The 137169-nt window shown below is 40.7% G+C and overlaps 6 protein-coding genes across 6 annotated transcripts in view; 3 read left to right on the top strand and 3 right to left on the bottom strand.

The window, feature by feature from the left end:
- Window positions 1-1122, top strand: part of lpar3 (lysophosphatidic acid receptor 3) — a 15839-nt gene extending 14717 nt beyond the window's left edge. Inside the window, exon 3 of the mRNA XM_079808517.1 lies at window positions 33-1122. Within this exon, the coding sequence (XP_079664643.1) occupies window positions 33-364 (332 nt within the window). The 3' untranslated portion in view covers window positions 365-1122. The remainder of the gene's footprint in view (window positions 1-32) is intronic.
- A 14973-nt stretch (window positions 1123-16095) lies between these two features.
- Window positions 16096-33631, top strand: LOC307120178 (atrial natriuretic peptide receptor 2-like; the record flags this gene model as incomplete). Its single annotated transcript, XM_079807064.1, has 18 exons — window positions 16096-16220; window positions 16388-16526; window positions 17796-17898; window positions 25196-25340; window positions 25493-25579; window positions 25730-25873; window positions 25956-26077; window positions 26182-26326; window positions 26653-26701; window positions 26796-26903; window positions 27069-27188; window positions 28358-28451; window positions 28664-28751; window positions 29211-29350; window positions 29443-29595; window positions 29736-29834; window positions 31778-31869; window positions 33533-33631. The coding sequence occupies 18 exons, from the start codon at window positions 16096-16098 to the stop codon at window positions 33629-33631; spliced, it is 2052 nt and encodes a 683-aa protein (XP_079663190.1).
- Window positions 33632-34165: 534 nt separating this feature from the next.
- LOC307120177 (afadin- and alpha-actinin-binding protein-like) lies at window positions 34166-56332 on the top strand (the record flags this gene model as incomplete). The annotated part of the gene is made up of 12 exons (XM_079807063.1): window positions 34166-34351; window positions 40542-40688; window positions 40813-41016; window positions 48632-48742; window positions 48863-48998; window positions 49900-49975; window positions 50081-50252; window positions 50862-51009; window positions 53925-54082; window positions 55824-55997; window positions 56084-56195; window positions 56271-56332. Exons 2-12 carry the CDS (start codon window positions 40566-40568, stop codon window positions 56330-56332), a joined length of 1476 nt encoding a protein of 491 aa, XP_079663189.1. The 5' UTR covers window positions 34166-34351; window positions 40542-40565.
- A 5300-nt stretch (window positions 56333-61632) lies between these two features.
- LOC307120176 (vitellogenin-like) lies at window positions 61633-73589 on the bottom strand (the record flags this gene model as incomplete). The annotated part of the gene is made up of 29 exons (XM_079807062.1): window positions 61633-61883; window positions 61967-62105; window positions 62197-62339; window positions 62470-62676; window positions 62779-62856; window positions 63756-63800; window positions 63925-64184; window positions 64262-64451; window positions 64559-64667; window positions 64921-65106; window positions 65191-65293; window positions 65382-65568; window positions 65679-65798; window positions 65900-66001; window positions 66088-66212; window positions 66348-66445; window positions 66533-66750; window positions 66842-67060; window positions 67145-67270; window positions 67361-67526; window positions 67613-67770; window positions 67855-68005; window positions 68116-68264; window positions 68352-68513; window positions 68590-68841; window positions 68965-69116; window positions 69228-69248; window positions 72177-72237; window positions 73257-73589. The coding sequence occupies 29 exons, from the start codon at window positions 73587-73589 to the stop codon at window positions 61758-61760; spliced, it is 4386 nt and encodes a 1461-aa protein (XP_079663188.1). The 3' UTR covers window positions 61633-61757.
- Window positions 73590-82271: 8682 nt separating this feature from the next.
- Window positions 82272-89359, bottom strand: LOC307120678 (vitellogenin-like; the record flags this gene model as incomplete). Its single annotated transcript, XM_079807808.1, has 28 exons — window positions 89308-89359; window positions 89160-89180; window positions 88895-89046; window positions 88518-88769; window positions 88283-88444; window positions 88050-88198; window positions 87786-87936; window positions 87532-87689; window positions 87279-87444; window positions 87048-87173; window positions 86745-86963; window positions 86441-86658; window positions 86257-86354; window positions 86010-86134; window positions 85821-85922; window positions 85607-85726; window positions 85310-85496; window positions 85120-85222; window positions 84829-85014; window positions 84607-84718; window positions 84310-84499; window positions 83967-84232; window positions 83842-83886; window positions 83298-83375; window positions 82986-83192; window positions 82714-82856; window positions 82484-82622; window positions 82272-82397 (listed from the first exon to the last, which is right to left on the bottom strand). The coding sequence occupies exons 1-28, from the start codon at window positions 89345-89347 to the stop codon at window positions 82272-82274; spliced, it is 4041 nt and encodes a 1346-aa protein (XP_079663934.1). The 5' UTR covers window positions 89348-89359.
- Window positions 89360-135019: 45660 nt separating this feature from the next.
- LOC307121169 (vitellogenin-like) overlaps window positions 135020-137169 on the bottom strand; it is a gene marked incomplete at its 3' end in the record, with an annotated part of 6708 nt that continues 4558 nt past the window's right edge. The window contains exons 20-28 of the mRNA XM_079808658.1: window positions 136980-137091; window positions 136683-136872; window positions 136340-136605; window positions 136206-136250; window positions 136045-136122; window positions 135736-135942; window positions 135462-135604; window positions 135232-135370; window positions 135020-135145 (exon numbers count right to left, since the gene is read on the bottom strand). Coding sequence (XP_079664784.1) covers window positions 135020-135145; window positions 135232-135370; window positions 135462-135604; window positions 135736-135942; window positions 136045-136122; window positions 136206-136250; window positions 136340-136605; window positions 136683-136872; window positions 136980-137091 — 1306 coding nt within the window. The remainder of the gene's footprint in view (window positions 135146-135231; window positions 135371-135461; window positions 135605-135735; window positions 135943-136044; window positions 136123-136205; window positions 136251-136339; window positions 136606-136682; window positions 136873-136979; window positions 137092-137169) is intronic.

The raw sequence follows: 137169 nt of genomic DNA, 5'->3' as shown, positions 1-137169 counted from the left end.
TATAGTGTTAACATTTTTTTTTGTCTTTTCAGGAGCGTTTGTGATCTGTTGGACCCCTGGACTTATAGTTCTGCTCATGGATGGCCTCAAGTGCGAACGATGCGATGTCCTGAAATTCAAGCGCTGGCTGCTGCTCCTCGCCGTCCTCAACTCCGTCATGAACCCAATCATCTACTCCTACAGAGACGAGGAAATGTGGACCACCATCAAGAACCTGATTCGCTGCATTCGCAGTGGGACAAGGCGACAGAGGTCGTCCAAGGCCAACATTCAACGCAACTCCGGTCGGGAAACGAGCAGCAGCCTAAAAGAGAATACAGCAGAGGACAGCAAGGTCTCCACACAGGAGATGCTGAAGTCTTGAAGGTGGGCCGGACCATTCTAAGCAACCTGACGTGCCATTGCTCTGAAATTCTCCTGCAGACTGCTCTCAGAGACGAAAAGTTAGACCAGAACTCAAAGGGAATTAATGCCGGTACAAAGCAATGCACTTGCTTGTGCAACTTTCATTGATAGTCACCCACATAAGCGCCTCGGTGCAACATGTCCGAGCATGTGCACCACCCACCAGGCCACATCTCCAATAGCAAAGCACTCATTATTTCATATTTTTCAGAATCCTCAACAGCTTTCATTAGTACTCTGTACTGGTGTAAAATCTGCATGAATCTGTTGATTACTTCCTAAGTTTACTGTACTGTTTAAAAGGAGTCTTGACATTTTTTTAAAATCTTAAAATGGATGTATGTAGTATGTAATCTGTTGTAGATATTAATGTAAGCATATGAGTGATTTCATGTCTAAGAATAATGACTTTTTAAAGGTTTGTACTTTATATTGTCGATTACTATCATGATTATGTGGTCCTACATGATTAAGTGGTCAATTATGCCAATGTAAATACATAGTGGTACTGCTAATTTGTATTTGTGCTTTCATGAGTAAAAGTATACATATTTTATAACAAACGTTAAAAGTAAAGTCATGGTCATATTGGAGTTGTTAAAAAGTGCTCACCAGAGTGTTTTATTGGAAACTCACAGAAGACTCACTTTGAGTGGGAGAGAAAAAAAAAGTCCTCATCAAAGTCTCTTATTATGAAATAAATTAATAGTATGTCATACAGTATTTACTGATGAATCCAAATGTAAATGAAATGATCTGTGTGTGTATGTATATATGTATATATATATATATATATATATATATATATATATATATATATATATATATATATATATATATATATATATATATATATATATATATATATATATATATATATATATATATATATATATATATATATATATATATATATATATATATATATATAATTTCATTGTGTTCCTGACCTAAATACAGTGATATTTAAGAAAAAAAACTTGTATGTAATTTATTTTATGATTGTGTTATGGAGGTCTGTTTTTTGTAAGTCTGTAATTGTGAAATTGTGACTTTATATCTCACAGCTGGGACCAGTGTTGCTATTGTTAACTAAACAGTGAAAACCATTTAGGTAATTGAAATAAAATAAAATAAAATATAAATATTAGATTAAAAAAAATTACTTAAATGAAAATGAAACATTTTATAAATGAAATAAGTTTAGGTTTACATTAAAGGGGTAGTTCACCCAAAAATGAAAATTATCCCATAATTTACACGCCCTCAAGCCATCCTAGGTGTATGTGGCATTCTTCTTTCAGACGAATACAATCAGTTCTATTAAAAATGTCCTGGTTTTTCCAAGCTGTATAATAGCAGTGAATGGCATTGGCAGCTCAAAATTTGAAGACCAAAAAAGTGCGTCCATCCATTATAAAAGTAATCCACACGGCTCCGGGGGTTAATGAAGGCCTTCTGAAGTGAATCGATCGAATATCTATAAAAGTATCTACATCTATAAAAATTATCTAAAAAAGAAGGTCATATACACCTAGGATGGCTTTAGGGTGAGTAAATCATGGGGTAATTTTCATTTTTTGGTTAACTATCCCTTTAAATCTGAAATAAAAATAAATATCAAAATAAACAACATTATTAAATTAATCAAAATGACTAAAATTTAAACTAAACCTAAAATGTAAACTGAAAATATAAAATCAAAGCTAATTCAAAATATTAATTCATTTTATAATAGTATATATTACTACTAAAATAACTCTGGTTGAGATTTCCTAATTCAAAACTATTTTTTTTCTTTCTTTTTTTCCCTTCATTTTTATTTTTACTCTACGCTTCCATAATATGGACAATATATTACTGGGTAAAAAAACCCCAAGTGAAATAGTAAATGGTTAACATTGTTGGGTTCTTATTGAAGTTTTCATCTTAACAACCACTCCCAATGTGATATGCTGAAATACAAACTGCTAGGTCAGGGGTACAGAATAAACCGGTTTCCTTTCTTTATTCTTTGAAATCGCCAGATTTTCCCCATCTTACGCAATTCTGATGCAACGAGCTGATACACATCGTCTCACCTGAGCTCAAGCTCCTGGAGTTGCGCCACAGGATAATTACAACATGACGAAAACAAACCGTGCTTCAGTTTGTGAATCTTGGGAAACAAGATTTTCCTGTTGACACTTAGGCAAAAACGCTCTCAATGACCACCTGCAGGTCCTTTTCAGAGTGTCACGTATTCAAACACAAACAGGATGGTTTATTCTTCTGGTGTGGTCACTGATTCCATAAAGATAAACCACATCGGTTTCATGTCACTTCACTGCTGTAAACAGGAAATGTACACATCGTCTATCATAGCGGCTTTTGTTTTAGTGGCTCATAACACTCAGACTGCATCTGAAATCACATACGTGTACTATATTGTAGCCTAAAAACTGTATGTGACAAAAGAAGTACAAGTATTGGGACACCCCTCCAGATCATTGAATTGAGGTGTTCCAAACACTTCCATGGCCAAAGCACCTAGCATGCAGACTGCTTTTACAATTTTGTGAAAGAATGGGTCGCTCTCAGGAGCTCATTCAAGCGTGGTACCGTGATAGTTTGCCACCTGTGCAATAAGTCCATTCGTGAAATTTCCTCACTACTAAATATTGGTCAACTGTTAGCTCAAGAACAGTGCGTAGAGAGCTTCATTGACTGGGTTTCCATGGCTAAGCAGCTGCATCCAAGCCTTACATCAACAAGTGCAAAGTGTAGGATGCAGTGGTGTAAAGCACGCCACCACTGGACTCTAGAGCAGTGGAGGCGTGTTCTCTGGAGTGACGAATCACGCTTCTCTGTCTTGCAATCCGATGGACGAGTCTAATTGCCAGACTGAATTGTGCCAAGTTTGGAGGGGCAATTATGGTGTGGGGTTGTTTTTCAGGGGTTGGGCTTGGCCCCTTAGTTCCAGTGAAAGGAACTCTTAAAGGGTTAGTTCACCCAAAAATGAAAATTCTGTCATTAATTACTTACCCTCATGTCGTACGACACCCGTAAGACCTCCGTTCATCCTCGGAACAGAAATGAAGATATTTTAGTTGAAATCTGATGGCTCTGAAAGGCCTCCATTGGCACAATGGCACGGTTCACTCTCAAGACCCTTAAAAGGTACTAAAGACGACGTTACAAAGTCCATCTCACTACAGTGGTTCTAAAATAACTTTATGAATCGGCGATAATAGTTTTTGTGCGCAAAAAAACCCTAAATAACGACTTACATAGTGATGACGATTTCAAAACAAGGCATCATGAAGCTTCGAAGCGTTATGAATCAGTGAGCCGAATGATGATTCGGATCGCGTGTCAAACCGCCAAACTGCTGAAATTTGCCGATTCAAACTGCTGAATCGACTCGCTGATTCATAACGCTTCGAAGCTTCATGATGCCTTGTTTTGAAATCGTCATCACTATGTAAGTCGTTATTTAGGGTTTTTTTGCGCACAAAAACTATTATCGCCGATTTATAAAGTTATTTTAGAACCACTGTAGTGAGATGGACTTTGTAACGACGTCTTTAGTACCTTTTAAGGGTCTTGAGAGTGAACCGTGCCATTGAGCAAATGGAGGCCTTTCAGAGGTATCAGATTTCAACTAAAATATCTTCATTTCTGTTCCGAAGGTGAACGGAGGTCTTACGGGTGTCGAATGACATGAGGGTAAGTAATTAATGACAGAATTTTCATTTTTGGGTGAACTAACCCTTTAATGCTTCAGCATACCAAGACATTTTGGACAATTTCATGCTCCCAACTTTGTGGGAACAGTTTGGGGATGACCAACATGACTGTGCACCAGTGCACAAAGCAAGGTCCATAAAGACACAAATTAACAAATTTGATGTGGAGAAACCTCAACCTGATAGAACACCTTTGGGATGAAATTTCTTACTTCCCACTTCTGAATTTGTGCTTACGAGCTTGTTGCATTCAAGTGCTTTGTTGTCGGAAAGAACAGGAATCATGGAGGACTTCTACTTATTCAAAATAAGTACCTATGCGATTTTGGACGCAGCCCATGTTCAGGAAGATTCCACAGCTATTATTACAAATCACAGCCAATCAGAAGAGCGTGTGGGTGGAGCTCTCTCTTCAAGCGCAATGCACTAAATGGATAAAGGTGTGTTCTTGCTATGTTGTAATTACCGTAATTACAAGGTTTTAACTTGTATGAAGCATTCAATTCCTCATAGAGCTTGTAATAGAGTGATGCAGGTAAGATGTCACTTTGTAGGCCAAAGAACCAGAGCCGGCCCAAGGCATAAGCGACCTAAGCGGCTGCTTAGGGCCCCCTTGGCCACCAGAGGGCCCCAAGAGGACAAGAAATTACTCTCCGGCAAAGTTATTTTATGATTATTGAAATCGCGAAATGACCTTAAATAATTATTGCAATAAATTGCAAAAAGTTTTCTAATATATGCACGGATTGATTCTGACAGCGCTGCACGAGCTCGCGGCGCCATCGGCTGGACACTGTTCGCTTGTTAGTCAGGGTTCAAAGTCCGAAGTGCGGAAAAATCGGTGCTCGTCAGTTGCCCGGTAACCTTTTTATGAATGGATGGATTTGAGAATGCGCTATATGGTTTAGTGCGAATATGTTGTCTGACGTGCTGCATGTTTTGGTAGACAGCATAGCTTCCAGTTTCTCCCTTGAAATTATAAGTTGTGTAGCCTACATTTTGGAAGTTTTTATTTTGAAAATAAAAAGGCTCTTTCTACACAGTCGAATGGAATACAAAAAAAGGAAATTTTATTTTCGCCAAAATAAAAGCTTTTATAAAAGTTTAATGTTTGAAAGAAATCAACATTTCTTGTTTTTAAAATAAGTCTCTTCTTCTCACCAAGGCTGCATTTATTTGATTAAAAATACAGTAAAAACAGAAATATTGTGAAATAATATTATAATGCAAAACAGCGGTTTATGTGAATATATAGTAAAGTGTCATTTATTCCTGTGATCAAAGCTGAATTTATCATCGTCTTCAGTGTCATATGATCCTTCACAAATCATTCTATGATGATTTGATGCTCAACAAACATCTATGATTATCAGTGTTGAACAATGTTTTTAGGATTTTTTTTTTAAAGCGTTCTATTTCAGAGAAATGCTGTTCTTTTGAACCTTCTATTCATCAAAGAATCCTGGGGAAAAGTGAGAATATTCAGCATAAGAGACTACTTAAAAAAAGTACATATCCCAGTGTGAACTGTAGTACTGTAAGACTTACTGTAAGACTTTGAATATTAACGCCTGATCACTCTTGTTGGTTTGCTGCTGTTACAATTAAAAGCCATATAAGGGTAAAAACATGTCAGGCAGACATGATATAAGCAACATAGCTTCAACTAATACAATTTATACTGGGTGTGCGAATTATCAAGAATTGACAATAGTCAATCGTATTGGTGGCACAGAGGGGCCCCCAAATAAAATTCTGCTTAGGGCCCCATAAGGGCTTGGGCCGGCCCTGACGAGTGAAACACAGGGCGGCGGTCTGAAGTTAGAAGTTCCCCCGCTGAAGTTGAACACGATACAAGCTCCAGCACGAGATCCAGCGGCGTTACGGTGGAAACGGGACAACACAGACTGGTTGATTACACTTGAATCACTTCTAAATGTTTACTTTTTACTTCTAATATTTGTTAGACAAGCTTAAATGTAGGCAATATGTATTAGAACTATATAAAATATGCTATACTGTAAAATATGATCATAAATAAAAAAGTTTAAGTTACTCCATAAATATTAATTCATGTATGAAGTAAAAAAAAAAAAAGTTGGTATTATAGTAAAAATGAATCAAACCATTATGCTGGGTTAAAAAAACAACAACAATTTAATGGGTAATATTAACCCAACATGTATTCTGTCATATGTACCCAGCCCTTGGGTTAAAAACAACCCAAATTGGGTTGTTTTTAACCCAGTTTTTTTGTGTGTATCCATTGTTGCTTTCAGTATTCCTATAAATGTCATGCAGAACTAATTTCTAAAATAGAATCCCGTCCCATCGCTTGTTACAAAAATGTAATACTTGTATTGATTGTATGTTGAGGCGTCACATTCTGGTTGAATGGTGTCTTGAGTTGACAAGAAGTTTTACATTTTAAGTGTCACTTCTGATATCTGAATGCAATTGGATAGTCCTTCAACCAATCAGACCACAACAACCCATCGCTTCTCTGTCCGCCATCGTGTGAAACCCGCCAATAGCGCGCCAGGTGGATAAGCCAGTCTGTGATTGGTTCCAGCAAAAGTGTAACAGAAGCAGAATAAATTAATGTACAGGTTTCCAGACTGAGTTGCTGTCACATGTTTAGTCTGTTTCTGTTGTGTTTTTGCATTTGTCACGTGTTTCTTTGTCTTAGTTTCCCGCCACTTGTCTGTTTCTTTGATTACCCTCGTTAGTTTAGTTCTGTTCAGCTGTGTTTAGTTAGTCATCACCTGTGCTTCATTTATTCAGTCATCTGTGTTTGCTACTTAAGTTCTTCCCTGTTCACTGACTCTTTGTCTGATCACCGTTATGTTAGGGTTGTATTGTAGTTCTGTGTTATTCCTGAGAGTTCACATTAAAGTTTGTTATATTTGGATCTCCCGAGTCTACTGCCTGTTCCTGAGCACCATCACCCATTACAGTTGCAGGGCGAAATCAAATCGCCGGCAGATCAGGCTGGGTTTACCCAGTCTAGAAAACTGCATCTCTATGTCTCATTTGCATAGTGATCCCTATACAGCGATCAGGTATAACATTATGACCACTGACAGGTGAAGTGAATAACACTGATTATCTCTTCATCACGGCACCTGTTAGTGGGTGGGATATATTAGGCAGCAAGTGAACATTTTGTCCTCAAAGTTGATGTGTTGGAAGCAGGAAAAATGGGCAAACGTAAGGATTTGAGCGAGTTTGACAAGGGACAAATTGTGATGGCTAGACGACTGGGTCAAAGCATCTCCAAAACTGCAACTCTTTCCCGGTCTGCAGTGGTCAGTATCTATCAAAAGTGGTCCAATGAAGGAACAGTGGTGAACCGGCGACAGGGTGATGGGCGGCCAAGGCTCATTGATGCACGTGGGGAACGAAGGCTGGCCTGTGTGGTCCGATCAAACAGACGAGCTACTGTAGCTCAAATTGCTCAAGAAGTTAATGCTGGTTCTAATAGAAAGGTGTCAGAAAACACAGTGCATCGCAATTTGTTGCGTATGGGGCTGCATAGCTGCAGACCAGTCAGGGTGCACATGCTGACCCCTGTCCATCGCTGAAAGTGCCAACAGTGGGCACGTGAGCATCAGAACTGGATCATAGAGCAATGGAAGAAGGTGGCTTAATCTGAAGAATCACGTTTTCTTCTACATCACGTGGATGGCCAGGTACGTGTGCGTCACTTACCTGGGGAACACATGGCACCAGGATGCACTATGGGAAGAAGACAAGTCGACAGAAGCAGTGTGATGCTTTGGGCAATGTTCTGCTGGGAAACCTTGGGCCCTACCATCCATGTGGATGTTATTTTGAGACGTACCACCTATCTAAGCATTGTAGACCATGTACACACTTTCATGGAAACGGTATTCCCTGGTGGCTATGTCCTCTTTCAGCAGGATAATGCGCCCTGCCACAAAGCAAAACTGGTTCAAAAAAAAAAAAAAAAAAAAAAAAAAAAGGAGTGATGAGATAGTTAGCAGACTATCATCACTCAATGGCTGGTTGTCTAAGTGGTGTCTGCAAAATAACATAGGGTTCATAGACAATTGGAAAAGTTTTTGGGGCAGACCTGACCTGTTGAAGAAGGATGGCATCCATCCCTCTTGGGGTGGTGCCGCTCTTCTCTCTAGTAATCTGGCACATAGTCTTAGAGCTAAACCTTGACTCACTAGGGCCCAGGTCAGGAAGCAGACAAACTGGCTAAACCGACCGTCTGCTAGCTGTCTCACGTTACCGGAGTCAGATAAATCCCAGCACATAGAGACTCCTTCACCTAGATATTATCATATAGAGACTGTGTCTGTTCCCCGAATTAGTAAATACAAAAAAACATCAAAACCATTCAACAGTAAAAATTTAATTGACGTCCAACAAATAAACAAAATATATAATACAGATGAACAATTGATAAAGCTTGGGTTGCTGAATATTAGATCCCTTTCCCCAAAAGCGCTTATTGTTAATGATATTATTACAGATAATAATCTAGATGTGCTCTGTTTGACAGAAACCTGGCTAAAACCTGACGACTACATTACCTTAAATGAGTCCACCCCCCAAGATTATTGTTATAAACATGAGCCGCGTCTGAAAGGTAAAGGGGGAGGGGTTGCTGTAATTTATAATAATATCTTCAGTATTACTCAGAAGTCTAGTTTCAAATATAATTCCTTCGAAGTTTTGGTGCTTTATGTAACGCTATGTAGTGTACATGATAAAACCCGTTCAACATTTGTGTTAGCTACTGTATACAGGCCACCTGGGCATAATACAGACTTTATCAAAGAATTTGCTGATTTTCTATCAGAGTTAGTACTGGCCGTAGATAAAGTACTAATTGTTGGTGATTTTAATATCCATGTTGACAACGGAAAAGACGTGTTGGGATTAGCATTTAAAGACACACTTAACTCTATTGGAGTTAGGCAACACGTGTCAGGAGCCACTCATCGCCATAATCATACTTTAGACCTAATATTGTCACATGGAATAAATGTTGATACCGTTGAAATTCTGCAGCAGAGCGATGACATCTCAGATCATTACTTAGTATCATGTATACTTAATTTAGCTAAGGTTGCAAAGCCGCCCCCTCGCTTTAAAAATGGCAGGACAATCACTGCCGCTACTAAAGATTGCTTTTTAAATAATCTCCCTCATCAGTATCATCTGCTCAGCATCCCAGATAGTATAGAAGAACTCGATGTTGCAACAGAAACTATTGACTCTCTCTTTTGCAGTACTTTAGACACAGTTGCTCCTCTGCGCTTAAAGAAGATTAAAGAAAATAGTCCAACGCCGTGGTACAACGAGCACACCCGGGCCCTTAAAACAGCAGCCAGAAAAATGGAGCGCAGCTGGAAGAAAACAAAATTAGAGGTATTTCGTAATTCGTGGAAAGAGCACATGATCACATACAGAAAGGCTGTAAAAACTGCTAGATCTGCTTATTTCTCAACTCTCTTGGAAGAAAACAAACACAACCCAAGGTATTTATTCGATACAGTGGCTAAATTAACCAAAAATAAAGCTTCAACTTCTGATGATTGTAAACAGCACAGCAGTAATGACTTTATGAACTTCTTCACATGTAAGATTGATAATATTAGGAAAAAATTTTTAACCATGCAGCCGTCTAATACAGCATCACATCAGACAGAGCATTGTAGTGTCACTGAGGAAAAATTACACTCATTCACTGCTATAGGAGAAGAAGAATTGGCTAAACTCGTTAAATCATCAAAATCGACAACATGTATGCTCGACCCTATACCAACTAGGCTATTAAAAGAGATGCTACCAGAGGTCATAGATCCTCTTCTTAATATCATTAATTCATCTTTGTCATTAGGATATGTACCGAAAACTTTTAAGTTGGCAATTATTAAACCACTTATTAAAAAACCGCAACTTGATCCTACAGATTTAGTCAATTATAGACCAATCTCAAATCTACCCTTTCTGTCAAAAATACTTGAAAAGGCAGTGTCTTCACAATTATGTTCCTTTTTAGAAAGAAATGGTATCTGTGAGGATTTCCAGTCAGGATTTAGACCGTATCATAGCACTGAGACTGCTCTCGTCAGAGTTACAAATGATTTGCTCTTATCATCCGATCGTGGCTGTATCTCTCTATTAGTGTTACTCGATCTTAGTGCTGCATTTGATACTATCGACCACAACATTCTTTTGAATAGACTCGAAAATTATGTAGGTATTAGTGGAATTGCATTATCATGGTTTAAATCATACCTATGCGACCGTTATCAGTTTGTAGTAGTAAATGAAGATATGTCACACCGATCGCAAGTTCAGTATGGAGTACCGCAAGGCTCAGTGCTAGGACCGCTACTCTTCACCCTGTACATGCTACCACTGGGAGATATCATTAGGAAGCATGGCGTTAGTTTTCATTGTTATGCTGACGATACTCAGCTCTATATTTCTTCACGCCCTAAAGAAACTTACCAATTCACAAGATTAACGGAATGCATAGCTGATATAAAACATTGGATGACTGGTAATTTCCTGCAACTCAATTCAGAAAAAACTGAATTTTTAATTATTGGACAAAAAAGCTCCACAAGTAGTAACCTAGAATACTGTCTAACACTTGATGGCTGTTCTGTCAAGTCCTCGTCGTCAGTGAGGAACCTGGGTGTGCTCTTTGATACCAATCTTTCGTTTGAAAGCCACGTTTCTAGCATCTGTAAAACTGCTTTCTACCATCTTAAAAATATATCTAAATTACGGCACATGCTCTCAATGCAAAATGCTGAACAGTTAGTTCATGCGTTCATGACCTCAAGGTTAGATTATTGTAATGCTCTACTGGGTGGTTGCCCTGCTCGCTTAATAAATAAACTCCAGCTGGTCCAAAACGCAGCAGCTCGAGTTCTTACTAGAACCAGGAAGTATGACCATATTAGCCCAGTACTGTCAACACTGCACTGGCTGCCTATTAAACATCGCATACATTTTAAAATCTTACTTATTACTTACAAAGCACTAAATGGTTTAGCTCCCCAATACTTGAGCGAGCTCTTAACATATTATACTCCATCACGTCTACTGCGGTCTCAAAATTCTGGCCAGTTGATCATACCGAGAATATCCAAATCAACTGCAGGCGGTCGATCGTTTTCCTATTTAGCACCTAAACTCTGGAACAGTCTTCCTAACATTGTTCGGGAAGCAGACACACTCTGTCAGTTTAAATCTAGACTAAAAACACATCTCTTTACTGTGGCATACACATAAAACACTTTTTCAATGAAATGATTGTTAGGCTGCATTAACTAGGTCAGCCGGAACCGGGAACACTTCCCATAACACCTGATGTACTCGTTACATCATCAGAAGAATGGCATCTACGCTAATGTTAGTCTCTCTGTTTTATCCCGAGGTTTACTGCAGTCAGCTGGATCCGGGCCGTATCCAGATCAGATGGTGGACCTGCGCCCAGAGAAGACCAACACAGGACCCCGAAGTGTCTGGGAGACCGTGATTAGACTCCCCCTGAAACTGCCTCATCGACACGGCATCTCAATAAACCCGTCTCCTGCGTGTTGCCTCCGATCATTCGAATATTGCACTTTAATAATTATTTAATCAACATCATCCTCAATAAACCCGTCTCCAGCATGTTGCCCCCGGTCCCTCGAATATTCTGATCTATTATGACCTCCGAGCTGTAAAACTGCCAGAATAATAATAATAATACGCTGTTTGTTAATTGGCCAGAGGAGAACTGGCACCCCGACTGAGCCTGGTTTCTCCCAAGGTTTATTTTTCTCCATTAGGTCACCTAATGGGGTTTTGGTTTCCTTGCCACTGTTGCCTCTGGCTTGGCGTGCTCAGTTGGGGACACTAAATTTTTCAACTAAACATCGAAATACATCTAAATAATAAACTAAATTAACCATTTAAACTAAATTACTGATCAAATTATTGATCGAAAGCCCACACTGTCACTGTATGATACTTGAAATTTTTCCAGAATGGCTATACAGCTGAATAAAATTATGCTGCATTATTTTCCTGTTTAACACTGTAAAGCTGCTTTGAAACAATCTACATTGTTAAAAGCGCTATATAAATAAAGTTGACTTGACTTGACTTGACTTCAGGAATGGTTTGAGGAGCACAACAACGAGTTTGACTTGACATCTGTGGGATGTGCTGAACAAACAATTTTGATCCATGGAGGCCCCTCCTCGCAACTTACAGGACTTAAAGGATCTGCTGCTAACATCTTGGTGCCAGATACCACAGCACACCTTCAGGGGTCTAGTGGAGTCCATGCCTCGACGGATCAGGGCAGTTCTGGCAGCAAAAGGGTGACCAACACAATATTAGGTCATAATGTTATGCTTGATCGGTGTATATTCCATTTATATCCCACATGGTTTTTGCATATGTGCTGACAACATACTCTACAAACTACAAGTGAAGGCTGAAGGTGAGTTGGATCTCCTTGGGAGAGTGTTTATGATTACCGTGAGCTCTCCGACTGATTGAATAATTAGGGGGCTATTGAGACCACAAGAAAAGAAAGAAGAAAAAAAATAGAGGACAAGAGGCAGCCCCTTCTTACCAAGTCAGTCTACACAGTGCATCCAAACTGACAAGAAAGACAATATGGGTCTGTGGAAAACCTCCGCTGTCCTTTTCCTTATGGTAAGTGCATGATTTTGTGCCTTTACTTGGAGTTAATCAATATTATAAAGATGTAAGGGAATTATTTGATCACTTTGACAGTTCTGAAAACCTGACAGTGTTTTGTTGTTTATGATACCGTGTTTCATAGTGATAGAAATGTAATCAGCTTTTCTGCCAAGAAACTGTCAGTGAATGGACTGGATCAGACAGTATCACGCTTGGCTTTTGTGACCATGTCAGAAACACTTGTGGGCTTAATTAGGCGGTGAAGGACAGACCTGTGAATTCATCAAGAACTGAAATGAGGGATGTATGAGTTAGAGTTATATGTTTTTGCACACTATGGTGCTATAGTTTTTTTTGAACACACTCACTTTACAATAAGGTTCATTAGTTAACACAAACTAATAATGAACTGCACTTATAAAGCATCTATTTATCTTTGTTAATGTTAATTTCAACATTTACTAATGCATTATTAAAATCTTGCTAACATTAGTTAATGCACTGCGAACTAACATGAACAAACCATGAACAGCTGTATTTTTATGAATAATGTTAACAAATATTAACTAATGCATTGACTAATGTTAACTAATACAACCTTATTGTAAAGTGTTACCAAAATGTGTAAAAAATTTACTTTTAGAAGTACAACAGCTTGTCACTGGGGCAGTACCCTTAAAAGGACATATTTGTACCCTTTTCACCTTTAAAATGTGCATATTAGTAACTTAGAGCAGCAATATGCACCCTACTATGTACCTTTTACCCCTAAAGGTACAGTATTTAATTTTTTTTTCTGAGAGTGTATACCATGGTAATTCCTCAGAGCTACACAATCTGAGTTGAAAATGGACAAACTAGCAATTGGGTTGTTTTAACCCAGTGGTTGGGTTAAATATTTGCTTAAAACAACCTAATCGCTGAGTTAAAACAACCCAATTGCTGGTTTTGTCTATGTTCAACCCAACATGGGTTGTTTTTAACCCAGCATTTTTTTAGAGTGTACTGGAAACCACAACAAATTAATTTGTTTGTTTGTGCACATTTGGCGAATAAAACTCATTCTGATTCTCTAATATTAAAATTGAGGTACATTGGAGTTCTATGTAAATACCATGGTACATATTATATTACATTACATTATTTAAAGCAATTATTTTATTTTGGTTTATTAAATATGGGTTAAAAGATTTAACATGCTCTGAAATGTATCATAGATACAGGTTTGACAGGAAAAAAAGTATTTTATTTTATTAAATATGGGTTTAAAAATGTAACATGCTCTGAAATGTATCATAGATACAGGTTTGACAGGAAAAAAGTATTTTATTTTATTAAATATGGGTTTAAAAATGTAACATGCTCTGAAATGTATCCATAGATACAGGTTTGACAGGAAAAAATTAATTTATTTTATTAAATATGGGTTTAAAAATGTAACATGCTCTGAAATGTATCATAGATACAGGTTTGACAGGAAAAATTTATTTTATGTTATTAAATATGGGTTTAAAAATGGAACATGCTCTGAAATGTATCATAGATACAGGTTTGACAGGAACATTTATTTTATGTTATTAAATATGGGTTTAAAAATGAAACATGCTCTGAATTTATTTTATTTTATTAAATATTGGTTAAAAAATGTAACATGGTCTAAAATGTGTCACAGATACAATTTTATTTTATTCTATTAAAAATGGGTTAAAAGATTTAAAATGCTCTGAAATGCATCACAGATACAAATTTAATTTAATTTTATTAAATATGGGTTCAAAGATTTAACATGCTCTAAAAATGTGTCACAGATACAAATTAATTTCATTCTATTTATTTTATTCTATTATTTTATTTTATTAAATATGAGTTAAAAGATTTAACTTGCTCTAAAAATGTGTCACAGATACAATTTTATTTTATTATATTAAATATGGGTTTTAAGATTTAACATGGTCTGAAATATATCATAAATACAAGTTTGACTGTTTTTTTTTATTCATTAATTCATTAATTTAGGTATTTAATTTCACAGCATATATGTGGCATATTAACACTTGTTTAAAGCAATTGGTAACACTAGAAATTCATCAACAATAAGTAACTAACAATAAGCAATACATTTGTTACAAAATGTATTTGTTAATACAAATACAACTGTTCATTGTTAGTTAGCTCAGGTCTATTAAACACTATTTACAAATATGATTTTAATAATGTATTAGTAAATGTTGAAATGAACATGAACTAAGATTAATATATGCTATAGAAGTATTTTTTCATTGTTAGTTCTCGTATTTAATAATGTTAACAAATGGAACCATAGTGTTACCATAACATTTTTTTTCTAATTAAATTAAATTAAATTAAATTAAATTTAATTTAATTTAATTTAATTTAATTTAATTTAATTTAATTTAATTTAATTTAATTTAATTTAATTTAATTTAATTTAATTTAATTTAATTTAATTTAATTTAATTTAATTTAATTTAATTTAATTTAATTCAATCAACATGACAAAGTTATGCTAACATTATTGCCAACACTATTGCTAACTTTTGTGTATCAAATTTAGCAATATTACATTCAAAAGTATGCAGTTTGAATATTAGACTGAGGACTAAACAATCCTACTTATCATGGATAAAAACACCAACGGTTATGAAATGGTTTCAGATTCTGACTGTTGAAGGATGGCATGACCTGGACAACACTGAATATGATTGCTGGCCCATAGTTGAGCCGAATGATTACAACATGATTAGCTGTGGCGGTAAGTGCTTCTTTTTAATTTAATGAGTCTAATTAGCTGGACTTCCTTCATTGTAGCTGGTAATTCCTTAAAGAGACAGTTCACCTAAAAATGACATTTTTGTCATCATCCTAACACCAAACTAAACCAGTATGACTTTTGTACTACTCATATATTCAAAAATATGCCCAAGCTCACGAACAAATCATTAACAGATATTTTCAGTGAATCATTGATCAAGTTCACAAAAACCAGCCTGAATGATTCATTCGTTCGTTTTTGATGAACTGTCCCTTTAAGAATTGGAGACGAGACCTTGAATTTACAAACCAACAACTTAAAGGAAGTTTCTAATCAGTAGGCCAACAAAATAAGTGCCGTTCACTTGAAAGTGGATTCAACTCTGTGTATATACCGTCTCTTAATACAAGAAGATAAACATTTGCTTTGCTAGATCACTTGGATATATAAGCCTCCTTAAACACTTCACACCCACATGTTTTCAAAGGCTTAGAAATGGCTTGGGTTCAACGTCCACCAGAGAAGGTCACAGATGGGGAGGAGTTCAACGTTACCTATTCTGTCACTGCCACAGATTCCTTTTATGAATATGCCGTTAAAAACAAGATTTTCCAGTTCAGGTGAGCGCGACTCACAATGCCGGCCTTCTCAAATGTGCTCTATTATGTTGAGAAACCATTTTTAGTCCATTGAACTGTTTGTTGTCGCATTGAGCATTGAGGTTTTCTTGAATGTAATGCTCACAATGAATGTAGGTTTACACTATACACTTCCATTTCTCCCACAGTAATGCCTCAGAGGCCAAAAGATTCTGCCTTGAGCACGAATGTCCCGCGAACTGGAACAACGCCAATGGAGAAAACTGCTGCGTGTATCATGCCAACATTCACTCCTGTCCTCTTGCACTCATGGTCATTATCATTATGGTTGGCGTAAATACAGCAAGCGCTTCTTTGATTTAGTCACACTGGCGCTGAAATCTTTGAAATAAAAAGTCGACTACACATGGCACATTTTTGGCATGATATCCGAGGCCACAAAATTATAGTTTTTCAATATGTAGACCAATTTCCATAATGCCCTGTGGAGGTTACATGTATGAGCGTGTGTGTGAGTTTCAAGCCTACCTACCTTAGGGAAAACATTTATACATTTTTTTTTACAGATATCATATTGTTATTGTATTTCAAAAATGCATTTCCATTAGACTTATTAAATTAAAATGAATAAGTCAGAATTATTACTTAAATAAAAAATAACATTAAAATAAGATTAACATATTTTTTTATTTTTTATTAGCTGTTCAAAAGTTTGGGGTTGGTGAGATTTATGTTTGGAAAAAAATTGTCTTATGTTCGCCAAGGCATTTGATCAAAAAACAGAAATGCTGTGAAATATTATTACAATTAAAATAACCATTTTAATATATTTTAAAATGTAATTTATTCCTGTGATCAAAGCTGAGTTTTCAGCATCATTACTCCATTATTCAGTGTCACATGATCCTTCAGAAATAATTCTAATATGCTAATGAATATTAATACAATATTTCTTCTTATTATCAATGTTGAAAACAGTTGTGCTCTGATATTTTTTATGGGATTTTTTTTAACATGCTAATTTAATGCATCCTTGCTGAGTAAAAATATGAATAATTTAACAGTAGTGTATATTTGATAAACTTGATATAATATATAAAATTTATATTTAGCGTGTGTGTGTGTGTGTGTGTGTGTGTGTGTGTGTGTGTGTGTGTGTGTGTGTGTGTGTGTGTGTGTGTGTGTGTGTGTGTGTGTGTGTGAGAAAGTGCTGGAAGGGGTGGACGCTCATCAATGGGAAGTGGGCCAACCTTGATGAGCACTTATTCAGGATCTACTCAAACCGGTGCCATTAATTGTACAGTGTGGTAAACTGTCATTATGATTTGTGCATGATGTTTGACAGTCAATATTAGCCTTGATTGCTCCACATCCCATTAAACCTTTAAACACTCAGGCGATTACATTTTGTCTGTTTAGAGAGGCGGAGGGATTTGTGGTCCCTGGATTCCAGACGATGGCGAAATTGTAACCCACACGGTATCTAAAGCTGGCAAGATGAGCCAACTGCTCTGGACATCAAAGGTTACAAACAAAGCTATATAAATATAGGAGAGTGTCATTTTATTTTATGGGAATTTGAATTATTTTACACAGGTGGTGCTGGTCCATTTAGGAGTTACATCGGTCATTGCTCATATCAAAGTGGGACAGATGCATGCAGCATTAGAGTCCAAGGTGCTAGTAGTCAGCGCTCAAGGTTAGTATAACTTGCTTTTGGCATTTACGGAAAAGATGTCTTTAAACAACTGGTACATCAAGGATATATATGTCACATACACCTAAAGCAAAGTGTTTAAGTAAGGATAGGTGTTGACATATTCTAATATGATCCATTTGTGTCCTATTAAAACAAAGGTAAGTTTTGTCTAGGGATGTATATGTGCACTTTCATTTGTGCATGTGTGTCAGTGTGTGGAGACGGCACCTGTGAGCTGGAAGAGAGCTGTCTGACGTGTCCCGCTGACTGTGGTGTTTGTCCTATGCCGGCATCCATCAAAGTGGCCATTGGGCTTCCTGTTGCCTTGTTCTGCAGTGGTTTCTTCTTAACGTTGGTGGTGAGAATGCTGGTTCAATGCTTGACAAATATTTGCTTATTTAAGAAACCCAGTCCAAAAAAAAAACAAAAATTGACACTGAAGGAAGGAATAGATAAAATAGAGACTCTTTTGACTTGGCCAAATAATCAACACCCCTGTAACATGCTTAAAACTAGTCAGAATACCTTAGCAATGCCCTAGCAACCACCAACTATACCCTATTATATGCAAATATTTCACACGGAAGCACCACTTACATTCTTACGGAGCCCCTAAAGGGACATGGTGATGGGAAAATATGACATTGGAGAATGGTCAATGGTTTTGCGTTAACTTGCAAAATTGTTGCATTCCCCTTAGCCATTCTCACAAAAAGCATTGTGTTCCCTCAAAATGCTTGTAATTGGCTAACAAAACTTTTTAATTCTCTCACAAAAAGTATTGAGTTCCCCCAAAAACGCTTTGTATTTGCTCACAAAACTTTTGCATTCTCTCACAAAAAGTATTGTATTCCCTTTTGAGTACACTCACGTTCCTCTAAAGTTACACCTAGCCTCGTGGGTAAGGTTTATGCGGCAGTGTGTCAGGCTGGTGCGTCACTAAAAAGTGTGCCATACGGGTTCTGAAAAGTGAAGCCAAAGCGTCTCGATCGACCCCCAGTGACTGGATGCAGAAAAGGTCATAAACCCCGCCCTCTCCGGGTAATGTAATTGGACATAGACAGACTAAACAATCTACGGAGCCCGGCACGTCACCTATAGGAGAAAAAAAAACAATCCGTGCCGGCGGTTTTGCAATCCGTTCCCTCAGTTTATAAACCGTGATCACGAATTCTTAAACTGTTCCCTCGGTTTAACAAATCGTGGCCACGGATTAATAAACCGTACCCACGAATTTCCAATCCGTGCGCTCAGATTTTGCAAACCGTACCCTCGGTTTTTAAATCCGTTCCCACAAATTCATAATCCGTGCGCACGCTTTAACAATCCGTGCGCACGGGTTTGTAAAAACTTTACTCACAGATTCGTTTTAGAAGAAGAACAGCAAACTCCCAGGTAGCCTACGTGTTAACGAATCTTATTGTTTTATTGTGTATTATTCATCAAATTATATTAACTGCAGTGATTCTCTATAAACGGGTGGCGGAATACAACGATTTAATAAGAATTATGTGCGTCAAAATCTTGTTTAACTGTACTAATCTTAGCACTTTATTATTATTGCCTAATAAACCTTGCATTGTGTATGACTGACTTTTAATTTCGTTGTTCCTCTTTTCTTCTTCTAAATGCATGTAGCCTAAATGCAACAATAGGCAAATAATAATTATAATAATAATAATAACAAACAAAATTATTATTATTTATTGTATTGATTTTTTAAAATGTATTTATTTATCACTTATTTTTAATGAATATTATAAATGAGTGCAATTAAAACAGTATGTTTATAATAAAATAATTAATGAATGCTTTATTTAAAAAAAATATTTTGACAGTTTTAGAAATGTTTATGTAATATATTGAATGTTATAGCCTACTGTAATACATATATTCTAGAAATGTATTAAAAAGAAAGATGCTTTCAGTCTTACTCAAAGGCCACGGAAACAGGCCAGTGGGTTCATTATGCACGTTAATCCGAATTCCCGGTGTTCTTATTTAGCTTCTTATTTATTAAATATAGGCTATAGGCAATTAGTTTATGAAACCTTGATCAAAATACATTTTAATACCAATTAAAATACAAATTTATAGAAAACGAAATTCACTTTAAAGAAATGTATTTCTGCAAAACAACACTCAATAAAAATCATGTCTGACCCCACTCATGTCTCCAGACATATTGCGTGTCTTATAGCCTATCATGTTGACGAAAGCGCCCGCGAATTCTTTAATATTTATCATTTTTGCAGTTTTTTGTACCACTTAGTTATTTTGGCTCGGAATTTCGTTTGTTGGAAATATGAACTGAATTTAGAAATTAAATTTGAAATTAAAAACTTTGCGTTTAATAAACAAAATACATTTTTGAAGCGTTTGGAGTGGAGTAGGCTACATGCAAAACGTAGCTATTTAGATAGGCTATATGTTTAAATATTAGCCTATTATATTATTGTTTTAATTTCACATGTTGATGATGAAAAGTGAGCTGCATGAGTAAGATATAAGACTCGCAATATGTCCGGAGACATGGAGTGGGGTCAGGCATGATTTTTATTGAGTGTTGTTTTGCAGAAATAATTTCTTTAAAGTGAATTTCGTTTTCTATAAATTGTATTTTAATTTTGATCAAGGTTTCATCCACTAAATGGCTGTATATTTAATAAATAAGAAGCAAACCAATATCGTTGGGAATGTATTGACGTACGTACGAACCCACTGGCCTGTTTATGCGGCCTTTGAGTAGTCTAAGCCCGTCTTTCTGTTTTTGATACATTCTTTGAATATATGTCTTAATTACAGTAGGCCTAGGCTAGTTATGATATTTGTGGCTGCACCAGGGTCCGCCATAAGTCACGGCTCTGCAAGGCACAGCGACGTTCATGGGGCGGCAGTGATTCTTATGTTTATATTTTTTATATGTCGAATAAATTATTAATTATTATTGTTCTGCATAGTTTGAAGAGAAACATTTTTATATATTTATCCCGGATATATATTTTTTAATCAGGAAGAGGGTGTGTGGTGCATATTTTTGCATTTAGGCTACATGCATTTAGAAGAAGAAAACAGGAACAAATAAATTAAAAGTCAGTCATACACAATGCAAGGTTTATTAGGCAATAATAATAAGTGCTAAGGTTATTACAGTTAAACAAGATTTTGACGCACATAATTCTTATTAAATCGTTGTATTCCGCCACCCGTTTATAGAGAATCACTGCAGTTAATATAATTTGATGAATAATACACAATAAAACAATAAGATTCGTTAACACGTAGGCTACCTGGGAGTTTAATGTTCTTCTTCTAAAATGAATCTGTGAGTAAAGTTTTTACAAACCCGTGCGCACGGATTGTTAAAGCGTGCGCACGGATTATGAATTTGTGGGAACGGATTTAAAAACCGAGGGTACGGTTTGCAAAATCTGAGCGCACGGATTGGAAATTCGTGGGTACGGTTTATTAATCCGTGGCCACGATTTGTTAAACCGAGGGAACAGTTTAAGAATTCGTGATCACGGTTTACAAACTGAGGGAACGGATTGCAAAACCGCCGGAACGGATTGTTTTTTTTTCTCCTATAGGTGACGTGCCGGGCTCCGTAACAATCAAACTACACTTCAAATACATTTTTTTCCAAAGTTGTTTTTTGTCATTTTAGGCAGTTTTAAATTACGCTGTTGTTAGTTCAAGTGTTTGTTCTTTAAATAAGTTTGGTTTTAGTTAGTTATTTGATGCTATAAAAGCGGGGGTGTGACGTTATGATTGACAGCTTCTCTGAGCGAAGTGTGGGAGGTGGGAGTGTGGGCGGGAACGTGATATCGCGGCTCCACTTCGCACTCACTACTGCGCAGACTCTGGCTCCAAGTTGCCAAGATGTCAGCGCCATATTTGGACACTGGCGGCTTCACTTGCTTCAACGGAAGAGAGTGAAGTCGCATCATCCATCTTTTTTTTACAGTCTATGGTCACTACATAAGATGTCAGTGTAGGCGTAACAGTCTGACCTGCTGAAAAACCTGTTAATGCCGTTGACAGACTCTATTCTTTCTGGCGAAACACTAACAAAATGCACACAAACGTGTCCCTGCTCTTGGTATACAATAATTGATGAACATATTTCATTTTAACGAGTAAAATAAATAAATAAAATACACATATACATACATAATACAAGCTTTACAAAACTTCTACCACCAGACCATTAGGGAATACAAATAGTGAATGCGGATCTATGTTTTTATGCACTAATGTGAAGATATGTTGTACAGTTTGCTACAAACCATATGTATTGTTCTGTCCCATTATGAATGTTTAAAATTATACATTTTTCCTAGTGGCTACAGTACCAAAAACAGAAAATGTTTTGGGATGAGAGCTGGATCATCAACTACAATAATATCATTTTTGGTAAGAGTTTTAAGACTCATCCTGTGACTTTAAATGTGTTACTTCCAAATAAACAGTTGCAATTAAAATGATTCAACCGCCTTGACATTTTGCTTCCAAGAACAACATTTTATGAAAATAATTCCACAAAGGTATCAGTAAACTATTATAGAACGTGTTTAATACACATTTGAGTGGTTTTGAGAACGTAAAGTTGATGAGGAATGCAAAAAAAAAATGGCTCGATACTCCAAAGAATTCATGATGTCCTTCACACAGTCAAGAGTTTCACTTCCTGCAACAGCAAAGCACCCCCATATAAAGAACCCTGTTTGACCATGAGATACTGTTCTTCTGCTCATAAGTTTTTTTGCTCCAGACCAAAAAAGTCCAAAAAGTTCCAGTGTGGTCACATCACTCCATAAAACATTCTTCAAGAACTCAACATGTCTATCCAAATTAATTTTAGCATATTTAAGTCTGGCTTTTATGTTCATCTTGGTCAAGAGTGGCATTCGGCAAGATGTCCCAACATGAAGGCCATGCTTGTCCCGTGTTCTTCTTCTACTCTGCATTGAAATGTTTTTTCCTCCTTCCATCAGGTTATCTTGCAAGTCTTTGGCAGTAAATTGAGTTTTTTTTTTCCAGTTGCTCTGATCAAACATTTTATTCCTCTTCATGATATTGTGCTTTTTCTTCAAAACCATCAATGGTTTTCTGGTACAACAAACCAGTTTAAACGTATGAATAAGGCTGTCAGCTTTGTCTCTAGGAATGTTTAGTGTTTTGGAAATCTTTTGGAGCCATAGACTTTCTAATGTAAGAAAACAATTTGTTCTCTATAGCTTTTGTAAGAGCTCTTTTGACTTGGCCGTATTTGGCCGTAACTTTAGCACATGCATGGGTTAAATGTATGTGTAACAGCACAAGCGCCTAATTCAGTTTTGTTATAGAGTTTCCAAAGGCTTAACTGTGTTTTAACAATTGTGTACCATACCATACAAATAAGTGACTTAAATACAGCAGTGTTGTGGGTTGAATCATTAAAAATGGAAAAACCTGCATTTGGGTTGTTTTAAACGATTGGGTTGTTTTAAGCAAACATTTAAAACAACCCATTCACTTAAAACAACCCAATTGCTGGGTGTGTCCATTTTCAACCGAACTCGGGTTGTTTTTAACCCAGCATATAGCTGTATTACAAAAAAATCCTGTAACTCAAAAGCATTACATTTATATAGCATTACATTTATATATACTCTGTAAAAAATGTAAGGCCTCTCCAATTCAAAATTTTCTAGTGACCGATCACATCTAAATTTTCCAGTTGGCCAAATTGAATTTCTGTGAATTGATACAATTTAATTCACAGAAATTCAATTTGGCCAACTAAAAAATTTAGATGTGATCGGTCACTAGAAAATTTTGAATTGGAGAAATGTTTTACAGTGAAACTGTGAATTTGGTCCAATTAAATATTTTTAATTGTAGTAAAAATTGTTTATTTCTCACTGTCCCAAAACACAAAAATGACTAAAAACATAAATATATTAAGCAAAATGAACACAGACAACAGGTTTTTTTTTATCACATTTCTTTATTAAAGGGTTAGTTCACCCAAAAATGAAAATTCTGTCATTAATTACTCACCCTCATGTCGTTCGACACCCGTAAGACCTCCGTTCATATTCGGAACACAAATGAAGATATTTTTGTTGAAAGCTGATGGCTGAGAAAGGCTTCAGATAGGCCTCCATTGGCATTCAGTACATTCACACTTCCAAGATCCATAAAAGGCAATTAAAACGTAGTCTAAAAATCTCACCACAGTGACTACAATAATTTTACAATGCGACGACAATAGTTTTTGTGCGCAAAAAAAAAATCAAAATGACACCTTTATTCAACTTGTTCTTGTCTTCCGTGTGTGCCTCCACGACGCATGCGTGAGAATATGACGTAGCGCCGGGGTTCGGGAATCCATGAAATGCACACTCTAACCACATTTTGAGAACTACGCCGAGACCTAAAGCACGATCAATGTAGAATTCAACAGCTTAGACACGCGCGTCTTCCTCTGCTTGTAAACAAATCGCTTCTGGGTCATGTGTCCGAATGCCGGATCTGCGTCATATTCTCGCGCATGCGTCGTGGAGGCACACACGGAAGACAAGAACAAGTTGGATAAAGGTGTTATTTTGATTTTTTTTTTGCACACAAAAATGATTGTCGTCACATCGTAAAATTATTGTAGAGTCACTGTGGTGAGATGGACTTTTTTAACTACGTTTTAAGTGCCTTTTATGGGTCTTGGGAGTGTAAATGTACTGAAGGCCAATGGAGGCCTATCTGAAGCCTTTCTCAGCCATCAGCTTTCAACAAAAATATCTTCATTTGTGTTCCGAATATGAACGGAGGTCTTACGGGTGTCGAACGACATGAGGGTGAGTAATTAATGACAGAATTTTCATTTTTGGGTGAACTAACCCTTTAACAAGTCAATTCCAACAGGATATTTGGTGAAAATACCTTATTTTCAATAAGGAAAAACTCTGATTATTCAAGAAGTCTTCTGCATAACAGGATGTCTAATTATCACTTTTAATTTGCCACTGAACTGTTATAAATACAATTTTTAACTCTGTATCTTTAGAAAAGCCTACATTTGTAAATTATTGAATCATTTTGATTGCAACTGGGTTGAATAATTTTGATTGCAATATATATATATATATATAATTACATACAACATCAATGTTTTATTAATTAAACATGAGACAGCAATTTACATAATTTCAAGTCAATTATAATTTAATAATTTTTCTTACTGAACATCCTGTTTCGCTCCAAAATGCATCACATTTTCCCTAAATAAAAGTGAAACTTTTTTGGGGCCTTACAGGTAAATTGTGCTACACAGGTTTTTGTAGCACAACAAGTCTTCAGACAGGAAAGAGGAACTCCAGTGTGAGTAGAGTTACAGATGTGACGGTCTGCACTGCAGTGAACGCCAACTTTAAACCACGCTTCATTCAAGCCGGCATCTAGTAAGTGTTTGCCAGTGATACTGCCTCTTGGGTATCTCTACTAATGATTTTTTTTTTCTCTACTAATGAATGTTTTGTTTTTGTTTTATTGTATTGTCTTTGTTTTGATGATTTTGTTTTGTTTTGTTGTGTTGTCTTTTTTTTTATTCCAGTGATGGAAGGATTGTAGCTGTAAAACACATCCAGAAGAAACACTTCACCCTGACTAAAACAATCAGAAAAGAAGTCAAAGAGGTCAGGTGAGTAGCTGTAGCCACACATATTGGAAATAACATTAACCAGTGTGAGTAGAGTTACAGATTTGTAATTGGTTAAATTCATGTGTTAGATTTTAACATCTAAATTAAGATTTTTCCCAAAGGTTTTTTCTTCTTCTTTTCTTTACCCAGGGAGCTTGATCACCCAAACCTCTCCAAGTTCATTGGAGGCTGCATTGAAGTTCCTTTCGTGAGCATTATCACAGAGTACTGTCCAAAGGGAAGCCTGGCAGACGTGCTGTTGAACGAGGACGTCCCCATTAACTGGGGTTTTCGGTAAATATGTCAAGTGGCATTGTGGGAAAGCTCTTTAGAAGTTCCATGATGGAACTTTATAAATGAACACTTTTGTTCACAGATTGTCTTTTGCTATTGATATTGCCCGAGGGATGGCTTATCTACACCAGCACAAAGTATTTCACGGCCGCCTTCATTCACGTAACTGTGTGATTGACGACCGGTGGGTCTGCAAAATATCAGGTAAGTCATTCTAGATTTTCTAGAGGTGCATTTCTTACGCATATTACAACACATGTGAAGAATGAATTCGATTATGAAGACATACAAGACATTTAATGACACAGATTACGGGCTGATGGCCTACCGAAAGGAGGACTTTGAGGACATGAGTACCAATTTCCAATGTCAAAATGTCTATCACATTTACTGCGCCCCTGAAGTTCTTCTGAGAATCAGCAGTAGTTTCACAGCCACAGCTGATGTGTACAGGTAGGAGAAATGTATTTTTAACCACCCTTTTAAATTGTGATATTTAAGGATTTATCAAACAAATACATATTTGGAATATCTTTAAGTGAGTTTAAACATCTAGAACTTTTTTTAAATAAAACATTTCTCTGTTCAATTGTGACAAACAAACACAAACAAAAGATATGAATTAATAAATGCAGAACAGTTATGACCCTGTTTTTATTTATTTATCTTTGTACACATGCAAATGCTTTTTTATATTAAAGATGCATCTCAGAGCTGCACACAACACAGTCTCTCAGAAGCATAAAATAAACATTGGTCTTTCCTTCCCGTATCTCAAGCTACTCTATTATTTTGGTGGAAATTGCCACTCGAAGTGACCTCATTTCAGTAAGTAAACAAGGATCAGGAAGGTTTTGGGGTTTTACACAGTTTTTTGCATAAGAAGTGATGATGAGAAGTGCAATTATTGTCACATGAGCAGGAACAGGCAGATTCAGTGAAGCTTGATGTCATGTGGCGCCCATCGCTCCCCAAACTGGAAGCTGGGAAATCAGACAGCGATTGCCCAGATCCAGATGATTACTGTGAGGTTTGTATTGACGTAACTGATGCATCGCACTTGAACGCTATTTACTTAAGGACATTTCCTTTACTGGCATGTTTTGTTGAAGAGCATTTACTTTGAAGGTTTTCTTTTGATTAGATAACTGGAGAAATGAAAAGCACTCAGTGTTCATAGTCAAATTTCTTGCAGCTGATAAAGAGATGCTGGTCCCAAAATGTCACCGTGAGGCCGACGTTTGAGCAGGTGAAAAAGATTCTAGATAAAATGAACCCGCACAAGGTCAGCCCTGTGGATATGATGATGAACCTGGTATGTATCTTGTCTAGTCAAGTCTTTCAAGTTTTATTCCAGTTATTCAAATAATACAGTTAATACAGTTTTTTTAGTCCCTCGCGTGTATAAATATGTATATATACATACACCATACATTCCTAATATCGTGTTGATCACCCTTTTGCTGTCAAAACAGCCCTGACCTGAGACATGGACTCCACTAGACCCCTGAAGGTGTGCTGTGGTATCTGGCACCAAGATGTTAGCAGCAGATCCTTTCATTCCTGTAAGTTGCGAGGTGGGGCCTCCATGGATCGGACTTATTTGTTCAACACAGTTGCCACAGATGCTCGATTGGATTGAGATCTGGGGAAGTTGGAGGATCTACTACCTCAAACTTTGTTCTCCTCAAGCCATTCCTGAACCATTTTTGCGTGGCAGGGTCCATTATCCTGCTGAAAGAGGCCACAACCCCAGGGAATACCGTTTCCATGAAAGGGTGTACATGGTCTGCAACAATACTTAGCTAGGTGGTACGTGTCAAAGTAACATCCACATAGATGGCGGACCAAGGTTTCCCAGCAGAACATTGCCCAAGGCATCACACTGCCTCCGCCAGCTTACCTTCTTCCCATAGTGCATCCTGGTGCCATGTGTTCCCCAGGTAATTATTCATTATTATTGACACCTTTCTATCAGAGCCAGCATAAACTTCTTGAGCAATTTGAGCTACAGTAGCTCGTCTGTTTGATCGGACCACACGGGCCAGCCTTCGCTCCCCACGTGCATCAATGAGCCTGGGCCGCCCATGACCCTGTCGCCGGTTCTCCACTGTTCCTTCCTTGGACCACTTTTGATAGATACTGACCACTGCAGACCGGGAACACCCCACAAGAGCTGCAGTTTCGGAGATGCTCTGACCCAGTCGTCTAACCATCACAATTTGGCCCATGTCAAACTCACTCAAATCCTTCCGCTTGCTAATTTTTCCTGCTTCTAACACATCAACTTTGAGGACAAAATGTTCATGTGCTGCCCAATATATCGCACCCACTAACAGGTGCCGTGATGAAGAGATAATATATTAAATACAATTTATATTTGATTTCATTTCAGCTTTATTTCAATTCACAGAAATATTTTAATAGTCTTATTTTTTATTTATGTTACTTAATTTAATTACTTTCACTGTTTTGTTTTTCTAGATGGAAAAGTACAGTAAACATTTGGAAACAATTGTAGCTGAGAGAACACAGGATCTTCTTCAGGAAAAGCAGAAGACAGACCGTTTACTCTACAGTATGGAAGTCTATACGTGTACAAAATGTGTATATACAGTGTACAAAAAAACTTGAAGACATGAACTGTTGTCCAAATGGTTCCACCTACTGGACATTTAAAGAACTTGTGCTGTGACTGTTTCCAGCTTGACATTTCTGGTGAATTTATTAACATGTATATACAAATATATATATATATATAAATATAATAAATGATTATGTTCGTGTTAGGCATGTTACCAAAACCAGTAGCCGATGATCTTCGTCAGGGATGCACAGCAGAGGCCCAGACTTACTCCAACGCCACTGTATATTTCAGGCAAGAATGAAAGCTATTAATGACTGAAACAATAAATATTTGCTTTTAAAGATAAGACTTGTCTTGTGACTTAGTGACATTTGGTTATATATAATACTGTTCAAACGTTTGGGTTTGGTAAGCTTGTTCAATGTCTTCTATGCTCATTATAATGCTTGCTACATTTACAGTTAATACAGTAATATTCAGAAATATTATTCCAATTTAAAATAAATTTTCCAGCCTAATTTTTTTTATTGTAGTCAGAATTTATTTGAAATAGCATTTTTTTTGCAACCTCTTTACTGTTACTTTTGGACAATTTAATGCATCATGCTGAATATTTACATGCTATATATATATATATATATATATTTTTTTTTTAAGTACTGATCCCAAACTTTTGAACTTATTAGCATATTATAAATAATGATATGATATATTAAAGAATATACATTATTTTGTGTTTCTTTTGGCCAGTGACATAGTGGGCTTCACCCAACTCTCGGGCTCCAGCACTCCTCACCAGGTTGTGGATTTCCTCAACAAGCTTTACACCACATTTGATGACATCATCGACAACTATGATGTGTACAAAGTGGAAACTATAGGAGATGCTTGTGAGTGCGGTTACAGAGATCCTGCTTCCTTTGTTTGTCACACATTTGCATCAAATTGCACAAAAATCAATGAAAACCCCCTCCCTCCACAGATATGGTAGTCTCAGGAGTACCGAAAGAGAACGGGATCAATCACGCTGGGGAAATTGCCAGCATGGCGCTGGACTTGATCAGCGTCTGTCACATGTTTAAAATCCCACACATGCCCACCACACAGCTGAAGATACGGGCTGGCATTCATTCAGGTCAGCATGGCTTCCATTAATCATCTTTCCTTGAAATTAGCTTCAAGCTGGCCACCATTTTAAACAACTATTGTAAACTATGTCCTGTGGATGAGACTGTATTTTATGAACTTTATTTACAGTATTTTATGTTATCTTAGGCCCCGTTGTAGCTGGGGTGGTTGGCACCAAAATGCCCCGATACTGCTTATTTGGTGACACTGTTAACACTGCATCACGTATGGAGTCCACCAGTGAAGGTATTTGGGCAAACACAGCTGTTTACACAGCGTCAATTAGTAACTGATCCTGGAATTTCCGGGTGAATGGAATCTTGTAAATATTTGTCTTGGAGTACTGTTTTATTGGACATAAAGGGATAAAACTGAATTTTGGTTATGTTTTGATCCAAATATTTCCTTTTCTTAAAGGTCCCATGGCATGGCATTTTTCTATTATTTTATAGTGTTTCCTGAGGTGTACTTATATTGTTAGTATGATTTTTACATCATAAAATGTCATAATTTAGAAATAAAAGGCATTTTTTCTATACTGCTGTTTGCCCTGTGGCTGAATGCCCTGTTTCAAGAGGCGTGTCTGCTGTGAGACTTCAGTAAAAACGCCCACTGTTGTGATTGGCTGACATCTTTGCATTTGAAATGAGCGGAGGGGGCGTGGTTTAACGAGGTCTACGAGGCACTAGCTGCTGCCAGAGAGACGGATGGACCTGAGTTCACTTCTCATCAGTTCTCTCAGCATGTCTCAGTTCAGGGTGAACTGTTGTAGTTACTCGCATATACTTCAGGTTATTAGTTTATTTCTAGTCGGAGGGGCTGTCACTCATGTCAGAAAGTTAGTAACTTTAGTAAATTATGGATCAGCGCTGACTCGAGACGCGAACCGTTTAGAACGATTCAGTGAACTGGTTCGGTTCACTAAAAAGAACCGATTCAAAAGAATGATTCATTCGCGAACCGGACATCATGGAGACGGAGCGATTGCTAACAAAGTTATTTATAGTAACTACTGAGTTGTGAGAGCGCTGTCTGTCAGCGCGAGTTTATTGTGTTTGTATCTGAGAGTTCTGAATAAACACGAGTCCCAGTCACACCGAGTCCGTCTTCATCATTATTCTACCAACTTTGTAACACATGCAATGTACCATTACAGCGAGATAAACGAGTTAGTAAGTGTTGATTAAAGCATTATTTCTAGATATGTTCCAATCATATGAAAAGCGCCAGTGACGCGCATTGAGTACACAGCGCAAACAAAGACACAACAGCAGTAATCGAATGTAATCCAGTTTATTGTGGGGAAAGCTGGCTAGCCTAGCCGGATACCCTCACGCTTACCCCCCTTCTGCTTAATCTCACGCCGCGTTTGGTGCCTCCGCTGTGGGCCAGATGCAGTACTGGGGGTCGGGGATGTTGAAGGCCGAGCTTCGGCGTGTGTGAGGTTTATCTCTAAAGATGTGGCTCTGCCGATGTTGAGCAGAAACTCCCGACTGTATGCACATTTAAGAACAGATAGACGCGACGAGGACGTACAAAAACACTGACTCACAAGATAGAAAACACGAAAACACCGTTCTGTCGGGAGAGAGAGAAGCCGCTGCGTGTGCACGAATAATAAATAATTAGCTACACATAAGAAATCACTGATCACAGATCAGAAGGAACTGAAAAAAGGCTTCTGTTTTCATTTGTACATCCAAACACTGAGAAACTGCCAGCATTCACTCGTTCACAAACAATGATCTCTCGAGCGTTTGCATGGGCGTGCCAGATTCTCTGGGTGGAGGAAAGGGAGGTAACTGTTCCTGCTTGGACGTCAAACCAGGAGACTTCAGGATTGGCTAGTCTGGGCTCTCATTTTCTCAAAGGCAGAGAAAGACAGCCAGAACTCGGTTTTACACCGATCAACATTTCTATCCACTTGGGGACAATATTCAGGCTAGGGGAACTCATATTAATGTTGAAATACCTCATAAAATGAAAATTTCATGCCATGGGACCTTTAAACTTCTGTGGAGATCAAAAAAAGCTAAAGCTACTGTATCTACCTACTGTGATATTATTACTAAAAGTCTCTAGAGTGTTATGGATCATTATAAAACTTTTTGAAAACCATTTTTTTGGCCTTGTCATTTCCATCCCACATGCCTTTAAATTTCTTATTGTTGTTTTTACGATGCTTACAGCTTTAAAGATCCAGTGCAGTGGCTCTACAGCAGACCTCCTACACACACTTGGCGGCTATGTGCTGATGTGTCGTGGGTCTCTCAATGTGAAGGTAAGATGGTCAGTTCAGAGCACTTGTTTGTGTACGCAAAGAAGCCACCCACAGAGCTATTATTTTGCCTGTTGTAAATTTAGTGTGGTAAAATATTTAGTTCACTCACCCTGGTTGCCATGGCTAACTCAAAGATTCTTGCAAGAATCTTGATGAGATGGGAGGAAGGAAGAACGTAAAAGGTTTCTCAGTGGAACGCGATACTTTTGAGAGAGAACACAAAAGTTTAGCAAGAAAACGCAAAAGTTTCTCAGTGGAATAAAAGTATTCTCTACTTTTGTGAGAGAACGCAAAAGAACGCAAAAGTTTTGCTAGAAAACGCAAATGTTTTGCTAGAAAACGCAAATGTTTTGCTCAGTGGAACGTGATACTTTCGTGAGAGAATGTTAAAGTTTAGCAAGCAAACGCAAATTTTTGTGAGAGAACACAAAAGAACGAAAAAAAGTTTTGCTAGAAAACGCAAATGTTTTGCAAGAAAATGCAAAAGTTTCTCAGTGGAACGTGATACTTTCGTGAGAGAATGTAAAAGTTTAGCAAGAAAACGCACATTTTTGTGAGAGAACGCAAGAGAACGCAAAAGTTTTGCTAGAAAACGCAAATGTTTTGCAAGAAAATGCAAAAGTTTCTCAGTGGAACGCGAAACTTTTGTGAGAGAATGCAAAAGTTTAGCAAGAAAACGCAAAAGTTTTGCAAAAAAAAAGCAATCGTTTTGCAAGAAAACGCAAAAGTTTTGCAAGAAAACGCAAAAGTTTAGCAAGAAAATGCAAAAGTTTCTCAGTGGAACTTTTGTGAGAGAACGCAAAAGTTTAGCATGAAAACGCAAATGTTTCTCTGTGGAACGCGATACTTTTGTGAAAGGACGCAAAAGTTTTGCAAAAGTTCCTCAGTGGAACGCAACACTTTTGTGAGAGAACACAAAAGTTTTGCAAAAAAACGCAAACGTTTCTCAGTGGATAAATCACATAATTTTGTGAAATCTTTTTTTTTTTTCGCGTTTTTTGTCCCATCTAATATTCCCATCTCCATGTCCCTTTAGGTGCTCCGTAGTATTCCTGCTTGACAAGATCATTATAATGTGCTGATATATGTTGTGGAAAAATAAACTGTCTCTAAAAAATAAGTCATTAAGTAAGTTTAAATATATATATATTTTTGTGTACTTGTCCTCATTATTTGTATACAAAACTTCTTTTTTTAAATATTTATTTTATTATATTTTATTGCTAATATTGTTTATTAATTGTATTAATAATAATTATGAAATTATTTTAAAAATTTATATTATACATTATGAAATTATTATAAAAATATGTGTTTATTATCATAATATTTATATTATTTATAATAGGTTTTTTTTTTTACAAACTGATCTGGTCCTTGTACCAAATCAATCTTCTATTGATGTTTTTCTTCCTGAGATGATGGTGTATGGTCCCCAGAGGCTGAACTCAAGACCTCAGCTCAGCTGTGCCTCCCAATTGGGGCTCGGCCTCAGCTGGCTTTTGTGTTTTCACTTAAGTGCAGTCTGTTCATTATGCACAAGCAAATACTCACCTCTGCTCTTGCTCCACTCTTTCTTTCTTTTGTATGATGCTGTCCTTCAGGCCATTGTGTTTAAGATACACTAGAGGAGATTTACTGATTGTGACTCTTTGTTAAACAGGGCAAAGGCGAAATGACAACTTGGTGGCTGGAAGCCAAAAGAGACCCTTTGTGCCGGGAGGATGAACCTTTGGGTCTTCCCATTCCTGTTAGCAACTAACTTGTGCTGCAGTCTTATATATAAGCACAGTTACGACAGACACTTTAACAAATAAATGTTTAGCAAATATGCTAACTGATTTCATTCAAGTATTACTGTTGGTGCATGTATGTGCAAAGTATTACATTTGATTGCTGCTATGCTGAAATGTTGCTGCTGTCATTGTGTATTAGACAAAAAATTTAGTAAAATAAGTTTTGTCTGGAAGATTTTAAAAATCGTCTTTGCCATAGAAATGGCAAATGTGTTTGTAGAGACAACCTTTCATTAAAATAAATATATTTGTGGTTATTTTATCTTCATCAGTGCATAATTTGTATTTGAAAGTATATGCTGAAATAAAAAAAAAATGTTGCTTGTCTGATGTAAATGTGCTTATGTTTAGTATTGCATTTAGGTAGATTGTTACTATAACTAGCCTATTTTAGTTTTTAGCACCTGCATTGACTGCGACGAAGTCTATTGGTCGATGTTCCGCGGGGGTGCATGGGTTACAGCCAATGACACGCCCTCATATTTGTTGCACGGCAACGCGTTTGCTTGTGACTGTTTTCCTTCAAGGTTGAGCTGTGTTGAACGCGCCTGCATCAATGTAACTACGTGCCACAATAAGACGCTTTAATACGCAAATTTCAGCGGGAAAATGTTTCAGTCTGTGCAAATGTCTGGAAATGAAGCTGACAAGGCTCACGAGTGCTCTTGAATGCCAAAAGATACATGGTAAGTGAACCTCTGATGGTTTAACTTACAGTCCTCGATTGTTAACAGTCTGTGTGCTATTCCTTAATAGTAAAGATTTCGTTTTTATGTCGCATTATCCTCATGTAATTTTGTTTAAATTCAGCGTCCTAATGCAAAAATCCTTCTTCTCACCTTAACCTACTTTAGACCTGATCATTTAAATGTGTTGCCTACTATCCAATAATATGAGCTTCTCATGGATTTCTGTGTTCAGTCTTTTGGTGTAATTTATATATATATATATATATATATATATATATATATATATATATATATATATATATATATATATATATATATATATATAATTTTTTTTTCTATCAATTTTTTTAATCACTATATACACAGATCAGATATAACATTATGACCAGTGACAGGTGAAGTAGAGATGCAACTAACGATTATTTTTTCTGTCGACCATTTTTCCGATTAGTCGACTAATCTAACGATTATTTTTCCAGATTCATCTGATGATTCTTTTTTTACTGATTATTGTATTTCAAAGAGGGTAGTGAATTTGTATACTATTTTAACATTAAATCAATGAATGATGACAATATTAATTGTATTTCAGGAAGGGTAGTGTACTTAAGCCATTTTATAATATAATATATGAACACAAGAAGCATTTTAAACATTATGTATAACTAATGATGCTATTCATCATAAAATGAATACAGAGTAGGCCTAATTAGGAAAAGTTGTTTACTATAATAGTTGAGTATGATTTACTTATTGATTTGTGTCAATAGTAAACGAAAATGCACTTGTATTTATCTGCAAAAGGTTCACATACAGGAGCTTTCAGCATAGTTTTAATGTATAACTAGTCGTCTATTTTGAAGATATAGCCTACATGTGCATAAACAACGACTAAAGCTGCCAGAAGTTTTTGCCCAAACTTCAAAGACACATTTAAATTATTAAAACTAGAGGCATATCTTAACTTTAATGTTACTTTAATCATGTAAACTACCTATATACAGCATGTTATTATGCATATGTGTTTGGGACAGAGGGGAACCCGGTCGCATTTGAAGCAGATATATGCAGCCCATAATAAATAAAAGCACGAGACGTACTGGGGTCGGAGAAGAACACCGGAAAATGTGACCGAGTGGGCAATATTCGTCTGTATTTGCAATACACACGCCACGGTTCAGCTGCGCGAGACGAACACTGGCAGTGTGAAAGCTCAACGGGCGTGGGCGGCTCCCGCTCTCCATACGCACAGCTTCGGCTCTGCCACCGCGTGCAGTGTGAAACCGGCATTAAAGGGCGAACAAAGCACAGTTTTATTCGGCTTCTGTTTAAAGTACTCGTACACTTTTGAATGTCGCGGTCTGGCTTTATATGATAAATGATCATTTTCACTATGCCCGGGAGCAGAAGCCGCCATTATTCTAGATCTGTTCTATTCTAGAACGTAAAAAATGTGACGGCGACGCATTTCACGCATGTCGACGTATTTTCGTAGTCGACATCGCGTCGTTGGTTCTGTGTGGATATTACTTTGACACGTACCACCTACCAAAGCATTGTTGCAGACCATGCACACCCTTTCATGAAAACGATATTCCCTGGTGGCTGTGGTCTCTTTCAGCAGGATAATGCGCACTACCACAAAGCAAAAATGGTTCTGGAACGGTTTGCGGAGCACAACAATGAGTTTGAGGTGTTGACTTGGCCTCCAAATTCCCCAGATCTCAATCCAATCGAGCATCTGTGAGATGTGCTGAACAAATAAGTCCGACCCATGGAGGCCCCACCTCGTAACTTATAGGAATTAAAGGATCGGCTGCTAACATCTTGGTGCCAACCACAGCACACCTTCAGGGGTCTAGTGGAGTCTATGCCTCAAAGGGTCAGGGCTGTTTTGGCAGCAAAAGGGGGACCAACACAATATTAGGACATTATTAGGTCATAATGTTATGCCTAATCAGTGTATATTTGATTATTGGTTATTGGCTTTAAAATGAAGATGGTGGGGCACCATTGACTCCCATAGTATTTGTTCCATACTATGGAAGTCAATGGTGCCACACAACTGTTTGTTTACAAACATTCTTCAAAATATTATTTTATTTAAACTTTTTTTTTTTTTTTACTTGTACAGATTTAGAACAGCTTGAGGTGAGTAAATGATGAAACAATTTTCATTTTTGGGTGAACTGTCCCTTTAAAGGCACCATATGTAAGATGTTTGGATTAAAGGTCCCATGGCATGAAATTTTCATTTTATGAGGTATTTCAACATTAATATGAGTTCCCCTAGCCTGAATATTGTCCCCAAGTGGATAGAAATGTTGATCGGTGTAAAACCGAGTTCTGGCTGTCTTTCTCTGCCTTTGAGAAAATGACAGGCCAGACCAGCCAATCCTGACGTCTCCTGGTTTGACGTCCAAGCAGGAGCGGTTACCTCCCTTTCCCCCGCCCAGAGAATCTGGCACGCCCATGCAAACGCTCGAGATCATTAACGTTACTTGTGAACGAGTGAACACTGGCAGTTTCTCAGTGTTTGGATGTACAAATGAAAACAGAAGTCTTTCTTCAGTTTCTTCTGATCTGTGATCATTGATTTCTTATGTGTAGCTTATTATTTATTATTTGTGGACACGCAGCGGCTTCTCTCTCTCCCGACAGAACGGTGTTTTCGTGTTTTCTATCTTGAGAGTCAGTGTTTTTGTACGTCCTCGTCGCGTCTATCTGTTCTTAAATGTGCATACAGTCTTTTCTGTTTAACATCAGCAGTCACATCTTTAGAGATAAACTTCACACACGCCGAAGCTCGGCCTCCAACATCCCCGACCCCCAGTACTGCATCTGGCCCACAGCGGAGGCACCAAACGCGGCGTGAGATTAAGCAGAAGGGGGGTAAGCGTGAGGGTATCTGGGCTAGGCTAGCCAGCTTTCCCCACAATAAACTGGATTACATTCGATTACAGCTGTTGTGTCTTTGTTTGCGCTGTGTAAGTTACTCAATGCGCGTCAATGACGCTATTCATATGATTGGAACATATCTAGAAATAATGATATATTCAACACTTACTAACTCGTTCATCTCGCTGTAATGGTACATTGCATGTGTTACAAAGTTGGTAGAATAATGATGAAGAGGACTCGGTGTGACTGGGACTCGTGTTTATTCAGAACTCTCAGATACAAACACAATAAACTCGCGCTGACTGACAGCGCTCTCATTACGCAGTAGTTACTATAAATAACTTTGTTAGCAATCGCTTCGTCTCCGTGATGTCCGGTTCGCGAACGAATCATTCTTTTGAATCGGTTCTTTTTAGTGAACCGAACCAGTTCACCAAATCGGACTGAATCGTTCTGAACGGTTCGCGTCTCGAGTCAGCGCTGATCCATAATTTACTAAAGTTACTAACTTTCTGACATGAGTGACAGTCCCTCCGACTAGAAATAAACTAATAACCTGAAGTATATGCTAGTAACTACAACAGTTCACCCTGAACTGAGACATGCTGAGAGAACTGATGAGAAGTGAACACAGGTCCATCCGTCTCTCTGGCAGACTCGTGCCTGCTCGTGCCTCGTTAAACCACGCCCCCTCCGCTCATTTAAAATGCAAAGATGTCAGCCAATCACAACAGTGGGCGTTTTTACTGAAGTCTCACAGCAGACACGCCTCTTGAAGCAGGGCATTCAGCCACAGGGCAAACAGCAGTATAGAAAAAATGCCTTTTATTTCTAAATTATGACATTTTATGATGTAAAAATCATACTAATAATATAAGTACACCTCAGGAAACACTATAAAATAATAGAAAAATGCCATGCCATGGGACCTTTAAAATCATTCCAAATCCACTAGAGCAATGTTATATATTTTGTCAACTTGTGCACTTACATTATCCCAAATGTTTCCAAGAATGTTTAAATCCAGAGAAATAAGCTATTTTAACCAGGACACGGACTGTGTCTGTGCGTCTACTATCAATGACATCATACCCACGTTACCCTCATTTTTTTTTTCTTCACATTGTGTCACCATCATTGGTTTTGACATTCTTTATGACTAAATGTCTTCTGACCATATTATACAGTATTCTAATTATTAACTTCAATTTTGGGCTGATCTTTAGAAAATGTTATCGCTGATCTTCATAATGCAGACTTTGAATATGGTACACAAGTCATAGACTACATATATAGGGTTTTCATTTAGTGTTTTCTCTTTTTTTGAGCTTGGCAAATGTGGTAAAAGAGGTGTGTTCACACCAGTCGTAAAAACCATAATGATTTTGAACTGTAAAAAGCCTTAACGTGCTTGTAGTAGAACTTGTAATTACAATGGCTGTGTCCGAAAGCTTAATGCTGCGTTCACACCAAACGCGAATTGAGCGTCAAAATCGCGTCTACTGCGTCTAGTTTCACGCGCAAACATTTTGAATGCATTCGCGCGTCCGCAGAGAATTGGACGCGCGTAGAAATCGAGCGCTGGAAGCGAAATTGACGCGCGTTCAAGGCACTCCAGGAGAAATATGTCATAAAACACCACTCTGCCTGTTTTCATTTTCATTAAAAATATATATTGAACATTAATAGCCACACAAATGTGGTCCAGGCAACTCCTACATTATCTTCACTGCATGTATGTTTAAATATCCTTAAAATATAAAGTTATGAAACTTCTCTTTGATCTCAGTCAAAACGATTTGGCAGACAACAAATTATAGATTCATGAGAGCAAAGCTCGGCCGTTAGATCTACACAAAACGAACCACTACAGGACATCAGAGCCAGCGGCAGACGCCAGAAGGACTGGCCGAGGAAAGGCTGCCTTCGCCGGGGTTATGAGCGGTGATTGCCCGGTGATCGCCTGGATCTCACAACTCCAAAAACACAAGATTATTTTTTTTAAATAGGCGCTCTCTTTATAAATAAACCACAGATTTGAGCTTTAAACAACTACATCCACCTGAAAAAGTCTTAAAACTACATTTTGTGACACAATAGTACAATTTTTAATTTATGCAGGGTTTCTCATACACGTCACTTTACCACGTGACAGCAGCAAGCAGGCTCCTGATTGGTTAACGCGGTGCGAATTGACCAAAGTTTTCCAAAGTTAAAAATTTTCAACTCGGGCGTCAGACGCGAATTCGCTTCAAACGCGTGAATGCACAAAAGCACCATTCGCAAGACGCTCAATTCTCGTCCAATTCGCGCCATTCGCGCGAACTGGACATGCGAATGAGGCGGATTCGCGTCCTTCTTCGCCCCGCCGAAACGCGCCTTCTGTGCCGCGAGACCTCCAGACGCATGTCAATGCGCCTTTCCATTGACTTAACATTGAAATCACTCGCGCCAGACGCTCAATTCGCGTTTGGTGTGAACGCAGCATTAAAATGCTGTCTTCGGAGGACACATTCCAAGGTAGGAAGGCATCAAGGCCAATGTTAGCTTCACTTCCTGTCTCATTAGATGCCTTCATCTGATTGATTTTTGAAAGCAGCATAGATGTATCCTTATCTGCCTTTGATATCCCACAATCCTGTGCACAGATGAGCAAAAAAAAAAGATGGCATCTGAAAGTTGTGGTCGGTGGTCAGTTTGTGTGTAAATGTACGTTTTTCGACCAATGTTTTCCACTTTTGATGTTATCTCAATCAAGAAATGTATATTGTAGTAATGAAATATTTGCTTAGTTTTCATCAAAACTCACTCTATTTTTATTTGTAGATCCATAAAACATTACACTGCCTCGGAAGTCTGTCTGAAATCAGTTTAGTTAGGTACCTTGGTATGCAAACGCTGCCTACAAAGTCATTGCCTGACAGCGCAGCAAGGCTTGGTTTGGAATGACGAAAGCAAGTAAATAATGACAATAAGCAAAATATTCCTTTTCAATCAATTCCATTTTTCATATTGAGTCATTAGAACATAGGTGATATAAGTAACAGATTTCACATCGGTGCTCCAGATAACCAAATTCTCGTGGGAAAAGGGAAAGATTAGGAGTCTCAAAATACTGTGGAAAGTTATTTTAAGGCCAAGTTCCCCTCCTAACCTCATTTAGAGCAGTATTCACATTCACTTGTAACCGTAACAGCATGCACAAGTAATCTTGAGAGAAATCTTTAGACTGCATTTTTTAATGCGGATTATTTTATGTATGTGTACATTTCTTGCTCTTTTCCAGAACATATAGGCATTATTGACTAGAATGTCTCCTTCAAGACTCTACACAGCATCTGTGATGCCTCCTCTGCCTTTAAGTTCTTTCAGTGTCTCAAGCAACTTCTGCACGGAAGAGAACATCTCGGAGTGCATTCTGTACATCAATCAGGTAGGTGTTCTTATATTTGTCTGCAGCTTGTCTTGTGGGTTTGAAGAAGAAGAATCTAGACAAGAACAAACTTGGACTCGCATGGCAATGGCATGAGTACATCTGCCACTCTTTACATTCACAGGAGTTGTCGTCCCTGTGCTTTCCGCCAATTTTCCGAAACTCAGACGGCATTCGTGATCTGGATGCTGTGGTTGCCCTTAACAACATATATGACTTGCTTAAGCTACACCGTCGAACTGTTGGAATGATGGAGGAGCTGGAGGTGGAGCAGCTCAAATCCAGCAGTGACCTCCACTACCAACACCTCACCAACTCCAGACTAAAGGTTTGGCTTTTTTATTACATACAAACAAATGCAATGCAATGGTGAGAAATAAAGCTTTTTTCTTGCAAATTACGAGTTTATATCTCGCAATTTGTACTTCTTTTCTCTTTCTATAAACTCTCCATTGCAAGAAAAAGAGTCAGATTTGCATTTTTTTTTTAAATCTCACAATTCTGACTTTTCTCCTCACAATTGCGACTTATAAAGTCAGAATTGTGGGATATAAATTCACAATTGCAAGAAAAAAGTACGAATTGCGACTTTTTATCTCACAATTCTGACTTTTTTCTTGCAATTGCAAGTTATAAAGTCCAATTCTGTGGAAAAAAGTCTGACTTTTTCCTCAGAGTTCCGAGTTATAAAGTCAGAATTGCGGGATATAAACTCGCAATTTCAAGAAAAAAAAGTAAGAAGTTATAAAGTCCAATTCTATGGAAAAAGATCTGACTTTTTCCTCAGAATTGCAAGTTGATATCTCGCAATTGGGGAAAAAAAGAATTGCGAGTTTATATCACAATTCTGACTTCTTTTTTCTTCTTCTATAAACTCACAATTGCAAGAAAAAAGTCAGATTTGCAATTTTTTTTAAACATCACATTTCTGACTTTTTCTCCTCACAATTGCGAGTTATAAAGTCTCATTTTTGGGTGAACTGTCCCTTTAAAGGCACCATATGTAAGATGTTTGGATTAAAATCATTCCAAATCCACTAGAGCAATGTTATATATTTTGTCAACTTGTGCACTTACATTATCCCAAATGTTTCCAAGAATGTTTAAATCCAGAGAAATAAGCTATTTTAACCAGGACACGGACTGTGTCTGTGCGTCTACTATCAATGACATCATACCCACGTTACCCTCAATTTTTTTTTCTTCACATTGTGTCACCATCATTGGTTTTGACATTCTTTGTGACTAAATGTCTTCTGACCATATTATACAGTATTCTAATTATTAACTTCAATTTTGGGCTGATCTTTAGAAAATGTTATCTTCATAATGCAGACTTTGAATATGGTACACAAGTCATAGACTACATATATAGGGTTTTCATTTAGTGTTTTCTCTTTTTTTGAGCTTGGCAAATGTGGTAAAAGAGGTGTGTTCACACCAGTCGTAAAAACCATAATGATTTTGAACTGTAAAAAGCCTTAACGTGCTTGTAGTAGAACTTGTAATTACAATGGCTGTGTCCGAAAGCTTAATGCTGCGTTCACACCAAACGCGAATTGAGCGTCAAAATCGCGTCTACTGCGTCTAGTTTCACGCGCAAACATTTTGAATGCATTCGCGCGTCCGCAGAGAATTGGACGCACGTAGAAATCGAGCGCTGGAAGCGAAATTGACGCGCGTTCAAGGCACTCCAGGAGAAATATGTCATAAAACACCACTCTGCCTCTTTTCATTTTCAAAAAAAGTAAGAAGTTATAAAGTCCAATTCTATGGAAAAAGATCTGACTTTTTCCTCAGAATTGCAAGTTGATATCTCGCAATTGGGGAAAAAAAGAATTGCGAGTTTATATCACAATTCTGACTTCTTTTTTCTTCTTCTATAAACTCACAATTGCAAGAAAAAAGTCAGATTTGCAATTTTTTTTAAACATCACATTTCTGACTTTTTCTCCTCACAATTGCGAGTTATAAAGTCTGAATTTTGGGATATAAATTCACAATTGCAAGAAAACAAAGTACGAATTGTGACTTTTTATCTCACAATTCTGACTTTTTTCTTGCAATTGAAGCTTATAAAGTCCAATTCTGTGGAAAAAAATCTGACTTTTTCCTCAGAATTGCAAGTTGATATCTCACAATTCTGACTCTATAACTTGCAATTGGGGAAAAAAAGTCAGAATTGCGAGTTTTATATCACAACTCTGACTTTATTTTATGTATAAACTCACAATTGCAACAAAAAAAGTGAGATTTGCGATTTTTCATTATCTCACAATTCGGACTTTTTTTTCTCACAATTGCGAGTTAGAAAGTCAGAATTGTGGGACATAAACTTGCAATTGTTGCGACTTTTTATATCACAATTCTGACTTTTTTTTAAATAAAGAGTTTATATCTCGCATTTCTGACTTTTCTCTTTCTATAATCTCTTAATTGCGAGAAAAAAAGTCAGATTTGCGGAGGGGGTATTTCATTTTACAATTCTGGCTTTTTTCCCTCACAATTATAAAGTCAGAATTGCAGGATACAAACTCGCAATTGCAATAAAAAAAATTTTCTCACAATTTTGACTTTTTTTCTGGCAACTTCTGACTTCCAGAGAAAAAGGATATAAACTTGCAATTGTGGTGACTTTTTATTTCACAAATCGGACTTTTTTAATATCTTGTAATTTTGACTTTTTGCCCCCAATTCTGGATTTTTTCTCGTAATTGCAAGTTATAGAGTCCAATTCTGTGGAAAAAAGGACTGACATTTTACCACTGACTTTACGCAATTCTGAGAAAATTGTGAGATAAAAAGTTGCAATTACCTTTTTTATTTTTTATTCAGGGGCGGAAAAAAGCCTCCGTAGTTTTTCCAGTAACACTTTACAATAAGGTTGTATTAGTTAACATTAGTTAATGAATTAGTTAACATGAACAAACCATGAACAATGCCTGTAGCTTTATTGTTTTTGTAAGGTTATTTTACTGTACATATTTACATTAGTTTACGTAGCAGTTGACACACACTAAGGATGAACATTTCTAACTCCCCATCTTACTCTAAAGGTAAAAATGCTGTGGTGTACCTTATCGACATCATTAAACAAAGCATGTATTAATTGTTTTTGAGAACCTTATTATGAAGTGTATATTATTTTAACTCATGTCAATAAAGAGTCTACAGATGTTAGTAACGCATCAGTTAATGTTGAAATACTGTACACTTTACCATAAGGTTCACACATTCCATTAATAAATGCTTTGTTAATGGTAAGTCATGTTAATAAAAGTCTACAAATATTAGTAACACATCAATGTTGAAATAGTATACACTTTACAATAAGGGTCACAAAATCCATTAATAAATGGTCATAAAATCAATTAATAAATTAAAGCTGCGAGCAGCGATGACGGGCCCAAGCCGGTGGCACCGCCACCCCGGTGGCATCAGTTTAACTGTGCACGGCAGGCAATAGGCATTTAAAATGGGAAAACATAAAAGGACTATGTCAAAGTCATCTGAATTCACCACATTAACTGCAGCAGTTGGTGCTGCTATGACCACAAACCACAACAGCCACATCTATGAGATCAATTAAATTTATATGAATTTCATGTCAGATTATGTCAAAGGTCAAATTGGAATGAGTTCAGAATACCATTCGAATGCTGATGTTGTTTTATTCTAACACTTCTCTTCATGTGTTTTTGAGCTACCTTAGCTACCATTTGTGCACCAATCTTATGCACCATAAAACATGCTTTCATTTCAATATGGGTGGTCCAATAAAATTTTTTTAATAAAAAATGTATAAATGGAGCCAAATCACAGAAACTGCAAAGATGATTTTAATATCAGTGTCAGGTAAGAGTAAGATGCGTGTCTACATTTTATGGAAGTTTATTATAAATAGCCACTTTTATAAAATCATGTGAAATTTATGTTTGAATACATTTATATTATATCAGTAAATAATTAATTTAAAGACATGTGCATCATACGTGATCTTGGCAAACACATCACATGACGTTTTTATTTCAAGTGATAGTTATTTGTGATAGCCTATATGAAAGGGTTAAATTATGATCAAGAGAGAAAGTCACACACACACACACACACACACAGACACACACAATGATAGAGTGAGGGGGAGGGGAAGGACTGAGAGAAAGGCACACACACAAACTCACAGGGTGAGAGAGAGACCCCCCCCCCACACACACACACACACACAGATAGAGAGGGGGAAGGGGAAAGACAGGCAGATGGCATTCCATAGACTTAATGGTTTGTATACTGTACAAACTGTACATTCTATCCCCCTACACTACCCCTAAGCCTACATATCGCACACACACACACACACACACCATAGCTGTCAACCCTCCCGTTTTTTCCGGGTTTCTCACGTATTTTAGCTCTTTTCCCGCTGTCTTCCCGTTTTAGTATTTTCCCGTAAAATATCCCGTATTTTTAAGTTCTGATTGTGTTAACTCAGAACACGCAACTATCTGGTTTAGTGCCAGAAGACGCGAATGAGAAGTCGCGCGCACTGTGAGAAAATTTTCCGTGCACTCATCCTAGAGCGCGCACACGTCTCTCAGCGCGCAAATATTGAGTTCTCTTTCAAGTCTTGCTCTTGAACGGACAAACTCACGCAAAAAGTATGTCAACATATTGATGAGTATTCTAGCAGACATAGTCTGTATATGGCTTAAGTAAGCTTTATACAGTCCAGAAAAGACGACGCATATCCGAGGTCTTAAAGGGGCAGTAGCCTTTACTGCTGTCTGTTTAATGTCAAACAAAAGACAAGGGCATCACTCACTGCTCTTGATTGAATAACTTTTGTAAGTTTAATAGGATTAATCTTTAATTTATACAGTCATATATGCAATGTTATTTTACATTTGATCAATTTCTGTACCTGAAAACTAATGTTAGACGTACCTGAAAAACCTGAAAAGCATAGTTTATTTATTAGTATCTTTGCTCAATAGTATTTATTTGTGCTGCTGCTTGTATTTAAATGATTTGTTCTTATTATTTTCTTTATTTTTATTTGACAGTAGTCCTTTTTTCCCTGAACATAGCAAATACTGAACCGTACCGAAACGGTGAACCTTAAACCGTGATACAAACCGAACCGTGAGCAATCTGTACCGTTACACCCCTAGCGTAACGTATGATAAAATGACTGAAAAAAGGTTGGGTGTCCATTTGTGTCCTGATATTTCACAAAAACATGCCCACACACACACACACACACACACACACACACACAGAGAGAGAGAGAGAGAGAGAGAGAGAAACAAGTTTTTTTTTTATCCTGCTTCAAAACTAACACAATGCTGCCATCTTGTGTTCATTGAGGGAAGGGCAGCACACACGGGCACAATACATTATACAAAGAAATATTTATAAAATATATATATATTCATCTGAAAAATAGTACAGTCATTTTAAATTAATCTAAGTTCAATTACCAAACATACAATCTTAATTTAATTTAAATCAAAATATTATTTTACAAGATATGAGACAATTACTGTTCCCCTTTTTTTGTCCTTATTTAATCCCTCGCCATGGCAACACCGTTTGAGATATCCAATATTCGTTCGCATTTAAGCATCTTCCGTATCTTTGTTTCATGTTGACCGAGTTTGGTGGAGATTGAATAAATCGCCTACGAGGAGAACGTAAAAACTCAGACCCTGAATTACATAAATATTCACCTTCAAACCAAAATATCTGACTTCCTGTTGGTCGGAGCTAATGACTGTAAATTAGAAAGTTGTCCGGCTCGAAGAGAACAATATATGTACCGAGTTTGGTGACTCAAGATAAAACTAACCCCCCCACTTTTGTCAAAAGGTGGCGCTAGAGAGCCCCTCATCCCCGCCCGTTTCTGAGGCTTTGTCCATGTGTACTGACTGACATCTCTGATGTGTGTGTTGAGTTTCAAGCAGTTTCAAGCAATTTCAAGCATGCTAAGAGCCTCAGAACAACACTGCTACCTTTTAGTGAGGGGAGGGCAGACAGAGAATAAATATTCAGAAGAAATATATTAAATAAAATAAATATATTGATCTGAAAAATAGTATGATTATTTTAAAGCTATTTGGTTACATTTTAATAAAACATTGTTTTAGTATGTTTTTAAACACACACACATACACGTTGTAATACCAGTGTAATACCCATGTCATTATACAAATTTGTGTCCTCATAAATCACAAACAAGAGAGAGAGAGAGAGAGAGAGAGAAACAAGTTTTTTTTTTATCCTGCTTCAAAACTAATACAATGCTGCCATCTTGTGTTCATTGAGGGGAGAGCAGCAGACAGAGAATTTCTGTTCCCCTTTTTTGTCCTTATTTAATCCCTTGCCATGGAAACACCGTTTGAGATATCCAATATCCGTTCACATTTTAGCATCTTCAGTATCTTTGTTTCATGTTGACCGAGTTTGGTGGAGATTGAATAAAACGCCTACGAGGAGAACGTAAAAACTCAGACCCCGATTTAACCAAAAATTTACCTTCAAACCAAAATATCTGACTTCCTGTTGGTCGGAGCTAATGACTGTAAATTAGAAAGTTGTCCGGCTCGATGAGGTCAATATATATACTGAGTTTGGTGATTGTAGATAAAACGAAGCCCTTCACTTTTGTCAAAAGGTGGCGCTAGAGAGCCCCTCATCCCCGCCCGTTTCTGAGGCTTTGTCCATGTGTACTGACTGACATCTCTGATGTGTGTGTTGAGTTTCAAGCAGTTTCAAGCAATTTCAAGCATGCTAAGAGCCTCAGAACAGCCAAAAGATTATTAAACTTTGACACGTTGCCATGGCAACAGTATTTGAAATTTCAGGAATCCATTTCATACGTCTCTATCTGTCATGTTTTCACATTATACTGATGAAGTTTGAAGTAAATCTGGTGAAAATAAGAATGTGATTCAAAGCATTTTTGAAAATGACACACTTCCTACTGCCAGTTGGTGGCGCTATAACTTTGACTCACAAATGTCATATCCATGTGATCGGCCTCTTACAACGAACACACAGCTGAAGTTTCATCCAAATCAGTCAATGTTTGCTGACGTTATAACACACTTCCTGTTTCCCTTTTCTCGCCATAAATTCGTTGCTTCGCCACGGCCAAACCATTTGAGATATCAAAAATCCACTCGCAATTTAGCATCCTGGATATGTTCACTTCATGCTGACCGAGTTTGGCGATGATCGAAACAATGGCCTCGGAGGAGTATATTAAATTCCAGAGCATGGGTTTTCCGAACAACCGATTATAGCTCACTTCCTGTTGGGCTGACGCATAACTATGAGCACGAAAGTTGTTTGGCCCGATGAGATCTAAATGTGTACCAAGTTTCATACATGTACGTGCAAGTGTGTTTGATATATGGACCAAGTTTTCAGACCCCACTTTAGGGGGCGCTGTCGAGCCCCCCTGCCACGCCCGGGTACCAGCTTCAGCCCGGCTCTGATGGCCGCGCATTCCGACGCCTGTGCGAAGTTTCAAGAGTTTTCGAGTATGTTAAGTGCCCCAAAAGTACCCGAGAAGTCGAAAAAAAAAATAAAAAAAAAAAAAACAAAGAATAATCTGAGGAAGAACAATAGGGCTCTGCGCCCTTTCAGGGCTTGGGCCCTAATAAAATGTTGAATGCAAGTAATGGTAAAGTGCGTATAAACATGAACAACCTATCTGTTGATGTTCAGATGGTTTCCACTTTAGAATTATGTTCACCAACAGCCCAAAATCAATGGCTTATTAAATAATGTTGATAAGTAAATATGTACAGTAAGATAACCTTACAAAAACATGTTAACATGTTCATGTTAACTAATGCATTAACAAATGTTAACTAATGCAACCTTATTGTAAAGTGTTACCGTTTTTCCAGTAAAATAAACAACTTTTCACTGTTTTGTAGGACCAGCTTGAACTTTCGAAAAAGGAAAACATGCGCTTGCACGAGAGAGAGCGCCAGCTGGAAAATAATTCGAAGACTTTGCAAAATTGCCTGAAAGATACAAAAGAAGAGGTATGAAAAATGAATGAGAAATCTGCAAAGTTGGACCTCATGTACAGTTTTTTTGGGGGTTCTACAGTGGTGGTGATCCTCAGTCTTTTGTCAAATCAAATATGGTCTTTACTTTAATAGGTGCAAAGGCTACAGGGCATCATTGCAAGCCGTGCCACACAATACAACCATGACATTAAAAGAAGAGAAAGGGAGCACAACAGAGTAAAGGAGCGCCTCAATCAACTACTCATTGCCAAAAAGGAAAATAAACAAGGTAATATGTATTACTTGTATATCAACCAATAATATAATATATACATACAATATTAGGAATACATACTCTACCGTTGAAATGTTTGAGGTCGTATGATGTTTTTGAAAGAAATCTTTTATGCTTACTGAGGCTGTGTTCACACTTGATGTCTTTTTTGACAAGAAAAAGTTGACGAGCGCTCTTTTAGTAAAAAAGAAAGAAAGATAGCAGCCGAGGGCAACTTTTGTTGCTATAACAACAGTTGCAAAAAGAGTGCTATGTGGTGCAGAGATACAAAATGTCAAGAAAGTTGGCTCTTGCGTTGGCTTTTGAAGTTAACGGGGAGGAGAATGTTGGTTCACAACAATGTTTGTGGGTGCACGATAATATACGGGGAAGAAAACAGTATGATGCTTACAATAATTTAGTCCAGGAGCTCCGGACTCATTACTATCATTATTATTATTATGTATTATTTCATATAGTATTATTATTATATATCATTGTACTCATATCATATACCTCTTTGTGCTCCGACACTAGCACAATTAGTCGATCTTCCGGCACCTTCTCCATTTTTCTTGTTGTTATGGAAACGAGTCAGGTCTACTTGCTTGTGATTGGTCAGCTGTCAAAAAGGCGGTTGACGTAGGGCATTTGTACCAGAAAACATAAACTTTTTCCAACTTGAAAAGATGCTGAAAGAGCTGCAGAAAAAGACGTCGGCGGTTTAAAAAAGCGCTCACAACTTTTTTGAAAACACGGTTTACTCCATAGGATAATGTAAAACAGACGCTGGAAACTTCAAAAAAGACGTCAAGTGTGAACACGCCCCAAGGCTGCATTTATTCGATCAAAAATACAGCAAAACAGTAATATTGTGAAATATTATTATAATTACTGTACTACTGTACTCTGTCAGGAATGGAAGTTTTGAATTATGTTGGAAGGTCGGACGGGAGGAGATGTCTTTGGAAAACTGGAAAAACTGAATCCAGGTAAAATACATCATCGTTTGGGTTTTTTGTTGCAGTTTTATTTGTTCCCCTTTAGCATGATATCATATAAAAACTTTAGACATTATTATTTATTTATTTTTCCAGACATGAGGGAGAGATGTACAAAACTCTTCTCAATGAATTTGATAACCGTCAGAGGGAGTTAATGATGGAAAACATAGAGCTGAAGAAAGTGCTTCAACAAATGAAACGAGAGATGGTGGGGGTTTTAAATTCAAAGAAGACATGCCAAAAGGAAGAGAAACAGAGCAATAATGTGGATCAGGTTAGACTGTCATGTTCATAACAACCATTATACACTAAACACTAATGTTTTTTCTTTGTTTGCTGTATTTGTGTTATTTTTATTTTTTAGATATGGCACTGATGAAGAGTTGAGCTCCAAATGTTTTGCACTTTATAGCACTTTTTTGACCGTCTCTGTTAAAGGGTCATGAAACCCCAAAACAAATTTTTTGAGATGTGAACATCTATGTACAGGCTGCACATCACTGAAAACACTTAAAGCACTCATACATTTTACCAAGAAGTGGAAATTGGTTATTTTTGCGTTTGCATTTGTTGTCTCCCCTCTTCCCCCTCAACACTCACACTTTTCCACAGCTTTACACACCCATTTTTAGAGACTTTTTGCAAGTTTGATGTGTGAAACGACCAGGCTAAAACAAGGGGGTTTCATGACACTTTAAAGTATAATAGATGAACAGTTGGAGAGCCTTTGCCTTATTCCTTTTTTCTGCTTTTTGATTTACGCACCCAGTAAGTTATGTGCTAATACATTTGGCTCTACACCATTTCTTAAACCATATTTTTAAGATATTGACATTTTTGACATATTAACATATTTCATTTGATCACATTTCAGTTGACTCTGCAGACAAATTCAGATGACGAGGAACCCTTGAAAGGACCTTCTGAGATGTCCTGTGATCACGCTCGGGAGAAACTCACTAACAGCATTCGTCAGCAGTGGAGGAAACTCAAACATCATGTTGAGAGACTGGACAGCCAAGGTAGAGGATGATGCTCACAGTCTTTTAGAACTAAAGGTGTGTTCACACTTGACAGGTTTGGTTCGATTAAAACGAACTCGAGCAATTGCTGTCCTTGTGCGGATAATTTGAATAAGTATGAACGCCGTCATCTGAACCCTGGTGCGCACCAAACAAGTGGACAGAGGAAAAAATCGTTCTGAAAATAATTCCAACAATATCGTTATAGTTGAAGTGTGGACTATTCTAGCCGTGAATAGCAATGATTTTTAGAACTGTCTTTGTCATTATTATACTGTATATATATATATATATATATATATATATATATATATATATATATATATATATATATATATATATATATATATATATTGGGCAGTGTTTCCCACACATAGACTAATTTGTGGCGGTGCGCCACAGAATCAACACCGGCCGCCACATATTGCGTGTCGTTATTCTTTTAAAAAAAATGTTTTACCCTATTTAAAACACGCAGCGCATTCGGTCAGCTGCGCTTTCTTTCCCTGCTCTCCCTCCGTCTCTCTGTCACGCGCCTCTCGCTCTCAAACCTCAAACGCCAAACCTGCTTTTGTTATGAAGCAAAGTCTAAGCTTTTACATTTTTTAAAAGTTTTAATACGGAATTCAAACAATAAATAGCGTTTTGCCGCTAATGTGGCATAACTGTTAAAGCCAGAGGCGACATGCTCTCATTTCCCGGCGGCACGCACGGTCACGTGGTTCACGGAGCTCTCAATACTTCTAGCGCTGTGTCAATACATTTGAATGGATAGACGGCAGTTTCACTATTCAGGTATTTGCAGCAAGTTTTGGTAAACAGTACAGCATAGTGTGCATTGCTTATTACGTCAACCACATTTACAGTATAATTTTATTATGGAGAGTGATGGAGATGCAACATCTTAACATTAATGTTAATGTTTTTCTTGTATTTAGCCCTCAGGTATTCCTCACTTATTGGTTACACTTGTACTCATTGGTGGTCAAATGTGACCATACACCTTAAGTATTTTTCAATTAAATAAATGTTCTATATTTTAGTTTAATAATATTTATTGAATATTTTGAGGATATCTTTTGGTACTAAATAGGCCTATTATTTGTGCAATAATTATGGTCCATTAATGACCATTTAATGAATTAAATAAAAATAAATACTTTTTTCTTATTTATATTACAATTAGTGTAGTAATTAATGTTAAAATGGAGAAATCCAATGCAAATTAGAGTCATTATGTGTCTGGAAAAATAATTAATTTCATTTGTAATGCCATGGTTTACCCACTATAGGTGTCTGTATGGCTCTTTAATCAATATACATGTATCTAGTCTAGTTGCTCAAAAAAGTATTGCAGATCATAACTGCTTACTTATTTTCAGGTTTTGCATTTGAATACATTTAGACATGATCAAACACTAGATTTTTTTAAATGTGAAATTTTAAAACATGAATAACTTGCATCCTAATATTTTTAATGATACTTATACAAGCACACACAAGTGAATATTAAGGAATGTGAGCAAATATCATTTAAAATAGTTTGAAATAGTGCTAAAAAGGCAAACTTATTTTTCTTTTTATGTACAGTAGGCTATATACATATGAATTGATACTGAATCAAGATATATATTGATAATAAATAAATAGATAATTGTGCCAATCACCAACCCCAAATACCCCACCCTAATCCCCGCCCGCCGCCGCCCTCCCACCACCACAAATTGGTTTCTAAGCTGTGGGAAACACTGTTGGGGGTGTGACGAGATCTTGTGCCACGAGATCTCGCCAGATTAAAGTGTGACGAGATTTCTCGACGAGGTGAAAAGCTGTCTCGCGTCATATTGTCATGAGGGAGTGTGAGGGTGAAGTTAGGATAGAATATGCCACAGCAACGTTTACATTACGCCTCCACTGTCGTTTTGCTTTTTATAGAAATAAAAACAATTTAATTCCAGTGGATAACGGTCGCTTCAATTCATCAGCTCATCAACCAACACGAGCTCTTCGAGCTGTACATAGTGCGCAGCACTGATCAGGAGACGAGAAGACCAACAGGACCGTGGCGGAGGATTCGTTGCGCAACAGAATTGTCAGACAAATGTCTTATTTTTGTAAAATGCGTGTTCAGCCTCACCACTCCCTATTCATAGAGTACGTGCAATTGCAAAATTGAAAGTGAATGTAAACCCGAGTTAGGGCTGGACGATTAACCGAAAACTAATCGAAACCGACATTTAGAACCTCTAACCAATGTAATTTTCCTATGTTGGTTATTTCGGTTTTCACGTGACTCCGCCCCGTTTGTCACATCAAGTGCAGTTTGCAGGCACACAGAAAGATGCAGGAGCAGTTATCTTTGTTTATAGATGGATTGTGTTCTGCAAAGAGAGTTGGAGAGGTAAATGAATAATTTTGCAATGTGCTCTGTTTGATAGAATTGTTAATACATCTATTAAAATACTGATATTCTGGTCTACAACTCCTCCACAAACAACCCCCTGCCCTGTATCTTGCTCTCTCATTGGCTGTGGGTCAACGCCGATGTAATTTTCAGTCAGAACACATTTCGCACAGCAGTATTTTGAATCGCCGAAAGGTCAAGATATTTAGCATGCCAAATATTTCACGGGCATCTGCGACTCATTTTTAATTCCCTCAAATCGCATCTTTGATAATTCACACTGCGTGCTTGTCACCCGTGTGAACAAGCACTGATTTTTTAGGGGTCTTTTGTGGCGATTTCACAAAACCTGTCCGCGAGTGAAAAACAGGGCTATAATTGTGCAGTGTGAACTCGGCATAAGCCTCACCTTTTTGTTCATCACTGCCTTTTCTGATGTGTTTCTTTTGTGGCTTTATCATTCAATGCATACGACTTAGACAAGCAAAGCTATTGTAAAATAAATTAACAGATGCTGTTATTATATTTTGTGTTGCAACATCAATGGTGCAAGCTGGAGACAGTGAAGAGATGATCGCCAAACAACTCCATGAAGAGGAAATAGAGAGGCTCAAACAAGAAATTCAGCAGTGCAAAGAGTTTATTCAGACTCAACAACAACTTCTGCAAGTAAGTAGAGGCATGGTTTCATTCAGTCTTTTCAGAGTCATTAGCTGCGTTTACATGGACCCTTGCATTCCGATTGTAATTAGACTAGTAGCACAGTCTGAATTAAATTCGCATGTCAATCGGAATGAATTGGCCAAATCCAATTAAAATATCATTTGGATTGTAAGGAGTGGTTTAAACCTTTTCTAATCCGATTGAGAGTGCATTTAAACACTTGATCTGATTGAAAACCTTAACTGGAAAGTACTGTGCACGTGCAATGACGTAGAGATGGTGTAATGACGTATGATGCGTGGAATGACCTGTTGTTGAACGATGTGTCATAAATGACTGTCATGTCATTCGAAAATTCTCCTTCCACTCATCACCTGGGAAGTGGAGCCGGACAACGTCCCAGACTTGGAATCTCATCCACAGACGCCTTGTTTTGGGAGCAGGAAGGGCCGCACAAACAACTGGAAATTCTGAATATTTGTGCAGTGTGTGCATGTAAAAAAATTCTAATCCGATTTGAAGCTTGTGACCTATAAACAGTGATGGGAATAACGGCATTATTTTTTTCAGTAACAAGTAATCAAACGAATTACTGTTTCTCCCATTACAACGCCGTTAGCGTTAATGAGAATAAAATGCGGCGTTACTATAATTGAGCTCACTGAAGCGGTTTTCATCTGAAAAGGCTTTCTGTCAGTCGGACATGTAACGTTTTTTTTCTATGGTTGGTTGGTTGGTGTGTGTGTGTGTGTGTGTGTGTGTGTGCGCGTGCCGGCCTGCGTGCATGCCATGCGTGTTTATGGTACACATAATTGATGATGATTGGTGGGTGGGAGACAAGGTTGAGGTTGATAGGTTGAGTTCACACACACACACACACACACGCATATGCACAGTCACACACACCAACGACCAGTCCAGAAGGAGTCAGAGCGATGGCAAGTCCAACGACTTCAAAGGTAGCTTTCGCAAACTGGAAGTATAAGCGCTACTTTTCTCTCATTTAGGTGAAAGGTAAGAATGTTTATGTAACGTGCAATTTATGCCGAGGAAGAAAGAGTTTCTCCACGTCGGTGGCAAGTAGTTCTAATCTAATGAAGCACCTCACATCATCACATGCCGCCACAAAATTAGTAGCTAAAAACCCAGGTGATAAGGTGAGCTCCACTACTAAAGGAGTAGTATAGTACTGATAATATTTACACAATATTTACACTATAGTAGGCCTACTGATAATATTTACAATACCTAATGTATTGAATTTAATAGGTGTCTCTCACATTGTCCCACAGCAACATTACAATAGTGTACATTAATGTACAATGTTTTATAATAATAATTTATTATATTTAGTGTCCAATTCATTCATTTAACATATTTAATATTGGGGCATCCAAGTTATTTGACATCTTTGAACATTTGAAAAAAAAAAAAAAGTAACACAGTAGTTACTTTCCCTGGTAATTAGTTACTTTTATAATGATGTAACTCAGTTACTATTTGTAAGAAGTAACTAGTAACTATAACTAATTACTTTTTTAAAGTAACGTGCCCAACACTGCCTATAAACGCGCCCATCAACCTGTTCACTTTATTTAGTGTTTATTAATTAATTAATTCCGATTGAAACAAAAGGTGTCCATTTAAAAATTGCTGTTGATGCTTAAAAATGCAAGTAAACACAAGTAGAGCTGCTTTCCTGGACCAGTTTTTTTTATATATATATATATATCTTTTTTTTTTACAGCAACAGCTCAATACACCCTGTGATGAGGAGACTGCAGCTGTTCTGAATGATTCCTACATGCTAGAAGAGAAGGAACGCTTGAAAGAAGAGTGGAGAGTGTTTGAAGAACAGAGGAAAAACTTTGAAATGGAAAGGAGAAATTTCACAGAGGCTGCCATTAGATTGGGCCATGAGGTTCTGAGTTGTGATCGGTTTTTATTGACTTCTGAATTCAGTTCTTAATTCATCTTGATTTTAACCACATTGTTCCATTCTTTCAGAGGAAGTCTTTTGAGGACGATCGTGCAACGTGGCTCAAACATCAGTTTCTGAACACAACATTTGCAGACCAGATGAAACCACAAAGTCGCACAACGGAAGAATATTCAAAGCGTGAGTGATTCTTTTTACTAGAGTAATTTCTCTTTAAAATAAAACTTCAAATTTGTTTTCTGATTTTTGTTGCAGACTCAGCTCATGAGGAGAAACTCATTTCAATTTCTGGAAAAGTCAGCAAATCTCATCTTTAGTCAGTCCACCTATGGAACGGCTTGCAGATGAAGCTATATTTTCTTCCAACACCAGAGGAGAGACAACCGGAGCCAATATGAATGTGTTTGAATTTACAACATACAGACATGAATATTTAACACAATTGTGTGTTTGGGATAAGATTGTCAGAGACTTAAAGATGGGGTAAGTGCTTTCTGGTAACTGATGTTGATATTTCAAATCACCAAAACAAACACGCCCCTATTTTGATAGCTCCGCTCCACACATATGTACATAACCCAGGCAACGACTATGGCGGAATCTGCTGTGCCAGCCGGCCGAGGGTATTATGCCATCAATAAGTGAATCAATGTGTGTTACTATGGTAATCCAGGTCGAATGTTCAGTGAAAAAGTCATCCCTTCCATCCCAAAAACACAAACACAGTTCTCATGAACAACTCGAGCACGACAGTCCAACTAACGAACATATTACAAATATGACAAGATTAGAGGGTTATATAGATAACGAAAACAGGAACCAAAGGAAACAAACATATATTAGGAATTTATTGTCTTACTTTTCGGACACACTGCGAGCTGACGCTTGAAACAGTGGTTTAACGTTATAGGATGTGGAAATGAATGGGTCTTTATCATCGCTGAAGTGTACGACGATACAATTGCAAATGGACAAACAAGCGGACTTGACACACGAGTATATTTAAGTAAAAGCCAGCATATATTAGTTCTGTGAAACAAAACAAAACCAATGTTACTCGCCTATCAAGAAGAAATAAAGCAACCTCGGCGTCCAATTGCAGGCCTTGGCGATCCTTGAGTTCTCTCCAGCGCTGGAAAGCTGATACTTCTTGCCTGATCGTAAGCCTTCTTTTGTTCCTTAGACATTTTCATATGTTTTTTATCTGCCATCTCTCTTTCTGTCGTCGCTCGGCTAATGTCCGTCCTGTGTTGTGTCTTTTGAATAATGACGTGCACTGAGTAGGGATGGGCAACAGTGGTCGAGTAATCGAGTACTCGAACGTGACAGCGATCATCGATCATGAGAACAAAAAAATAATAGAAAAAAATATATTTGTCTCTTTTTTATTGGTTATTGCATCGTTTTGCGGAGGTCTGATTGGTTAGCGTTTTACAGCACGCCTCCAGACCGCGGCGAAATAAAGGCGTGCACTGCAGTGATGTCTGGAATCATGAGATCATTAAATGGTTAGTGCAAATTGTGCAGCGCCAATCTGTCATAGCCTACATAGCATTATAATGAAAACACGATGGAAATAGAATGCTGTAAATGATCTGTGCTTAGTTCCCCGTGTATCAGCTGATCCACAGAGAAACTAGCGAGAACACTCAGACTAGCGCGTGAAGTTCATGTGAGCATCCGCGTCCTTATCTGCAGATGCACGTTGTAAGATACTTTTATGTTGTCTATATCTGATTAATCTAATATAAGAAGCGTTTGGTTGAGCTTAATAAGCTAGCAAAGTGCTGTCGTTATACCGGCTGTTGTTCATTCTCTTCAGTTTCAGCTCAAACGCATATTTCATGCTCGACATGGTTTAGAGACGGTCATATTCTTTTCAGATAGGCTATTTCTTTCTCAGAATCATTGATATTAGTAATGCAGCACTGCTATACTGTTCACGTATTTTTTAACAGTAGACCTAGTTTATTTAAAGTTGGTTTTTCGCTATGAGTTCGAAAACGCGCAGTGATGTCTGTAAACGCTTCGATCATGAATAATAAAATTAAGTGCATGATGTGCAGAGTCAATCTGTCAAAGCATTATAATGAGAACAGGATTTTAATAAAATGTTGTTTCTGTGTGCTTTCGTTGTCCGTGTATGAGCGTTGTTAAGGGAAGAGCGCATTCAAAATGTTCCGTTTCAAACCCTAGCCTGTAAAATCTACCACGCTGAAGTTCACGTGCGCATTCACGTCCTTTTGTGTTGATTTAAGTTGTAATAGGTTCATATTAATCTTCATATTAATATTGATATAGGGTGCGTTTGGTTGAGTTTATTAACCAGCTAGCAAGCTCTGCAGGGTGGTGTTATTTCACAGTTTCAGCTCAAAGGCAATGCTCGATATTACTGACTTGGTTATTTGAGACGGTCATTTTATAAAGATGTTTCTTTTTCAAAGACATTTATGCATCATAATCTAGCAGTTATTTTTTGTTTTATATGTTCATGTTTTCATATACCCGTTTTCATGTCACGTTTGTATTTGTCAACAACCATTTTCATAACAGTTTTCATTATCTCAATGACGGACATGCCCCGCCCCCTGCACATGCCCCGCCCCCAATTACTCGAGTACTCGTTTTTGAGACCTATCGATGATCGAAATGAGAAATTGACAAAAATGCCCATCCCTAGCACTGAGCGCTCTTCTCCCCGTCATTAGTAGACATGCCCCTTACTGCTGATTGGCTACAAGTTTGTTTTGGTCCATGGCCCGAGACACTTTACTAAAGCAGTTTTGAAATAACACTTATCCCACCTTTAAGTTAAGCCTGCTGATACAAGCCTCTGAATTTGTAAGTTTTGATAAATAAGCAATGTTTTGATTTAAATATGACCATGTTGACTTTTTGAAACATTTAGCATTTTCATTTAGAAATTCAGTATCTTCAAATGTTTTGCTAGTAGAAATTAACTCTTGTTAATTGCATTAGTTATAGTTTTTTTATGGTCTAACTCCAGGTACTTGGATAATCGTATGCATCACTTTAAACAGTGTTGTTACACTTAAACAAAAACAACCTTTTTGTTTCTAAGTTGTAAGGAAAATGTATTGAACTAATCTAGATCAAGTAGTTTATATGTTTATTGTATTTATTGTGCATTTGCATTTGAACGTACATTTTTATTTTATCTTTTAGACTTTTTGTAGTTAATCAGTGCACCACCATTATTGTTTACATCAAACAAAGTTTTGATTTCCTGTTATATATGGATAAAGTGCTTAATATATCATACTAACATATATGGACTGATCCTAAAATGTATGTATTTTAGATATAAAACATAGGATACTGAGGAATAAGCTTTGTTTATATAAAATTACAAAGCAAAACTGGAATAATATTGTAGACAGTTCATAATGCTTTAATTAATATTTATTCAAATAAAGAAAGTAACTTGTGTAAAAATGTGGAATAATTACAATATCATACAAAAGTGAAGTCAGCACCTGTTGTCTCAGAAATACAATATACAATTTACTTTTTGAAGCATTCAAATGTAACGTGTTGTTTTGGCTGTATTTACTTGTAGTTAAATATATATATATATATATATATATATATATATATATATATATATATATATATATATATATATATATATATATATATATATATATATATATATTTTACAATTTATGTTTTCATTTTCAAAATCAAAGGATTACAAAGTGATGTCATACCTGCACCGCATGGGTCAAAGGTAAGGTATGACGTCACTTTGTAAGCCAACCGGCAGTTCGCATCGATCTGGTTCCCTTGAGAAAAACCCAATAGGATTTTCCAATTGGCTTTTGGATTATCGCAAAAAACTAAATCTGTGATCAACAAAAGTTTATGATACTTACGCATTTGTCAATCAAGATAATTATCACAGATTAACACAATTTTTATGAATTTTAAAGCCTAAATGCAATCGCCAGAAGTAAAAGGCTAAAGGTAGGCTATAAACTACACCACGGTCCCGCGATTTCAACGTCACCATTTTACTAAGCTTCCGACCACTCTTACATTTTCCCCAAAACGTTTGAGTTAGACTACTTTATAAGAGCACATTTATAAGCATAATGAGGCTGTAAAAGCGGACTGTGCTGTCGACGTGATGACGTTTAATCACCTCCACAGCCTCTGTAGTTCCATTTAGCCACTTGTTAGCAACCTCCTTTTTCAAGACGCATAATAGCTTAAAAAAAAATGAAGAGTGGGGTAATACTGATGTATTTTATGTCGTAGAATAAAATGTGAAAGTGTATTGAGCCTGTGTTCACCACAAATCTTATTTCAGCTATTTAAACTAAATTCCATTTTAAAAAAACAAATTGACTTTGGGACGATGGAACCGGAAGTGCTAAAATGCTAACTCGCTTCCGCCTACAAAGTGATGTCATACCTGCACCACTTGTTCACACAACAACAACTATTGATAATGGCGTGAAGGAGTCTAGAGTTTCAGATTTTTAGGTGTCCATTCAAACCAAAATTCCCAGGAACATGACCTCCTGTTAAGGTAAACCTAGGTTACGATTTCTTGCTCTCATATTTCTGTAAAATGCATCAATGTGTATAAATTACAGCCATTACCATTTAAATGCCACACTCATTTACCAATTACCTACACCCAATAATCATGTGAAAATACTTCATTTGCTCACTTAGAAATCTAAACGCAATGTTTTGAGAAACGATAAATAACTATAAATCTTTCAGTTTTGCATTTCCATTCATTTTGTAAAATTGTAAAGCTTTCCTATAGCTCAAACAGTAGAGCATGGCGCTAGCAACGCCAAGGTCATGGGTTCGATTCCCAGGGAAAGCAAGAATTGACAAAATGTAAAATGTGTACCTTGAATGCAACGTAAGTCGCTTAGGATAAAAGCGTCTGCCAAATGCATAAATGTAAATGTAAAACTGCATACAAGACGAGTCACCTCTGTTTCAATAGCACTTTTTACAATTTTCTCAACTAAAGTGGTAAAACCAGTGCCGCCGCTCCCACCACGCACATCACACGCTGCACCACAAGAAAAGTTTGCTTTTGCAAGTGATGTTCAGAGTTTAGAGAAAATGAGTCATAGTTTGAGAAATTGTACGCTTTTAAAAAAAATGTGTGGTGATCTGAAAACTGTCCTCATCTTGAAAGAGGTTATTCTTGACATTATTGCTGTTCTTGCCATCTTTTGATAAATCATTTGTTAGTCAACTTTATTATGAGGCTATCCAGTTAAGTAAAAATATTCTCTAATGACTTTTCAGCTGAATTTTTCGATGGAAAAAATGGTATTGTATGGTTTGATTTTGATTGGTCAGTTTTGTTACAAGGCAAGCCTTTACGCTTTCATAAAAGCATATCTTTAGTATACATTTTATTTTTCAAATGTATAGTGACAGTGTCATGAATTAATAAACCTGTCTGTATGTTACACATTTTTGTAGTCTTTTACTAAAAAGTGATTTTTTTGTTGGTGATGTTATTGAATGTTTTAATTATTTGAAGGATACAGTATTCACTAGCATAATTGAACAAACAATTCTATACTTTACTGTGAAATAAAGCAATCCACACGTAAGTAACTTGCAGAGTGTTTATTAGTGTTACTTGCATTTCAACAGTGGTAAAATTAAATTAAACTGTCATAGAACAATCAATTCCACACACATTTTCAAAAAAAAATGTAAAATGTAATTCTTCATGTCTTATTCTTCTCTGATATGTTTCTGGATCCAGGAGAGAATGTCCTCGTCGATTTGAATAGAAAGAGTTCCATCTGGATTGATGGGAACAGCGACAGGAAGATGAATATCCGTCCTTGACAGTGTCATCTAGAGCATCAGGAACAAATATAATTAGTTGTATTATCTTATTATATCTCTGTCAGTCAAAATTTAATGGAAATTTGTTTCACCTCTGGAATCCTAGCAATGATATTCAAGGATCTCTGATTTGGTAAGGCCGCAGTCAGATCAATCTCTTTCTCACTGTTTGTTGCTCTTTCAAGTCTAAAGCCCGCCTGGAGAGCCGCCATGGGGATGTGTTTAGACAACCTAATTGTGAAGGGATGCACAAAGAAGAACAGGTTAAACGAATGTCATTTTCTACTCTATACATTTGTCATTCATTGTTGCTGAACATTACTTTTTGGCGTAGGTGGTGACAATAACTGGCAGCCTCTCCCATTCCAGCTCTAGACGTGCAGCAGGGAATTCGCCCAGGACACCGGCTTCAGCTTTAGCAATGACTGCATACTGTTGGCATTCTTGACCCCAAGCAACCTTGGCCTGAAAAAGGACATTTGTGTCCAAAGGATGGTATTGATGTCAATAATTTCACTTGAGAAATTAATTTTGGTAATTGTTAGAAAATTATAATGATAAAAAAAAAAAAGATTCACACAAGTTCCAGTCTTACAGTGACTTTGTGCTTGCTCAGCAGGGCACCATCAGCACAGATCTTCAGGTTGTCATTTTCAGCGATGGAGGAAATGATGAGCTGCACTCTTGCGGTTGGCTTGTCAAAGTAAGCAGCAAGTTGGTAGCCCAGCAGCTTGTGGTCAACTCTCACAGCACGGGCAATGACGGCAAAAACAGGTGGACTAGCATTTCCAAGGAACTTAGCCTGAAAGCATAAATCATAATATATTCATACAGGTATTGGTGCCAAATTTAACCTTTGAATTTTATGTTATTATGAACAAACAAATGACACTGATTGATTCACCTGTTTCTGGATAGCCTCAAAGCTAGAGGCAGTGCTTCCACTGCTTACTGCCTTTGAGGCGCCATGGGCTGCCAAGTACTGCAAGCAAAAATAACGTGGACATGATAAATATTTGATGATCTAAGGCCCGTCCACACGGAGCTGTAAATGTAAAAATGTTGTATCGTATCAGCGTTTCGTCCACACGGATCTGACGTTTTGGGAGCCTAAAACCGATATTTTTTGAAACCGGGTCCCAGAGTGGATAAATCTGAAACCGACACCCTTGCGTTTCCGTGTGTACAACCGATCCGTATATTTTGTGAAACGGTGATGTCATCACACCACATCCCACACGGTAAAAGACTAGATGGGATACAGCTACAGGCACTGGGTATGCACACATCAATAATGTGTCATTTAATTACTGTCATTGCATTATTGTAAGGGTAGGTTTAGGGTTGGGGTGGGTGTAGGCTTTAATAAAACACAATCTGGTAAGTAGCACATTTATTTATTGTTATTTTATCGTGAGATTTTGCCTCTCTTCCTACCGTAACCCTTCTAGCCACAACTCTTCTTCTCCGTTTTTAGTGTATTTCTGTGGCAGAATTACAGCACCACATACTGGTCTGGCATGTATTACTACATCGTTTTGAGTCTGTTTCATTGGTTTTCGTGTGCATGCAGATATTTCTTGAGACGGAAGGGAAAAAAAGATTGGATGGGGAAAGCTCTGGCTTCGTGTGGATGTGGCCTAAATCAGGAATTCTCAACCTTGGCCCTTAAGGTTCACTTTCCTGCAGAGCTTAGCTCCAACCCTGATCAGTCTCACCTGCCTATAACATTCTTGTAATTCTGAAGACCTTGATTAGATTGTTAAGGTGTGTTTGATTAGGGTTGGAGCTAAACTCTGCAGAAAAGTGGACCTTCAAGGCAAGAGTTGAGAATCCATGATCTAAGTAAACAATATTAACACAATTATTTTTAGTAGTTACCCGATCTTTGTGGAATTTCTTGAAAGGCTCCATGATGGTGGCAGTCTGAAAATCCATATAAAATCAAAGGAATTAAATAAATGTATTTATGACACGTATATTGGCTACTTAACATAGCTGCACTGCAGCTCTTCTACCTAACCAACCAAAATATATTCCACGTCCTCACCTCAGTCACACGAGAGCTGGACATGGAGGAGCTTGAACTGCTGATGATGCGGCTGCTGCTGCTGCTGCTTCTGCTGCTGCTTTCAGAAGAGACACGTCTATTTTTATCTTCAGTCTCCAGGATTTCCCTCAGTTTCAACAGGAAGGCCTTTCCTTCTGGAGTCTCCTCATCAATGAAGCTGATTTGCTTGAGGAGCCTCTCAGCAGCTCTAGGACCAACTTGGACTTCAAGCTCAAGTCTTTCAACTGCAGGACCTTCAGCTACAGCCAAAATGACAATTATTATTTTGTCTGAAAATATTTGAGTTTAATCAATGTAATCTTCTCTGAAATAATACCTCTTGTCAGTGCAGCACGGGCTGAGTGCTGTCCAATAATGTTGAAGAGAGGAGTATTTCTGATAAAAGCAGCATTGTGAGAGTGCACCTCAATGCACCCCTTGATTTCAATGTATGGGACAGCAAGACAGAGAGTCTTGTGAAATGGAGCAGAAGATCTCACAGGAGTCTCATCTGGTATTTCAGAGGACTGAAAAGAATAATTGTGTATTATATCAAGACTTGCCATTTTAAAACTTGAATCAAATTAACGCTCAGTACACTAACACATATCCATCATGTGTGTTCAAAATTTACCAAATAATCAGAAGGATGGGCATTTTGCATGGCCACCTCAGGTACTAAGGGCACAATCCTCTCAGCGGTGGGCTCTTCAATGTTTCTGACCACAGCAACAGTCTCAAAGCTGTAGGAACAAGAAAAAGGTGGGTCACATTTCACTTTCAGAAACCTTTTGAATTTATGAATTGATCAAAATGTTTGCTACACTGGCCTGACTAATGCTGCCTTCATGTGCTATCGGAAATTTTGTGAAGTAGTGATTATGAGCTCATTGCATTCAAATTTGACTTGAGAGGGCATTCATGTCCGATTTTTTTTTTTAACTAGTATTTACGATAATTCCGATAGCATGTGAAGGCAACATAAGATTTCATTACCTCGCAGTAGCAATGTGTTCAGGAAGCTCAACAGGCAGAGCCTCCACCTTGTAGTTGCCCTTGAGAATGTCTGCTCTTGCAGACACTTTTCCAGGGGCAATAGTACGGATGTTTCCTCTTGCCATAACAGCAGCTTGGATGAAGGCAGTGTTCACTCCCATCACAGCAAAGGTCTGGAGAGCAACACTGAAATAAGAATAAGGAAGATTGTTTTGAAAACTGTTTTGTGTACTTTATATCTCATCTTTATGATTGTAGCTGAAAGTGTACCTTGGTCTAGCTTCAGCTTGGAGTTGAACATCAGTCTTCTTGAGCTGCTCAAGAGTCATAGTCTCAATTGCCTCTGGGAGAGGAGGTGTAATGGTGGCCTGAACTAGAAGGATGAACAGAGCAACATCAGACTTCGAAGTGACACCCTCATATCCAAGGAAAGGATGAGAAATTCGAAGAAAAAAACATACCATTGACACTTGCAACAGCGACAGCAGCAGTGTACAAACTGAGCTCCATGGGCAAACCAATTGCTGTTGGCAAGATACGACGCACTTCAGATGCAAGCAGGGGTTTGGCATACTGAATGGCAATTCCTTCCTGCAAAGCTTTAAGGGCAGCCTTCAGCATTTCACGTGGTTTGGGTCCAGTGACAATCTGGGAATAGTGTTTATGAGAAACTTAATTCTAATTGTGAGAATGATTTTGTGAGACAGATCTCAGAAAATATGGTAATAATAGAGGAGACATAAACTACAACACAATACCGGTATTGCTTCTTCAATGATGGTCTTGTCAATGTTGAAATAAGCCACTTCTTGTCCAAGCAATTTAATATAGGCTGAAGCCAATGGCTGATTGGCTGGCAAGGCCTTCCAGTTTGTGAGCTTAAAGGGTTAAAACAGAGAAGTAATATACATTTTGCCTGTCATTTTTATAATATTACAAAAAATTACAAAATTATACAATACAATATGCATGAACTTACTGCTCTCAGTGTGCGCTTAATCTTTGTGATACGGTCTACACTTTCATCTGCAGCAGGAGATTGCAGAAGAGCCTCCTGGATTCCTTCAGTTCTCACACCGATCTGTTTAAAAAGATCAGTTGAGTGAAGACTGAAAATATTTTAAAAACAATGAATCGGTTTAAAATTAAGAGTCTTGATTGGCCCACCTCAAGAACATCAGCAGCAGCTCCAGCTAGGTAAGCACGTGCTTTGGCTACAACAGCTCTGGGCAGGATGGTGGCGGCATCATTGATCATGTAGGCACTACCAGCAGCTCCAATCATAAGAGGGGCTGCACAGGGACAGAGGTAAGAATACAATTAATGCAATCTTTTCAGGGAATTTCTTTTTTTTTTTTGTAATACACATTTTAAGAAACACCCAAGACGCCTTTTTTAATCTCTCTTATAAAAATGGCAAGACTCACTATGATAGAAGTCCAGCTGAAGGGCTCTGCTGAAACGGAAGCTAAGCCTGTCCAGCTTGCGGCTCATGAGCTTGATGGCAACATTAGCTGCACCCGCACTGAAATGGACAATCAGGTTTACTTCTGGCTTGTTCTCATTTGATGAGATGAAGAAAACGATATGAGAAATATATATTTTTTCTTACACAGATGCCATATCAGGTGCAGTGATTCTGGTCAAGGACTTGATGTGGGAATAGGCAAAGCTTGCAACATGCATGTTAGTCTCAGTCTTCAAAGCACCAGCAAGACTGGAGACAAGAGCCACTGAGGGCTTGGCCTCAAACAACACAATACAAGCAACCATACGCACTTCAGGGTGGAGAGCCCTGTCCAATACAAGCTGCAGAGCCACTGGCTGAACCTGAGGAAGGAAATAAGTTTATTTTATTATTGGAAGAATATGTGCATATGTTTTTTTTTTTTTTTACATTCCTACAATGTCTGACACTTACCAGTTTGGGCTCTTTCTTGGCAATGTTCCTCAGGGCCAAGATGGCATCAACCTGGACTCTAAGAGGCAGAGAAGTAGCTGCAGTTCTCAGTCCAGGTAGGAGCTTCATGATGGGTTTAAGACTAGCAGGGTGACCAGCATTGCCCAGAACTTTCAGAGCCAAAGTGATTTGAGGAATGTCATTCTTGGAAATGGCTTCTGCAGCAATGTCATGGATGGGCTGAGGAGTTTGAGGCACGTAAAGTTAGACAAATATTAAAGATTAAGTCCCTGACAGAAGTTTTGGAGGGCTCGAGGTGTTTACCCTGAGGAGCTCGGCAGGGCAAGTGGGAACTGCAATACAGTGTTTGGCAATCATGGAACCATATCCAAGCATGACGACTTCACGCAGAGCTGGGATTGTGGCAATTTTCTCGTGCATAGCCAAACTCTGTTCAGCAAAATACAGAAAATTTCGTATTACAGATTCAATTATTAATTTAATTTATGTAAGATTTTGAGTATAGTAAAATGTACCCACAGCTGTCAACTGGATAGTGTCCAAATCAGCAGTGACCATTTGCAGAGCAACCACAAGAGCCTGAATGAACTCAGGAATGGTAAGTTCACCAGACAGGAACTTCTCCTTGATGAATTTTACAATGACTGGTGTGCCAACAGCAGGAAGAGCATCCAGAAGCCAGCGCCTAACAGATTAATTGTTTAAAATATATTCATAATAAAAATGGCCCTTTAACTATATTCCAATTAGCTTATTGCTCACAAATTGTACCTGTAAACTGGTTTGTCCTTGAACTGATTCCAGATAGCCTCAATATTCTCCAAAGTGGCAACACGCAGGAGCTGGATGAGCTGAATAAACTTAAGTGGAGCATCATCATGGACCATGGCAACATTGTTTGCAACCAAGTGCTTTAGGACCTCGATAATCTACAAAGAGTAAAGGCAGTGCTCAGTTAACATCATAAAACAGGGGTTTTGGTTTGGTTAAAGATTTTTGGTCATTAATTATACCTGGGCTGGTGCATCACTGATCTTCAAGAGTTGAATGGGGGTCTGAAGAATCTCAGTTGAAAACTCATACTGCAGGGATCCACGGGCCAAGTAATCAGCTTTGATTGGAACAACAGGGGTCTTCTCAATCTCAACAAAAGCCAAGGATTGTCTGAAAGAAATAATTATTTCTGAAGTTTCAACTTAATCTTTAATGAAAAAATCTTAGGAATATTATTATTTCATAATTCTAAGAGAAATCTCATAGAGGATCAATCATACTTTGCTTCCATCTGAGCAGCCCCATGGATCTCATTGAAGGGTGAAAACTGATACACTTCCTCAACTGTTGCTTCAGCGATCAATACACCAGCGGCACCTGGTTTCATGATATAGTTGTACGTTGCAGTTTCAATCAGACTCTTGACCCTCTGTAGAGAGAAAGGTATATGACCATTTGACTCTTGGCATTTTCATTATATTGAAAATATAAAAAAATTCTCAGTCTTCTTCATTACCTCTGTGCATTCAGCACACTTCTCAGTGTATGCCAAGCCGACATCCTTTATGATTCTCTCCTGGCAGTGGCTCAGATCCTTAGACTTGGTGACAATAATGTGGTTGGCCTTTGGATCCTCACTGATGACATAGTGGGTCCTACACACTCCCTGAGCTCCAGCCTTGATGGACAAGTAAAAAATTAGATTGCAGAACTCAAAATAGATTTAAAAAACATACTATGATCACTTTTTTCACCTCTTGCATTTCATAGATGTTCTGGGTCTTCTTGAGGTTGAGCTGAAGGATGTTGAGGATTCCTCTGTGCAGGTTCAGTACAGTAGGGGAGACTCCTGCAGGGGCGAATACCTTTCCAACCACACCATTAGCATACTCAAACTTGATGGGAATCTGAAGCTGAGCAGCCAGAGCTGAGGTGAGCTTAGTGGCAGGAACAAATGGATCCTTGGGCCAAATGCCAGCATACTCGTGGAGTAGAGGATCCATGAGCTGTAAGGGAACATTTTTACTTTAAATGAGGGAATTGTTGCTTTAAACAGCCTGTGCTTGGTCACACATTTTTTCTCTCAGTGTTGAACATCTACAATGTATACAGTTCTTAATGGTCATTACCTTCATCAGGAAGGTGTTTTCTGTCACGGCACTGAGGTGAACCTTGCTGCTGACTTTTATACCTGCTCTGGCCAGACCTTCTTGAGGAAGACCACCCAAGAGCAGAGCCTCATACTTGTACACATAGGTCTTATCAAGGGCAAACTCAGGAACTGAAAAGTATACAGAATTTGTATTTGAGTCAGTTGTTAGGGTCATTACTTAAGCAATAATGCAATCTAAATTACTACTTAAAACTCATTTGCCAAATCATATTTACTTACCAAGGTTGATCTGTTGACTGGCTGAAAGAAACAGATAAAGAAACAGAATAAATATTCTCTGAAAATCTTTTTTATTATTATAATTTTTTTTATTTGGATGCAATAGGTTCTAATTTTCTAAACAAGTTTTTCTAAATAGGTAAAAAGAGAGGAGAAAAATATATAAATATATTTTGACTTACCCACAAGGGCTACTGTCAGGGCAAGCACAACAGCTCTCATGGCTGATGGTTTGTGAAGAGCTCCTCAGAGAATCAGACCTTTTATAGGAGTTTATTGCTGACCAAGTATTAATTTTTTAATGAATTATTAACTTTTAATGAGTATCAAATTGTACAAGACTTCTGTCAACTCATTTGAACATAAATATCAGTAGAGGTTAGGTTACCCTGGCCTGTCATCATGTCATTCTTCAGACCAATGTCCACAGTGAAATCACGCTGATCATTTGTCTTTTATAATCAAAAAGGCAAATATTCTATAATATATATATAAAAAAATAAATAATGCTTATGCAACAAAATGTAAGTTTTTATGTATAAATAGCTATGGCGTAGGTATATTTCAGTAAACATGTTCAATATTATTATACATTTATTTTTATACAAATAATATTTTTTTGTCAACAGCCTTGGCTTGAAGGCAAATCTTAGCTATCAGTTTTGGGTTAGGTTACCCTGGCCCTAAGTCTTAAACTTGTTAAAGTCCATATTAGTTTATTCTTTTTATCGAAAAACTGATGAAATAACATTGGATGAACTTTGGAACTAGATGTGGAGTGATCTGTGGGCTGTTTTATAATTTTTCAATGCAAGTAATTTTAGTTAAACACATGAAGAAAAAGTGGAAACCAACAAAGGAAAACTGCAAAGTATTGAATAGCAGTAGACTGCATTGAGCATGGCACCTCATATTTATATGCCAATGATGATAGAACCCTGGAAAAAAGGGTCAATATTGAAATGTTAAATTATATTTTCACCGTAAATACAATTTTCCATCTTTTGTCATCTAGTTAGATCAACTCAGTAGTGATACACCAACTGTAGTACATAACTTTCATCCAAAAAGGTCTCCCACTTACTGTGCTTTTTTCCCCCTTCCAACTTTGAAATCAACCACTGATTTTCTTTCAAGTTCTATTTTCTCTTATTTTCTATTTTAATCAGCAGGGTTATGCAGAATCCTCTTATTTGGCAGTACGATTTGGATCATATACATCGAGAGCGGCATCGCTTATATGTGGTGTGCCTCAAGGCTCCATCTTGGCCCCCATACTTTTTTCAATTTACATGCTCCCACTGGGGGATATTATTAGAAAACACAATATAGCTTTTCACTGCTATGCTGACGATTTACAAATATATCTACCGTTAACTACTAGAAATAATTTGGAACCTTTAATGTCCTGCCTCTCTGATATGAAAACATGGCTGGCTTCTAATTTTTTATATCTCAATGAAAACAAAACGGAGGTTGTAGTGTTCGGCCCCAGAGGAGCAAAGGGCGCAGTAGAGATTGATTTTGGCCCACTGACAATGAACGTTAAAGCATGTGTTAAAAATTTGGGCGTTTTTATTGGCAGCTCTCTCAAGTTGAACACACAGATAAATCATGTTGTAAAGTCTAGCTTTTTTCATCAGAGAAATCTGGCCAAGATGAAATCTTGTCTGACATTTAAGAGTCTCGAAATCGCAATTCATGTTCTCTTTTCATCAAGACTAGACTACTGTAATGCTTTATTAGTCAAGCCTCTATCCTACGGCTGCAGAAGGTTCAAAATGCTGCTGCGAGACTATTAATGAATATTAAAAAACATCATCACTCCATCCCTGGTCTCCTTACATTGGCTTCCAGTACAGTACAGGATTGATTTTAAGTTACTTTTACTAGTATTTAAACCTTTGCATGGCCTTGCACTGTCTTATTTATCAGATTTGTTAATTGAGCATCAAACAGGAAGAACACTGAGATCAACAACGCAAAATTTACTCAAAATTCCACGGACCAAGTTAAGCTGGAAAGGGGATTGTGCATTTGCGTCAGTAGCACCTAGTCTTTGGAATAGTTTACCCATGTATGTCAGGGATGCTGATTCGGTACACATTTTTAAAATACAACTTAAGACTCATTTGTTTTCCATGGCATATTCCTCTTGTTGAAATATTTTTATTATTGGTGGTAATGTGTGTATTGTTATTGTTATTATTATTATTGTATTTATTTATTTTTTAGATGTTGTAAAGCACATTGGTCAACATGTGTTGTTTAAATAGTGCTATACAAATAAAGCTGACATTGACATCGACATTATTTGAGGTTGTGAATGATTTTCCTGACATAACTCACAAAGTTCCTTAAAACAAATAAAAACAAATAAAGCTAACACTTTACAATAAGTTTCATTAGTTAATTACATTAGTTAACATGAACTAATAATGAACTGCACATATAAAGCATTTATTTATCTTTGTTAATGTTAATATCAACATTTACTAATGCATTATTAAAATCTTGTTAACATGTGCACAATGTGAACTAACATGAACAAACCATGAACAGCTGTATTTGGATTAACTAGCGTTAACAAAGATTAACTAATGCTGAACAGAGGTGTTGTTCATGGTTAGTTCATGTTAACTAATGCATTAACTAACGTTTACTAATACAACCTTATTGTAAAATGTTAGCAATGAGATCTATGAAGGGAACAGAGTTAAAATGGGCTTCTCATGTAACTTCTCATTAAAAAAGCCCCACCCACTTCGTTCTTAATCCAAATACAGATGAACAGATGAATAATTTTGAGATTGTAACAGATACAGATGTTGGCTCAGCTGCACACTCCTAATTACAGCATTTGGCTTTGTATCATTACAATTAAACAAATTAAACAGGTGTAAACACTTTAGAAAAAAAGCTTAGGCCTAATCTATTTTATTTAATAACCTTGACTAACTGGGTCCCAGGTCAGGAAGCAGACGGACTGGCTTAACCGACCGTCTGATAGCTGTCTCACATCACAGAAGTCAGATAAATCCCAACACATAGAGACTCTTGCACCTAGATATTATCACAATATAGAGACTGTGTCTGTTCCCCGAATTAGTAAAATAAAAAAGGTCTCAGGTTACGTGTTCCATGAGAACAGGGAACGAGACACTGCGTCCTAGTACACTTTGGGGAACGTCTCAGCGTGACAGGTGTCTGAAGCTACTATCGAATCATGTCGAATCGAATCATGCTTTAACGTTCATTGTCAGTGGGCCAAAATCAATCTCTACTGCGCCCTTTGCTCCTCTGGGGTCTACAACCTCCGTCTTGTTTTCATTGAGATATAAAAAATTAGAAGCCAGCCATGTTTTAATATCAGAGAAGCAGGACATTAAAGGTTCTAAATTATTTCTAGTAGTTAACGGTAGATATATTTGTAAGTCGTAAGGATTTTGGAATTTGTAAGGAATTTGTAATGTCTATTGACTGGCGACAGCCCATGATGTCATCAATGTGCGACCAGGAAGTATATATGGGCGCCTTGTAAACATGACATTCACCTTCATGTCTGAAGGGACTGTTTGGTAGACAGGCCCCGAGGCATGGCAAAGAGACGCAGTGTCTCGTTCCCTGTTCTCAGGGAACATAGGTTACATACGTAACCTGAGATGTTCCCTTTCGAAAGGGAACTCGCACTGCATCCTAGAGTGCTTTGGAGAACGATATACCCATGTCACCATGCTGAGGGGAGTGCATGTCCACTGGCAGTGACAACTGTCAGAACAAGCAAATTCAAATGAAATGCCCGAACCACTCTCATTCAGGTCACACTGGGCTGTCAGTGACAGCATTCCCTATGGTCATAGCCCAAGCTATAAGCCTCAAGAGGAAACCTTCATACACTACATGAAGTCCTACCCAGGCCACTCAAAGGCCTGGAACCAACCACTTCAACAGAAGGGGTCTCTTTAAGGGAATGTGGCTAGGGAACCCGAGGGAGCCCTAGCCAAATCACTACTTGGGGAACATATTTACCTGAATGCCACCAGGGAGGCCTGACCTGGTGTCACTTATATTGGACACTTCAGTCTGGCCAACCCTCCTGTTTAGAAACAGATCCTCTGGACACTTGCCTCTAGGTAAGGCACCCAGACAGAGGGACTGCGAAACTGGCAGTAACCAACTCAGACCGGATCTCAGTGACAGGTATCCTAGAGAGCAATACTCAGCGTAGCGCTTTACAACCCTTGCTAGCGAAGGGAGCCCTCGATCCAAGGATCTACCACCTGGCTCCGTCTTCATCCTGTGTGACCACTTCTGGTACATCTTCTCTAGCAGAAGACCCCCAGACATCTCAACCCCAGACATCTCAAATGTCAATGTCTCCTCCTTGTACTTCACGTCCTCGTAGAGTGTGTCGTGCCCCAGAGTGGTTTAAGGACTATATTACATACTGAAGATGTGTTAATACAGCATTATGATCAGAAACACTTAGAAAGAAATTAAATATTGATTAGACCTGAAAAGTATTGATAATGAAAGTTAAATATAATCAATTCTTGAGAATGATTTGTGATTTGGGGAGAAATAGGTCAATTCCTTAGCTGTCGGATTATGTATTCAGCAGGCATCACACACATCTAAATCTAGTGAACAATCTCAGCGCTGTAGAAGACTGAGATTGCGCTACTGAAACCAAAGGGTTGGAACGGTCCAAAACTGTCAAGCATGGCATTCATATCAGATCCAGCGATAATTGAATAGCCCTGGAGAGATAGTAGGGTTTTTGAAACATTTCGAAAAAGGAGGCATTATATGATTTTGGAGCATATTAATGGTAACATTTTACAATACGGGTGCACTAATATGCATTAATTCATACTTAACTAATGCACAGATAATCACATGTTAATGTATAACTCACAAAGAACTAAACCATTTATTAATGATTACTGCATGATATTTGATGAAGATTTAAGTTTGATGGTTCTATATGATTAATAGATTAGGTAATATATGAATTGTTATTAGTTAAATGTGTTATGATGTGTTAATTCCCTAATAACTGTTACGGTACAGAAGGGTCGGAGACAAGAAGTACAGGTTAGTGAAGTTTATTGAACAATCCAGTAGTGTAAACGGAAGTGCAGGTGAGTGGTGCAGAAGTTCTTGGGAGTTCGTGATGAGATCCTGAATGACAAAGTCTTTATACTTGCAGATGGTGATCGTTGAAGACAGACTTGGAGCCCCACACACACCTGGGCATTCATGGCGGTCAGGTGGGTTTCTTGAAGAAATGCTACGTCAATCTTTTTTTCTGTGTACAAGATCTAAAACCTGTGTACGTTTGATAGGAGAGTTTAACCCCCGAACGTTAAAAGACAATGTGTTTATTCTAACCATAGTCCGTAGTTACAGAGCTCACACAGAATAACATGTAATTAAAAATGTTTGGAGCAAGTTATTAAGCATACCATTAAAGTTTCCACTGCTAAATGCAAAAATTAAAACAAAGATGGTCCTGAGTGCTTTTTGTGTCTGAGCCCCCCCTCCCTCTCCCATATCCCCCTTTTAGCAAACGTCTGTGGCGATCGCAATGTCTAAACACTATTCACCTTATTAGCCCCCTATGAGTTTAACAATTGAGGAAATTAAACTAATTAAAATTATTTCCAAACTCAGAAGAACAGTTTAAAGTGCAATTTTCTTAAGATTTTTTTACAGCAAACTGATTTAACCCTTAATCGTCCCTTGGGGTCCAGCTGACCCCATTGGACTTTTCCTCAATTTTTTAAAAGTGTTCCCTTCATCTCAGGGCCATGAGACTCGGTGACTTTTCCTAAATAATCTATCTAAACATGCACAAAAAAATCTGGGCTTGATTTGGTTGTTCTAAAGGTGTGTAAAAATTTTTTACCGTTTAAGTCCCTCGGGGTCAGATTGACCCCACATTGAAAATGAATGGGAAAGTGTAAAAAATACATTTTTTTCACTTTTTTTGTCTTTTTTTTTTTACTAAATCCAGTATAAATCTGAAAATTTCCACATTTATATCAAGGTCTGGTCCTAGAGCATAAACACAAAGTAGAACGAACTTTCTGTCTCATACACACACGCACACACACATGTGTGTGTGTGACTGCAACAGAGAGCATTTTTATAGAAACTGGCAAATAAAATCAACAAAACTGGCATAAATCTGAAAGATTTTCATACATAAATGAAGTACAAATACTAGAGCACAAATGCAATATGGAACAAGCATGTTCACTCACACGCACACACACACACACAAACAAACACAGGTGTCTGGAGCCTTTTTTTGGATTTTGGCAATGAATGGGAAAATGTAAAAAATGCTTTTTTTTTCACTTTGTTTGTAAAAAAAAATCAACTAAATCCAGTATAAATCTGAAAATGTCTACATTTATATCAAGATCTGGTCCTAGAGCATATACACAAAGTGGAACGAACTTTCTGTCTCATACACACACACACACACACGTGTGTGACTGCAACAGAGAGCATTTTTATAGAAACTGGCAAATAAAATCAACAAAACTGGCATAAATCTGAAAAAATTCCATACATAAATGAAGGACAAATACTAGAGCACAAATGCAACATGGAACAATCATGAGAAAGAGAAGGAAAAGGGCAAATAAAAGAAAGATGAAAGGCAGCTTAACTTTTGCATAACTTCCCTATGGACCTCTAGTGGATAATGTGGTCATTGCACTCTCTTTCTCTTTAACTATAATTCCTAAAGTTTTTCCACAAACCTACAGATGGCGGTATTCTATCCCGAACACAGAGCAATGTCCAAAAACTATTTATATTTATTTAAGATCATAATTCAAGTGATTTTTTCATTAAAAAATAATTTTTAATGACCCAATTTATGACATAGCTAAGTATTTGTGCAGTAAATAGGTAAAAAACTACCAAATACCCACAAAAACACAGCATAAATGTATAGTTGAGAAGTAAATAAAAAAAATGATATATATTTTTCCATGTAAAAAAAATTATATTTCCTTATGCAATCGCTCTGTAAAAGTTTGGGGTCTATCTGACCCCAAGGGACTCAAACGTAAACCCTACTTGAGGGGCGATTAAGGGTTAAACTAAGAACTGTAACCTGTCTTTTTTTCTGAGGAAACAAACATACAATAGTTAAACTAGTTAAAGACCTTTACATATCACGGTCCAACAACCTGCACATGAAAATTGTTTAAGGGAGATTTAGAAACAAAATGCAATTGTATTAAAAGACAATTGTATTGAAACGCTGAAAAAGTCTTTGGTCCATGTATTTGCATAGGTTTGTCAGCAAAGACATTACTAGACTCTTTATTCAGCCTCCTCCATTTCCTCCTGAAGCGGGAAGTTTAAAGATCTACGAGCAGTAGTAGGTACCGAAGTGTTGTCAAGAACCTGAAGGTATTTTTCAGCATCCTCCGGAGATTCAAACAAGTATTTCTGACCCTTATGTGTGACTCTCAGCATATGTAGATGAGGAAGGTTTTGGCACCTTTCAGATGAAGCTTGAATCTCACGGCTGAAAACTCCTTCCTCTTTTGTGCTGTCTCATAACTGTAATCAGCATAAAATTCCAGGCACGCTCCTCCGGGCAAAGTGGGTTTTGCTTTCCGTGCTCCTTGAAGGATGGCTTGCCTGTCAGGATAGCCAGAATATCAACGATCGTGGTTTAGATGAGTTGGAGTTTGAGTATACTCGATGAGCTCTATCAATATCGATCAGGCTTGAGAAAAAAGCTGTAGAAAGAAAACGTTTTTTGTCAACAGCCTAGTGTTGTGCGGCCATCTTGCAGCGCGCGCCACCGGAAGTCTCTCCCTGAAGTGGGCATTCGCATTCTCAACTATCTAGATGACTTGCTCATTCTAGCTCACTCTCAATTTGTTGTGCAAACACAGGGGCCTGGTTCTCAGGCACCTCAGACATCTGGGGCTTCAGGTCTTTATATATTTATACTTTTTCTTTTTATCAGCCAATGATAAATCTGAAAGAAAATACGCGAGAGCACAGAGCTCAGTGGGCCTACTGTTGCTATTGTAACAAACTCAACTTCCACGCGCATCTGATTGACAGATAAATTGTGTGCTCTTATTTCAGTTTTGTTGTTTATGTTGTGGTTATTTCAGTATACAGTTTGCTTCGTACATTCTGTGTAAATGCATACAGCTAACGTAAACGTTATCATTCAACTGAACTGTGACATCATTTTGGACATGACATCTTGTTTCATCCATGCAATAATGCACGTTGTTGAATGAGTGTTTTTTTTTTTTAAATAGTGAATTTACTGCTGGGCTATGATCCATTTCAGGGGGAGACACAATTACAATTTACAATCAGTCTGAGCAATACAAATGCATCTTCATATTACAAATGTTACGTATGCTGGTAGAAAACAAGAGGATCCAATAGCGAGTTAGAACAGTCGTTTATTACTCTCAATAATACAGTGTCAAAGTCCACAGAGAAGAACAGTTACCCAAGGAACAAATCCAGATTGACGGCAGGGCGGCAGGCAGAGCAGCGCAGGGAGGCAACGGGCACACGGAACCGGCTGGATCCAGGAATCCGGAACGAAGCACACACTCAGCACACACTCAGGGGAAACACACCGACAGACAGGAACCCACAAGGAACTGCAACAACTGACAACAAGGAACTGTGAGCAAGGTGTATAAATGCAGTGGATAATGAGTGCATCAGGTGACGGTGATCAGATCCCAATAATCAGTGACCACGCCTCCAACACAACCACACAAACACAGAGAGAAAGAGACGATGAATCTATGAACCGTGACAAATAAAGCTTCATATTATGACTTTCAGTTACCTTTATATTCTGTGGTTACTGTGAGATTAGGTTCCTCCAATCTTTGGTTTAAAACAAAAGTATCAAAAAAGAATGGAAAACAACAATGAGGGATCATTCTTGGAATTGACTCAATCGATTCCAGAAACAGGAATCAGAATCAGAACCGATTCCACAAATTTCAGAATTGAACATGCCCTAGCCGGATCCCTTTCAACTCGTAGGCATAGAGGACTAAGATCTTTGGCTTACATGGAGCGCTGGATAGGTTACGACTGAGAGTGCAGTTGCATGAAAAGTGGGATTTTCGTCAGTATGTGGCACTGTAGACACTGCAGGCAACACCGAAAACTGCCGTAAATTGTCGGAAATTGATGTGGGCCTTGCTTGGCAGTTGTCCCCCCATGTCCCCCCCTCCCCTTAATTCTAGGGGAGGCTTTATCATGTAAATGAACATGCTGTGAGCTACACAAATGCAAATCAGAGTAGCAGCAGGGGGAGTTTTATCTAGGTTCTGAATTTTTTAAACTAAAACATTTTAAGTTAAATGTACTCGTTTTAGTTCACATTACTAAATTTTTAGGGCAACCAGTTTGCTTCAATTTTTTAAGTAGATTCAACTTGTCCGGGCTAACAAAGTAGATTAATTACTCTGTATGTCATTAGCAATAACCAATGTTATGTTAAAAAAAATACACACAAAATAAAAAGTTACGGTGTTATGCCTATATGTAATTGAAGCACCTTTGCCACACCCATTAACTTAAATGAAGTGAAAATAAATATAATAGGTTTTTCTGGAGCTCCTTGGTGGTCTGAAACCTCAATGAGGTTGAAGAATAAAGGGATAAATTAAGCCCCTCTGTGGACTGATTTCCGGACTCTTGTGATTCTCTATCTCTCTCTCTCTCACACACACACACACACACACACACACACACACACACACACACACACACACACACACACACACACACACACACACAATCACACGCACTCACACACACACACACACACACACACACACACACACACACACACACACACACACACACACACACACACACACAATCACACGCACTCACACACACACACACACACACACACACACACACACACACACACACACACACACACACACACACACACACACACACACACTCACACACACACACACACACACACACACACACACACACACACACACACACACACACACACACACACACACACACACACAGCCAAAATACATCAACATTTTTTTATTTTATTCACCTCTTAACATTCTTTTGTTTCATTTTCTTGTTAATTTAATACATTTCTTAAAATTAGTTTGTTGTTAGACTGCCTTCTTTGTAAACTGTCATAAACTGACTATATCAAGACAATCAATCCTAATTCAAATTTGTGAGTGAGAACTGTAGTCTGTACATGCATGTGGTACTAAATACATTTTCCATTCTGTCCAGGAAAATTTATTAATACAGAGTTTTTTCATTAATTCTGGAAAACATCCTTATGACAATGACCTCGCATGTGATTGGAGGAGCCCGACGAGCTTCTCGCCCTCGTCCAATCACGTGCGAGGTCATGGCCATGACGCGTACAAAACTTGAAGACAAGCTTTAAACAGACGTGTTTTGGACTCTTTTTTTTATACATTTCCTGTGTTTTTGCTGCTTTGCTTTTTCGTGATCAACAATGACAGGACGCCGTCTCGCCTTCAGCTCCCCTTCAACTCCTCTGCATGGACGCGGCCAACTTTTTCGACTAATTTTCAGCTGTCTGGTGTCTTCACAACTCTGAGGCAAACTGCAGGCGCTATGAACCAGAGCATGGGTAATGTAACGTTACGATTTAAAGAATATGCTTTTATTCAGCTGTATAAGGAAATGGATGCGTTAATAGATCCGAGCTTAAAACTGCACATTTTGTTTACACAGACTATCCTCGCCTCATAACGAAGCCGTGACCTCTTATCTGCTTGGAGCTATTACCGCGAGTCCAGATTTAACCGCTGATCACGACGACATTGTGTGTAAGTATAACTTCTAATGTTTTTCTCATTCCTTGTTTAATTTTTAACGTGACTGTTTTTATTAATACCAGTCTCATGTAATTGTTTTCCAGCTGCCTGTAAGACGTATTATGAATCGAAACGCTGGAGCTTCAGAAACAAACAACCTGAACTTACATCGCAGGCGGAAACTGCGAAGTTTAGCTCGGTGTCGATCAAGAAGAAAAAGGGTAAGATTTATTATATTAGATCCGTTTTTTGTCAATGTGAGTATTTTTCAGGTTGCTTATTGTCTTTATGGATTGTATTACAGTTGCTGGAAGCGAGACGAAGTGTGCTGGCTGAGGATGAGGTGGACATTTGGAAGTCCGCGACCATTGAACTCATATCTGATGAGGAAGACGGCATTGTTGACGGGGTGTCTGGATGGATTGTATGGCCACCGCCCTCTCGCAGCCTGGAGCTCTCTGAACTCTGTGCCACTTTGCAATCCAGATTAGAGGCGATACCGAAATACAGGGCAACTCACCATATACGCCTGTGTTTCCCGAATGTGTTGGGCGCTTCTTTTTGACGTTTTTGGAGGACAACATAAGAGACATTACTGCTGCACTGTACATAGTTGTGTGTTTAACAATAAAGCTCTTTCTTTGAATAAACAGCTGTGTGTTTATAAATGAAGCTCTTTCTTTGAATAAACGGCACGGTCCGGGCAAATTTTCCCATATATTCCTTGATGGTATGAATAGAGTAGTTCATAGCACAATAATATAAATTATTACAACATAAATTATATATTTATTATTATTATTATTATTGTGGTTTACATTTATAATGAGCCAGGGTGACCAATAATGATTGGTTTGCAGTGATCTGCCAACCAATCACGAGGGATTTTTCTTGTTTAAAAGTAGTGGCTTCAGCCAATACTGAGTGAGTAAATTCAAGTCAGGCCGTTGACTCTCTGGTTTCGCTGCTATTCATATGTTAATCAGAGGCGTCGCACCTCCGCGCGGTCTATTCAGCGGGGGGCTCTCCACCTACGTCATGGTTCGTTTACGACAATTTGTGGCACAGACGAACGCGACGTTCGCTGCCTCTAAATTGTCGAAAACTGCAGAAAATTAGGGAGATTTCCGGGAGTACAGGCGTTTACGGGGTCAAAAATCCCACTTTTCATGCAATGGTTGCCAAAAGGGCACGTTACTATGGAGCTCAGTTTGATGCTTGCCAGCATCTGCATTGCCAACACTCGTAACACAGTTCAGTGGTTGTGGTGCTTTCGATAGGGATCCCATAGGGGTTGTAATGACTGACAGATAGGGAACATCTTGGTTACTGTTGTAACCCTTGTTCCCTGATGGAGGGAACAGAGATATTATGTCCCTCCTGCCACAACCCTGAACTACCCCGCTGAATGGCCGGGACACTGTCTCAGCTCCTCAACATAAACCTAATGAGTGGATGCATGCCACCATCTTATATACCCGTTTGAATGGGTAGCTTGGCATGTGAATTCCACTCGCCAATTGCATTGGCTGTTTGTTTTTAAACTCAGCGGGGATTGGGGCTCCCAAGTGAGACGCACGCCATTTGTCAGTCAACATAACGTTCCATCCATCAGGGAACGGGGGTTACGAGGGTTTCTTGTTGTTTTTAGCCTTTTAATTGTAAAAAAAAATGTCCCCCTGTCCCGCTGGTTGAGAAATATTGGCCTAGTGTGACCTAAGATCCAAATTAAATCCTGACTTTCTTTGTCAGACTTTAATTATATTCAGTTGGAGTTTCCCAATCATAAACTTTTATGTGCAATTTGTTGAATATCACATGAAAGCAGGGTGAAGGTGAAGAAAATACTTTGATGAAGAGCAACGGGATCAGAAAAGACCACAAGCCGGAATTTGAACTTGGTCCCACCTTCACTTTGAATATTATATATCTTTCACAAATTGTTTATTGTGAGTATTTGTGAAACAAAAAAATTCTACAAAAAACATTTACTGAGTGTTATTCTAAAATGTAAGCAGCTCACACAGTTCTGACACTTGCAGGGTATTTATTAGCATTCGATTCCATTACATTACATACTGTACATCACAACATTGTTAATGTATTTAATTAAACTGTCAAAGAACATTACATTTTACATAATGACAGCTCATATTTTCAAAATGTAATTTATTTCTTATTCTTCCTTGATATGTTTCTGGATCCAGGAGAGAATGTCCTCGTCAATATGAATGGAAAGAGTTCCGTCTGGATTGATGGGAACAGCGACAGGAAGAGGAATATCCATCCTAGACAGTGTCATCTAGAGAAGCAGGGACAAAAAATAATGATTTGTATTTCCTTATTATATCTCTGTGTGAGTCAAAATTTAAAGGAAAATTATTTCACCTCAGGAATCCTAGCAATGACATTCAAGGATCTCTGATTTGGCAAGGCCGCAGTCAGATCAATCTCTTTTTCACTGTTCGTTGCTCTTTCAAGTCTAAAGCCCGCCTGGAGAGCCGCCATGGGGATGTGCTTAGACAACCTAAATGTGAAGGGACGAATAAAGAAGAGCAGGTTAAACAAGTGCCATTTTATACTCTATGAATTTGTCATTCAGTGTTGCTGAATATTACTTTTTGGCGTAGGTGGTGACAATAACTGGAAGCCTCTCCCATTCCAGCTCTAGACGTGCAGCAGGGAATTCGCCCAGGACACCGGCTTCAGCTTTAGCAATGACTGCATACTGTCGGCATTCTTGACCCCAAGCAACCTTGGCCTGAAAAAGGACATTTGTGTCCAAAGAATGGTATTGATGTAAATAATTTCACTTGAGAAATTAATTTAGGTAATTTTTAGAAAATTATGATTTAAAAAAAAAAAAGATTCACACAAGTTCCAGTCTTACAGTGACTTTGTGCTTGCTCAGCAGGGCACCATCAGCACAGATCTTCAGGTTGTCATTTTCAGCGATGGAGGAAACGATGAGCTGCACTCTTGCGGTTGGCTTGTCAAAGTAAGCAGCAAGTTGGTAGCCCAGCAGCTTGTGGTCAACTCTCACAGCACGGGCAATGACAGCAAAAACAGGTGGACTAGCATTTCCGAGGAACTTAGCCTGAAACCATAAATCATAATCAATTCAAGTGGATTTTAGTTCAATTCAATTTCACATTTGGAATTTATGTTATTATGAACAAACAAATTACACTAATTGATTCACCTGTTTCTGGATAGCCTCAAAGCTAGAGGCAGCACTTCCACTGCTTACTGCCTTTGAGGCGCCATGGGCTGCCAAGAACTGCAAGCAAAATCATTATAGACATGATAATTGATGATCTAAAGCAGTGGTTCTCAAACTTTTTATACCAAGTACCACCTCAGAAAATATTTGGCTCTCCAAGTACCACAATAATGTCCAACATTAAAATACAGTAGCGTAGTAGGCCTAACTATTCAGCTACAGCTCTGCACAGCTAAAAAAAAGGCAGTTTATTCCTAATAAAAATATTTATTGTTGTCAGCCACTTTAACATTGTAAATACACTGTGCTTACATACGGGTAAATAAAATAATAAAATAATGAAAAAAAAAAAAAACCTTACTCAAATAAAGATTCAATTCAAATATATGTTTAATTTATTTCGTGATTGCTCTGAGTACCACTAGAGGCAGCCTGAGTACCACTAATGGTACTCGTACCACACTTTGAGAACCACTGATCTAAAGAAACAAGATTTTTAATAGATGTGTTTTAGACTAGTTACCCGATCTTTGTGGAACTTCCTGAAAGGCTCCATGATAGTGGCAGTCTGAAAATATGAAGTATAAATGAATATTTATGACAAATATTGGCTACCTAACCAACACAGTACATTTGACATATCCACACCTTACTCATACGAGAGCTGGACATGGAAGAGCTTGAACTGCTGCTGCTGCGACTGCTGCTGCTGCTTCTGCTGCTTCTGCTGCTGCTTTCAGAAGAGACGCTCACATTTTTATCTTCAGTCTCCAGGATTTCCCTCAGTTTCAACAGGAAAGCCTTTCCTTCTGGAGTCTCTTCATCAATGAGGCTGATTTGCTTAAGGAGCCTCTCAGCAGCTCTAGGACCAACTTGGACTTCAAGCTCAAGTCTTTCAACTGCAGGACCTTCAGCTACAGCCAAAAGGACAATTATTATTTTGTCTGAAAATATTTGAGTTTAATCAATGTAATCTTCTCTGAAATAATACCTCTTGTCAGTGCAGCACGGGCTGAGTGCTGTCCAATAATGTTGAAGAGAGGAGTATTTCTGATAAAAGCAGCATTGTGAGAGTGCAGCTCAATGCACCCCTTGATTTCAATGTATGGGACAGCAAGACAAAGAGTCTTGTGAAATGGAGCAGCAGATCTCACAGGAGTCTCATCTGGTATTTCAGAGGACTGAAAAGAATAATTAGATATTATAACAAGCCTTGCTATTTTAAAACTTAAACCAAATGAATGCTCTGCATACTAACACATAACCATCATGTGTGTTCAAAGTTTACCGAATAATCAGAAGGAGTCTGGGCATTTTGCAAGGCCACCTCAGGTACTAAGGGCACAATTCTCTCAGCGGTGGGCTCTTCAATGTTTCTGACCACAGCAAAAGTTTCAAAGCTGTAGGGACAAGAAAAAGGTGGGTCATATTTCACTTTCAGAAACCTTTTGAATTGTTTATGAATTGATTCAAAATTTTTGCTACACTGGCCTGACTAAGATTGCATTACCTCACATCAGCAACGTGTTCAGGAAGCTCAACAGGCAGAGCCTCCACCTTGTAGTTGCCCTTGAGAATGTCTGCCCTTGCAGACACTTTTCCAGGGACAATAGTACGGATCTTTCCTCTTGCTACAACAGCAGCTTGGATGAAGGCAGTGTTCACTCCCATCACAGCAAAGGTCTGGAGAGCAACACTGAAATAAGAATAAGGTTTGTAATTGTGATTGTTGAGATTGTTTGTAAAACTGTTGTTATGTACATTGTATCTCATCTTCATGAATGTAGCGGCAAAAGTGTACCTTGGTCTAGCTTCAACTTGGAGTTGAACATCAGTCTTCTTGAGCTGCTCAAGAGTCATAGTCTCAATGGCCTCTGGGAGAGGAGGTGTAATGGTGGCCTGAACTAGAAGGATGAACAGAACAACATCAAACTTTGAAGTGACACCCTCATATCCAAGGAAAGGATGACAAATTTGAAGAAATAACATACCATTGAGACTTGCAGCAGCAACAGCAGCAGTGTACAAACTGAGCTCCATAGGCACACCAATTGCTGTTGGCAAGATACGACGCACTTCAGATGCAAGCAGGGGTTTGGCATACTGAATGGCAATTCCTTCCTGCAAAGCTTTAAGGGCAGCCTTCAACATTTCACGTGGTTTGGGACCAGTGACAATCTGGGAATAGAGTTTATGAGAAACTTAATTGTAATTGTAAGAATTATTTGTGAGACAGATCTAAAAATAATATGGTAATGAAAGAGGAGAAATAAACTACAACACAATACCGGTATTGCTTCTTCAATGATGGTCTTGTCAATGTTGAAATAAGCCACTTCTTGTCCAAGTAATTTGACATAGGCTGAAGCCAATGGCTGATTGGCTGGCAAGGTCTTCCAATTGGCGAGCTTAAAAACAAAGGAGTAATATACATTTTGCCTGTCATTTTTATAATATTACGTAAAAGTAAAAAATTATACAATACACTACACATGAACTTACTGCTCTCAGTGTGCGCTTGATCTTTGTGATACGGTCTACACTTTCATCTGCAGCAGGAGATTGCAGAAGAGCCTCCTGGATTCCTTCAGTTCTCACACCGATCTGTTTGAGAGAATTAACTGAGTGAAGACTGAAAACATTTTAAAACCATGAATTAGATTTTTGTTTTAAAAGTTTTGATTGGCCCACCTCAAGAACATCAGCAGCAGCTCCAGCCAGGTAAGCACGTGCTTTGGCCACAACAGCTCTGGGCAGGATGGTGGCGGCATCATTGATCATGTAGGCACTACCAGCAGCTCCAATCATAAGAGGGGCTGCACAGGGACAGATGTAAGAATAAATGCAATCTTTTATGTCAGGAGAATTTTTAACACATATTAAGAAACACACAAGATACCATTTTTTTTAGCTTTCTTATAAAAATTGCAAGACTCACTATGATAGAAGTCCAGCTGAAGGGCTCTGCTGAAACGGAAGCTAAGCCTGTCCAGCTTGCGGCTCATGAGCTTGATGGCAACATTAGCTGCACCCGCACTGAAATGGACAATCAGGTTTACTTCTGGCTTGTTCTCATTTGACGAGATGAGGTAAACGATATGAGAAATATTTATTTTTCTTACACAGATGCCATATCAGGTGCAGTGATTCTGGTCAAGGACTTGATGTGGGAATAGGCAAAGCTTGCAACATGCATGTTAGTCTCAGTCTTCAAAGCACCAGCAAGACTGGAGACAAGGGCCACTGAGGGCTTGGCCTCAAACAACACAATACAAGCAACCATACGCACTTCAGGGTGGAGAGCCCTGTCCAATACTAGCTGCAGAGCAACTGGCTGAACCTGAGGAAGGAAATAAGTTTATTTTATTATTGGAAGAATATGTGCAAAAAAAAACTTTTTTCATTCCTACAATATCTGACACTTACCAGTTTGGGCTCTTTCTTGGCAATGTTCCTTAGGGCCAAGATGGCATCAACCTGGACTCTAAGAGGCAGAGAAGTAGCTGCAGTTCTCAGTCCAGGTAGGAGCTTCATGATGGGTTTAAGACTAGCAGGGTGACCAGCATTGCCCAGAACTTTCAGAGCCAAAGTGATTTGAGGAATGTCATTCTTGGAAATTGCTTCTGCCACAATATCATGGATGGGCTGAGGAGTTTGAGGCAGATACAATTAGAAAAATATTAAAGATTAAGTCCCTGACAGAAGTTTTGGAGGGCTCGAGGTGTTTACCCTGAGGAGCTCAGCAGGGCAAGTGGGAACTGCAACACAGTGTTTGGCAATCATGGAACCATATCCAAGCATGACGACTTCACGCAGAGCTGGGATTGTGGCAATTTTCTCGTGCATAGCCAAACTCTATTCAGCAAAATACAGATAATTTGATAATACAAATTATTATTATTAATTTAATTTAGGTAAGAATTAAAGAACAGCATTTTAAGTATAGTAAGATCTACCCACAGCTGTCATCTGGATAGTGTCCAAATCAGCAGTGACCATTTGCAGAGCAACCACAAGAGCCTGAATGAACTCAGGAATGGTAAGTTCACCGGCCACAAACTTCTCCTTGATGAATTTTAAAATGACTGGTGTGCCAACAGCAGGAAGAGCATCCAGAAGCCAGCGCCTAACAGATTCATTGTTTAAGATACAATCATTATAAGAAATTGCCCTTTAACTATATTCCTATTAACTTATTGCTCACAAATTGTACCTGTAAACTGGTTTGTCCTTGAACTGATTCCAGATAGCCTCAATATTCTCCAAGGTGGCAACACGCAGGAGCTGGATGAGCTGAACAAACTTAAGTGGAGCATCATCATGGACCATGGCAACATTGTTTGCAACCAAGTGCTTTAGGACCTCGATAATCTAGAAAGAGTAAAGGCAGTGCTCAGTTAACATCTTCATCATAGATCAAGGGTTTTGACTTGGAGATCTTTAAAGGTTTTTGGTAATGAATTATACCTGGGCTGGTGCATCACTGATCTTCAAGAGTTGAATGGGGGTCTGAAGAATCTCAGTTGAAAACTCATACTGCAGGGATCCACGGGTCAAGTAATCAGCTTTGATTGGAACAACAGGGGTCTTCTCAATCTCAACAAAAGTCAAGGATTGTCTGAAAGAAATAATTATTTCTGAAGTTGCAACGTAACCTTAAAGATAATGAAAAATCGTAGTAATTGTGTTAGTTCATATTTTGAGAGAAATCTCAGAGAGGATCAATCATACTTTGCTTCCATCTGGGCAGCACCATGAATCTCATTGAAGGGTGAAAACTGATGCACTTCCTCAACTGTTGCTTCAGCGATCAAAACACCGGCAGCAGCTGGTTTCATGATATAGTTGTAAGATGCAGTTTCAATCAAACTCTTGACCCTCTGTTGAGATAAAGGTCTATGACTATTTGACTCTTGGCATTTTCATTAAATATTTTATAAAATATCTCAATTCTTCTTCATTACCTCTGTGCATTCAACACATTTCTCAGTGTATGCCAAGCCGACATCCTTTATGATTCTCTCCTGGCAGTGGCTCAGATCCTTAGACTTGGTGACAATAATGTGGTTGGCCTTTGGATCCTCACTGATGACATAGTGGGTCCTACACACTCCCTGAGCTCCAGCCTTGATGGACAAATAAAAAATTAGATCACAGAACTCAAAATAGATAACAAACGTACTAGGATCACTATTTCACCTCTTGCAGTTCATAGATGTTCTGGGTCTTCTTGAGGTTGAGCTGAAGGATGTTGAGGATTCCTCTGTGCAGGTTCAGTACAGTAGGGGAGACTCCTGCAGGGGCGAATACCTTTCCAACCACACCATTAGCATACTCAAACTTGATGGGAATCTGAAGCTGAGCAGCCAGAGCTGAGGTGAGCTTAGTGGCAGGAACAAATGGATCCTTGGGCCAAATGCCAGCATACTCGTGGAGTAGAGGATCCATGAGCTGTAAGGGAACATTTTAACTTTAAATGAGGGAATTGTTGCTTTCAACAGCCTGTGCTTGGTCACACATTTTTTTTCTCTCAGTGTTGAACATCTACAATGTATACAGTTATTAATGGTCATTACCTTCATCAGGAAGGTGTTTTCTGTCACGGCACTGAGGTGAACCTTGCTGCTGATTTTAATACCTGCTCTGGCCAGACCTTCTTGAGGAAGACCACCCAAGAGCAGAGCCTCATACTTGTACACATAGGTCTTGTCAAGGGCAAACTCAGGAACTGAAAAGTGTACAGTATTTTTGATTTGAGTCAATTCGTATGGTCATTACTTTTAAGCAATAATGCAATCTAAATTACCACTTAAAACTAATTTGCCAAATCACATTACTTACCAAGGTTGATCTGTTGACTCGCTGAAAGAAACAGAAAACATTTTCTGTGAATTTTTTTAAAATTCTGTTTTCAAGAGGTTCCAAAGTTTTTCCAAAGAGCTAAAAAGAGAGAGAAGAAAAAAATATGTATAAATATATTTTGACTTACCCACAAGGGCTATAGCGAGGGCAAGCACAACAACTCTCATGGCTGATGGTTTGTGAAGAGCTTCTCTGAGAAACATACCTTTTATAGTAGTTTATTGATGACCAAGTATTAATTCTTAAATTAATTATTAACAAATGTCTTTAACATCAAACTGTACACAAGACAAGACTTCTGTCAACTTATTTGAACATAAATATCAGTAGAGGTTAGGTTACCCTGGCCTGTCATTATGTCATTCTTCATCCAATGTCCACAGTGAAATCACACTGATCATTTGTCTTTTATATACAAAAAAACACCACTAAAACACACACACACACACACACACACACACACACACACACACACACACACACACACACACACACACATATATATGTATATATATATATATATATATATATATATATATATATATATATATATATATATATATATATATATATATATATATATATATATATATATATATATCTTCAAATTAGGAGTTACATATATTCCAAAATTTAAACATATTCATATTGAATATATGAATATCTTCTGCAAGATGGCGCCGCCGTGCTCGGTCGCCGTTCAGGTCGCTCCGCTAAGACTTTGCTTTTATTTATTATTCTACTCTCTTTTACTCTCTATTTTTTCCAACGGATCATCTGCTTTGATCTGTTACGACAGCAAAACACTTCTGGAAATTGGTTACCGCTACACTGACCTGTTTCAGGACACTTTCTCCAATCTTCCATCTGAGATTCGCCGGGACGCCGAGTTGAACAATGGCCACTCGAGTCGACGGCGAAGATTCAAAAAACACTGCGGGAAACGCGCTGGGATCCGCAACAGACTGAGAAAAAGAGCATTCAGTCCTCCTCTCCCGAGCATTTTGCTCGCAAATGTCCAATCCTTGGAGAATAAGATGGACGATCTTAGAGCCAGGATAAGTTTTCAACGGGACATGAGAGACTGCAACATCTATTGTCTGTCCGAAACATGGCTCACGCCAGCGGTCCCGGATACAGCCGTGACGCCGTCCGAGAACTTCTCTGTTTTTCGGATGGACAGAACAGCCGAGGCCGGGAAATCTAAAGGCGGTGGAGTGTGTTTCATGATAAACAAGAAATGGTGCGATTCTAGGAACATCTCCATTCTTTCGCGATCCTGCTCGCCTCACTTGGAACATTTAACTATCATTTGCCGGCCTTTCTACCTACCGAGGGAGTTTTCCTCGGTCATCACCACTGCCGTTTATATTCCACCACAAGCAGACACGGGGCTGGCTTTATCTGCCCTCCATGATGTGACCAGCGGCTTCATAAACAAACACCCCGACGCTGCTTTCATCGTCGCGGGTGATTTTAACAAAGCAAACCTAAAGAAAGTATTGCCAAACTTTCACCAGCATGTCTCCTGTCCCACACGAGGAGCAAACACACTGGATCATTGCTACTCTCCGTTTAAGAACGCCTACAAAGCTCGTTCACAGCCAGCTTTTGGCAAATCGGACCATGCCGCCATTTTCCTCACACCGGAATATAAACAAAGGCTCGTTCAAGAGCCCCCGGTGAGGAGGGAAGTCAAACGCTGGTCATCCCATTCAGAGATCACGCTACAGGCAGCTCTTGATGACGTCGACTGGGACATGTTCCGCGCGAGTTCTGAAGACGTCAGCGAGTTCACAGAAGTGGCGCTCTGCTTTATTAACACACTGACAGAGCAAGCCACACAAACATTAACTATAACGTCCTTCCCTAATCAGAAACCGTGGGTGGACAGTTCAATTCGCACTGCAGTAAACTCGCGCACCACCGCTTACAATGCCGGTCTCCTAACGGGGGATATGAGGGAGTACAAAGCTTCATGTTACGCCCTCCGGCGCGCCGTTAAAGCCGCAAAACTCCGCTATAAAGACAGAGTGGAATCTCATTTCCAACTCAACGACTCCCGGCGGATGTGGCAGGGACTGAGGACCATCTGTGCTTTTGGAACTAAATCCTCTGCAGAGGTGAGAGCTGATCCGTTACTGGTGAACGAGTTAAACTCTTTCTACGCTCGCTTTGATGGTAATCGCGGCAGCGCGACTCCGGCGAGTGACGCGTCAGAGAGAGTCCCTCAGAGCAGCAACGGTCACGTGATCTCTGTCTCGGAGGACGAGGTTCGGAGGGCACTCAAACGTGTGGATGTCAGGAAAGCTGCTGGGCCGGATGGTATTTCAGGTCGTGTTCTGCGGTCCTGTGCTGATCAGCTCGCAGGGCTCTTTACATCCATATTCAACGAGTCCCTTGCTACATCTGTTGTCCCCACCTCCTTCAAACGATCCTCCATCATCCCTGTACCTAAGATCAGTAAACCCTCTTGCTTAAATGACTATCGTCCAGTGGCTCTCACATCTTTAGTCATGAAGGTCTTTGAGAGACTCATTAAAAACAACATTTGCTCCTCCATTCCTGACACTTTGGACCCTCTTCAGTTTGCCTATCGTCCCAATAGATCGACTGAAGATGCCCTTTCTCACGTCCTTCACTCCTGCCTCACTCACATCGACAGCAAAAGTGGGAACTATGTCAGGTTGCTATTTATTGACTATAGCTCAGCCTTTAACACCATAGTTCCCATTAAGCTAACACACAAACTCCTGGATCTAGGCCTGAATTCTTCTCTCTGCCTCTGGATTGAAGATTTCCTCACTGGCAGACCCCAGGCGGTGAGAGTAGGCCAGTTCACCTCCACCTCCATCACCCTGAGTGTTGGAGCTCCACAGGGCTGTGTGCTGAGTCCCCTGCTCTACTCTCTCTACACCCATGACTGTTTGTCCACACACAGCTCCACCTCGATCATCAAGTTTGCTGATGATACTGTTGTCCTGGGTCTCATCTCCAACAACAATGAGACGGCATACTTGGACGAAGTGGAGCAACTGACATCATGGTGCCAGGACAACTGTCTCTCTCTGAATGTTAACAAGACCAAAGAACTGATTGTGGACTTCAGGAAGAGACAGCATCGGTCATACTCCCCTCTCATGATCAGCGGGACACCGGTAGAGAGAGTGAGCAGCTTCAAATACCTGGGAGTGAACATCTCCGAGGATCTGACTTGGACTACACACATCCAGACACAGGTGAAAAAAGCCAGGCAAAGACTGTACCACCTGCGCCAGCTGAGGAAATTCAGGGTTTCACCAGCCATCCTGAAAACTTTCTATCGAGGGGCGATAGAAAGTGTCCTGACTCAGTGCATCACAGCGTGGTACGGGAACAGCACCAGTCACGACTGCAAAGCCCTGCAAAGAGTGGTGCGCTTATCCGAGCGCATCTCAGGCTCAGCTCTCCCGTCTCTGCAGGACATCTACACCAAACGCTGCAGAGGTAGAGCTACTAAAATCATCAGAGACATTAATCACCCTGCAAACTCTCACTTCACCCTGCTGCCATCTGGTAAGCGCTTCCGTAGCCTGATGGCAAAGACTGAAAGACTCAGGAGGAGTTTCTTCCCCCAGGCCATCAGACTCCTGAACTCAGTCACGTGACTTCACTTCACCCCGCACACGCATAAACATACGGTTTTTTAACATTAACATCCACATACTGCAATTGCACTGCACTTTACTTTCCTATTGTTACTGCGTAACAACCTGTAATAAACCTAGCACATTATACTTCTTTATATATACATATATATATATTTTATGTTAACCACTTATTTTTAAGTCTACAGTTTATCTCACTTATCATATCCACATATTTTTTATATTTTTATTTATCTTATTTCCTATTTTTATCTTTTACTTGATTTATTTATAATTCTACTTATGTTAATACTTTTTATTCTAATTTTATTCTATTTCTATTTTAATTTCTTGTAACTGTTATTTGCACTGTCCATGGAGCGGACCTGTTTACATTTCACTGCCAGTTGTATATTGTGTATATAACTGTGTATGTGACAAATAAAACTCTTGAATCTTGATAGAGGAATGCTGGTGGAGATCTCTGTGGAGGAATGGGAGCATCTCTTTTATTTTTTTATTTTGTCATATAAAACAATGCTAAAGCAACAGTCTATGGAGGTAATTTACAGCAAACATATTCAATAGTATTGTACATTTTTATACAAATAATAATTGTGGTTAACAGCCCTGACTTGAAGTCAAATCTTAGCTATCAGTTTTGGGTTAGGTTACCCTGGCCCTTAATCTAAAAACTTGTTAAAGTCCATATTAGTTTATTCATTTTATTTAAAGACTGGTGAAATAACATTAAATGAACTTTGGAACTAGAAGTGGAGTGATCTGTGGACAGTTTTACAGTTTACTTTGTTAATGCAAGTAATTTTTTTAAACACAAAATTATTAGTGCAACCAAAAATGGAAAACTGTAAAATATTCAATAGCAGCAGACTGCATTGAGTATGGCACCTCACTTTTTTTTTCACTCTGAATTTATTGATTTTGTTGTAAAACCTCCATGAACATTGTAAAACCTCCCTATGTCTTTGACATAAACAGCTGTGAAAATAGTGTGAAAACACGTCAACGAAATTGACCGAGAGGTATTTATATCCTCGGCCGGTGACATCTGCATTGGAGTCAGGCGAGTGCCTGTTCACAGTAAAAATGCAGTTCGCTCTTCTTGGCTTCTTTCAGTCCGCACCCACATTACAGTCGTGGGGTTCTAGGATGGATTTGGCTGACGAGCAGAAGAAGGGTCCGTCCCTTTTGACTGCTTGTTTACCAGATCCACATCTCTCCCCGCGCGATCTCGAAGCGTACTCCGGTGCCTCTACGGCTCGCTCGCGGGAGGAGGATGATTTATCTCCTGGGTCTGCGGACTTCGAGCAGCCACTTTCCGAATGTTCCTCACACGATAGTAAATCCGTCTAGGAAATATTGGAAGTGGTTACTCGCGCGGTGACCAGGTTGCAGATTGACTGGCCCCGTGAACATCCCCAAATACAGTAAGCTTAAGGATCAGTAAAGCCACGTAAATGAGGAAGTACCTCCGATTGGTTGGTGTCGTAGAACTGAAAGAACCAATCGGCGATTAATAGAGTTTCATGACTGAACTTTGTATTTCAATTGTGACAACTCTCGGAGTGAAATAGATTCAACCAGCATTTTATTAGCATAGAGCATGGAATGTACATAGGCTTGATTTTGGCGGACGAGATCTGCTATGCTGCTGCTGCTGCTGAGCAAATACATAATGTTCAGCTTCGTCAAGATAACAACAAGGAAGGCTGCTACAGAATGATGTAACTCCCTCAAAGCAGTGGACCTACTGGTCCATGCTGCATAAGGAGGCGGCCAAATTACTATGGCCTAAAAACCCTCCACCCCGCAGATCTGTACGCCAAAATATGTGTACTGCTGCTGCTCCTTAGAGCTTTAAGCGTGTGTACGGCTATCTATATGTGCCTAGGCCTGCTTTGCCGAATGGCTTAACACTAATGGACTTACCTGTAAGTGTGCATCTTACTTATTGCATAGATGTAGTGTGTTTTTTTTTTTTATGGAATTACTGGAATTTTTTTTTTTTTTTTTTTGAAGTATGGAATTACTGGATTATTTTTTTATTTATTTTAATTTTATTTATTTTTGAAGTATGGAATTACTGGAGCCCACCCCGCGCCACCTGATTATTTTTTATTTTTTTAATTAAATGCTCATTTGCTTTTGACCTTCCAAGATGTCTTTGGAATTAGGTCTAATACAGTAAGCTTAAGGATCAGTAAAGCCACGTAAATGAAGAAGTACCTCCGATTGGTACAGCGTAATATTCGTACGCTGACGATTTCCAGCGCCCCATCTCTTTAAAGGTTGCGGATGTCACTCTCAGAGCGGCTGTCGTTGCTGCGCCGATTCTGAAAGATGGCATAGCGGTTTCAGTTTGGCGGAGAACCAGGCGCTGGTCATAGGTTTGCCGTCTGCTGTGAGGAACAGCGGGTCTTGGGGGTGGCGTTTCTCCGGGATTGCAGATATCGTGACATGAAAGAAAAAAGGCAAAACACAGAATTAATTCTGGACAATAAAATATGCCACCCTTTATTGGATTTGTCGTTTTTTTGATGCTTTAAGAGTAAAGAAAAATGTTTTTTTTTTTTTTGAAGAAGAAGAAGAAGGCGAGATCGGCTATAGTAAAATCTATATCAGGATTAAATGATTTGCATGTGAATTCCCCGCACCTTAAAAACCCATAAAAGGCTGCAAGAAAAACTGCCTCTATGAGTGTGTTGGTATAAAGATCGAAAACACCCTTTTTAAGACGGAGAAGCAATTTGTGCAAAAGAGAAAGAGTAAAGGGTAACCGTTTGTCTTTGGTTGCAGGAGAAGTCTTCACGATACCGTTCAATAGCAGACGAATATCAGGATGTTCTTGGTTATCACACACACAGAACGGTTATCTTTTCCTTAACCATTAGTTTCCCCAGTAGACATGATATAATAATTTGGTAGATTTCGAATAGCGTGGTAGATTTAATATCTGATGCAAGGTTAATGATCTCGGACGGCCATTTGTGCGCGAACCACTTGTTCCCGAACATACCCCCGAAACCTGTGATGGAACGGCGTCTGTAAAATTTGGAGGGAGCTGGAAGTTTCAAAAGTGTTGTTGTAAAAGAAGATATTCCGTTCCATTCATTAAGTAGTGGGTCCAGAAACATAATTCGGAAAGACATCCTTTGTCTAACGTGATTAGATTGTGTAGATTGTCAACTGTTTTTAACAATCTAAGAGTCTGAATATAAAAAAGCACGGCCGGGAGGAATAATTCGCATAGCGAAATTAAGTGACCTAATAAAGACAGCATATCTCGTTTCGAAAGAGACCAAACAGTTTGGAATTCGGAGATAATTTGGCGAATGTGTTTGAGCTTTTCTTCTGGGAGTGATGCTTGTTTTGCTATCCAATATGATGCCTAAAAAAATTTGAGACGATATGGACCGATTGTTTTCTCTTTTGACAAGGGAATTTTTAACTCGGAAAAAATTATCTTGAGTTTAGATAGCGCTCAGCGGGAGAATTGGGAAAATCGACCACGAGAAAATCGTCTAATAAATGTAAAACAAAAGGAGTTTACATTTGTTAAGCAGAATCCAGCATTAAACTTCCGAAGATAATCGAAATCTTAGGGCTACTGCGGCAGCCGAAGTTAACGCACTGCAAAGTACATTTTAGATCTCCATCTGACACCGAAAAGGTGCCATTGCGAAGGATGTATTGCATGATTTTAAATGTGTCTGTTATGTCTGCTTTGCTTGACCATGCGCCTTCACCTGCTGTTTTGATTAATTGAATGGCTTGATCTATGGTAGCTTATGAAAGAGAGAATATCTCCTCCGGAATTAAGCTGTTAATACTATGTGTAGAAGAATTGTGGGGAGAAGAGAGATCGATAATTCATCTTTTCTTTCCTGAATATTTCCTGGTAGCGATACCTATAGGATTAACGCGGAAGGTAGGAATGGAGATTTACTAAAAGGACCTATTAGATATCCTTTATCTAGCTCTTTTTAAAGGCTGGCAGCGCTGAAGCGAGGGTGTGCCGAGGAGCTGGATTGATGCACGGTGTTACGTCGACCGTATGATGATCTGTTGGAAGAGCGCTGGATGTCGAAGAAGAAGGGCCGTTCTTTTAAAGGGTTGATACTCTGTTCTCCAGTTTCCCGATGGAATGCCTTATTCCAGAATCTTATGCACTGGACAGTCGTTAATAGAAGCCTGGCGTTGCGCCAGACGAGCGCTCCGGCGAATCATTGGTGTCATCTCTTTTAAATACATTTAGTTCACTAAATCATTGGATCATTCCAGTGAAAGGCGGGTTTGGGTTCTCTATATCAGAATCAGGGTCTGGATCAAAAGCTTGGTCTACCAAAGATAATATCTCATCGACTCCCAGATGAGACATTATTCCAAGTAAGTAGATTGTTATAGTAAATATATTATCAGAGTTCTCATAATTGCGCAGCGTGTGGATAGCTGCTAGGATACGGTATAAGTAAAGCCACGTAAATGAGGAAGTACCTCCAATTGGTTGGTGTCGTAGAACTGAAAGAACCAATCAGCGATTAATAGAGTTTCATGACTGAACTTTGTATTTCTTAAGTAGCACCAAAACATTGCTGGGCTAGAAGTAAGAACCGATTATGTCAGGCGCTGGGGGCGGGGTCAACAAGACAAGCACAAACTTGAGATCCGCCATTTTTGAAATAGCAGCTAATGGAGCTAATAGTTGCTGCTCGTTTGTAATCTCCGTCTATACAAATTACGGCGAACTGCATGAATGCATTAGATTCGCTGTGTTTTGATGCTGATGTAGGTTCGTAAAGCCATGGAATCAATAGTAACGCAACGTTTGCATTGTTGATGGAAGGCTTGTTCACAGCGGTGCTGTGCAGGACGATCGCCATATGACAACGAGTCCAGCGAGAGCATACGACTCCTTATGCTTTTGATTCACTCATGCGTTTTCTTTAATATCATACGTGGATTGGTCTGCGCATCGCCGATGCATCTCGAACAAGCTTGGTGTGTTTGTGTTTCCCGCTGCCTCGCTAGCGTTGCTGAGAAAGATGAGATGTATACAGTGACGTAAGACCTGGCTCAGTTGTGGCTCTCAGCATGTGGAAAAGCAAACGATTCTTAGAAAGCTCCTCAGTTGAACCAACTATGAACTGGGACTAGCACTGGCGCTGAACTAGCACCCGGTTCATTCTGGTGGAAAAGGGGTATTTGAGGACCTCCATGACGAATTATCTAAGTCATGGAGTAAACCATATACTTTGCGTGTGTTTGTGCCCTCGACATCGGCTTTTTCGACTATCGTCGGTGCGAAGGCACGCAGGTATACAGAGATGCCGCAGGTTGAAGAGACGCTTGTGAGCTATCTCTTGCCTGGTTCGGCATCTTCGTTGAAGAAACCGATCCTCCCCACGAAGCCGTGTAGAACAACATCATCACTCATGGGAAAAGCTTATCAAGCTGCAGGTCAGGCTGGTGCAGTGCTGCACACCATGGCGGTGTTACAGGCGTACCAGGCTGACCTATTGAAGGATTTGAGTGCGCGGGGGGACAATTGACGGCGAAGCTTTCTCAGAGCTTCACCAGGCCACAGATTTGTCTCTCCGTGCCACCAAGCAAACGGCCCGTGCTATCGGCCGTTCTATGTCTGCTTTGGTGAGCACGGAGAGGCATTTGTGGTTGAATCTATCAGGGATTAAAGACAAAGAGAGAGTGTTCCTGTTAGATTATCCGATCTCCCCCACGGGCTTATCTGGTGGTGCAGTTGACTCTGTTGTCACTAAATTTAGAGAAGCGAAAAAACACGAGGAAGCATTCACTCAGTTCCTTCCTCACCGCACTCAAGGGGAGGGGTTGTCAGCCACCCAAGCTCTCCCAGGTCCTTCAAGGGAGGTTAAAAAGTAAAGTGTGGCGAGTCGCGCTCCCCCTCGTAAAGATTGGGGACCGGCTCGCCGCCCTAAGCAGCCTCCCAGAGCGGACCTCAGGACTATTATCAACCAAAAGAAGAAGTCCTGATGGTCTTGCGCCCAGTCTGGTGGGGGTAGCCCCCCACGGGACGGTGCGCATCATAAAACACCTGCTCACTCCGTCCCGTTACCCTCACGAAACCTCTCCACCTCCGCCGCCTCTGGTGATTCGGGGGGGGGGGGGGCAGTGGTTTTAGAATAACAGCAGATATTTCCTGGTTCCCAAGAAGGATGGGGGGTTGCGTCCAATCTTAGATATTCGAGGCTTAAACCGTTCAGTTAAAGCACTCAAGTTCAAGATGTTAACCATAAAGATGGTCGTGTCGCAAATCCAACATCACGATTGGTTCGTCACGATCGATCTGAAGGACGCGTATTTTCACATAGAAATACTGCCACAACATAGGAAGTTCCTGAGGTTTGCTTCCAATTTCGGGTTCTTCCATTCGGCCTAGCCTTATCACCCCGCACATACACAAAATGCATGGATGCAGCACTGGCTCCATTGCGACTCCAGGGCATTCGCATTTTGAATTATATCGATGATTGGCTGATACTAGCTCAATCGCGAGAGATGGCGCTTCAGCACAGAGACATCATGCTAGCTCATCTAGTTTCTCTCGGGCTGAGACTCAAAGCCAAGAAAAGCTGTCCAGAGAACGACTTATTTAGGGGTGGTTTGGGATTCGATCACTATGCGGGGACATCTGTCTCCCGCTCGAGTCGAGACCATTCTAAATACCCTGAGGAAAGTCAGGCAAGGTCAAAATCTCACTATTCATTGGTGTCAAAGATTGTTAGGTTTCATGGCTTCGACATCCACGGTGATCCCTATGGGGCTGTTGCGCATGAGACCATTTCAGTTGTGGCTCTGAGCCAGGGGGTTTCATCCAAAGGCCAACCCCCAGAGGCAAATAAAAGTGACACCCCGCGGGCTTCGTACACTAACTATCACTGCATGAAAAAAGGTGTATCCGGACCAGTATACTCCTGTATACACTGCTGAAATTCGGAAGAATCCAGGAGTATACTGGCCGGATAGATCAAATTCCATGGATCCGTATATGTCCGTATTCATCCGAAATGGTACCAAATCGGATGTATGTTGTGGCCGTATACTCCCATGCTACAGCCATTTGTTGCCATGGCAAATAATCCCGTCAAGTTTTTCCCAGGAGACATTTTCACACCTCTAAACAGCTTTGCCTTCCACCCCCTATTGGTCCTTTATCTCAAACTGGATTGGTTGTTTTTTTAAAACCACTCCCAAAACCCAGACTGCTATTGGAGGACAGGACGCATTGAAAACCCAGTCAAGTGACTTTATTGGTTACTTCTAAGGCTAAGGGTGGGCTAGGTTTTGTAGCATAGTGACTTGATTGGTTATAGGCCAGCTATGCAGATTTTGCTCATTAATATATATATATATATATATATATATATATATATATATATATATATATATATATATATATATATATGTATATATGTATATATTATATATATATATATAAATAAATATATAATCCCCTCTCCCTCCCAAAAGAAAAATACACACAAAACAATTTGAGAAAGTCTGAAATATTTATTAAAAAGGTATATAAAAAAAAAAAAATTCTTAACAGCATTATAAACGAACATTAAAACAATGGTGAAACAAAAATCAAGTGAACTAAATGTATTTAAAAGGGATGAAAATGTAAAGGAACAAATGTAAAAATATAAACAGTCCAAAGAACATAAAGATACGTTAAAATGAATTGGTAAAGAAACAAAAAGGAAAAAAAGTGAACAAAATGCATTTAAAGGACAGAGATGTAAAGGAATAAAATACACAGTGTACATAAAAAGGAAAATAATAAATATACAAATTAAACAATATAAAATGAGAACAATACATTTATAAGACAAAAAAAAGTGTATATAAAATACACAAATATTCCAAGTAAACAATATAACCAAGTAAAGAGAACAAATAGCATTATAAACATACATTAAAGTAAATGGTGAAAAAGATAAGTGAACAAAATGTATCTAAAGGAAGGCGACGTAAGAGGAACAACAATACAAAACGTGGAGATCAAAAGCAACATGGACATCTAAAAAGGAACAAACATACAAAGTATACAATATAAAACGAGACAAAGAAATCTATAAATTAAAAAGTGTAAATAAAATATATGTAAATACTCTATATATGGGAACCAATAAAAGTATAAGTATATAAACATAGGAATAAAGAAAATATAAAATGGAACAATTGAATATTAAAATTATAAAAGAATTGTGACCAACTCTAACACAATGTTGTTTGAGTTTTGAACATTTTTTCAAACTGGCATGATGGGCTGGTGATGTGATGTGTAGTGTGGGTCAGCCGTGTCTGGTTTGTAGTAGCTAGCCAAACCATCCACACTGGCCATCCATCAACAACAGCATCATCATCTTCATCAGACATCAGGTCTATAGTTGCAGTCTTCCACAGGTTCTGTGTTGGTTTGTGCAACCCTGGACCTGGTCTCCAGCAACTGCAAAACATGACAGTAAATTAACCACTAAAACTCAGAGAGGAGTATAGTAACATTCTGGGGGAAAACTGCTTAACCACTTTCTTAACTTACCCGTCTCTTTCTCTGACGGTTCTGTGTGATGTTCTTCATAGTGTTTCTTTTCTGGGCCTTTTCAGACTGAGCCAAAGAATACTTCCTCAGCAAAGTCTCACAAAATAAAATACATCTTGCAACCTGCCAAATAAATCATGAATAATATATGTAATGCCAATAAAAGTAAGTAAAACAATTCAATTCAATTCAAATTTATTTGTATAGCGCTTTTCACAATACATCTCTGAAAAAAACAGAGAACATTAAAATAATTACAACATTTTTAAGATTACCTTTAACACTTTCAGGGTCAACATCTGTAAAAGTTCTTCAGGATCATGGATCCCAAAACTTCTGGATCATGAGGGGGGAATAAACATGCACACACACAAATGAATATTAATTTGTTTGATAAAACATTAATATTAATTATCAACTTACTGACATGGACTTGCAAAACATACTCATCAGGCCCATACAAAAACTTCACAGTAGATCCAAATTGCTGGTTTTCCTGTAATTCTTCAGAGTCCAAGGATGGTGGATTCCTGTCCTCTCTGCTGAATGAGTACATGATCTCAGATTATTCATTCCAAAGCTCCTTTACATTTTATGACAAGCTTAATCTTAAAACTTGCTGACAGTAGGGATGGGCATTATGACCATGTTATTCTACATACATGAGAAATTTTATTTTACAATAACGATATCACAATATATTTGTTTTGATGGATATTGTATTAAAATGCTACAGAATAATACTGCTTTAAAAGTCTTCACTGTATGATATTCAATTAATCAATATCACATGATTCTTAAAGAAGCAGAAGGTCTTCTCTATTCTTTTGTTGTTTTATTAAAATTATGACAAAGCTGCAGCCCCTTTAAGAATGGATGCCCAGAATGACACGCATCCGGGATTCCCCACGTTAACTTGAACTGTTTAACTTACTTAAGACATAACTGACTGTTTAAATCAAGTGAATACCTCACATGACAAGGTTTCTGAGATAATTGTGTGCATTTTACAGAAAGATAATTGACTTCGGGATCGCATGCTGTCTGGGAGAGGCTTATTTTAACACATGCATGTCCAACTCATTAGTCTACATTCATTCATGTTTCCTTGTCAAAATGTCAAAAACTTTTAGTACAGTCAGTGCTGCGTTATATACGCTGTATTCACATTCCGCGATATAAAAAGGTAATGTTAACGTTTAACGTACTGCAAAATCGCTAACAATAGTCAGTATCAGATCTTCATAACATCCAGCCCTATCTTAACAATATTACAACACAACAAAACACAGAAGTAGAATATGTAAGTTAATCATGATTAGCATATGACTTTAATGCACTAACGTTATATCTTGATGAGCAGTAGAAACAATATAAAGGGATTTACGTTACCTTCTGCCGTCTGCTGTCCACCATTGGAAACTTAGTCTGTTCGTATTCATGTTTTTTCGTTCTCAGTCGACATCCCACAATCAAAATTCGTCCCAAATAGGATTTTAACAGATTAAAAATGATCCATGCAATGCCATTAATGGACCGAAGAAGCAGTCCTGTTGAAGATTAGAAGCCGCGACCGCGTCCCCGCGAGACACTCCAACGACAACGGGTGTATAATTCAAACTGAAGGCGCGCACTGTCATTGGCCAGATTTCTGGATGACGTTCAGATTGACCAATCACGCTCAAAAGAACACGGAAAGACAGCAAATAGCCTTGCAAATATGGAAAAAAAAAACTTTTTTTAAACCACAGTTCGAAAATGTGTATATTTATTTTTATTTGCTGTTATATTTAATTAATTGGTCAAATGGTGTTTTGTGGTGTGGGCACTGGCAGAGGCCTGGAAGTTTCAACCTGGAGAGCAGTGCAGATTTGTACTCTTTAAAAACAATTATTGTTTGATATTTAGTTTGCTATATAGTTTGTTATATTTGTATCCAGAATTGAATGTAAAACCAGTTTGGATGTAAAAATACACCTTCACTGTAAAACAGAAAATTAAAGTAAAATATCTTAATTTAAATAAGGAAAAATCTGTAAACTAATAGTGTTTTCTCTAAAACGTTTAATGTAAATTTCTGTGAAGTTTTTTTACTTTATTTGACTTAAGATATTTGACTTTAATTTTATGTTCCCTTTCGAAAGGGAACTCGCGCTGCGTCAGCTGACGCTACGGGGAACGCCTCCAGCGTGACAGGTGCCTGAAATCACAATTAAAAAACGTCAATCCTATTGACCGGCGACAGCCCATGACGTCATCAAAGTGCAACCAGGAAGTATAAAAGGGCGCCTTGCCAACATGACCGCATCTTTTCGTCTTCAGGGACTGTTTTGCCTATCTCACGTAAAGCGTCAAAGAAAGTATTGCAAACGAGAGAATGAAGTGTGCTCAGAAGCAAAGCCACTTCCGCAGATGTGTGGACCCGTGTACCAGGTATCTTACACCTGAGGATACACACACACTCTGTGTGTACTGTCTGGGTGAGGTGCATGCACGGGAAGTTCTCGAGGGGGCTTCCTGTGCAAACTGCGAGCGTTTTCCCCTGAAGACGGTCCGCTCTCGTCTGGCTCTCTTCTCGAGGGGAGAGAATTCAGCATCTGGGGACGGCCCCGCTCGAGCTGAGGCTGAGCGGCGTTTGAAGTCCTGGGGTTCCCAGATGGATCTGTTTCGTCGTCTGGAGACTGGTGTGGTGCTCGCAGATGACGATCCAGATCACGAGGGGCAGACATCGTCGTCTGCGGCTCTTCCAACAGAGCAAAGGATGGATGAAGAGGTTGGTGAGTCAGCTGAGGCTGAAACCTCGCATCCATCCTGTCCCATGTACGGGGAGCTGGTGGAGGTCATGGAGCGCGCTGCAGGTAGACTGCAGCTGCCGTGGCAGCGCGCGAGGAGAGAGGTCGTGCATCCAAATCGTTTGGATGACCGGTTTCTCTCCGCTCATGACCGCCCAGCTCCCGGGAGTCTTCCATTTCTTCCGGATCTCCATCAACAGATCTCGAAGGGATGGAAGAAGCCGTATTCAGCCCGCATCCATCGGCATCAGCGAGCTAACTTCGCTGATGTCGAGGGATTGGCTGAGGCTGGATATGTGTCGTTGCCGCCCGTGGACGAGACGTTTGCGAACTATGTCGCCTCTGGGCGGCCATCGACACTGAGGTCTCCCACCCTGCCGACCAAACCGCTTAGGACAACATCACGGTTGAACGGCAGGGCGTACATGTCAGCGGGTCACGCTGGGGCGGCTTTACACACCATGGCGGTGTTACAAGCCTACCAGGCGGACCTGCTGAGGGACCTCGATCAGGGGGAGGGACTAACCCCTGATGCGGTGACCGAGTTGCGCCGGACCACGGATCTCGCTCTCCGGGCTGCCAAACAAACTGCGTTTGCCATCGGTCGTTCGATGGCGGCGATGGTAGCCACGGAGAGACATCTGTGGTTGAACCTGGCGGACATCGGGGAGAAAGAGAAGTCCTTTCTCCTGGATGCCCCGGTTTCGCCCTCTGAACTTTTCGGCACCTCCGTGGAGGCGGTGGTCGGAAAGTTCAGGGAGGCGAAGGCGCGCTCGGCGGCATTTAGAACATGCATCCCGCTGAGGTCCGGGACCGCGCCCAGGCAGCCGGGTGTCCCTGGCCCGTCACGGTCTGAGGACTGGAGACGGGACCAGCGAACCAGCGTCGCCTCTCGAGCGCCCCCTCCGTGGAGGACTGGTGCGCAGAGAAGGCGGGACACCCGCAACAAGAAGAGGAAGGAAGCCGGTGCTGGTAACCGGAACCAGCGTAGGCAGCGGACTCCGCCTCCCAGGGCGCGCAGATGAGCGCTGCCTTTTTCCCTTCCTCATGTGAAATTCCCCTGGGCGCTTTACATCAGGCCAGTGGGCCAATGATGAGCAGAAAATGTAAGATTCTGACGGCCCGCCTGGTTTGTTTGGTGAAAGCGCCCCCCCCCCCCCCCCCCTCAGGATGGTGGTCGTATACTAGCTTGATGGCTGGTTTGAAGCGCCGAGAAGAGCGAGTGGTGAGTCCCCCTCGAAAAGGGTGAAACATTTTCTACTAATGTTTTCAGGACTCCGTTTTTCGCTCTCCTGAGAGTGCTCGGGGGATTATGGAACATCGCTGGACATCGCAGGGCCTGCAGCTCCCCGTGAGTAAGCTAAGAACGATCTTCTTTGCAACATTATATGTTTGTGCATAATGCTATACTTTAGCTAGTAGAGATCTACCGCCTCTCCGTGTTATCTCTATCACTTATGTGAGTGTTTGTATTGCCGCTCTTGCTCGCGGGCTTGTGGCGCGCGGGGGCGAGTTGTTTGTTTTCCTAGCTTTAAGTATAAAGTAGCATTACGACCGGGTTAAGCACTATGCGTGAGCTGTAGTGAGATCTGCGCCCAGCCCTGTTGGGCTTTTAAATGGGTTTCGGGGCCCCGTTGTTTATGTAAGGGGTGATACTATTTCTTTCCTGAGCCCTGGGTAGATCTAGTGCAGGTGTAGCACCGCACCACTTGGCCTAGGCTTTGCTAAGGATGGGGGGCGCTTCCTTTAAAAGCAGGTTTGTCGCCCTAGGCCTGTCTTTAAGTATAAGAACAGTGCATGTTTTTCTGCATCCTTAATTCAGCCTCCTCTTATTACAGAGTAGTCCGGCCAAGGCCTGCCCCCTTCTCTGCGTTCTGGGGTTATTTAGTAATGCAGTGTAGGTGTTGCAGCAGGGATAGCGACCTTGCCAGTGGTCGTGGGGCCGGGCTGAGCGTCTTTCGCTGTGTGCGTCCAAGACTTTAGTTTTGCTGTGCCCCGCCTTTCAGAGCTGATGTGGCCACCACCTTCTGGTGGCCCCCGGCCTCATCCTGGAGGATGGTACGGCCGGTGGGTTACATTTTTTGTATGATGTGTTTACCCTCTGCTCTATGTCCTCTGCTCCACCTTCTTTAGGGCTCGGGTCGAGCTGAACATCGCAACCTTCTGCAAAAAGTGGCGGTTTGATCGAATGCTCCCCTGAGGCCCAAGCATTACCAATGGCTGACGTCCTTGCACGAACGGCAGACCGCTGTATGAGAAAGTAAGGCGGCCGCCCTGAAGCAGGTGACTTAAGTTGTACTCCCCTCGCTTTAGAGGGTTCCTAAGAGTTTGTTTGCTGAGTACACTGCTGTTGGCAATGTGATTAGGTTCATGTCTGTAGGCACTGCCCTGTGAGACTGCGCTATCGCGGAGGCCCTTTAGCCTCTGGGATGGAGCCAGCCCCAGGTGCGGGCATATGAAGGCCAGCTGGTTGTGAGTAGCCAGCTTGGGCAGTCTGGGCAGCGGACTCCAGGACAAGGGAGTCTCGACGTCGTGGCCCATAGATGGGCCCCCGAGGATTCTTTCCGTCGACGTCAACTTCAGCAGAAACCTCGTCAACCAGTAGGCCCTCTTTGGCCTCCTTGGGGATGAGTCCCCAGGTGATAACTGGATGTCCAGTTCTTCGTCAGCAGCAGACAGCTACCGTCAGCCCGGGTGCAGCAGCCAGCCTTCTTCTATCCGCCGCAGGGTTCATAGAACCTGCAGGCCTCCTATTTGGAGGTAGGCCCTGCCAGGCCTCCCTGAGGGGTAGGCTCCTGTTTTTGGGTTACCTTGGCTCAGATGGTAGGCCCCATCAGGCCTCCCTGAGAGCCTGCTGTGAGTAGCAGGCCTTGCCCGGTCTCCCCCGAGGGGGTATTCCTGAGCATTAGTCCCTCGACGGCTGGCACGAGCTGCTAGTAGGTGGTAGGCGCTACCAAGCCTCCCTAAGGGCCTGCTGTGGGGTAAGCAGGCTCACTGGACCTCCTCTGAGGGGTTGGTCCCGGGCCTCAGTCACTGGATGGCTAGCACGAGCTGCTAGTAGGTAGTAGGCCTCACCCGGCCTCCCTGAGGGCGAGTTCCCGGTTCCCAGTCTCTGTGGCGGTGAGCATGGAGTGCTAGCATGTAGTAGGCCTCACTAGGCCTCCCTGGAGGACTAGCACGTTCTGCTATCAGGTGGTAGGCGGCGAGCCTCCCTGAGATCGTTCCCCGGTCCCCAGTTTCGGTACCTCATGGTAGCACGGGTTGCTAACAGGTAGCAAGCGGCACGGGCTTCCCTGGGGGTATCGCTATTGGATTGTAGGCCTCACCTGGCCTCCTCTAAGGGCATGTTCCGGTTTCGCAGTTACTAGATGAGTCTAGTCACTGTGGAAAAGCTATCTAGCGCACCTATTGTCAGGTGGCAGGCCTAACTAAGCCTCCCTGAAGGAATGCCCAACGACTAAACAGGTGGTAGGCCTCACTAGGCCTCCCTGACGGAGCGAGTCCCTGTTCTCCCAGCTACCTCGAGGGCTAGCTCGACTGCGGTCAGGTGGTAGGCCTGCTAGGCCTCCCTGAGGGCGAGCTCCGTGGTTTGGACACGCGAGCAGTCGGCACAGGTGACCAGGTGGAGGCCCCTTCTGGCCTCCCTGGGGGACGAGTTCCCTCGGAGGGAACACATAACTGGCTTTACGCTGACAGCTGGTGGTCACCTGCTATCAGGCGCCGGTTTCTAGCCGGTAGCACCTGAAGGCGGTGTTCATACCCTAGCATGACGAGACGACGCTGCTACTATGCGGTCCCTACAGGAAGGGACTCTCATAGATCGCCTACAGCATGGTTACCTACCAGGCAGGCTTGGGAGCTCCTCTCAAGTGAGAGTCTTCTGTGAGCTGATAGCCGCTTGGCACTGATCCGTCGGTTGTAGGCCCATCGAGGCCTCCCAGCAAGGATCAGCCTGTAGGCCTTTTCGGCCTCCTGAGCACGTTTTAAAATAAGTGCTTGGTAGATCCTAGGATCGAGTGGCTAAACTCCCCTCGCTAGCAAGGGTTAGAAAGCACTTCGCTGAGCGCTGCTCTCCAGGATAACCCGTCTCTGAGGTCCGGCTGGTGGAGGACACTGCCTTTTTGCAGTACCCTAGCAGGATGTCTCTCCGGAGGCAAGTACCAGAGGCTCTGTACTTAAGCAGACAGGGGTTGGCCGAACTGACGTGTCCCACATAGAGGTCGCTAGGTCAGGCCTCCCTGGTGGCATTCGGTGAATTCTTCCCGAATAGTGACTGGCGCGGGTTCCCTCGGGTCCCCCTGCCACGTTCCCTTAAAGGAACCCCCCTCTGTCGAACGGGCTGGTTCCAGGCCTTCGAGCGGCCAGGGTAGGACTTCATGTAGTATGCAAAGTTTCCTTCTCAGGTTTATAGCTTGGGCTTTGACCGTAGGGAGCGCTGTCACTGACAGCCTAATGTGACCAGAAGGGGAGTGGTTCAGGCTTTTCAGTTGAATTTGCTTGTCCTGACAGTTGTCACTGCCATTGGGCATGCACTCCTTTCGGCATGGCGGCGTTGGTATAACGTTCCCCGTATCGTCAGCTGACGCAGCGCGAGTTCCCTTTCGAAAGGGAACGTCTCTGGTTACGTATGTAACCTATGTTCCCTGAGAACAGGGAACGAGACGCTGCGTCGCTTTGCCATGCCGCAAGGCTTGCCTGCCAAACAGTCCCTTCAGACGTTTAGATACGGTCATGTTGGCAAGGCGCCCTTTTATACTTCCTGGTTGCACCTTGATGACGTCATGGGCTGTCGCCGGTCAATAGGATTGACGTTTTTTAATTGTGATTTCAGGCACCTGTCACGCTGGAGGCGTTCCCCGTAGCGTCAGCTGATGCAGCGTCTCGTTCCCTGTTCTCAGGGAACATAGGTTCTGCCAGAAAGACTCGGGAGATTAAATACTGTGACAATAATCCATTTATTAACAACCCAGCAAGCAATAAAGTATATTGGCATAGGCCCCGTCCGTAGCTAGCAATCTGAGGGTCCGGACTCTGCATATCCTGCCTGAAGACGAAGGCAGAGGCGCAGCCGACCCCCCCGTGAGGTATGGAAGGGACCATCCTGGTGGTGGGGTGGATGTAGGGAAGGATTTAACTTGGAGGTGGTGGGGAGGATGGCATTGAATTGGAGCGTCAGCATCTGCGAACTCAAACATGCGTAAGTACCGATCTTTTATACCCAGGTATTTAGCATGTGATTGGATAGATAAAATTAAAGTGACATGACAATTAAGTCTTCCCGGCAGAACTTATGCTAAAGCTTCCATTTCTGCCAGAAAGACTCGGGAGATTAAATACTGTGACAATAATCCATTTATTAACAACCCAGCAAGCAATAAAGTATATTGGCATAGGCCCCGTCCGTAGCTAGCAATCTGAGGGTCCGGACTCTGCATATCCTGCCTGAAGACGAAGGCAGAGGCGCAGCCGACCCCCAAAAATAAGTGGAAGAATGCTTCCACCTGGACGGAGCCCATCCTATCCCCCAAAAATGGTAAATAAAATAGACCCACCGGTCTTGTATCCTGAAGTTCCTACAAAGGAGAAAAACAAGAGTTAACATGTTAAGCGTGAACATGGGACACCGCCTGCTGATGGGTTTTTAAGAAACACGTATAAACCACAGAGACAAGGCCGCAGGGCCGCGCGGTCTGCTAGACCACAGAAACAAGGCCGCAGGGTCGCGCGGTCTGTTAGACCACAGAGACAAGGCCGCAGGGCCACAAAGACAAGGCCGCAGGGCCACAGAGACAAGGCCGCCGGGCCACACGGTCTGCTAGACCACGAGACAAGGCCGCAGGGCCACAGAGACAAGGCCGCCGGGCCACACGGCCTGATAGACCACAGAGACAAGGCCGCAGGGCCACACGGTCTGCTAGACCACAGAGACAAGGCCGCAGGGCCACACGGTCTGCTAGACCACAGAGACAAGGCCGCAGGGCCACACGGTCTGCTAGACCACAGAGACAAGGCCGCAGGGCCACACGGTCTGCTAGACCACAGAGACAAGGCCGCAGGGCCACACGAAAAAAGGCAAATAAAATAGACCCACCGGTCTTGTGTCCTGGAGTTCCTACAAAGAAGAAGAATAAGAGTTAACATGTTAAGCGTGAGGTCAGCGTGAGGAAAAAGGTCAATTCATGATAAAACAGAACTTGAAGTTATAATTTGTAGAGGAGTACTACACATGAGCAATTCATATCTGTTGCTGCATAAATGTAACAGGTTTTTACATATATTTTTTATTTTTATTTATTTAAACATGTATAAACCACAGAGACAAGGCCGCAGGGCCACACAGTCTGCTAGACCACAGAGACAAGGCCGCAGGGCCATACGCCATCTTTGTTATAGTAGAAAGACCATGCTATCATAACGTACCGAGCCGAATTGGCCGGAACACCACCACCAGTAGTTGCATAGGGATTTACCAGAACCATTACTGGAGAGCTTGCTGAGCTTCAAGGATGATTTTAGAATCTGTCTTATATAAGACTTGAATGCAGAAGAACATCATCTTCCCGGTAGCTTAAATGCTGGCCTAGAATTTCCGCTGTCGTAGCTGTAGAAAGTTTGATATGAAGAGAAGGAGGTAAACTGCAGCTTTTAAGTCAGTATAAAAGTGGGTCTGAACCAGGCCTTAGAGAGAGGTGCTCCATTAGATAAAAATAGGGGGGAGTGGTCAGAAGTCTTAGGATGAACGTGAAGATTTTTAACCTTAGAAGTGAAGGGACAGTAATTATTCTTCATCTTAGAAATTGTTCATGTGATACCAGAACCTTTAAAGTCATTCTAGAATGCTTAAGTAAAAGAGTAAAGAAATTGGGTGAGAAGTGACGATCAGAACAGGAAAGACCGAGAGTAGAATCAAACTGATTAGTTTCTAAAGTGAATTTCCCTGGACACATGAAGCCGAAAGGCTTATAAAACATGGCTTCTATCGGAATACCGGTGTAAATGGAAGATCAACCTTAAAAGCTTTGAACGTACCTGATGTTTGTTAAGACAAGTAGGTAATCTTAGTTTTACCTGTGGAATTATGGGAGAGTTTAATGAACATGCCTGATGGTTTAAGCATTGCTGAAGAAACCATCTTGACCATCATGGAATCCTGCATTCAAATGCTTCTTGATAGGAGAGACCTTAGTAGAGGATGCCGACTCCGCGCGTTGAGCTATGTTCGTAGCAACACCAATCTGAAAGAATGGCCCATGCACAGGCGAGTTAGAGATCACACATCTTTCCATCTGCAGTTAGGAGGATTCTAAACCCCTGGGCGTAGCTCCCGCTCACATCTTGATAGAACACCATCTAACCGTCAACCTGCTGAGAGAACCCCCAAAAGAAAATAAACCAGAACAGCATGACAAATACATAACATGTGCATGTGATTGAGAACACCGGACGATGCCCTTGCAAAAGGAAAAATTATGTTTTATATGTTTAAGCTTTACTAGCTAATAAAACCATAACTAGCTATATAGGAACCGACACCGCTACCAAACCTATGAAGAGATCGAAGCGAAATCTTCATTTGATACCTAAGCCAGGATAATACTGTGTGATTTTAGCCACGTTTGGCAGTATGAGACAATATCGCAATCCTAAAAATTCCTAGAATAAAATCTGATGTCTTTAATAATTAGTTTGACATGTTCCCCAACGCCATGATAATTTAGTGAATTAGTTGATGTAAAACTCCAGACACTTCTTCGTGCGTCTGATTAACATACAGCCTGCTGTAAATGCACTGAGATCCCCCAGGGTGGCATCAGGATCGCAGTCTGAAAAGCAACAAATCACAATGTCTATAAGCACACCGTGTGTGCTAGCTTTAGTGAAGAGAAAACTTTCTGCGAGAGAACTCGCTGTTTGCGGCGCAGCCAGAAATCAATACGCATATGCAGACTGTGCAACAGTCAATGCTATATTTACTCCCTTGTATATTGTTTTAGTCACGATAGAATTCAGTGCGAGTGTAACTGATCACAGGCATGTCTTTTCTGTAGCTCAAACAGTAGAGCATGGCACCAGCAACGCCGAGCCGCGGGCCCGATTCCCAGGAAAAGCAAGACCCGAAAACGCCAAATGTGCACCCTGAATGCAACTCAAGGTGCCCGGACAAAAGCGTCCGCCAAATGCATAAATGTAATGTCCGTTACACAAAACAGAAAACACACAATCAGGATTGAATGGTTCAGAGCTTGTTCACCGCTAATTCTGCCTTCCAGTGCATACGTTTCACCAACGAATAGTAGAACATCCAATAGATCATGATTCGGTGTAGTCAGATTGACCACAGCAGTTTCCACTGAGTTTATCTGAACTGAAGCATTTGGCAGTTTCATGCGTTTATAAAGGAGTGCACTCTGCTCACTAGATTCATAAAAGATTTGAATAATTGTATTCCCGTGCTGCCATTTAGATGCAATCTTATGTTAACAGGTCGGATTGAGTAAGGAATTAAATTAGTACTGCTATCGAATATCAAGTCAACCTTGTTTTGTAAGCAAACCTTACCCAACATATGATGCTGAGAGTACAAGCGAGATACACATTTGTTTTATTCATGAATGTAGCCATGGCGTCCTAGCACGGAAGACCAAGGGAGACATAACACCAAATTCTAAGTTTCTAGAAATATAAAGGTGATTCTTCAATTGGGGGCCATTTTGCCATCTTACATTTTGATGAATGAAATTTGGTTGAATTTTGTTAAAATTATGTCAAGACAATGTTTACATGCTTTGATGTAAAGATATAATAATGGCCACGACTGAGCTTAAATGTAATTTGAGTATTTGATATCTATTTGCCAACTGGCACTGCAAAACGTCATTACCATCACAACATCAAAAAGTATCATAATGCAAAGAATGTATCAAGGAGATAATTTAAACTCATTTATCTTGCAAACATTGTTAACCTTCAACAATACGTATAAAAAACGAAATGTTTCCATTCAGCGAATTACATATATTTTCTTGTTCTCACCATCAAAATGTGTTTTTCTGTGTTCATCAAAGCACACTTTTGTTTAATTTCTGGAAAATTAATTTTAGATGTTTTTTCTTTGAATAGGTGGATGAGTATTTCATTAGGCTTTCCATGTAGCACCTGAAGATTGAACATAAAACAGCACCTTTATATGAGCACAGAACGCTACAGATCTTCCTCATAGGGAAGGAAGCCATATCGAATCACGAAAGGAAGCCAGTGAGCAAAATATGTACTCTGCTGGATGACAGCCAACACTTCAAGCTTGAAACTTTGTTGTGACAGTTAAATTGCATATGTGACGAACTCACAACACTTGGAAGATGAATCTAACGCCATTGAATCAGACCGGATCAAAGCACTGATGTCGGTGCTGTACCTAAATATGCTTATTTGCTCAGCATAGTTTTTAAATTCAATTTTAGTGATCTGATAACACTGAACCCAATCGCGATTTCAGCTTAACTTCAGTTCAACATGAAGCCCCGATTAAATGGGTGCATGTTGCTTTAAAACCCGTGTTAATTTTCCTTGCATTCGTAGGGAGAATGATAGAGTCAAAATATGCTGTGCATATCTGTTCTGTTTCAGTTTTATGACAAAATACTATCTATAGCGGTAACCGGTGTCATGCGAATCATTTACGAGCACTATGGGCACAAACGAGTCACAACGAGAGATCACGTTGCACGAGCAGACCGGCAAACACCTGTGCGCGTCTCACACGATGCATGTGTGTGCTCTATGCAGACATGCTTGTGACAAAGTTGAAAAAGAGTAATATACTACACCCAATCGGCATCGGAATGCATAACCATATGCATATCACTGTGATAAATGCTGATGTAGTGATGTCGTCAGAATGGTGATGAAAACCACAGCCGTGTCTTTGATAACATGCCCAGATAGTCCTCATGAAGCGATTGATCTGAGTCTGACGTGAGACTTGCTCTTGTTAGTGAAGCACTCGCGTCTGTTACTGCGGTAACTCATTGAACAGAATGAAAGGCTGACATGGACTTAGAACGCCACTGTAAACACATTATTAGTTATCGTAGGACCAGCGATCGACCACTACGGAACGCCCGGATCGTCAAGTGAATTGGAGCGTCAGCATCTGCGAACTCAAACATGCGTAAGTACCGATCTTTTATACCCAGGTATTTAGCATGTGATTGGATAGATAAAATTAAAGTGACATGACAATTAAGTCTTCCCGGCAGAACTTATGCTAAAGCTTCCATTTACATACGTAACCAGAGACGTTTTTTGTTTTGCAGCTGTAGCTGCCAGTCATTTGACCGTTTTTTTAGGTTTTTATTTTTACAGTGTAAATATAAAACTAATAATATTTACTTTAAAATGACAAAGAATAATGTTAAATTGTTAGTATGGACATAAACCTAAACCTTTAATATAATGAGCTAAATATTTTATTACAGTTGTTAATTTACAGATATTGTTTGTAATTTTGCATGAATTTGTTATTTATGAAAACAGAAAAATAATACAGTGATGTTCCTGTATAAAAAAATGAGAATTACTGTAATTTGTCATTAATGATATAATCCTTAAAATAACAGTCAAGTTGTTTATTTAGATATTGTTTATAATTTTACATCGTTTTAAACATAATTCAAAATTACAAGAAAATACTGTAAATAACTGAAGTTTTTTTCTGTAAAATTAGTCTTATTTTTATTGGTAACCTTATTGGTTGCACCTACATCTATTGTGAGTGGTGGATTTCAAACCTCAAAACCCAACTTTTTTGCAGCGTGTTAAAGTTAAGAATCTTGGAGTGACACTTTTTGTTAACAGTTGCAGAGCTGAACGATCTGCTTGTGTTTCTGTGTTTCTTGAGCAAGTGAATCCCTGCTCTTTTTTATTCCATATTTTTATTTTGAGCATATCAGTTTTTGGTGTTTTTAAAACAAACTTTTTTATATTCCACATTTCATCTCCTTTTTATTTAATGCTATTATTGCCTAAAATTTGTAAAACTTTGCAAAAATTGTTTGGGGATAGTCTAAAATGTTTGGTTAATTATCCTAATTTAATTTAATTCCATTAAATTTCTTTGTTTATTTCATTACATATTCAGATTTTTTTGTGAACGTATATGTTCAGTCAGGGTTTTTATTTTGTACTGCTTTTATAAAAAATATTTGATTAAGAGACTCTTTTCATGCAGTGGTTTTAAGGCCCTGACACACCATTCTGATGGTTTGGCCCAGACCCAGGCAACGTGAACCAACCCCACAGTCGGCTTTAGTCATTGCTAGTTCGGTTTAGTGTTTCAGGGCCTTAAGAATTAATTTTTCTGTACAAAAAGCTTGTTTGCTGTAGCCTACAGTAAACCAGAGATAATTCTCAATCCTGAAGTCCTCCCCTGCCCCCCCTCCCTCTGAGAACTGCCAGCTCCTAGTGTCAGTCATTAACATATGAAAGGTCTTCTTCACACCTAACAGTCTTCAGTCCTAGCACACCAGCAGTGTTTCAGCTGTATATGTCCGTGAAATTTCACGGATTCCTGTATACGTCCGCATACGTGAGGTTTCCGGGTTTTTCTGGAAATATACTGTTCCGTGTTACTCTGATCCGCTTTTTCCCACATACATCCGGTAAACATCAAATTACACATGAGTATACCATGCCCGGATAGTGCCGGATTTCAGTGTTTTCATGCAGTGTATGTGGCTCAGACCCCGGTTCCTTACCTTGGGCCCCATCTCTAGGCGTACCTTGTCGTCGCAAACTGCTAACGACGGACGCTTCCCTGACAGGTTGGGGTGCGGTCTTAAGTGGTCGTCCAGCTTGCAGCCTCAAGCTGATCCCTGTATTTCTGGCCCTGAAATACTTTCTCCCCCATTTGAGGGGCTGTCATGTCCTAGTGCGGGTGGACAACACAGTGGCAGTCTCATATATAAATCAGGGAGGTCTGATCTCACGCGATCTAAACAGGATAGCGAGACAGATTTTTCTCTGGGCCCAGGACAAGCGCCTGTCACTCAGAGCAGTGTACATTCCAGGGCAGTTGAATGTGGGAGCAGATTTACTGTCCAGACAGAAATTACATGCGGGGGAATGGAAACTCCACCCAGAAGTAGTCAGACAGATCTGGACCAGATTTTACAGAGCGGAAGTGGACCTCTTCGCCTCTTATCAGACGCAATGTCCCCTTTACTTCTCTCTCGGTGATAGTGTCTCTCCTCAACAGCTCGACGTGGGCGATTCCAGCGAGGAGGGACCTTCTCTCTCAGGCAGAGGGCACAATATTCCATCCCAGGCCCAACCTGTGGAACCTTCATGTTTGGCCCCTGAAGGGCACCTACTGACGGACACGGGGCTCTCGCCTGTAGTTATTGAGACCATTCTAAGCGCTAGGGCTTCCTCCACTCTGAAAGTTAATGCCAATAAATTGGGTGTCTTTGAAAGGTGGTGTGCGACACATAATGTAGATTCAGTTAACTGCCAGGTTGCTTCAGTTCTCGATTTTCTGCAGGAAAAGTTGTCATCAGGCACCTGCCCCTCCACTCTCAGGGTTTATGTGGCCACTCTTTCGGCTTGCCATGCCTTGGTGGATGTGGTGCCGCCACCAAACAAACAATGTCATATTGGGTCAGGGATGCTATTGCTCTTGCCTATGAGGTGTGCAGTCAAGCTTCACCTATAGAATTAAGGGCTCACTCCACCAGGGGAGTCGCCTCTTCTACTGCATTAGCAAGGGTTGCTCCCTTACAAAGTGTTTGTGATGCGGCAGGTTGATCCACTCCGCACACATTCATAAGATTTTATAGCTTGGATGCTCATGCCACTCCGGGGTCTCATGTCCTGGAGTCGACATCACAGGCTAATGCCTGAGGCTTCTTGCGTTCTTGTGCACACCTACACAACCGTAAAGGGGTCCAGGCACAATCAAGCACGGCGGCTTGGGTATTCTCGTTTCCATTTGCATAAGCTTATGCAGCATTGAGTGTAGCTTTTGAAAGGGAACACTTGGGGTTACTTGACTGTAACCCTGTTCCCTAATAAAGCGGAACGAGATGCTGCATTGGAAGACCGTGCTGATGATGCTTCAGGACGGGTCTTCAAACAAAGATCTATTTATAGCCTCGTGTAGCAGGTGCGCCTATGACGTCTATGAGGCTATAAATAACTCCAGGTCAATTTCATTGACGTTTTTTCACACTATTTTCACAGCTGGTTATGTCAAAGATATTTCCCATTTGCATAAGCTTATGCAGCATCTCGTTCCGCTTTATCAGGGAACAGGGTTCCAGTCAAGTAACCCCAAGTGTTTCAAAAGATTCATTAAACACTCTGAGTAGGTGAGGCAGCAATTTTTTAAAAAATGTTCCCCTTCAAGGGAACTCGAGCTGCGTAACCGCTTTGGGAACGCCTCTGCGTGATTGCGTCATGAAGCACGTATGTCATGAGTCCAACAGAGAGACGGAACGTCATAGGCATCCCCGGAAACACACGCCCATAGCTTCTGTTGTCTTTTTAAAATTGTCAGCTCTGTGTTTGTGTCTGAGTTCAGACTTTCTTGTTTTCTACAAAGTACGTTCACACTGACTTTTTTGTAAGAGAGAATATGGTGAGCAGCACGCGCAGTCGGCACTCAAGGGTGCCGGCTGCGAGCATTGTGAGGCGCTGCCTTTGCGTGTGCTGCGATCCCACCGGGCGCTCTTTGAGGAGGGCGTCCCGGTTCGCGCTCCCCGCGGTTCGGGCCCCGCTGTTGCCGAAGCACAGCGGCAGCTCTTGACGTGGGGTTCGCAAATGGATCTGACGGTCGGGCTTGAGACGGGCCCGCCCTATCTCAGCCTTCTCCCGTCAGATCCGTGGCCGCTTCTCTGGGTTTGGGAGCCTGCACTGCGGTTTCTCACGCCCAGGGGGCGGCCTTGGTGCTGCAGTTATCCTCCTCAGAGGAGGTTGATATCTGCAGTATCAATGCGGGGGTTGAAGACTTGCCACTTCAAACCCCCGCGAGTGAGGAGCTTGTGGAGGTACTGAGCAGGGCGGTGGCCAGATTAAACATTGACTGGCCAGCACAAGATCAAAGGAGTGCGCCTCAGTAAAAAGCAGCCTTGATGAGCGCTTAATCCCAGCCCGTTCTGCTCAGCCTCGGCGGCGGAGCCTTCCGTTCTTCACTGATCTCCAAACCGAGGCGGCCCATGTCTGCGAGAGTTTTCAGTCCCCACACTTCAGTATATAGTAACATCGGGGGGCTGAAAAGACATGGGTATGGTTCGGTGCCGAGGGTGGAAGAGACGCTTGCGAGCCATCTCTCTCGCGAGTCTGCATCGACCATTAAGGCTCCGTCATTACCCACTAAGCCTCTCAGAGCCACTTCAGCTTTAGTGGGTAAACTTCATAGTGCCAAAGAAGGATGGCCCTATCTTCGATCTTTGCGTTCTGAACCATGCCGTAGCGAAGCTCAAGTTCAGGATGCTCACACTCAAACAGATTGTGTCTCAGATCAGGTCAGAGGAATGGTTTGTCACAATTGATCTCAAAGATGCATTTTCCATGTCTCCATCCTTCCGCAGCACAGGAAGTACCTGAGGTTCGCTTTCAAGGGAGAAGCGTATCAATATCGGGTGCTTCCCTTCGGTCTAGCTCTTTCACCCTGCACGTTCACGAAGTGTGTGGACGCCGTGCTAGTCCCCTTGTGTATGCAGGGGATTCGCATTCTCAATTATATCGACGACTGGCTGATCCTAGCACAGTCAGCTCGTCTCGCGGTTCAACATTGAGATGTTGTTCTCGTGCACATGAGGAGGTTAGGGCTGAGGCTCAACTCCAAGAAGAGTGTTCTTTCTCCAGTACAGAGAATAATGTACCTAGGCTTGAGTTGGGATTCGGTCTCTATGCAGGCCTGCTTATCAGACCCTCGCATAGTGTTGATCCGCTCGGCCGTGAGAGGGGTGAAGCTAGACCAGTCACTCACTGTAAAACAGTTTCAGAGACTGCTAGGTCTCATGGCAGCATCCAATATCATTCCGTGCGGCCTGTTGTACATGAGACCGTTACAGTGGTGGCTCAAAACCAAGAGCTTTTCCCCGAGGGGAAATCCTTCTTGTGTGATCAAAGTACACAGCGGTGTCTCCGCTCCTTGGTCATGTGGAAGCACCCTTCCGTTACTGGGGGTTCCCTGCCAGCGGGTATCTCTGAGCAAGGATGCCTCCCTTACGGGCTGGGGGGCGACCATGAGTGGATCGCTTGGCCCAGGGCTTATGGCAGGAACACCATCATTCATGGCACATAAATTGTCTAGAAATGCTGGCAATGTTTCAGGCTCTGAAGCACTTCCTGCCATATCTCAGGGGCCATCATGTACTTGTTGACACAGACAGCACGGTGCATCGGTGGTCTCTTATATCAACCATCAGGGGGGTCTGAGGTCTCACCAGTTATACAAGCTGGTGCACCTTATTCTCCTCTGGTCCCAGGGGAAACTACTCTCAGTGAGGGCTAAGTACATTACTGGGCGGTAGTGGTGTCAACAATAATCGATTCAGCGATGCATCGCAATGCGGGGCATGCACGATTCAGCATCGATGCGGCAAAGGGCCATAATCGATTATGTCACCGTTTATTTTCTGGCCTTGAGTTGGACAATAAAGTTGTGAAGTTTCAATTACTTCCAGGGTCATAACAACAACAATCAAGATGGCTGAGGCGGAGGGAGTTGACCGCGATAGACGGGTAATTAAAAACGCACCCAAAGCTTGGAAAGCGGACATCTGGGCACATTTCGGATTCTGACGCCGGCTTCACACCGCACGCGGAGCGGTGGGTATGGAGAGCCGGAGCCCGCGCCCCCATTGTGGATTCACACTGGCAGCATTTGTCTCGCGCAGATTTTGCAAATACAGACAAATATTGTACATTATGTCACATTTTCCGGTCTTCTCCTCCGAGCCCGCGTCTGTCTCGTGCTTTGATTTATTATGGGCAGCATATGCTGCAAATGCGACCGTGTTCCCCTCTGTCCCAACCACACATGCATAACTTGTTGTATATAAGTAGTTCACATGATAAATGTAAGTTAACATTAAAGTGAATATATGCTTCTAGTTTTAATCATTTAAACAGGCTTTTGAAGTTTGGGCAAAAACTTCTGGCAGTGTTGTGTTTTAAATTTTTTTAACAGCTCTGGATGTCATATGGTGATTGTGAAACACACTGGGCACTTCACTACATGATTTCATGGTGAAATGTGTTATTTTCCATGTTAATCTGGTCAGTTTTGATCAAGAACAATCCACTGTGGCTTTAAATCAGTGTGAGCAGCGCTGCAAAAATAGACTCGGCGCCGAAACGATCGCGGCACTGCTGCTTCTGCTCCTGCGATGCACTGCCGTGCCGCCTCTGCGTGCGATGTGAATACTCTAATCTGTTAACATGGGCGCCGAAAAAAATATGCGCTGCTTATGCCCTGCTAACGCGCCTGCCACACTAAAATCAAGCACGAGAATTGACGAGTCCCTAGTGTCAACGTTACTGTGTGTGTTGCACTGAATATTTTTATTGCTGGGTGCCTGGGTGGTGGTTGTTGTTACAATAGTGTGACTTACGGATTAATATTTGCACAGGAGTTCATAAAGTGCCCTGTCTTAGAGCTTTTTACTGTGTGTAAAAAAAAACACTTATGTTCACTGCTGGAAAAAATTGGCTTAGTTGGTTATTTTTGCTCTATATAATTTAAAATGGTTCTAAAGCAGAGAGAAGAGAAACATTTCTAATTCAAAGTACTGAAAGCAGTGATTTATGTTTTCTTTTTCAGGTTTGAAAATGCCATATCCAATACCCTGTACCATTCAATTTTAGTTAATTTAATGACATTAATGTCAAAGATACAGGAGAGTGATAATACACACATAGCAGCCAATACAATCTGTTGTTCAATATCTGACTGCTTGTATTGCCTCATGACTGATTAAAAATTTGCCTTGTTGTGTGCAGTAGAATTTTGATGCATCGCAATGCATCGTAGAATCGAATTGAATCGAATCGTTACCTGGTGAATCGTAATCGAATCGAATTGTGAGGGCAGTGCCAATGCACACCCCTACTGGGCGGTTGAATGTGGAAGCAGACATTCTGTCGAGGCAGGGGCCGAGGCCCGGGGAGTGGAGACTCCACACCGAGGTGGTGGAGCTCCTCTGGGAGAAATTCGGCAGGGCTCAAGTGGACCTGTTTGCGACTCACAAGAATACTCATTGTCGTCTGTGGTTCTCTCTAACGGTTCTCTCCAGCTCCTCTCGGACTGGACGCAATGGTACAGGAGTGGCCGAGGCTGCCCCTGTACGCTTTCCCCCGATCGCTCTGCTTCCGGGAGTTCTAGAGAGAGTGCGCCAGGACGGGTCCTGTCTTCTGCTAGTAGCCCCGTTCTGGCCAGGCCGAGTTTGGTTCTCGGACATTGTGTCTCTCCTCGACGGCTCTCCCCAGGAGATTCCGCTCAGGGAGGACCTCCTCTCTCAGGCGGGCGGTGTCATCGTACACCCTCGCCCAGAGTTGTGGAAACTGTGGGCTTGGCCTCTGAGGGGACCCAGCTCATAAGTTCTGGTCTCACAGCTGAGGTTGTGGAGACCATTCTACACTCTAGAGCTCCCTCCACGAGGAAACTGTACACTCTGAAGTGGAGACTCTTCTCCTTATGGTGTAGAGATCGCCTGTGGGATCCAGTTAACTGCCCTGCGAGCGCGGTGCTGGAGTTCTTGCAGGAGAGATTCTCCCCTGGGTTAGCTCCCTCCACATTAAAGGTGTATGTGGCGGCCTTAGCTGCTTACCACAGTCCTTTGGGTGGTGTTTCTTTGGGGCGATACCCTCTAGTGACTCGTTTCCTCCGTGGAACCTTGAGGTTGAGACCTGCAGTACGCACCAGGGTGCCAGCCTGGGACTTGGCTATTGTCCTTCAAGGCCTTTCCGAGGCTCCCTTTGAGCTGCTTGAGGAAGTTTCCGAGAAGTTTCTCACTCTAAAGACCATTTTTCTTCTTGCTATTTCTTCGTTGAAGAGAATTGGAGATTTACAAGCCCTTTCGGTGGCACCTTCGTGCTTGGAATTTGCTTCCGGTATGGCCAAGGCCTTCCTGTTTCCTAGGTCGGGTTATGTTCCAAAAGATCCCACTAAACCTGAGAGACCTATTGTACTTCAGGCTTTTTGTCCTCCACCCTTTGTGACGTCAGACCAGGAAAGACTCAATCTGCTTTGCCCTGTTCGTGCATTAGATTCTTATGTCCACAGAGCTGCCCTGTGGAGGAGATCTGAACAGTTGTTTGTGTGTTATGGGCCACCCTCGAGAGGGGGGCCGGTTTCTAAGCAGAGGATGAGCAAGTGGGTGGTCGAGGCCATCTCACTTGCTTATGTTCTTATGTTGAGTGGGCCTTCTCCTTTGGCTGTCCGGGCCCACTCAACTAGGAGTATGGCGGCCTCTCAGGCTCTTTTGGCAGGGGCCTCCCTGCAGGATGTTTGTGATGCGGCAGGATGGTCCTCACTGCTCACTTTCGTCAGGTTCTATGAGCTTGACATTAACACTACTCCGAGGGCTCGGGTGCTCGCTTCCTAATTTCACAGACGGGCATCCAGCTCCTATGGGAACGTGGGTATTCTCGTTCCCAAAGCGGTGACGCAGCTCGAGTTCCCTTGAAGGGGAACGTCTCGGTTACGTCTGTAACCTTAGTTCCCTGAGTAGGGAACGAGACGCTGAATCACCCAGCCATACTCCCTGCATGCCCGCAAGCGTCTTGCTTCATCCTTCTCCAGAAGCTATGGGCGTGAGTTTCCAGGGATGCTTTATACTTTCCGGTCGATGACGTCACCCGCCTATGACGTTCCGTCTCTCTATTGGACTGATGACATACGTGCTTCATGACGCAATTACGCAGAGGCATTCCCAAAGCGGTGACACAGCGTCTTGTTCCCTACTCAATGAACTAAGGTTACAGACGTAACCGAGACTATTTATAAATCTCTAGCGACAAGCCATCAGGCCCATGCACTTTTCCGCTACTCATATTTTGTACTGCTTCTATCAATTCTTCAATAGATCAATTGTTTTCCAGATCTAGTTTTATGTTTTCTGTCAACTGGGGAAATTCAATTTCATTCAGAAAATTATTTTGGTCTACCGAGGTATCTAAGCATTCAGAATTATATAGATTTTCATAATATGATTTAAAGGCATTATTAATTTTTATCGGGTCAATCCAGGTTTGTCCATTATCTAGCAATAAAAGAGTTTATAGCTCTATTTTGATTGTATCTTTTTTATCCTCCATGGGCAGGCAAACCAAGCAATTGCCAAATTCCTTCAAACGGCCCTGGTCCTCCAGGAGCATATCCAACACACACGATGCATGTTACAGCGCCTTTTAGAGAATCGTCTTTTCATCAAGGCCGAGAAATGCAAATTTCATTCTGAGTCTGTAACGTTTCTCGGTTCCGTCGTGTCGGCAGAGGGCTTAGTATGGATTCCGCTAAGTAACCCTAGCCGGATCCCTTTCAACTCGTAGGCATAGAGGACTAAGATCTTTGGCTCACACATGTAATAGCGCTGGATAGGTTACGACTGAGAGTGCAGTTGCCAAAAGGGCACGTTACAGCTTGCCAGCATCTGCATTGCCAACACTCGTAACACAGTTCAGTGATTGTGGCGTTTTCCATAGGGATCCCATAGGGGTCGTAATGACTGACAGATAGGGAACATCTTGGTTACTGTTGTAACGTCTCGGTTACGGATGTAACCCTCGTTCCCTGAGGAGGGAACGGAGACGTAACGTTAGTGACTAACGAATGGGGGTTTCGCTCAGAAGCCTATCATCTTCGAGCATAGAGAAAACGCCCAATGGTGTGCCAATGCCATAGGGCATGCCGAATTTGCATACGTAACTCCACCTCACCGCGTGAGTATATAAGGAAGTACGTGGCAATATCGCATTATGTTACCTGCTTGAGGAGCCAAGACTGAACTCCTGCGTTCCAGGTAGCACAGCTGATGTGGCAACGGGACGTTACGTCTCCGTTCCCTCCTCAGGGAACGAGGGTTACATCCGTAACCGAGACGTTCCCTTTTGTTCAGTCACTACGACGTAACGTTAGTGACTAACGAATGGGGGTCCCAATATAATCCCGCCACTCAGCTGTCTTCCAGTGCCCTGCGTAAGTGTGAGTACCCTGTCGTAAGACTAGTACGGACGAAGGACTCCCACTTAACACAGGAATACCAAGGTACACTGGGAAGCATATCCCAGTGAGGGAATGCCAAGATGCCTACCCGTGGGTAGGACTTAAGAGTACACATATGACCCGCTAAGGGCTGCATATGGGAAACTCTAGGGTACCAGCCGAAGGTGGATTTTTAACCCTAAGGGTGGCGGGGACACGCCAAGGGAAGAAACCCGCTCACTACGGAGACTTACGGTGAAATACACGTGTGGGGGTTGCCGGAGGGGAACCATGCACACGGGGCACCTGGCCGGACATGAGGGTCTGGGCTCGAAGGGCTGACTGAACTGATGTCGGCGTCGACAGTGCTGGAGGAGCTCAGGGCTCTCGGGGAGCTCACCTGAGGAGAATATCGCACGTATCCAGTCCGTGGAGTGGAGTGGCGAGCAAGCGAAGACACCTGAGCCTGGCCCATTACCGGCCCCTCGGGGGGGCGAGTACATAGTCGGACACTGGCTCCACTCGGAGATAGTAGAATCTGGCGAACGTGTTAGGTGTCGCCCAGCCTGCAGCTCTGCAGATGTCTGTTAGCGAGGCGCCATGCGCTAGAGCCCAAGAGGAGGCCACACTCCAAGTGGAGTGTGCCCTCACACCAAGGGGACATGGTCGACCTTGCTGCTGGTAAGCCAAAACAATGGTGTCCACTATCCAGTGAGACAGCCTTTGCTTTGAGAGAGCACTTCCCTTCCGCTCTCCACCATAACAGACAAAGAGCTGGTCTGAGGTCCTGAAACACTGCGTCATGTCTACGTAGGCGCGGAGAGCGCGTACTGGACAGAGCAGTGCCAAGGCTGGGTCTGCCTCCTCCAAGGCAGCGCTTGCAGGTTCACTACCTGATCTCTGTAGGGAGTGGTAGGAACCTTGGGCACATATCCAGGCCGGGGTCTCAGGATCACGTGAGAGTAGCCGGCCCGAATTCAAGGCACGCTTCGTCAACCGAAAAATGCCTGCAGGTCCCCGACCCTCTTAATGGAGGCCAATGCGGTCAGCAGAGCCGTCTTCATCGACAGGAACTTAATATCGACCGACCGCAAAGGCTCAAAGGGAGGCCTCTGCAGAGCACTTAGAACTACTGAGATGCCCCAAGAGGGTACGAGAGGAGAGCGAGGAGGATTCAGTCTCCTCGCCCCCCTCAGGAACCTGATGATCAGATCGTGCTGACTTACCTTTTTGTTCTCCAAGAGATCGTGGTGGGCAGATATTGCGGCCACATAAACTTTGAGGGTGGAGGGAGACAGCCTTCGCTCCAACCCCTCTTGGAGGAACGAGAGCACGGACCCGATCGGGCATTTCCAGGGGTCTTCTTTGGCGGGAAGAGCACCAGGTGACGAAGAGGTTCCACTTCAACGCATAGGCATGCCGAGTGGACTCTGCCCTAGCGGAAGTGATGGTGGCGACCACCGTAGGTCCAGGAGCCACACGTGGAGGTTCCACAGGTCGGGACGCGGGTGCCATAGGGTGCCCCGTCTCTGAGTAAGGAGGTCCGGTCTCAGAGGAATAGGCCAGGGAGGGGCTGTCGCAAGGAGTATGAGTTCGGGGAACCAGGTCCGGCCGTGCCAGTGGGCGACCAAAAGGACCTGCTCCTTGTCCTCCCTGATCTTGCACAAGAGCTGTGCGAGTAGGCTCACTGGGGGGAACGCATATTTGCGTAGGCCCCGCGGCCAGCTGAGCGCCAGTGCATCTGTGCCGAACGTGCCCTCGGACAGGGAATAGAACAGGCTGCGGTGGGAAGAGTCGTTGGAGGCAAACAGATCTACCTGCGCGTCCCCGAACTGTTCCCAATCAGCTGGACCGTCTGAGGATGGAGTCTCCATTCTCCTGGGAGAGGCTGAACCCGCGAGAGCTCGTAGGCGCGAAGGGGACAGAGATAGCCCGAATGGGAGGACCGCGTACTGACATGCCCGCCCCTCGAAAGCAAACCGTAGGAACGGTCTGGGTCGAGGTAGGAGGAGACATGGAAGTAGGCGTCCTTCAGGTCGATCGCTGCAAACCAATCGACCGGACGAACGCATTCGAAAAGGCGTTGGCTGTCAACATCTTGAACGGAAACCTGTGTAGGTAACGGTTCAAGATGCGCAGGTCCAGGATTGGTCTTAACCCACCGGTCTTTTTGGGTACAATGAAGTAGGGGCTGTAGAACCCGGACTTCATCTCGGCTGGAGGGACAGGCTCGATCACACCCTTCGCCAATAGGGTGGCAACCTCCGCTCGTATGACAGGGGCATTGGCCCCGACCATAGTAAGCAGACTTCCCGGAAGCAGGGAGGAGCCTGCGCGAACTGAATCGCGTAGCCGCGCCTGATTGTCTTCGCGACCCAGCGGGACAGCCCTGGAATCTGAAGCCAGAATCCCAGGAACTGCACCAGCGGGGTCATTCAGACTACAGACGTACCCGGAGTGGGGCAGCGATGCAGCGTTACCGACCCAGACAAGGGAGGCTGTTGGGCGTCCCGGTGTGGGGGTGCGGTTAGCGGCTGCGTCCTGACAGAGGAGACCAGGGAAGGACGCGCGTTCCACTGGGGTCTGCTCTGCCAGGAGGCTGGCGACAGAGAGGGATGCGAGTGGCGGGACCCGTGGGTGGCGCACACCGTCATCACCGGTCTCTGGGTCCTCAGAGACAGGAACATGAGTTCTTCCCAAGCGCTGCTGGCCCCCGGAAGGATTTTCCCCTGGCCCTCCACCGGGGGAAGGAGAGGCCCTGCTACCATCCCCTGGGAAGAACTGGAACCCATCTCTGAGTTGTCCACCTCCAGCCTGGCGTTTAACCAGTCTGGGGACCGGACTGGGCGACATCCTCAACCACCTCCACGGCGCGGCGCAGGTGAAGGCTGCTGCTGGGGCCGGGCCGTAGGAGGGAGGGCGCCCTCGGCGGCGAGCGGACTGAGGCGACTGAGCCGGCGGCTGGTGCAGCAGCTGGCCGCCGGGGCAGTACGTGTTACAGCCTCAGTCTGCTCTGGGGCGGCCGAGAACCGTTGGGCGCAGTTCTCAGCCGCGCCGCCGAAGAGGCCAGCCTGGGATATGGGTGAGTTGAGGAGGCGGGCCCGCTCAACGTCCTACACATCACCAGGTAAGGCCAGGTGTTCTCCCGGACCACAGCTGTGGACATCGCCCGACCCAGGGAGCGTGTGGCCACCTTCACCGCCCGGGGGCGGGATCAGTTGCGGCACGCAGCTCATTGAAGAGCCCTGGGTCGGCTCCACGACTCCTTGTGCATGTGCAAAGGGGCGGCGGCCTGCCTGTAGCTCTGCAGGACCACGCCACCAAAGTAGACGAGCCCACAGGCTTTGGGAGGGTGCTTAGGACAGCCACACCACGCCACGTCAAAGCCCTCTGTGGACACCGTAGTGCGCAACAGAGAGTTCAACAGTGGGGGGGAGGGGGCCCCAGTGTACCCTAGGCCGCGGCCCCATCAAGGGCAGAGAAGGCGGAGGAGGCCACCAAACGGTCGCGGGAAGCACGGGGACTTCCGGGACCGCGTGACCTCCTCATGCACCTCGGGAGCGAAAGGCATTGGGGGCGGGGCCCAACAGCTGTCGGGTGCCGCCCCCAAAAACCAATCGCGCAACCACAAGCACTCGCGACTGGGCGGAGTTCCACACCAGCGCGAGACTTGCGGCTGCCCGAGATAACATGGCTGTCAACTTTAGGTCGGATCAGGCAGTGCTGACACACCCGGAGGCGGAGCACAACCTAATAGTCATCCCCAAAGGACTCCAGCCCACCTTGGGATGCGGCGATCGACATCTCACTGCTATCCGGAGCGCGAACTGAACGAACGAGGCGTCAGAGACGGGTCGCTGTTTCAGTCCATCACTCGCGGGAAGCGATGTGCGAGAGGGGGGCGTGGCCCGAGGAATGATCGTCGGGGTTCTTAATACCACAGCATCGCCCTCAGGTCACCCTGGCCACCAGCCAAAGTACCATCTCACTCGGGGACGGTAGATTGGGGTGTGGCAGAGGGGACTCTCTCTCCTCACGGAGATCATTGAGTCTCGACCGCGACATCGCGATGGTCACGTTCCCGCAATGGAAACGTGACACATCCGCAAACACTGCCCGAACGTGCTGAAGCCCAAACACGTTGAGCAGTGAATGCGCCCAAAGACAGCAGCGGAAATCGATCGCACCCGGAAGTGCACGGGCGAGCCGTCTTGAAAAAGACGTGTCACGCGCAAGCTCTTTTTGTGAGAGGAAAGCCTCGCAGTCGATGCCGAAGCGCCCAGGGAAACACACACCAGCTGTCAAACGGACCACTGCGCAGATCAGCAGGCAGGAAGTATGCGATCACTGGAACGCGCCGTTACACCAACACTGACTGGAAAGCTGCTCGTCTCAAAGAAGCTGACAGAGTCTCAGAAGGCTGTAGGAGTGGAGAGGTAGGTTCTCTTGGCTCCGAAAGCAGAAACATAATGCGATATTGCCACGTACTTCCTTATATACTCACGCGGTGAGGCGGAGTTACGTATGTAAATTCCGCATGCCCTATGGCATTGGCACGCCATTGGGCGTTTTCTCTAAGCTCGAAGATGATAGGCTTCTAAGCGAAACCCCCATTCGTTAGTCACTAACGTTACGTCGTAGTGACTGAACGAAAGGGAACACTTGTTCCCTGATGGAGGGAACAGAGATATTATGTCCCTCCTGCCACAACCATGAACTACCCCGCTGAATGAACAGAACCCTGTCTCAGCTCCTCAACATAAACCTACCTAGATAGCAGACCAACACTGAATCATCGTTGAATCAATGTTAATGCATAAACTAAAATATAATTGAATCAATGTTGAAATTTAACATTGATTTTTTTGTCAGGTTTGCACCCTGAAATAATGTTATTTCAATGATGAAAAATAGATGAAGATGGGCTTAAAATCAATATTTTTTCAACTACAATTAAATCACTTATTTAACACTGAATCAACATTGAATCAGTGACTACGTTTACATGGACAGCAGTAATCTAATTATTGACCTTACTCTGAATAAGACAATATTCTGATTAAGGTGTTTACATGAGTTGGGAGTTGAGTACGGATGGTGGATCTGGGAATGTAGAAGTGGTGGCCTTGCGGGGTTGGGGGGGGTTTAATGAGTATGTGGGAATGTCTGTGTGTTAGTGTGTGTGTGTGTGGGTGTATATAAGGAGTAATGCTGGCTTATTGTTGGGCCGGAGTGATGGAAGCTGGATCACATAGGATGGTTACAGAGGAGAAAAAAAAGAAAAAAAAAACCCTAGTTATTTTCATTACATAGGATAAAAATAAGTGGAATAAAAAAACAAAAATAGAAATAATTGATTGACTGGCTGATTAAGGGCACCCATACATAGCCACAGTGCCCCCCGGCCCCCGCACAAGGTATACCATGGTGAGGCGGCAGAGGGAAGGCCCTGCGCGCCATCCGGCCCCCAGGCCCCCAGCACACAAACGCTCAGAGGTGCGTTTCCCCAAAGTGTCGTTCGCTAACTATGGTCACAAGTTCCGTCATTATAAGCATAAACGAGTCGTGTTTCCCGAAACTATAGTTCCAACGAACGTTCGCAAACAGCATCGAAAAGTTGATTTGGATACATTTCGTTCTTGCACTGATGTTAAATTTGTAGCCATTTTGCACTTGGGCAGCCAGTTTGAGATATAGGCTATATTTGAGTATTGTGTGTAATGATTCTGACAGTTTTTTCCATTGAAATGACTGGGGAAAAGTGTCCCAATAACCCTGAATGCCTATACTCTTTGAAATCATAATTTCATTGCATTATGAAGCTTGAAACCCCAAATATTATAACATTCTTCATGAACAATTATTCAGTTATTTGTGACAATCTCATTGTAAAAAAGAAGAAGAAAAAGAAACATGGTTTCAATGCAGCCAGCTACTTTTTGATAGTAACTTGTAGTGTAGCTATTTTCAAAAGGGTAGCTTGAATATAACTTAACTACTCAAAGTAGTTTTTACTACAACACTGTTTTTTTAGATCAGCCACAGCAAAAAAGAACCACACAACAGACAGAAGAGCAACAGACAGGACTGACAGTTATTTTCCTTTTTCTTCCCTGTAAAAGTATAGCTGTAGGTTGATGTATAATCAATTTGTTCTATTTAAAACCATGCCTCTACATAGTGCTTTAAATTTGTGTGTATGTATGTATGTGTGTGTGTGTGTGTGTGTGTGTGTGTGTCTATAGGATATACTGTATACAACGCGTCATATAGATGCATTTTGTCTTAATAGAAATAATTATCAACCTTATCTAAAAAAGAAATCAACAACAAAAACCAATACTACCCAATTCAAATGCTGATGCAGAGAGAGTGTTTTCTGTGATGTGTGTGTATATAGCTATTATTATAATATTATTATTTATTTTATTTTTTGTTGCAATTTTTGCTTTGTTCGCGGCAAAATTTTGGTTGGCCCCACCAAATCTCACTCTAAGTTTTTTTGAAAAGTTGGCAGCTCTGCACCTCACATACCCTAGTCTGTTTTGTTGTTCTTGTTATTGGTGGAAGTAAGATGTGTGCAACATAATGTGTAGAGCATTTAAAAGAGAGTAAGGCGTGTTGAGTGCTACCAGGGTGAGGTGTGTGCATGTCCGAGTGAGGAGGGCGCTCCATGGGGGCCCAGAACCCACAGATACCCCACCGGATCGACCAACACCAAACCAACATGGCAACCCGACAGGACCGGGCCGTCCGAGCCATCCATGGGGCTCAGGCAGAATAGAGATGAGTAGAGAGAAGTCGAGAGAGAGAGAGGGGAGGGGGAAAAGAATAAAGTTATTAGGAAAAAAGGAGATAGAAGAGGGAGGAAGGGGAGAGGGAGATTCTATTGATATGTAATTAATAATGATTAATAATAATAATAATAATAATAATAATAATAATAATAATAATAATTGTTCCAGCTACCATCCTCCGCCCTAGTGTTTGTGGCTATTTACATGTGGATGTGGAGAATTGTGTGGATCTGACGTTGTGACTTGGATCTCAGGCACAGAGGGTCAGGACTGTAAGTAGGTGATGAAAGGTGACCAAAGGGAGGGTGTATCTCGAGTATTGGTTAAGTTTGGAGATGATAGATTGTCTATGGATATATAATCTGTTAACAAGTTTTTCCAGTGAGTAATATGTGTATTGTTTCTGGTAACACTTTACAATAACAGTACATGAATAATCATGTATTAATACATGAATTAATAGTTAATTAAACATGAACTCATGATTAGTGAAGATATGAACTAATCATGAACAAATGAGGAGCTATCATGAACTAAGACAGGAGTCATAAGGATTCATGCATGAATAACAACAGCATTAATACATGTTAGTTCATGTTTGATAATTAATGCATTAATTAACATGTATGGGTAAACTAAATCAAACAGGCTTTCTCAGAATGAATAACAAATATTTTGACTTTGAAATACATTTTAAAATGTATTATTGTCATAATTTAAACAATTTTTATCAGAAGTTTCATCATAAATATTACTGAAAGCCACAGGAATAGTTTTTCATTACTTTCACTGATCACCCTTATCAAACATAAGGTTTGAAAATACTAAATCTGCTAAATTGTATCTCAAAAGGTCTCAGTCTGTTTTGTGATATTCTCTTTCCCATCAAACTAAACCTACTGTGACTTATAACAGTTTCTGAGAAATCAGTTCCCAAAAAATAACCAAACAGGAAACATGCAGTAAAGTCAGGAAGTGAGGGATCGTCTGCTGGGATCCGTACAGTTCTCTCTCCACCCAGACACAGGCCGTGATGATACTGTACCTCCATTCTCTTAACTGGGCTGAATACTAGTTATACTAGTTACATGTGTATTTGATAGTAAGTTTATGATAAATCATGAGCTGAATTTGGTAAGTAGTTAACAGTGAATTAATCATGATGTGCCCCCTCAAGTAAAGTCATGACACAATGATGCATAAACAAGCCATGAGTTGATGTTAGTGTATGGTTAGTTAATAATGAATTAATCATGATGTGCCCCCTCAAGTAAAGTCATGACATAGTCATACAGTAACAAGCCATTAGTTGATGTTAGTGTATGGTAAGTTAACCATGAGATAGTAATGCCGTGCCCCCTGAAGTAAAGTCATGACACAATGATGCACTAACAATTCATTCATTACAAAATGAATAAACATATACACTAAGAATCCTTATTCCTTTACACCCTTGGTACAAAAAAAAAAACAAAGATAAAAAGTATTTGTAGGCTAGTTCTTTTATTTATATTTATATAATTAAACATATATGGACTTAAAAGAAAGGCCAAACATACCTGTAAAGACCCACATAAGGCATGTTTACATGTAAAACCGGGCGCATCCACCGGCTAATGCTAATCGAGGCATATAAGTTACATTTAAACAATTAAAAAATACAGGTAATTAAAGTACACACCTCCAGAAATATCCCAATACAACAATCATAAAAACATGTCTTAAATTATTATTTCGGTTAACCAAAGTAGTCGACATATATTATTTGATGAAAATGCCAGCAATACAGAAGGAACACAACAAACGTGCTAGGAGCACAGAGAGCGCCACTAATGAGAAACAAAGAAACAAACTAATGAGAAACAAAGAAACAAACTAATGAGAAACACCAGAAACAAACCCTACATACTGTAGTTACGGGAAGAAAACTATCTGTGACTAAACGTAGCCTAATTGAACTATACAAATCTGAAAACGGTGATAGTTATTAGTCTATTTTCCACGTTTGATTAGACAAATGTGTGTAATTAATGGCTCACAAAAATGGCTAAAAATCACAAAGCTGCACATAGCAGATTATAATAGGCTATTACAGTTTAAATTATGACAGTATTAAATCACATGTTTAATTCAGAGTCAGAGTACTTCTTATTTATTCTTAAGGAGCCTGTTTGATTTAGTTTAACCATACATGCTAATTAATGCATTAATTATGTATTAATGCTGCTGTTATTCATGCATGAATCCTTATGACTCCTGTCTTAGTTCATGATAGCTCCTCATTTGTTCATGATTAGTTCATATCTTCACTAATCATGAGTTCATGATTAGTTCATATCTTCACTAATCATGAGTTCATGTTTAATTAACTATTAATTCATGTATTAATACATGATTATTCATGTACTGTTATTGTAAAGTGTTACCTTGTTCCTTGATTTCCAGTTCATGAGGATTGTTTTCTTGGCGATAGTCAGTGCTACTAGCAGTGCTTTATTGCATGAGGTTCTTAAATTGATTGTATTTTACTTTTACAATGAGCAGAATTATTACAACACAAAGAAAAGAAAATATAGAGAAGGCCGTGTCGGAGTGAGCAGTCAAGCAAGACACGCAGTCACGCACCATAGCAACATAGCAAGTCATGGCAACGACATTTACTAGAGACTAAAAGATGCGTAAAAGATAAACGGGAATTTGAGCGCATTGTTACTGTTTTGTATGCGCGGTTATATTAATTATAATTCAAATTCTGTTTTATTTGTCACAATATTATTGATGATTGTTTAGAGGGGCACTTTATATACTTTTGATACGAGCCCCCAAAGCCCTCCCCTCTGCACTTGCCTGGTGTGTGTGCCTGGTGTGTGTGTGTGTGTGTCTTGTCATGCGGCGAAAACTCCTACACGACGTTAATAGTTAGATTAAGGTGTGTACATGTCTACAATGCACTTAGATAATGCGACTAAAATAGTGCGACGTTGGATTTTGGTTGAAAATGAAAATCGGGTTGACGTCAGAACCCAACGTCAGATTGACGTCAACATCCAACGTTGGACGGACGTTGCAATTTGGTTGAAAATGAAAATCGGGTTGACGTCAGAACCCAACGTAAATCTGATGTTGCGTTCTGACGTCAACCCGATTTTCATTTTCAACCAAAATGCAACATCTGTCTGACGTTGGGGTCCAACGTCAATCTGACGTCATATTGACGTCCGGTGCCTGCTGGGCATTTGTCAATCAACATAACGTTCCATCCATCAGGGAACGGGGGTTACAAGGGTTTCTTGTTGTTTTTAGCCTTTTCATTGTAAAAAAAGAAATGTCCCGCTGGTGGAGAAATATTGGCCTAGTGTGAACTTAAGATCCAAATTAAATCCTGACTTTCTTTGTCAGACTTTTATTACATTCAGTTGGAGTTTCCCAATCATAAACTTTTATGTGCAATTTGTTGAATATCACATGAAAGCAGGGTGAAGGTGAAGAAAATACTTTGATTAAGAGCAACGGGATCAGAAAAGACCACAAGCCGGCATTTGTACTTGGTCCCACCTTCACTGTGAATATTATTTATCTTTCACAAATTGTTTATTGTGAGTATTTGTGAAACAAAAAAAGTCTACAAAAAAACATTTACTGAGTGGTATTGTAAAATGAAAGCAGCTCACACAGTTCTGACACTTGCAGGGTATTTATTAGCATTAGATTCCATATACTGTACATCTCAACATTGTTAATGTATTTAATTAAACTGTCAAAGAACAATACATTTTACATAATGACAGCTCACATTTTCAAAATATAATTTATTTCTTATTCTTCCTTGATATGTTTCTGGATCCAGGAGAGAATGTCCTCGTCAATATGAATGGAAAGAGTTCCGTCTGGATTGATGGGAACAGCGACAGGAAGAGGAATATCCATCCTAGACAGTGTCATCTAGAGAAACAGGAACAAAAAAATATTATTTGTATTTCCTTATTATATCTCTGTGTGAGTCAAAATTTAAAGGAAAATTATTTCACCTCAGGAATCCTAGCAATGACATTCAAGGATCTCTGATTTGGTAAGGCCGCAGTCAGATCAATCTCTTTTTCACTGTTCGTTGCTCTTTCAAGTCTGAATCCCGCCTTGAGAGCCGCCATGGGGATGTGCTTAGACAACCTAAATGTGAAGGGATGCATAAAGAAGAGCAGGTTAAACAAGTGCCATTTTCAACTCTATGAATTTGTCATTCAGTGTTGCTGAACATTACTTTTTGGCGTAGGTGGTGACAATAACCGGCAGCCTCTCCCATTCCAGCTCTAGACGTGCAGCAGGGAATTCGCCCAGGACACCGGCTTCAGCTTTAGCAATGACTGCATACTGTTGGCATTCTTGACCCCAAGCAACCTTGGCCTGAAAAAGGACATTTGTGTCCAAAGAATGGTATTGATGTCAATAATTTCACTTGAGAAATTCATTTAGGTAATTTTTTGAAAATTATTATTTTAAAAAGAAAAAAAGATTCACTCAAGTTCCAGTCTTACAGTGACTTTGTGCTTGCTCAGCAGGGCACCATCAGCACAGATCTTCAGGTTGTCATTTTCAGCGATGGAGGAAACGATGAGCTGCACTCTTGCGGTTGGCTTGTCAAAGTAAGCAGCAAGTTGGTAGCCCAGCAGCTTGTGGTCAACTCTCACAGCACGGGCAATGACAGCAAAAACAGGTGGACTAGCATTTCCGAGGAACTTAGCCTGAAACCATAAATCATAATCAATTCAAGTGGATTTTAGTTCAAAATTTCACATTTGGATTTTATGTTATTATGAACAAACACATAACACTAATTGATTCACCTGTTTCTGGATAGCCTCAAAGCTAGAGGCAGCACTTCCACTGCTTACTGCCTTTGAGGCGCCATGGGCTGCCAAGAACTGCAAGCAAAAATCATTATAGACATGATAATTGATGATCTAAAGAAACAAGATTTTTAACAGATGTGTTTTAGACTAGTTACCCGATCTTTGTGGAACTTCCTGAAAGGCTCCATGATAGTGGCAGTCTGAAAATACATTAAAAATGAAGTATAAATGAATATTTATGACAAATATTGTCTACCTAACCAACACAGTACATTTGACATATCCTCACCTTACTCATACGAGAGCTGGACATGGAGGAGCTTGAACTGCTGCTGCTGCGACTGCTGCTGCTGCTTCTGCTGCTTCTGCTGCTGCTTTCAGAAGAGACGCTCACATTTTTATCTTCAGTCTCCAGGATTTCCCTCAGTTTCAACAGGAAGGCCTTTCCTTCTGGAGTCTCCTCATCAATGAGGCTGATTTGCTTAAGGAGCCTCTCAGCAGCTCTAGGACCAACTTGGACTTCAAGCTCAAGTCTTTCAACTGCAGGACCTTCAGCTACAGCCAAAAGGACAATTATTATGTTGTCTGAAAATATTTGAGTTTAATCAATGTCATTTTCTCTGAAATAATACCTCTTGTCAGTGCAGCACGGGCTGAGTGCTGTCCAATAATGTTGAAGAGGGGAGTATTTCTGATAAAAGCAGCATTGTGAGAGTGCACCTCAATGCACCCCTTGATTTCAATGTATGGGACAGCAAGACAAAGAGTCTTGTGAAATGGAGCAGCAGATCTCACAGGAGTCTCATCTGGTATTTCAGAGGACTGAAAAGAATAATTAGATATTATAACAAGCCTTGCTATTTTAAAACTTAAACAAAATGAATGCTCTGCATACTAACACATAACCATCATGTGTGTTCAAAGTTTACCGAATAATAAGCAGGAGTCTGGGCATTTTGCAAGGCCACCTCAGGTACTAAGGGCACAATTCTCTCGGCGGTGGGCTCTTCAATGTTTCTGACCACAGCAAAAGTTTCAAAGCTGTAGGGCAAGAAAAAGGTGGGTCATAAATCACTTTCAGAAACCTTTTGAATTGTTTATGAATTCATTCAAAATGTT

This window comes from Gobio gobio, assembly GCF_949357685.1.
Source record: "Gobio gobio genome assembly, chromosome: 24".
Taxonomy (NCBI): Eukaryota; Metazoa; Chordata; class Actinopteri; order Cypriniformes; family Gobionidae; genus Gobio; species Gobio gobio.
This window is presented reverse-complemented; position numbering and strand designations above follow the sequence as displayed.